Genomic DNA, 141,029 nt, shown 5'->3' on the forward strand with positions numbered 1-141,029 from the left:
AGCATTAAAGAGAGGAAATCAGAGGACAGGCCGTTTCTCCCTCCCCTTGCCAGACAGCATTCAGTATTAATGCATTCATTCACTTATTCATGTGACTAGTATTTCTGAATACCCATTAGTAACCAGCTACAGCTACTATGCTACATGGATGTTGGCCCAGGGGTCCTCCTGCCATATGCAGCACACAAACCTAAAACCTATTGTTTTGTTTTGTTTGTTGTTACTATTTTTGAAACAGGGTCTTGCTCTATAGTCCAGGATGACTTAGAATTCATTACATAACCCAGGATGGTCTCCAAATCATGGCCATCTTTTTGCCTTAGTCTCCTAAGTGCTGAGATTGCAGGCATGAACCATCACAACTAGCGGCTTCAGACTTACTTTGAAGTCTACCCATTGGTTAGGATGTTGGGGTAAATACTTTGGCAATTCATCCGAAATTCCCAACTTTATCATCCTAGATGGCTGAAGCTTTCCTCACCACCTTTCTTACCATTCCTCTTGCTTTGTCTCATATAGGAATAGGGATTCCTGGTTATGCACCATGGCTTAAGTTTAAATCCTTACTGTGGCTTTAAAAAAGGAAAATTCATGCGGTGGTGGTGGGTGGTGGTGGTGGTGGCGGCGCGGCGTGGTGGCACACACCTTTGATCCCAGCACTTGGGGGGCAGAAGACAGCCTGGTCTACAGACATGGTTCCAGGACAGCCTGGACGACAGACCTGGTTGGTTCGAGGACAGCCTGGACAACACAGGGAAGCTGTCTCAAACAAAACAATACAAACAAAGGAAGAGCAGTGACTCGGGGAGGGTGCCAAGCCCCAAACCTACCTGAGTTTGATCCCTGGAACCCACATGGTAGAAGGAGAGAACTGCTCCTGAGGTTGTCCTCTGACCTTCACACGTGCCACCCCTCCCCCAAGATGTAAACAAAAGAGATGACTCCTATACACCCCCCCCCCGTACCCCACTAAACTTTCTGTTCACTCCTGGCCCATCTCGTCTTTCCCCCTAGTCCTCTGTAACACCTGAGACACAATCCTGAGCGTAAGTAGTCCCTATGGGGACTGCCCTAGGCCTGCCTGTGTGGGCCAATGTTGGGGGTACAGAGGGGAGTTAGATTCTGGCACTGTCCTCTGTGGAGGTTGGCCCTAGAGAGGAATACTCCTCTGCTGGGGAAAAACTGATATACATAGAAGGTGTGAAGTCCAGCTTCTTACCTCAGCTTGGAGAGGAGGATGTGAGATGTTCAGGGGAAACAGCATGCCAGGTAGAGATAGCTGGAGCAGGAGCCTGGCTGGGGCAGGACAAATATTTGCTCCCTTGAGGGTAGAGGCTTGAGTGTAGAAAGGCGAGCAGAAGTTTGCGTCCTGCCTAACAACCTTCAGTAGCTCCCTATTGAGGCTACCTGGTCACCACTGGCAATCTAAGTTTGAGATATTTATTGGGGTCCTACTGTGTGCAGGGACCTAGGAATCAAGGCTGTGTGTGTGCGCTCAGTGGTGGTGGGCCCTGGGGGATAAGCCTCTTCTGAGTGCCTGGAATCCTAACATGCCTGGTCTTTAGACATAAATTGGTCCCACCCTTGTCTTTACCCCCAGATGTCCTTACAGGTGAATCAGCAGGCTACCAGGGTCATTAGGTGGCATCCCATCCAGGCAGACAGTGTACTCTGATTAGTGAGGTGGTAGAAACCTGGAGGGATGTCTCTACTGCCTCATCTCAAGACCCTATCCAGGCTGGCCAGGGAGTATGTACAGCCCGTGTTACCCTGTGGGTTGAGTACTTCCTTTACCTGAAACTCTTGGTGCCTTATAGCTTGTTACCATCTTGAAGTGGATCCTGCTAATATACCCTGTACATAGGACCACTGACGCTATTAAGGGGAAGCAGAATGCCCAGCATCACTCAGCTGACAGGACAGCTGACAGTCCATCAGAATGGACTTCAGACCCAGACCTGAAGTTTCTCCTAACCTGCAGGTTCTGGAGGTGGCATGAGTCACGCACCGGGATGACTGGGTGACCAGGACAGTGAGCAGTGCATATCCCCTCCTGGCCTCTCATCCCAGGAATTGGGTAGCCATTAAACAAACTCAAGGACTCAGGTCTCCAGGCAGAGGAAGGCTCTCTGGACACTAGGGAGGGTCCACTTCTGCCCTGTGCTCTCTGCTTCTGGAGGATGACTGCCCATGGAGGTACTGTGGGGTGGGGGTGCTTTCTGATCAAGCCCTTAATGTGAACAGCTGTTTGAATGCATGCTTGCAACAGCTGGAACAGGGACCTGCCTCCTAACTCGTGATGGGGGCCAGCTTCAGCTCAGAAAACTGATCTGTGCTTCTGGGGCTCTGTTGTGGAGACACTGATTGCTATGACTCTAGTATTCGTTGGGCACATATATTCATGTTGAAGACACATAGGTGCTAGGAATTTGATCACACCCCCACTTTATAGGCCCAAAGCCATTAAGATAATAGAGTTGGGTCTTGTATTTTTCTTATTACATTTTATTTGTTGTATGTGTACATATGTGTATATATGTGTGTGTGCATGTGTGTGGAGGTCAGAGGACAACCTGTGAGAAGCGGTTCTTTTCTGCTATGCAAGTTCTAAGAAGGCACAACAACGAGCACGTCTACCCACTGAGCCATCTCAAAGGCCCTTGCTGGGTCTTTTAAATTCAAGTGATGATTTTCTTTGTTCCTTGCTGCTCCCCAGACCCTTTACACTCACTGCCCTCTATGGTTTATGAAGGCGGAAGTCTGCACATGGAGTCTTGGTGTGGAGTCTTATATCTTTTGTGCCTCTTTGGCCTCCCTGGCAGAGCTGTCCTTGGAAGGACTGAACTGGCCAGCAGCCAGCCAGCTCATCAGAATACAGCCCGCTGAATGGAACAGGGTCTGTGGACCCAGTCTGGGTGGGCTGTTGTATCCAGGCTTGGTGGTGGAAGCCAAGGGCTGGCCAACATTGGGGTGTGTAGGAATCTAGAATTACCTGGAGCAGGTTCCATGCAGGCCAGTTTCTTACAGGCTGTGTGACCTTACTGTGTCCCTGGGCTGTAAACTTCAACTGTCTTTACGGAAAGTGGGGACATTCTGAATGGGGCCTGAGCATTAGGTTACTGTGAGTAGTCAACGAATCTTTCACTTCAAGTCCTCTGCTCCGAATCTAGGCCATAGGAAACTTCCAATAAATTCTTTTGCTACTCCTGTGTGATATGGTGGGAAGTATTACAGTTAAGACTGTATTTGCTCAGGAGCATGTGGCCTGTTCTGACCTTGTCAAGCAAATACACTTCATAGCTAGGGTGGGATTCCTTTTCTCAAAGCTCATGGCTACTGTACAGTGAGAGAGATCCTCCTTACCACCCTAGTGGATATGGATTTTATTTTGAACCCTTGGGCTTTGGAGGGTGGGTCTGTAGTTCTTCCTTCTTTCCCCCACCGCCCAGGGCTTTACTATATAACTCTAGTTTCCCTGGAACTCACTGAGATCTGCCTGCTTCTCTGCCTCCAGAGTGCTAGGATTAAAGAAAGGCCTGTGTCACAACACCAGACATCACCTATTTTTTGAGACAAGGTTTCTCATTTAACCTGGAGTTTGCTGAATAGGCTAGGTTGGCTGGCCAGCAAGCTCCTGGGATCTTGTCTCTCTCTTTCAGCTCTGGGTTTACAAGCATGTGCTACCATGACTGGCTTATTCCATGCACACTAGATCCAAATTTAGGTCCTCATGCTTGCAAGCAAGAGCTTGAATCATTAACAGGTCTCCTTAGCCCAGGCATTTGAATTCCCCCCATTGTTTTTGATAAATTATCTGAAAAAACAATTTAAGGGAGAAAAAAGTTTAATCTGATTCACTGTTCATAACTTTCCCACCATGAGCAACTGGTCATATCCTAGCCGCAGTTAAGAAATAGAAAGCAGCATGGTGGCACACACCTAAACCAGAGGCAGGCTGATTCCTGTGAGCTCAAGGCCAGCCTGGTCTACATAGAGGCTTCTAGGCCATCCAGGACTTCATAGTGAGACCCTGTTTCAACAAGCAAATACACAAACAAAACTCAGCAGAAAGCAATGGGTGTATGCTCAGTCCCCCTTCCGCTCTATACAGCGCGGGATCTCCTGCCCAGGGAAGCCTCACCCACCATTAAGATGGGTGTTCCTGTATGAGTTTACCTAATGAAGATAATCTCCACAGGCTTGCTCAGAGGCCTGCCTCTCAAGTGATTCTAGATCCTGTCATCTTGAAAGTAAACACTAACCATCACTCTAGAGCCTCACTTTTTGCCCTAGGCTGGCCCACACTGCAGTCCTCTGCCTCAGTCTCCTGAATGCTGGGATATATGAGTCACTGCACCTGACTAGTGGAGATTGAACCAGGGTCTCAAATTGCTAGGGAAGCTCTCTACCACTGAACTGCATCTCCAGCCCTCTTTTACTTTTTTGTTTGTTTTCAAGACAGGCTCTCGCTATGTAGCCCTAGCTGCCCTTGAACTCACTCTGTAGACCTGGCTTTCCTCCAACTTACAGAGAACCACCTGCTTTTTGCCTCCTGGGTGCTGGTATTAAGGTGTGCACCACTATACCCCACTCTTTTTTTTTTTACTTTTTATTTTGAGATGATCTCACTCTGTAACACAGATTGGGCTTGAATTTGTGATCCTCCTGCCTTGGTGTCCTGAATAGTTGGGATTACAAGCCTGTGCAACCAGGTCTGGCTAAGCTTTGGATATTTTGTTACAGCAGCATAACATAGACCCATCCTGACTGATAGACCTCTCCCTACCTCTAAACTTGATCCCCTAGGCCTTAGGGTCTACACAAGGGGATAGGGAGCTGGGGTAGACTTGTTGAGAAATAGAACTCTACTATGAACTTCTTTCTAGAACCTTAGACTTTTTTTTTTTTTTTAAACTTATCTATTTTAATTTCATGTGCATTGGTGCTTTGGATGCCAGACCCCCTGAAACCAGAGTTACAGACAGTTGTGAGCTGCCATGTGGGTGCTGGGAATTGAATCCAGGTCCTCTAGAAGAGCAGTTGGTGCTTTAACCATTGAGACATCTCTCCAGCCCCCCCCCCTTTTTTGTTTTGTTTTTTTTTGAGACAGGGTTTCTCTGTAGTTTTGGTGCCTGTCCTGGATCTCACTCTGTAGACCAGGCTGGCCTCGAACTCACAGAGATCTGCCTGCCTCTGCCTCCCGAGTGCTGGGATTAAAGGTGTGCGCTACCACCACACGACTTTAGACTTGTTCTTTTATTGTGTTCACCTTTCTACTAATTTGTTTCCTCTCATTTATTTTTTTCAAAAATGGTTTGGTGGAGTTAGAGAGATGGCTCAGCAGTTAAGAGAGTTTGTTGTTGAAGAATGAGGACCTAAGGCTGGGCGGCGGTGGTGCATTCCTTTAATCCCAGTACTCTGGAGGCAGAGGCAGGTGGATCTCTGTGAGTTCGAGGCCAGCCTGGTCTACAGAGTGAGTTCCAGGACAGGCACCAAAGCTACACAGAGAAACCCTATCTTGAAAAAAACAAAAAATAAAATAAAGAATGAAGACCTGAATTCATATTCAGCATCCACTTAAAAGCCATCTGTGGTCCCACACATGACTATAACCCCAGCACTGAGGGTTGCTGAGACAGTGAATTGCTGGGCCTTGCTGGCTGCTAGCATGGTGGAAAAAATACAAGCTCCAGGTTCGGTGAGAGATCTTGCCTCACAGGGACAAGAGGATAGTGACAGAGGAGGACACCAGATGTCTCCTCTGGCTTCCAGGTGCTCATGTACACATACACCACACACATATATCTCATACACACATATGCGCACACACAAAACCAAACTGTCATGTAAGCACCTATTTCAGAGGCCCCAAGATCCCACAGGACAACAGGGGAGTTGCGGATATGGAGTCTGCATGACCAGAGACTGGACATGTGTTCACGGAGCAGTGGAAGAAAAGAGTGGGTTTCGGGGAGGGTGTGTTTGGGAAGAGGCCTCTGGCAGCGGGTACAAGACTATTGGACCTGGCCGGTAAAGATGGGGCTAGACAGACAGCAGGCTGAAGGGGGACCTAGGTCTTTAGTTCATGGGTTGTGGAGCACCAGTGCCCTGGGTTGAATGCACGGAGAGTATGCCGAGGTAGAAGGTAAGGCAGCAGGCTGAGCCAAGGCCAGTGGGGAAGGCCAGTAGAGAAGGTAGAACCAGAGAGCCGAGGGCCTGAGCAATGTCCTGGCTGACATCAAGGTCTGGGTTGAGTATCAGAGGACAGTGAGGACCAGCTAACACATACCAGCAAACCCTTATTTGGGAGGGTTTTGCTGAGAAGAGGGTCCACATTCCTTTCCTCCATCTTAGGAGACTTCAAAGGACTACCTCAGAATAAAGTTTTCCGGTCTTGAGTGGCAACACTGTGATCCACTCCTCAGATACTTGTGGAGCTGTGGTCTACTGCACAGGGTGGGATGTGCTCTGTGGCCTGCTGGAGTTTCTGACAGGGCGGTGGGGACACCATGAGGTAGAGAGATGGTGGGCAAGCTAGTTGAGTGTGGTACAGAGCATATCAGAGGGACAGAAGCAGGAGTCAAGATGAGAGCCGGGGCCTCAGGAGCGGGATGACATTTGCAGTTGAAGTTGGGGAGTCAGAGAAGGTATATGACAGCAGCAGGCGAGCTGACGCTCGAGCAGGGCCCATGCTCAGGAGCAAGAGTGCAGGTGGGGACGGCAAGGCAGGCTCAGGTGGGAGACTGCTGCTGACTGCAGTTTGGAGAGCCGCAAGGGGTAGTGTGGCCAGAGGGGGAGAGCTGAGCTGTCTGGGGAGCTCCAGCTTCCCTGAGGACTTAAGCAAGTTCCACTCCATGATGCAGTTCATTAGAGGCTCTGGAGGCTCTAGGCATAGAGCTTGGGCCCCCATCAACATTTCCAAGAAATGGAAGTGGGTGCCCCTGGCCTCTCAGGCCCTGGCTCTTCCCACTTGACCCAGGTTGAGAACCACAAGCAGAAGGGTACTGGGGGAAGGGGCAGGGAGCCCATGACTGACTCCCAGCCAGTTCCCACACTCCCACAACAGGCTGGGTCCCCATGTGACAGCAGTGCTGCTGACGGGAGGGAGAGCCTCTGTGCTAGCATCCTGCTAAGAAGCCCTGAGCTAGTGGTGGCTGCCGTGCCTCAGGGGAACAGGTGAAACTCAGAGAGCAGAGACTGGTTGGTCTCTTGGCCTGCCTCTCCATGCCTTAACCTGTTGAACCGCTGGCACCTGAATAATACGCCCCTTGGACCTACCACAGACTTGACCTTTAATTTCAGAGGTAGGGAAACTGAGGCAAGAAAGTGGCCATAGGCTGCTTTGAAGCTACAAGGACAATACTGGCCTCATCAGAAACAGAGCCCCCATGGAAACCTGTGCATCTCACAGGCACAGACTTTGTTGTCATTTTCTCCAGAGACCCAGAGAGAGCTAAGGTCTCCTAGGTCGCTCAGCAAGTTCTCTGCTCACAATGGCCAACCAGGGGCAGTGTAGTTGCACATGTCTTTAATCCTGCAGGAGCCAGTGGATCTCTGTGATTTCGAGGTCAGCCTGGTCTACATAGTGAGTGCCAGGTCAGTCAGGGCTACATAGTATGACTCTCTTTAAAAAAAAAAAAAAAAAAAAAAAGCCAGCCTGCTGCTCAAGCTCTCCCAGGGAGCCCTTGTGTACATGGGAGGGAGGAGGGGTCTTATTTCCTTCTCCATCTCCCCACCCCCTCCCCAGATCCCTTCTCTCCATCACACGGTTTGTTTGGAGAATGACTCACAGGAATGCAGCAAAATCCTGAGTGTGGTGTACTGGAAACCTCTCTAGGGGAAACAAGGCTGGGGGAGGGGCCTAAGAGGCCTGGGACAGGGAGCCCTGGCCTGAAAGGAGGCCGTCCTTCCCAGTGGTGTGTGTGCTACACAGCTCATCTGGGTTTCAGCCCCTGCCCTTCTAAAGGTCTGCTTCCCCACTGTCACACGGCTGTGCACAGGCTAAGCATCCCTGTACCCTGACGCACAGTGGGTGACTAACAAGCACCTGTTGGCATCCAGTGTGAACCAATAATAGACCCTCCTTCCTCCGAGCCCCTGTGCAGATGGAACTTACTACCACACAGCTAAGAACCTGCTGCTAGGCTCTGCTACAGGTCAGGCTGGGACGGAGGGGGCCTGTCGCCATCCCCTCTCAAGAGCTCATATGTATGACCCTGGAAACCATGGGATGAAGAAAGTGCCTACTGCCTATGGCAGCAGAACTTAGTATGCTGGGAGGGCACAGCAGTTGGAGAGCATCCAGGACCATTGGGCAATGTCAGCAGCAGCAGCAGTAGAGGAAACGGGTCTCCCTGGAATTCACTGTCTCCTGGGCCACCCTTTCCAGGCCTGCTGATGGTGGTCCTGCAGGTGTATTGCCCTGTGTGGCCACATCCGTGCTTTCTGTGGAAATGAAGTTTGGATTTTATGTGATCTCTCCTGACTCAAAGACCATCTCAACTACTAAAATGCAGGTTGTGGCTGGAGCTGCCATGTGTCTGCAGGTAGAAGACTGCCAGGGTCCAGTGTTTGGATGCTTAGAGTTTTCATGGACGTCTATCATATTGCATAAACTGCCCAGTTACCAAGCTGGGCTCCAACTCTGTGCTAGGTGCTGAGGACATGAGTGAGTGAGATAGTGTTCCCTAGGACTTCCAGTTCAGCTCGAGACAAGGCAACAGACAGATGTGTCAAGTGGTGAGTGTTACAAAGAAAAAGCAGGCCTGCAGAACAGAGGAGTTAGAAGTACACTCTAGGAGAATGGAAGCCAGAACCAAGGCCCTGAGGGGTTACACTGGTGTGTGCAAGGCACCACACAGAGGCTAGTGTGACTGGAGCAGGGGGACTGGCAGACACTGGGAGGAGGAGAGGCCACTACACTTGTTATGTTATTCCAAGTTCAGTATTTGTACTTCACAAGCACGGAGGAGGTGACAGTGGACCCTACCATCCTGGCCTCCCTAGCCCTGGCAGCACCCCACATGCAGAGTGCATAACACATAGGGGATAGGGACCATGGAAGGTTCTGAGTAAGCAAGGAGAAGATAGGACTTGTGTTATGCAGGCTGTGTGGCTGCCATAAAGTCTGTAAAAGGGCAAGGAGGTCACGGAGGGCCTCCATCCGGGATGTCTACAGTGGGGGTGGAGACGGGTGTCACTACGATTGAGTAAACTGTGGTGTAAAATCTCTCCTTGGAGTCAGGGATTGTGCATGCCTATAATCTTGGCATTCAGGAGACTGAGCAGGGAGAATCAGGAGTTCAGAGTCCTCAGCTGCACAGTAAGTATGAGGCCAGTCTGGGCTGTATGGGACTTGGTGGGGAGGGTTCTCCAAACTAACCAATGACCAAACAGAAAGAACCAAACCCCCATAATTGTAAATACCCAGCATAAGGGAAGCCTTGGGGCCCATAGAAACGGTGAGTGCATAATGCTTGGTGAAAGACATTGAAAGTGTACATCAGAAATACTAATGCTTAAGTCGGGCGTGGTGGCATAGCCAGGGCTGGGCAGAGACACGCCTCAAAAACCCAAACTCAGCAACAACAAGACAGCAGGACCGTGGCCAGGGGTGGTGGCGCACGCTTCTAATCCCAGCGCTCGGGAGGCAGAGGCAGGCGATCTTTGCATAGGTCAGCCAAGGATTCATAGTGAGATCTTGTCTTAAACAAACAAAACATCAGTGCTGGATGTGAAAGGCCATAGAAATGTCTAGGAAACCGTGATAGGATAACTCATGACCTCCCCGCTATTGTGGCCTCTTAAGACCTGGGCAAGATCCAGCCAACTGATACTCCAGTATGGAAGGGGAAGAGAGGCTCATGAGCCCCCCCCCTAACTGAGGAGCTACTGAAGATGGCTTCTGGAGGAAGGAGACTCGGTTTTCTTTAAGGGTATGGCCCTCTGATAGGTCACCTAAGCTCCCATGTATGGTCCCACACCTGTGAGTATATGGCTAGCACACGTTTGACTCTGTTTGTTATTTAAAAAAAAAAAAAAGGTGGGAGGGATGAGGAGAGAGGGATGAATCTTGGAGGAATTAGGAAAAGAAATGAGGTGAATATGATTAAAACAGAGTCCTGGAACTCACTCTGTAGCCCAGGCTGGCCTCGAACTCACAGAGATCTGCCTGCCTCTGCCTTCCGAGTGCTGGGATTAAAGGCACGCACCCACCACCGCCCGGCGATTAAAACACATTTTAAGTAATCCTCAAAGAATTAATAAAAATATTTTTTAAAAATCAAAGAAGGCACTAGTAATGCTCTAGTTTTATTTATGTATTTTTTTTTTGTTGCATTCACAAGATTTTAAATAAAGAAATTCTATCAAAAGATATAAAGAGAAAGAAAGGTCTAGAGCAGGCAAGTGTGTAGAGTGTGGATGACTTTGGCCTGGGCTGGGGGAGGGAGGAGACCTGAACTACTACCAGGTAGCATTCTGAAATGAGATGGCAAGAATAGTTGAGCAACTCTGTGGATGAACCAAACCTTTCTTGACTTGGGAATTTTATTTGAAGTGTTGAAGATCGAACCCAGAGTCTCATGCAAACTGCACACATGTTCTTTTATTGTTACATCCTAGCCCTTGAAGAAGTGATTATGTGAACTACATCTCAGTTGAAGGCATTTTAGTGATGAAAATTTCTAACCCAAATTGAAGTTTGTAGAAGAAATGACCCGAAAGAGTTGACAGAAATTCACAGAGTGAGAGCGGTTTGGAACCTTTGTTTTCTTTCTACTTTGTGTACTTCCTCCTCAAAAACACTCAAGAAAAATCCATATTCTGTGCACTAAGGAGGGGCCTGCTTCTCACCCAGTCCTGCTGTGTGAGATCCTGGAGCAGCAGTGCTTGCCCTGGCCCAGCTCTGGCGCTCTGGGATCCACTCCTGCCCCGGTGGCTGCAGTGGCGTCCCGAGGCCCTGGCTGCCGTCAGTCCCCTCTGATGGTGCCCAGCTCTGGCAGCTGCAGCCTTCTCTGCTTACATGGCTTCCTCCACAGGCCACTCACTCTCCACAGTTGCTGCCTGCACCTTCCATTTCTGGGCAGCTCTGCCAGTAAGCAGGCTCTTCCTTATTTGGAGGTAGAATCTCACCCTGGCTGCCACCTTTCTCAGCTTTAGCCCCTTTGAACCCCAGTTTCTGGCCCGATCAAAGGGCCTCCAGTGGCCATTTGAAAAGATAGACACTGTAGCCCAGAGCATGTGTTGGTAGTCACTCGGCATTGGGATCAAGTATAGTAGCTTTTGACTTGAAAGCACAGTTAAACAGGGTTTCCAAAGTCAGTGTTCAGACCATCACCACAAAACTGGAATTCGATACTGAGCTCAGATGGAAAACTCAGATCTCACAGAGCAGGAGGAAATGACAGTTGTCAGGAGTGACATTTATTGAGGTCTCATGACATGGCAAACCCAATGGTGACTAATTTCTGTTCATCCTTTACATGATGAATTCCCTGTCATTCTTCCCATTTTTAAGGCAAAGAAACTGAGGTCTAGGAACACAGTGAACTTCGGTTTCCATACTGACATGTTTGGAGAAGTATATTAACTTTTCATTACCATGATATATGAGGTGGGCTACTTTAATAGAGGTTTGTGCAGGAGGAGGGAAGAGGGGGATCTTTGGTATGTAAAATGAAAATAAAAATTTTTCTTAATAAAAAATGAAAAAAAAAATGGAGGTTTGTTTTGAGCCCACGGGAAGTACAGGACCCAAAGAGCATTGCACAGGCCCTGGTGTATCGGCATGGTGGCAGTGTGTCTATCTGGCTCTGGCCTCTTTCTTATCTCTCTATAAAGACATCAGGATACAATCATGAGACTTTTATTCCATTGATCTAATCAAACTTAACACTTCTCAAAGGCTCCACCTCCAAATGCCACAGTGGGATTAAGTTTCCATTTCCTCATGCAATTGCCAGGTGTCTTAACTACTTTTCTATTGCTATGTAGAGACACCATGACCAAGGCAATTCACAGAAGAGTTTACTGGGGCCTGGCTTACAGTTTCAGAGGGTGAGCCCATGACCATTATGGTGGATAGCATGGCGGCAGGCAGGCAGGCATGGCTGGAACAGTAGCTGAGAGCGCACATCTGATTCACAAGCACAAGGCTAATTGGGAATGGTGTGGGTTTTTGAAACCTCAAAGCCCATCCCTAGTAACACACCATTTTCAACAAGGCCACACCTTCTAATCCTTCCCAAATAGTTCCTCTTCCTGAGGATCAAGCATTTAAATATATGAGCCTATGGGGGCCAAGCTCCTTCAAAACATCACAACTGGAGACCAGGGGGTAAATTCCTTTATGAGTTGGGAGGGACTCAACCATATCCAAACCAAAGGCCTAACAGCCTTAGAGTGAGAAACAGGCCTGGGAGAAACATGGCTGGCAGACTTGGTTCTTTGCCCTGTCCATTCTGCAGTTAAGGGCCTAGGAGCTGTATTCTCACCTCAGCCAGGTAGGCTTGAGTAGCTTCTTTTCAAGAGTGTCACCAGCATTTAGGGAGAGACAGCAGTGCCATTGTATTTCTGGCCTTCACAGAAGAGACCATGCTTTATGTTTTTTTGGAGCCTTTGGAGCCTTCAGGGAGTGGCTCAGCCTCCCAGTCACTTAGGCCGATGTCTCTTCTGTTCTCCAAGCTGCAGTTTCAACATTGCTCTAGAGGACTCTGAACATATGCCTCAAAAGTTTGCTGTGAGGTCCTATGTGGGATGTCTGGCAGAGTGGGCAACCAGCTCTGCATGTCACCCTTCCTTTAAAAAAAAAATCACCCTTGTACTGTACAGAGTTGGTTCTCGCTCTACCTTGTGTATCTGGGGATTGAACCCAGGTCCTCAGGCTTGGCTGCAGACACCTTTACTTGCTGAGCCATCTCACTGGCCTCAACTACCTTTCCTTTGAACTCAACCCAGGAGATTCTGGAGGAAGCTAAGCTGGGCAGAAAACTGGAACAGACATCCTGATCTCTTTCACCTCTTCCCAGATTTGTGGTAGATCATCACATAGCTGACTGTGAAAGTCCTCCTCAGGAACTCGGTCTGACCTTCCAGGGACAGATTCTTTTTATGGTACTGGGAACTGAACCCAGGGCTTTGAGCATGCGGAACCAAGGGTCAGGTTTCTGTGTTTGTTGTTTGGTTGTTTTCAACACAGCCTTGCAGCATAGCCTAGACTGGCCTAGAGCTGGCAATCCTCCTGCCTCTGCCTTCTGAAGGCTGAGATGACAGGCCACACCAGGGTCAGTTTTGATCACCCATCGTTCCTTCCTGGAGGTAATCTAAATCTCTGCAGGTTCAAGTAGCTCTCTGGCCTAGTCCCCAGAAGCAGGCTCTGTGAGGGTTCTTCCCTGTGTCCTTGTCCTCCCAGTCATTGCCCTGGGGCCGGGAGAAGTCCATAGGGAGCATTCCTGTTGCCGCGGATCAAAGGAGGCTAGAGGTCCTGAGCCATCCAGAGAGGCCCACAAGTCAAGGAACTCTGATCCTGAGAGCAGCAGTGTGAAGGCAGATGGGTGGCACCTGTGTATGTATAAGGTACACCATTCTTTACAGTAGAGGAGTCTGCATGTCCTGACTGCACATGCCATATTTATTTTATTTGTTGACAGAGACTCACTTTATAGCCCAGGCTCGTCTCAGACTTGTAGCAATCCTCCTACCTTGGCCTCCCAAGTGCTGAAATTACACAGGTATGTCACCATACCATCTTCTGCTTTTTTTTTGTTTGTTTTGTTTTGGTTTTTATGTGCCATATCTAGGTAGACTCCTGTACATATCTCTGTGCATCAGAGTTTTTCCACCTCCGAGGCTTCTGCTTGTAGCCTGCTACTGTTTCACATGGCTGCGCCCAGGCGTCTAGCCCACTGTGAGATGAGTTTGGCTATACCATCTCTTCAGTTCTTTCCAAGTCTTCTCCCTCCCCCTCCCCCCAAAGTCTGTGACTGTTGTCAGGCCTTAAGAGGCCTGGCCAGGACTTGGCCTACCATCCTAGACTTGGTACTGTCCTCAGTTCCCTGGGCCCTGAAGAAAGGCAGAGGCTGGCATCATCATTGTTCCCATTCTTGGGCACCTGGGGCCGAGTGGCATCCAGGTGAGGTGCCCAGCCTAACCCAACCCAGGTGGTGTGTTCATGTGCTGGTTTCTGAGCAGCCATTGCACATAGGTCTTGACAGTGCTTTCCTGATACAGACACTCATTTTTACTTCTGGAAGCCTCCAAACTGCAGGTGAGGCTTAGAGGTGGAGGAACAAGCTCTTTGGGCTATGAGGGGAAAGATAGGAGGTTTGGATAGCTGGAAAAGAAGACCAGCTAGGTGACGCAGGAGGGAGGCTGAGAGCCAATGAGAGGGAGAGAGGAAGGCAGGGAGCAGAGAAGGGGTGAGGGAACCGTGGCCTAAGTGCCAGAGTGGAGACCTAAGGGTGGGCAGGGGCTCCTCTCTCTTACCTAGGCAGTAGGCCCCTTCTGAATTCCCTGCACATCCCCGGGTTTGGATTCCAGCTGTGATAAAGACATATGTGGCCTAGTGAGGCTGTCCTCCGGGTCTAGCCATGGCGACAGCCCAGATGGCTTCCTCCTTTCCCTCCAGGCCTCTGTACGACTGGCCCCAACCAAATAAGTTTCGAGGCTTCTAGAAGTTCACTCAGGCCTGTGATAGAAGAAAAGTTAAGCACCTGCACCCCGAAAGCACTGCTAAGACCCTAAATGGAGAGATCAGCTTCGACTCCCCAGGAAGTGACTCTGGGTTCAGAAGTGATGCTTTAGCTGCAGCTAGAGTTCCTTAGGGTTAGATTGAGAGGCTTTGTTTTAGGATTTGCTCTGTAGGAGCCTAGAGTGGCACTGGCTACCCCTGGTGACCTCAGCAGGCTAGTGAGGAAGGTTGGACAGACTGACAGATGGTAGGGAGAACCACAGATGGAGATCAGAGTCAGCTGAGAGGGAAGACGGCTGGAGAGAGCCTGCTCTAGGCTGATCCCTGCTTTTTCACTTACATCAGAGATCCCACCCAGCCTAGGGCAGAGGCAGAGATGCATTTCTGTCCCTAAGTGGGAGCAATGGTCATCTGGGCAGCCTTCTACCTTGCTTTTGCCAGCACCAACCCTAGGTACCCAGCTGGTTTTCTGATCCCCACTGTCAGCCTGTGGGATCTGGAGAGGAAGGTGGGCTAGGGACCACATGGACTGTTTGAAAATGTCCCACAAACTATGAATTGGGATGCCCACATTCCCAGTGGCATCACCACCAATTGAGATACAAAGTTCTTTGCTTTCAAAGAGAAACATGTTGTCCTCCCCTAAGGAGTGCTATGTGGCAGAGGGTTCTAATGTGGACAGTAAGGCACAGGCTGGCAGTGAATGCCTACACCACTCCATGCCACTGGCATGCCAAGTGTACTCCACAGGTAAATGGCAAAGCAGAGCTATGGCAGTAGATTAGCTTGGTCGGTTTGAGAACACATCAGATCTACACCGAGGGAGGTCTGATAGCTAACCTGGGTTGATGTACTCATAAATGATATTGGAGCTCGGAAGTGGGAAGGTAACAGGTTATCCATGTTGGACCCAGGCAGAAGACCATTCACTCACAGGACAGTTAATGGATGAGAAGAGACCTCTTTGGCATGATGAAGTTACAGATGGCAGGAAGGTAATTAACAGGTGGGAGGGGCATCATGAAGGCTTTGGCTGATGGTTCCTAAGGGATAGGTTCCCATGCCCGGGTGTGAAGCTGCTCTGGGTTCAGCATGGACAGCAGATCACAGAAGCTCTGTTAGCTGCTCAACCAGTCCCGTTAGCCCTGCTTTCAGCTTCCCTGGCCCCACACTGAATCTCTTCACGGCAGCCATGGGTTGTCCTTCCTAGGCTTGAAACACTGGAAGATTCCCCCAGTTGTGTTCACTGTAAAACAGAAATCGTTACAATGGAGTACTGTGTCCTTGGGGTGTGGCCTTGTCCCTTTTGGTCTCTCTCAAGTATAGCCATAAGCTCTCCTGCCTCAGGACCTTTGCTCACCATCTCACCTGCAGCTTTCCTCTGGTTATCGAATGTTCACCACACAGCCTTTCAATTATGACCTGAGCCTTGGGTTCCCTGGCGTTCAATATAAAAACATAGCTCCCACCCCATGCTCTCAGCCGCCTTCCCTGGCTCTCTATTTTCTTAGTACATAAGGGTAACATAACTAGTTCGGCGGTGGTGGCACCTGCCTTTAATCCCAGCATTCGGCGGGGGTGGGGAATGGGGTGAGTGGGGGGGAATTGGGGGGGAGGCCGTCTCAAAAAGCAAACAAAGAGTAACTATAGTCAGACACCACTTAACATTTCAGTCAGTAGCAGATTGCATGTACCACAGAGATTGTCTCCTAGTGTCGTTTGCAGATACGTCTTAGTTTGTGTAAGGACACTATGATGGCACAATGAAATTGCATGATGTATTTCTCAGAATGAATTATGTTGTTGTACATCAATTACTTCTCCATTCTGTTCCATGCCTGCCTTAGGAGGAAAACAGAATCATTGAATCATTGTCTCATTTCTTGCTGTAGATACTGCACACAGTAGGTACTAAGCACATATCTACCCAACTAGTAGATGAACACTTTTGCTACCTGGAAGTTTTTTTTTTTTTTTTTTTTTTTTTTTTTTTTTTGCCTGTCCTGGATTCCACTCTGTAGACCAGGCTGGCCTTGAACTCACAAAGATCCATCAGAGTGCTGGGATTGAAGGAGTGTGCCACCACCGCCTAGCGCCACCTGAAAGTTTTAAGGCTATCATCTGGATGTTGGTGACCCAGTCCCTGAAATGGAGAGGCTATATATGTAGAATACATGTAAAACCCCAGCACGGCAACCAGGCTGACTTCTGAGGCCAGGCTTGCAGACTTTTAGCCTGAAGCTATCAGCCCAGGGCTGTTTGAACTTGACTTCTGAATTTCCTGACACCTACTTATCTTGGTTGGGTGGGTCCATGTCCTTCTCCTTTTGTGTCTGCCTAAGTGTCCCTTGGCTAACCCTGTCCCTGGTGGTCTTGTCCTTTGTGTCATGTCCCCTCACCCACCCCACTGCCCCACACTTCTCTGTGCTCCTGCTCAAGTCCCCAGCCTTTCCACTGCTCTCCAGCTTCCCTCTCAATGTGCAATAAAGCAGCTGTTCAGATAGCCGTAGGCAACTATGAGGCTGGCTGGTCAGCCTGCTCCAGGAACCACCCCTCATGGGAAGCACCCATAAAACTTCCCAACTCAGTAGGGTCCACCACTCTGCTGTCCCCAGGCAGGACTCACTTAGTGGGAGGTGAAGTCTGAGGCTGGGGACACAGGAATCCTCCTACTGTGCAGCCCTACATTTGACCACCCCTTGGAAAGTGACTTGTGCTGTAGGCCAGGGCTGCCTGCCACCACACAGAGCTCTGCCACCAGTCTTAGGGACAAGCCAAAGGCTGGACTCATGCAGTTTTATTTGGTTTTTGGTGTCTCCCCCCCACCCACCAACAGAGTTTCTCTGTGTTCCCTGGCTATACTGGAACTCGCTCTGTAGACCAGGCTGTCCTCAAAATCAGAGAGATCCAGAGATCCGCCTGCCTCTGCCTCCCAAATGCTGGGATTAAAGATGTGCGCCACCTCCCAGCCCTCATTCAGTTTTAAATGTGAGTCTTGATTGTCACTTTATAAATACACATTGAGTTGTGAATACCACATACCAGATACTGCACTGGGCAGAAGTGAACACAGCCTCTCTTGAACTTTCTATTTGGGATCTCTACTGAGCAGAGAGGCCCCAGAACAAATAAGTACTCCTCTTTTCTTGGGGACAAGCCACCAACCACTACCTCATTCCTTTAGACCCTCAGGGATCTTGAAGAGTACTTATGGCTAGGTGAGTTATGTAGCCTGACTGAACTCCAAGTCTTTCTAGCACTGCCCGCCCCCCAAGTGGCTATTAGTTCACAGAGAAGCCATGGACTGAATCAAGGTCACAGATGGAGAGCCTGTTTAACCTCACTCATTTATCATCATCATTCATCACCAAACACTTACTGAATGTCTACCAGGCACCAACCTGTCAGTGGAGGACACACCAAGGAACAACCAGGAAAGCCATCTACAAAACAAACAGGGAAATTACATGTTACTTAGAAGTGGGAAGGTGTTCCAGGCTAGCATGTACAGTAAAAAGGGCACTGTAATGAGGCCAGGGGTAGGATATGACATCAGGAAACTCATAAGGGCCTGTGTGACCATCAGCCACTGGAAACACTGAAGAGTCAGACTAGGGGAGGAGGCCTGGAAAGGTGACTCAGCCAGAGGACCTGGACTTGGTTCCCAGTCACACACAGTGGCTTGAAACCATCTTGTTAACTCGTTCCAGGGGATCCAACACCCTCTTCTTATCTGCACAGGCACCAGGCATCTCATGGTGCTCAGACATACATGCAGGCAAAACACCTACATGCATAAAATAAAATTTAAGTTTTATGTTTTTATTGTATGTGTATGAGGTTTTTGCCTCTGTGTGTGTGTGTGTGTGTGTGTGTGTGTGTGTATGTGTGTGTGTGTGTGTATGTGTGTATGTATACTACATGGATGGAGCATGTCTGAACCCTTAGAACTGGAGTTACAGATGGTGATGAGCCTCCATGTGGGTGCTTGGAATTGAACCCCCCAGCCCCACCCTTTGCTCTGGAAGAGCAGTCAGTACATGGAACCATGGGCCAGCTCTCCTGTCCTCTCCTCCCTTAAATTGTTTTTTAATTACAAAAATACAATTTAAGAAGCAGGGAAGAAAGTCAGCCTCAGCCCTCCAGCAGGGTCCATATCATCTTGTCTGTGCACATCTTGCAGACTTGGCCTTGTGAGTGATTGCATAGAGGAGCAGGTAAGTCAGGAAGTGCTGTTGGTGGTTCCCAGCAATGATCTGTATTGTTATCACCAGACTCGATGGTGCCCACAGTAGGCCTTCTGGTTCTCATAGCACCTCAGGACTCTGAGTGACATAGGTTCCCAGGCCAGGTCACTGAAGACCAACACTTAAGCATCCCTGCATTTCAAAGGTGGGGAGATTGGACCTTATCCTTTAAGTTTCATCCTGGGCAGAGATCTGCTCTTCAGGTCACTAAGGAGGTCCCTTATTGCATAGTAGGACCAGAGGAAACTCAGAAATGCCAAGCATGTCTGTAAATTCTGATTCCCAGTAAAGGGAACAACCTGTACACTCTGGACATTCACTTGATAAGGACATCTGGTTTGTTGTTTCTTTTTGTCTGAGAGAGGGTCTCAAGTATCTCAGCCTGGCCTCAAACTTGCAATATAGCAGATGGCCTTGTATTCCTGCCTCCATCCCCCAAGTGCTGGGATTCCAAGTCAGTCTCCTTATGCCCAACTTGGGATCCATTTTTAAAGCATCTTCCCATTCCAGTGGCAGGCTTGGGGTGACTTTCAGGACAAGGACCAGGAGGTACAACAATGGCGTCATACACTCCTTCCTAGGCTTCACCAGGTTGCAGGGAGGCCTGGGAGGAAACCATTTCGCCTTCCTGCTAGCCTGGTTGGCATACCACCATGGGCAGGGTAGGATGAGAAGGTGTATGGAGACTTCAGCATGTGCAGGGTGGGCTTAGCAGTGTCAACTACTGACCCTAAGTGTGGAAAAGGTAGCTCCTTTCCACAGAGCAGACAGGTGCCTCCTGAGGAGGAAGAGAGGCTATGGGCGAGTGTGATCTGGGTGATCTTGACTTGGAAAACCTGAATGGATATTTGAATGGATGTCCAGATGCATAAATGAATGGATGGAGAGATGGATGGAGTGGGTGGGTGGATGTCCGCGTGGGCAGGGAGTGGTTTGGAAAAGGACTGGCTAGCAAAACTCAGTCTAAGTGCTGCACTTCCTTCATCATGTTCCAAAGGTCTGCCATTTGCGAGGTGGAGGGCCCACCCCCTCCTGAGGTCCAGCCTCAAAGTCCTAGTCTTCTTTGTCTCATCTCATTCTCTGGCTATCTTTAGGCACTACCTCCCTCGTCGCTTGCCCCCAGGATACCCTACATACCCTACGCTTGCCCAGTGCCGCCTCCTCCGCCCCTCCTCCCCAAACCCTGAACCTCTAGGTCTGTGGGGTCGCTCAGTGTCAGGATCTCCCCGGTACAGTTCTTGTGCAGTGAAGGGAAGCTCGTCATGGAGGTCCCCCTCGACCTGTCTACACCTACACCCACACCCCCACACGTCGTTTTTGTGCCCCAACCCCAGCACTACTTGTTCGCACCTTAAACAGCTATTTTGCCTCTGTGGGATTCTCTAGGGTCAGCTTCTGCCTGCCAAGCTTCAGACCCTGGGCGATCACAGGCAGCCTAAGATCCCTGCGTGTGGCCAGAGCACGCACAGGCGCAATGTCCGTACTTTTTCAGTCCCGTGGCCCTACACAGCAGCCAGCCCTGTCGCAAACAAGCCCACACGAATACACAACGCCCTCGGAACACAGCCCACGCAGGCAGCCCCGCCCACGCAGTCACACTACCACCTATAAACAATCGCACACAAACACCACCCCCACGCAACCACTGCATCACTCAGTCCCTCCGAGACCTACCGGCATGTTCAGAAGCTGGTTTCTAGTTAATCCCACCCCACCCCCCACCCCGATCCCCAGCCCGTGACATTCACACATAGGGCAGAACAGAAATTTATAGCCACACTGATACACGGTCCTGAACGCACAGCCAAGGGCTCACCCGTGGGCTCGTAAGTCACTGGAAAAAAATATTAAAGCGTTCCCTCCCTTCTAGCTTTGATACGCACGCGCGCACGCACAGCACCCCCTTCCTTCCCCGCCCCCACCCCGTCTTTAGGCGCCTAGGAACCTCGCAGCCGTGACCTGGCCTTAGCGGTGAGAGCCGCGGGAGAGTCTCCGCTGCGCCCCCTCCTCCCGCTCGCGCCCAGCTTACCACTCCTCCTCCCTGCCCCCTCCCTCTCCTCCCCTCCTCCGCGTCTGGGGCGCGGGCTGCGCGCAGCCAAGCCCCCTTGTCGCGTGCCCCTCCCCGCGCGCGCCCTTCGCCCGCATCGTGCTAGCCCAGTGGATGTGGCCACAAGGCCGTCTCTAATTACCTCCTGTCCCCCGGCGGCCAGTGAATAATGGCTACTGAGGGCACTCGCAGGCGCTGCTGAGCAGGAAGCGAGGGGCTAGAGAGGCGCGGCGCGCACGGGAGCGCGAAAGAGAGGAGCGAGCCCAGCGCCGCCGCTTGCGGCGCGCAGAGAAAGGAATCGTGTGAGCGCTCACATTTTTTTCTCCCAAGGATCTCATCTGGCCGTCGGGTACTGGAAGAGGCGAGGGGGAGAGTGCACCATAGCAGAGAGACGGCAGGAGAAAAGGGAGACTACGAGACGCGCCGCGCCGGCGCCCCGAGACCCAGGAGGAGCCCGCAGGTATTGTTGGCGGCGGAGCTTTGTGTCTTAGGCGGGCTGCTCCGGGCGAGGGCTCCCTGAATCCCGGCCCGCCGCCGCTCTCTGACCTGCAGCGGGGCTGCTGATGGGGGTCGCCGCGGGCACCCCTCCCACCGCGCCGCGATCCTTGTTGGAGTTGCGGGTTTGCGTGTTTGGAGGTTTTCCATGTGGGTGGAGGGGATCAGTCTAGGAGAAGGAATTTCTTTTCTTTTCTTTTCTTTCTTTCTTTCTTTCTTTTTTTTTTTTTAATGGCCGCAGCAGTTAGGTTGTGATGGGGATTCTCCCCTCCCTTTTGCTCCACAATGCCTTGGTGAGCGGTCTCGGCGACCGAGCTACCCGTGGAAGAATTGGGGCTGAGATGTCGCGGCGGGTGGCCGCAGATGGGGATGCTGGAGAAGGAAGGAGTTCATCACAAGTTCGCAATCTGTGTCCGGAAGCTGGTCTGGCCTGGGAGGGCGTTTCGAGCACCGGTCCTACTGTGAGCAACCAGTGAGAAACTTCCCGAGAGTGCTGTCTCCCGGGGGACAGTTCCCAGGCGCCTCTGGGCGCTACTGCGGCCCCTCCTCTCAGCCTTGGAGCGTTTAAGGTCGCCCCCCCTCTTCCCGACAGCTTCCGGATCTGATGGACTGATCAGCTTCAAACACTTCCTTCCCCTAGATACTCCTCCTCATCCCCTGTAGAGTGCCCTCTGTCCTGCACCCGCCTGACAAAACAGCCGAGTGACCAACCTGACAATAAAATCTAATGCCTTTGCAGTGAGGGGCAGGGGTCATGACTCAGCCTCTCCTGTGACTGTTGACCCCTGGGCTCTAGGCAGGGGAAGGGAGGCCCCCTTTCTTCCTGTTTGGGATAGAGAGGTTACCACTGGGTGGTATAGAGAGGAGATAAGTAGGGGTGCCCAGCAGGGAGAGTTGGGGTGCGCTGGCTGGGTTGTGGAGTCTGCCCGCCCGGGCTTGACGATTGGCTGATGCCTTTGGGCACGTAGAAGGGCCGCTCTAACCTCAGCCTCCTCCCCTCCTGTACATTGCAGGCTGAGAGGTGATCCCGGAGGTGATGTGTTTGTGTGACGAAGTGCTTGGCTTCCTGACATCCACAGCAGACACCACTGCTCTGGTGACCCAGAGATCTGATGCCTGTACCTCTCCCTGGGATGAAATGGGGTGAAGGGCTACTGAGGGGTGAGGGGAGTGGTAGGAACAGTTCCTTTCCACACTAGTGCCGGAGGGGAAGGAGGTCTATCCTAAAGAATTCCTGGGGACTGCAGTCCAGAAAGGGGGAGGGCTCAGCTCCAAGGGGAAACCTCTGGATCAGAGCCTTGGCACCCTAAACTGTCAGATCTTTTCACTTTTGGGTTTGTGGAGGAGTGTGGGGCTAGCTGGGGTTATGAACCCCAGCTTTGATAGATTCCTAGTTGAGCAGCTCAGAGGCAAGAGAGCTGGGGTCCAGATACCATAGGCTAACTGGTCACCTCTCTCCCTAGAGACAGGGCTCCGGGGGGAGTAAGGAGACACCTTCGGAGTTAGGGGACTGGATTGTCTTTAGACTGCTCTGTGGTTGAGTCCAGGAACCCAAAGAGTTAACCTTCCCCCAGAAATTGCCAGGCCCTAAACAACAGAGAAACGCAGTTACCCCCTTCATACTAACAGCATGCTACTGCCTGGCTGGAACTGCAGATCCAGACCCTGCATTCCCTGTTGATGGCAGCTGCAGTCTCTGCCACTCGCTGAGCAGGAGGCATGCTGGTTCCTTGTTTAGGGACCTTATAGGAGACCCAAGTCAGAGCCTGGAGAGGGTCGGGCAGCCAAGCTGTGTCCTTGTGGCTCAGGGGGAAGAGGTTACAAGCCTGGGTCATGGAAACTGGGAGGGATGTCATCATGGGGGCTGGCTTTAGGAAGAAGACCTTTCTGACCCTCTGCCTCACCCACACCTTCACCCTGACAGCTGAAGTGTAGTCTTGTAGCTGGCTCTTGTAGAGTGACTTTCTGACCCCAGGGTAGACTGTGACATTTAGCAGTTGAGACAGCCTGGAGATGAGGGCTCTGGGAAACAGGGTTTCATTTTTCCAGGTTTGTTGCTACCTTCTCTTCATCCTCGGGGCACAAGCACCTTGGAGAGTTGTGTGTGTGTGTGTGTGTGTGTGTGTGATGAAGGAAGGCTGGGAATACAGCACAGGAGGGGCTATGTCCCCTGCCCTGGACATGACCTCCATTCCTGTAGGCAAAGCTAGTCTCAGAACCTCGGAGCCAGGCACACTGCAGACAATACTGTTTGCTGTTTGGCTAGACAAACACAGGGGTGAATGATTAATGAGTGAATCGGCGAGTGAATGGGACTGGAAGCAGCAGATCATCTTTTAAAGGTATTTTTTGACATATATGTTATAATACAGTTTGCAAAGTACTCTGAAAAATAGAGAAAAACAGATTAGTGAGTGTCTTAATGGGCTCTGACAGTGCTCACATGTTGGTATGTCTCTTCCCACATGTTGGCTTTGGTGGTTGGTGATTTTAAAGGCTTTGTTGAGTTGTCCATATTTAGATGTATATCCTGCTTTTTTTTTTTTTTTTTTTTGGCTGATAATACCAGCCTTTTCCTCTCTTGTAACCAGTTCTTCATAAACACCAATGTTAACATCTTCAGGCTTTTCCAGTCAAGTGGATTTGCTGTAATTTGCTTAATACTGCCCTTTGTTCCATATCCTGGAACAAGTGATATAGTTGGGTATATTTTGTGTAGAGAGCCTTTTCTGATGTTTAAGGTGCTTTCCTCAAAATGCCACTGCTGCTTGCCTCCACTGTGAAAGACTCCAGCATGCCTGTGGTGAGTGGAAAAAACAGGCTTCTCTAGCTTTCTTGGGCTAAGTAGGACACTGTTCTTCTTCTCTACTATCTAGAAACTTCTAGTGCTGAAAAGAACCCTGGCAATGAGTCACTGGTCTGACCTCCCTGTTTTGACATAAGAGGATACCAGAGCCCAGAGGGGAAATGAGTCCCAAGGTCACACATCAAGAACCTGCTTCTGATCTGGTATTTGAGTTGTATCTTGGAAGAATCCTAAGCTGAGCTTGCCCATTTCATAGATGAGAGACCAGGTGGGGAGAACCATTCAGCTTGTCCTTGCTGTCTCTAGCTGGATCAGTAGCAAATAGGCTCCTAACCTCTGTGCCATGTACATTGCTGTGCTAATGGGTCCAGGGCCACTACCCAAGTCACCAGCCTAAGGTTGGCTGACCACAGGCTGCCTGTTAACTCTCCCCAGAGCTTATTCGCCTTTCTCATCTCATTTTCCAAAGGGAAAAGCTGAGGGTCAAAAGCAGGTGCTCCAGAGGGGTAGCGCTGAGTTCAGGCCCCATGCGGTCATTTTCCTGCCTTTATACCTCAGGCTCCAAGTTCAGAGATCTAGCTGTGGTCTGTTAGGAGCTGGAGAAGTTTAGCACCTATCAGATGTGTGGTGTCTGGAATGGGTTAGAATTTAGAATTCTCCTTCTGACTTGAGGTTGACTCTAGACGTCTGAGATGACAGGAAGGAAAAGAAACAGATGAACAGTGATTCCAAAATGGGAAGGGAGTTGGGCGGAAGAGAATGGAGGAAGGAAAAAAGAGAAATGGAATAGAAGAGATTCAGGTCAAATGAAGGAAGTAAAGAGAAAGTTCTGTGGTCTCAGAATCCGGTACCCAGAGAAAAGGCTAAGATAGTAGTCCCAATGGAATGTCAGGCCAGCTAGTGCTGGAAATGTTGACTAGCTAGATAGGGCTGAGTGCTGCTCTATCACCTCCATCGGGAATGGGACAGAGAAGCCACCAGCCTGGGCCCCATATGACACTTATGTGGTTTAAGTCCTTCTGACCCCAGACATGTTGTACCAAGACCTAGAGACCCTTGTAGCAGGCAGCTGTGGTTGCCGACTCCCCACCCGAAGACAGGGCCCTTTTTGTCTCTCCCCTATCAGCACTTCAGCCCTGAATGTTGAAACTGTGCTGACTATGGACATGTGGAGGTTTGTGTGGTATGTCTGTGCAGGTGAGTGCTCATCTCTGTGTCGTGTTTTGAGGTATGCTGTGTGTGCCTCTAATCCTCCTCCCCTCTTGTTCATGTTTTGAGACAGGGAATCTCACCATGTAAACCAACTTGTGACCCATCTGCCTCCACATACATATTCCAGTCTGGACACACGTCTGTGTGCCCTCCTGTGGGGGACACATCTTGGACAAATTGTGGGGGTGGGGGTGCACAGTTGTGTATGTGTATGGTTGTGAGCACATACTTCCTCCTGAAGGCCTGGAGACCCAGGAGCCAGGCTTTTGTGCAGTTCTCAGGGTTGTAGATGGGGGTAAAAGTGAAGTATGGCTGTTGCTGGGAGGGGGGCACTGGGAGAGCAAAAGGAGAGAAAAGCTTAGAAGACCGTCTTCCTTGTGGTCTCCAAGGAGATCAGCCTGTGAAATGATCCGCATGTTAATTAAAAACGATTATATCCTGATTGAGCTGTTCCTGCTCAACCCCCAGCCAGGAAGAGGCTGAGGCTGAACAGAGGGTCTGGGTAAGCAGGGTCCAGCCACAGACTCGGGACCCAGGTTTGGAGGGCTATGGCAGGTGCTGGGGTACATGCCCAGTTAGGGCTCCTCCAGGTGATAGCCTTAGGTCCCAGGAGCTGGATGGCAGCTGTCAGAACCTCATGGATCTATACTCATGTACCTGATGCTACATCATTTTTTACATAGCTGTGCATGTTGGTGTGTGGCTAGTGTTACAGAAAACGACATGCTTCATGCAGCCAGCTGTTGGGAACTCCAGGCTGTAACCAGTTCTCTGTCCTCAAGGCCCAGTTTGTTTTCTTAGTTCTTAACTGCCCCCAGACTCCCACTTTGAGCTTCTACTTCTGCAGAAACTCTGGTAAGCCCGGTCTCAAGACCGAAAGAGACTTCTTCTCATTCTCCATGTCACTCCAGTGTCCCTTCTTTTCTGAGGTCCATCCACATAGGGCATCAGCCACGTTGTCCCTTCATGTGGAGAATTTGACAGTTTACCTAGGCAGTTGTCTGACTTGCATGTTTGTGCCGGCCCTTCACGTCCTGTGTTAGCTGATGGTCTGTAGCAGGTCAGAGCCTAGGGCCTGCAGGCACACTTGGGGGACACACGCTGAGTTCTCTAGGAAAGCCCCGGCTGGCTGACCGGCATTGCCGCACTTGAGAACTGCTAACCCAAGGACTGCTCCGGTAGAGAGGAGCAAGATCCAGTGAGAGACATTCCTGTAAACCTGCCCGCCTCAGCATCTGGGATGCCCAGCCACCACTGCACCGCTTCCTACTCCCACACACTGATTGGCTGCCTCTGCTCCAGGCCCACCCAGCTTCTCTGAGAGGGAGAGACTCATATCCAAAAGAATCCAAGGCCACTGCCCCAAAGTACCTGAGCTGTATTTTCCCTTTTGTGCAGCAAGGATGGTAGCTTTTCCTGGCAAGTCAGGAAAGTGAGGTAGGCTTTGCTCAAGTGCCTGGCAGCCCCTGGCGCAAAAGGACTCATCTGTGTATCTTTACATCCAGGACATCTGTGTGCTGCCATGGGGGAGGAGTTAAGTATACTGGCTGTTGAGGAGGGACAGCTGGGGTTCAGCTAACCCATCTCAGTATGAGCCTCTTGGGGAGCTAATGTGCTCACTGGAGCCACCTAAGGTTACCTCATTAAAAGTGGAATGTTTGGGAAAAGGGAGGGGTACTCCTGCTGGGCTGGGTCCCAATGAGATTTATTAGATCTGACCTCACTTTCTTAGGGGAGCTTGACCAAGGGGGAATTTGTAAGCCAGAAATAGTACCCTGAGAGTGAGAGGGGCAGGTCGGATGGGAAGTCAGCTTTCATATCCTCCACAGGGCAGAGCTGGGAAGGAAGAAGACAGGTGCCCGCTCATCCCACAGAACCCTTTGGTACCCAAGCAGACTTGTTGCCTTGCCTGCCCCAGTCATCCCTGCAAGTTGCCACCTCTCAGGAGCAGTTTCCTGCCTTCAGCCTTCTTTCTGCCCATAATGTCACTTCTCTCCAATGCCATGGTCAAGGCATGGCCAATTCTGTTTAAAATGCTAATATGTTACCTTGTTTCATCAGGCAGGTGAAGGGACCCATGCTTGCATAATGCCAGTCCAGGTGGGCAGTGCAGATGAGGCCATGAGGGCCACCTGGTCTTCCTGGGGCTACAGCCAGAGTACCTGTCACCTACTTTCTCAAGACCCAGAATCTAGATGTGTCCATGACATATCCTGTTCAAAATCATATGATATCAACTGATTCAGTAACCCATTTATGGGACAGATAGAGACCCTGGGCCACCGATTTTCTGCCTGATTAAATCACTGTCAGTACTAGGTTACTGTGCTGCCCTGTAGTATAGGCTGGGTGTGGATGGCATTCTCTCAGAAAGCTCCCTGATCCTATGCGACCCTGGCAGTGCTGGGGTCAGAGTTGATCCAGTGGCCTGGAGAAGGAAGGTAGAAGTAGAAAACCCAAAGTGGGTTTGTTTTTTCTGGGGAGGGGGGGCAGTAGGGAAAAAGTAGAAGGAAAGGCCTTGTTAGAGCCAATCTGTCATGGATGCTCTGGCCACATGAGCTATTGCTGGGCTAGTTTATAGTCTAGGGCTTCAGCCAGAGACCATGTGGCTGGGAGAAAGCTATGGGAGGAGGCCATCTTGGAGCTAAGAATGTAGAACAGAGATGCTGTATAGAAGGCATCCAGTCTAGGCTGAACTAGGTCAGCCCGACCTTGTACTTGTGGCTGTTGAAGCTATATTGCTGACAGACCATTGGTCTGTCCAGGAGGCCCTGCCCCAGGAGAGGTGTCTCAGAGGAAGGGGCCTTGCACAATATTCTTTGCCAGAGAGGAGCATTGGCACTTGAATATTTTAGACATTGTGTTTGGGGCTTAGGATACAAGATGGGGAGTATATGTGAATATGAGCAGCTCTAGATCAGAGTGACCACAGAGCAAGCACAGGTAGGATCTGCAGCTGACAGGGACTCTGGGCTGTGACTGCTGTGAAACATATTACCTGGAAGGCATTGGGAAAGAAGGGGCAGAGCTAGGCAGAGAGCGTGACTGACTTAGAGGCAGGAACACCGAGGAGTCCAAAGAGATTGGCAAGTCCACATCATCGCTTGTCTCTTCTTTGAGCTCTTCTGATCCTCTAGCATACCTGCTTCCAAGGATGTGGACGCCCAGGAGCCTCTTCAATGCCCTTGGCTCCCCTTCCCATTGGGGCTCCTGTACAGACTTGGCTGAAGACAGCTAGAGGGATGCAGGGCCTAACCTGTTCCCTAGTCCCTTGCCTAAACCAGAGCCCCTGACCTGCCATTCTCTATACCAAGGAGCCCTAGGTCTTACAGGCAGTCCTGGGGTCCATAACTAAAACCCAGCAGGTTATAATACTGAAGAAAGGCACAGTATAGAGAGAGAGGTGTGGCATCCAGAGCCTGGGTAAGAAACTGCTGGTGCCAGGGCCCAGCTGCTCTTAGTTCCTTTCATTCCATCTTCTCCGTCTGTAGAAAATTCCTTCTCCCCCCATTTTGCATATGGAGAAACTGAGGTATGCAGAGATCACATGCCTTTGTCTGGAGGTCCTGTGGGATGAGCCCCTGGCCATGGCTTGAATGGACCCCTAGGATATTGAGTGATGAGGGGAAGTAGAAGAGACTCTGCGCAGCTCTCCAGGTGGTGCCCATGAGTACACACAATGACTGAGCCCAAACCAGCAGCAGGCCTGAAGCAGAAGTAGGTTAGGGCAAGATAGAGCTTCCTAGGACCCTCATGACCTAGGATCCTAGGGATATGGGCACAGGTCATAGGTCAGTCACTCTTGTGACTGCAAAGAGTCATTTACCCAGGGCCATGTTCTGAGCTGCCTGCCATTCATGTATTTTTCTGCTCTGTGATACAAACATGCTTCTCTGGGCATTGGATCTGCAAAGGGCTCATTTTTCTCTTACAGTTCATTGTAACATTGTGAATGGTTGAGGAGGCAAGTAAACCTCATGGAGAAGGGAACGAATCTTCAGTTCCCTCTACCCCTCTCCATTGATCCCAAGAGAGCTGCTCGGCCTGTTTTTGTAAAGGGGCTTTTACCCCACTCGTCACCTACTGAAGGTGGGCTTTGTCATACCGTTTGACAGGGCAGCACACAGGGGCCTAGTGGTTGACAGCCCAGCTTGCTTTGTGTTCCCACAACCCTGCCCACACACTCTCTCTGTAAAGACCTGTCTTCTCTGAGAGCTGAGGCTGGAGGTAGCCATGGCTTGTGAAGGACATCCTTGGATGGGCAGAGTTTGGCATATGGCTTTAAAAAATATATCAGGTTTGACACAAAAATCTGCTTTTTGCTTTTTTTTTTTTTAAAGCCAGCTGATTGTCAGGTGTGGTGCATGCCTCTAATCATAGAACTTTGGAGGCAGAGGCAGGTGAATATCTACATAGTGAGTCCCAGGTCAGCCAAAGCTACACAGTGAGACCCTGTCTTGAAAAAGAATCAATGGAAAAAAAATCACAACTAACTCATGATAAACTGGTTTAGAATGTGTCCCCAAGAATTCTCTACTCCCTAACCCCAGAAAGAGAGGGTACACAGGAAGGGGCGGTCATGTGTAGGCGATGGGAACAGGCACAGTGCTTGCGGAGAGTGTTCTCGCTTGAACACTAACAGCAGTTGTGTTCGGCACGGTCTGGAGTGTGATTGCAGTTTCTCAGATGACCTCACAGTGTCAGAGTACCAGAGTGGGGACTTTTGTTCCCACTGTTAGCAGACCAGAAGTCTGGAGCTCAGTGACATACCCAGGTCCCGGTTGAGCGGGACTGGAGACAGAATCCTGCCAGTCCAGTGCGCCATCTCATCTCAGACTCAGAGAAACTGACTCTTAGGTGTGCTTTCTTCTTGTGCATTTTCAAGAACATTCTTTTAGTTAATATGCGGGAGAGACTTCCACATCCTTCTACATAACCTTTTGCTGAAGCGACATTGTGCGATAAAAAGGTCCCAGGAGAGCCAGTGCAGTTTGGGCTACGAAGGACAGAGAATATCGATGCAGTAGGCTGGGCTGCTCCCAGGAGCTGAGGCCTGGACAGCTCTGTTGCTACCAGCAAGGTGTGGCCTTGGCTCCCTGCCATCTTACACTTTAGGACCATGTGTTCATTCACATCCATGTTTAACTTTGTATTTCTTTTCTTTCCTATTTTCTGTGTGGGGATCCCTTTCCTAGAAAAGAAAGGTCAGGCAGAGATCCAGTGAGTCCTGAACAGGACTGGGAGGGAAGAAGGATGGGGGGGACAGACGTCAGAGCTCTGTGTCTAGGCAAAAGCTAGCTAGTTGAGGGGTCATGGCCTGTGCTGAGGGCACAGTGGAGGGCATATTGAAGCTGTATTCACATCCATCAAAATGGGCTCTGGAGGTTCCAGTTAATTGAGGCAGGTTCTAAATTGGGAGGCTTAATAAATGGTAATTGTCCTCCTGTGACAGCAGACCAGAGCTACCCAGTGCCACCCGGACAGATCAGGAATCCTGCAGAGCGTCTTCCCTTTTACTGTTTGGGGGCTCTGAGAATTGCCCCACAGAGGCCAGGTATCAGGAGCACCTGGTTCAGGCCAGGGGCTCAGGCCCATGCTGTGCAGCTCCAGTGGAGAGGGTTTGTAACCTGCCTGTGTTTACAGCGAGCTTCTGGGACACTGACTTACCCTCTACTCAGCCATTCCCAGATGCCCTTCCCTGAGCACCTTACTTTCCCACAGGATGCTGTGGCTTGATGTGTAGGAGAGCAGTGCTTGACTGTGTGGACAGCGATGACATGGCTAGGCTTGCTTCTCCCCGAGGGGACTGGGCTGCCCGAGGGAGAGTGAACACCATGTTAGGGAGTGTTCAGGTAGATACCGAACAGACTGTTCTCACCTTCCCAGTCCCTAAAGCCCAAAGCACTGTGATCGAGCTTCTCAACCTTCCGCACTGAGCAGTTCCTGGGTTGCCAGATCTTGTCAGTTTAGACTGTCGAGGGTGACAGAATGCTTCCCCTTCTTGGTGTTCCCAGAATGAGACCCATAAGACCCCCGGCAAGGTCGGGTAAGGTTCACAGTGGGTATGGATTATCTTTGATGTGTGTGTGTACATGGTGGACACAGATTTCCATGCAGTTCTGAGCCAAGGTTCTAAAGGGTGACGCAGCCCTCCTGTGAATAGTGAAGTTTTTATCATGATGTTGTATGTGTAGGTGGTGGTGCTTAACAGTGAGGACATGGTGGTAGGGGGATGCTATATGGACTCATCCTGACTATTCCTTCCTGCCCTATACCCTCTCACATTCCTGCCCCAGGCAAGATCCTTTAGCTCTGTGGTTCTCAGCCTTCCTAATGCTTCGACATTTTAATATAGTTCCTCATGTTGTGGTGACCCCAACCATAACATTATTTTCATTGCTGCTTCATAACTAATTTTGCTCCTGTTGTGAATTGTAATGTAAATATCAGATATGCAACCCCTGTGGCCTCCCCCCAAGAGTCACGACCCATAGTTTGAGAACCACTGCTTTCCCAGTCACCTGGGGTTCTGACCTCATGTTCCCCCACCCCTGGAACAGAGGCATCTACCAGAGTTCAGCTCTTGACTTCATCCCTGGGAAAGAGGGCCCAGCAGATGGCTGTGAGGTCTCCAGGAACCAGAGAGATGGGAGAGGAAGCCTGTACAGTCTCTTTTCAGGAGATCTTGGAGGAAATGGTCTGTTCCTTTAGCATGTGAGTCAGGGTGAAAGGCTTTGCCTTCGTGTTTCTAGACAGGAGCTGGAATGTTTCCAGAGCCAGGATGTCTCTAGAGACAACATGGAGAGCATTTCTGGAGAAGGTAATTTCTGAAGATGAGATAGGGGTACATTTGAAAGTGAAATGAGAATTCTTCTGGAGATAGACTTTTTTGTTTTGTTTTGTTTAAGATGAGGCTTTTTTTGCATTCCTAGTATTGCCAGACGTAATGTTTCTGAGAATGGATCCTGTCTAGAGATAAGCTGTAGTGTCTCTGGGTGTGGAGTGTTTGAGGAGGATGCTGGAGTATTCTGGAAACAGTGGGGGCCTTCTGGAGATGGGATGGAGCATTCTGGAAAGCTACTTAAAGTTGGGGTAGAGCTGTTAGGGAGAGCATTGACATTTCTGGAGATGGATCATACTTGAAGATAAAGAAGGTGTTTCTGGAGATAAATAAAACACTTCTGGAGATGGAACACTGTGGACCTAAGGAATTTCTGGATTAAAAGGAAGCATTCCTGAAGAGAAAATGGGTCATTCTCAGAGATGGCGTTTTTTGGATCAAGGATAGTTCAAAGGCCTCTTAAGAGATGAGAAGGTCTCACAGGATCCAGAGACCCCTGTTCTCATACCCATGTTCTGTGGAGGTGGGCCTGAGATACAGAGACCAGTATGGCCCTTGTCTTCCTCTAGGCCAGTGTAAGAACTCCTTAAAGGAAGACCCAAGGCTTCCCAGTCCTGTTTTTGGGGTACATACCCATTTTAATGTGCCCAGGTGGCCTTCAGCCTCACTATGAGATAGCCGGTGTTGAGTGTTTAGATTTCAGTTTTGTTAGAGCCAGCTGAGGCACACTCTATGGTCCCCTGCACTGGAAGTCTCCACTCTTTCTCTACCCCCAGACTCCTGTGCCTTCAGGTACCCAGGAGGCAGGAAGATGGGTGGGAACTGCAAGAGTGACCTAAAGAAAAGCCCCGTTGCTTGCCCTGCCTGTGGGGTACCTGGCTATGTCTTCCCTTTTCAGACACTGAGGCCCATCCCCACTTGAGCTGGCCTGGAGCCCTGTAGTAATTATTTCTCTGCCTTAATTGAAATTTCAGCCTCAATGAGCCTGCCTCGGAAGTGTGAGGAGGCAATGACCCTGCACCAGCCTGAGGTGCCCCTTCCCTGCCCCAGAAGGAGGGTGGTGTAAGTACGAGGTGCCAGGCTGCAGTCCCAGAAGAAGGTCTAGGTGGGTGGGCTCAGGGCAGTTAAGGCAGACTGCTCTGCATAGATGGACTTCTTGTCCCTGGTGGATTAGGAGAGCCTTAAGAGAAAGCATAGCCACAAGCAGGCCAAGAAGTGGAGGTGGGGTTGTGAGGGGTGAATGATTAGGGTAGCCTGAGGAAGCAAGGTCTCAGGAAAGCCTGTGCTTTCTCCTCGGTTGACAGGGACCTAGGAGAAGGATGGGCTGATGATATTCAGGTAGTGCCTGATAGCTGATGGCAACAGGCCTAGTCCCTGGTTCAGGGATGAGGAAAGCATTGTGGGTAGAGTGGTCTGGTTGGGACTATGAGAAGCCCGTTTTCCTTCCTGCATGGTGGTGGGTGGGTGCTCTCTCCCTAGGACCATCTTGGGTGGTCCTTGGGCTGGGCCTGTCTACTGAGGGAGGGAGAACAAGGAACTCAGAGAAACACTGCTCTTGAAGAAGGGCCTTTGAAATGGGTATGGTGGTGCACACCTTTAATCCTTGCACCCCAGGAGGCAGAGACAGATCGCTGGGAGTTGCAAGCCAGCCCGTTCTTTATAGCAAGTCCCTGGCCAGCCAGGGCTACATAGTGAGACCTTACTTCAAACAAAGCAAGAAGAGACTGCTGATCTTAGTCATATCTGTTTGGACACAGGAAAGCTACTATGCAGGGCCCTCACCTCTTCCACACTGGCCCCCAGAACCTGCAGGAGTCCAGAGAGCCTGTACTGGCCCGTGGATCTCAGTTTTCTTCATCTGGGAAGTGGGTCAGTTTGGCAGGAGTTGTTGGGACTAAAACAACCTGCAAAATACCCATAGTTGCAAGTAGTGTCAGCGTGTGCCTGGCACCTCATACAGTTGGCGTGGGGCAGCTGCCGCCCTCGGGGTTAGTGCTCAGAGGGTGTCCTCCCGGGACCTAGGAAGCATCTGGACACAGGCACTCAGTAGGGCTTTCCACCCCAGCAGAGGGAAGGTTCTGTGACCAGACTGAGGCAGTTGGAGTGAAAAGTGTGAAGGGATCGAGGGAGGCTGCTTATTGTCTGTCCACTGGCTCCCACACACTAGGGCTACCACATAGTAAGCTCTGCCGCACACTAGGGCAATCACATAGTAAGCTCTGCTGCACACTAGGGCCACCACATAGTAAGCTCTGCCACACACTAGGGCTACCACAAATAGTAAGCTCTGCCACACACTAGGGCTACCACATAGTAAGCTCTGCTGCACACTAGGGCTACCACATAGTAAGCTCTGCTAGCTGCTTGCCCCTGGCTTTGTTCACAGCCTATCCTCATCGGAGTCTGGCTGTGGCTACCTTCCAAGGCGGAGAGGGGACAGGATGACTAGACAGGACAGGGCATGTCAGCCGTCAGGAGCTGGGAAGTGTGGGTGGGTACAAATGAAAGCGGCCGTCTCATGCACAGCCCTTTGCTCCATGACTCTGACAGGCAGGGTGAGGAAGAAGAGGGTGAGGACAGGTCTAAGCTAGCAGCCAGGGGAGGGGTATCTGAGGCAAGGCAGCCAGGCTAGGGCTGCTGACTGGGCTACTGCACCTCCACCAAGCTGGAACACTTGACTTGTTGCAGCTCTAGAGACCCCGTCCTATGGCACATCCCGGCACCTGCTCCTTCTTCCTCAGTTGAGTTCTGCCTCTATTTCTTACGAGGGTTTAGGTTCTACACCAGCACCCTCACCCCAGCGCCTGCCTCTTCCTTGTACTGGCCAGGCTAGAGGCTGAATCAGTTGGTGATGACCAGAGGTTGCCAGGGGTGGGTCCGAGGCACCAGCCTACTGCAGTCAGCTACTAAAGCTAACCTCTTCACCTTGGTTACAGATAGGGCTGTGGTTGTGGGGCCCTCCTCATGCACAGAACCACCAGCTGAGCTGACATGACTCACCAGTGCAAGGCAGCTCTGCTTCCCACTATGGGGAGGGTGGTGAAACCCTCCAGATCCTGTGGCCCCACCCCATGAGGATGATCATAGGCCTGGTCCAACCCATGCCAGAGGGGACAGTCTGCGTTAGAGGTTAGTGTCTGAGTGAGTGAGTGAGTGTTCACTAAATTGGGCTAGGCCTTGTGCCTAGACCCTGGGTTTGGTGTCTACCCAGGAGAGCTTGTGAACTCATCCAGGGGAAGGTGCTATGTGGGTGGTCACGCTGAACAGAATTCTGCATACCATGCTGCTTCCATGGTCTAGGTCCCCTCTGAAGAGAACATTTGCCATGCATGGGTTATCTGTTTTTCCTGTCATCCAGAGAACACTTGTGTTTCAGGGCCAGCAGTGTGCTGCTTTCTCAGAAATACCACCCAGAGACATCTCCTCTGCACCCTGACCCAGCCATCTTCAGAAAGTTGGAGGTCACATTCCCTCCTATGGCTGCCCACCTACACCGGCAGAAAACTGGCTCATGCCCTCACTCTTGGAGCTGCCCAGGTGAGAAGTGATGTTGTGCTAGGGCTTTGTGTAGGTATAACACTTTCAGCAAATGCCTCTGAGGTCATAAAACCAGGCTTAGAGAGTGAAAGAATTTCCCCCAGACCACAGGGCCACCTGGGATTTGAACTAGGTCTTAGAGCAGAGTCCTATAAAGGCTCTGCCTGTAGGGACCTAGCTCCAGGGAAGGAGGCCTGGTGGACAATGCTATTTTGTGTTTATTTCTGACCTCCACCCTTTCTGTCGCCTACCCAGGCAGCAACCCCTGGGACAGATCCTGTCTTGATTTTCTCCAGAACAAAGCGGGCTCTGGTAGCCCATGCCAAAGCCGAGGCTGCAGTGAGGGAAGAAACTCAGCCCGCCTGTTGTTACTCAGGAGGCAGTGAGGGAAATGGATTTGCCCTGGAACTGTGGTGGTAGGCCACGGGGAGCCATGAAAGGGAGGCTGAGGCAGAGGCACCTGGGCTGTGATGTCTCTCTCACCCTCGCTCCCATCAGAACACCAGGAGGCAGACACCATTTTTGTATTCAGCACACATTCAAACACACTCATGCTCACATATGTGCATGCATGCACACACATCTAGTAACGCACATCCTCTATATTCTCATCTCCCTTCTAAACCAGGCCTGGAATAGCTGACTAATGGAGGAGAGGAGATGGAGAAAAGGAAAGAGAAAAAGAGAGATTAGTGGAGAGAAAATCCAGTGCTGGATACCTTAGTTACCAGCTCCTCATGACTCACAGGGCGGGCTCAGCCACCTTCATGAGGAGGAAGACCCACCCTCTGGGCCCCTCCATCACCCCATTAATAAGATGGGCCCTTGTTCAGGAGTCCTGAGGCAGAAAGAAGAACCCAGGACTTTGAAAAGAGAAAATTCCCTGGGTGGTTTTGAATAGTTTTTTTTTTTTTTTTTTTTTGTGGTGGTGAGGGACATGCCCTCTTGTCCTTGTCCTTCCCGGCTCTGCCCCAGCTGCCTCCCTTCCACCAGCTGCGTCTGGAACCGCCTGTGCCCAGGTCTCCACATGGATGAGCATATTTCTCAAGTCTTTTATTGTTCCTGCCCTTCCCTCCTGACACCCTTAGCTTAGCAGAGGCCACAGGCAGCCTTGCATCTCAGGAAAGCCAGAGAATCCCCGAGGCTTTTCTGAAAAGGCTTAAAGCTGGCGCTCAGTGCTGAGGAGACAAAAGCACTCTCCCTTCATCCAGGGTGTTGGGCCTGCAGGCCAAGGCCAAGCTCATGGCCATTGCTGCAGCGTCTGTGGATGGAGAATGAATGGAAAACAGACTGACTAAGGAGGGGGTAAAGGAAAGAAGGAGATGCACAAATCCATTTATCAGACACCGCATATCTTAGACAAGCACATTTCAGCTGTTTTGGCTTTTGGCAAGCTGGCCCTACCCTTTAATTTTCTAATAAAAAGGAATTACATTTTCTAAAAAGGCAGTGACCAGCTTCATGTCAGTGTCTCTTGTAGGGAGTCTGCTAGCTCTAAGGCAGGCTTCTGTGGCTACAGGTAATCTGAATGGGGCCACAGAACAGATACCAGATACGCCGTGAGGCTTGGTCATGCCCTTCCCAACCTAGCCTGTTCACTCCCATGGTTCTAGGTCCAAGGACTGGAGGCCCTGGGACTCACAGTAGAAACGTGATACTTGAAGAGTGACTGTATTCTTACTGCTGAGGTCTGGGTATCTAGCAGCTTGCTTGGAGGATGAGCTCTTGGTTGGAATTAATGAAGAAATGAACAAATGAGTGCTCTTCAGTCTTTAACTAACTAACTGGATGGTCTTACTCATCCTCCCTCCCCTCCAAGCCCTGGAACTAAATTCGTTGGAAACTACCAAAAATTCCGTCACCCTCACTACTTTAAACCATACACATTGTTTTCATTTAAAAAAATTTCTTTTTACATGTATTTATTTTGTATGTGGTGGAGAAAGGGGGGATTTACATGTTCCAATAAAAGTGTGAAGGTCAGTGCACAGTTTGCTGGAATTAGTTGTTCCTTTCTACCTGTGGGTTTCGGGGATTGAACTCAGGTCCATAGGCTTGGGGAGAGCATCTTTGCCCTCTGAGCCATCTTGAGAGTGCACATACATTGCTTTTAGTGTTTTATTTATTTTTCCAGATTTACTTATTTTACTTTATGAATGTTTTATATGTGTGCATGCATGTATGTGCATCTGACTGTAGCTCTGCCTTTGGAGGCTACAGGTGGATCCTGCCTGCTCTCCAGCCAGGGCCGTAGGCAGCTTGGAGTGGTATTGATAATGTTGCCACTCCAGAGGGTTGTGCCTTTTGCTTTACACATTTACACATTTGAACAAGTTTATGTTGGTAGAACCCTTACCATAACGAGAACTTACCAAATAGTAGCCTTTGGTGATTTGGGAGCAGGCTTCTTTGTTCTGTGTGTGGTTCTAGGCCCTGAACATCTTCATTCCCCTGCTGTGTCCAGGTGCTTCACAATGAAGACAGCATGATTCCAGAAGGGTGAAGAAGCTCCTGAGCCATAGCAGCTCCCTGCTGCTGGTACCCAGGTTCTGCCAGACCAGTTTTTGCCAATAGAATTACATGGGCCCATGGGATATGGGGCTTCAAATCTCACCGGCAAGTGTTTTCCTCAGGCTGCTGCTGATTTAGGTGGAGGCAGCCCCTCACCTAGGCATGAAGGCTGTTGGGTTCAGCCAGCAAAAATGTGCCCAGTGCATGCTCCTGACCTGGAGCCCCTCTGAATCACAGTTCCTAGGTAGCCCAGGAGTCTGAATTGTCAGAATCTGGTCAGGTGTAGCTGGTGTTAGCTAGGTACTGGAACCAGCCGAGGCAGACTAGGGCTAGAGACATGCAGGTGGGGCCTGGTGGGCTCTAGTAGGGAGGGGAGACTAGTAGGGCATTGTCTCCTGGGACCCTAGTACAGTGTGCCTTTGAACTCATAGATCTTGATTAGAGTGTAAGCATTTAGGGTAGGGGGGCTTTGCAAGAGAGAGGTACAGAGCAGGAACTGTGGCCTACAGCCCCAAGATGTGGCTTCTCTGTCAAGATTGACATGGGTTGTGAGTAGGGCCTCGTGACTACTGGAGAAGGCATAACCCAGGACATGGAGAGCCAAGAGGTGTCTTGTGGATTCTCGCCATTCTCGTGCACTTCCTTCAGGCTGCTCTGCAGCACACCTATGAACACTGTCGACTTTCTTTTTAATTTTGTATTACGTTTATTTGTGTGTCTGTGTGTGTTTGTGTGGGGGCATGCACACCATAGTGTGGAAGTCAGTTCTTCCCTTCTACCCTCTGAGTCCCAGGGATTGAACTCAGTCTTCAGGTTTAGGGACAGGTGCCTTACCTGTTGAGCTATCTTGTCTCATCCCCCTCTGTTTATATAATCTTGTTTAAACCCAGGGCCTTTGTGTAGCAGGGACCCTCCAGTGATTTGGTGACCATGAAGCTGGTCAAGGTCCTAAAGGTACCACTGCATCCTTTTTTGTTACCCTGATGCTCTCAGCTCAGCCCAGAAAGACCTTGTCACAAAGAAAAGGAGGAAGGGAGAAGACATGCTTGCAGAACATTGAGGGCAGTGCCATTCTGCTCTTCAGAGATGGGAGTCGAGGTGGGGTGGGGGTGTTGAGAGGCCTGCAGCCTGGACTAGGTCCCAGCTTCTGTCTTGGGCGTATGTTGAGCCATGGCTGTCCCTGCCTCATCCGAAGACGGTGGCTCCCGGGGATAGTGTCACAGCCTGCCCTTCCGTGTCATTCGGCAAGGACTCCACTCTGCACAAGTGCTCACACACGGGCTTTGTTTTTTGAAGATGTCTGCCAAACAAGTTCATTCATTACCGCATTTCTTATTAAGGATAGTCATAACTGCCTGTCTGAGCGTTGGTGGGGGAGCCAGGAGGGCCTCCCAGAGAGGAGCTTTCCTGAGGGTGAACACACTGTACCTCTGAGAGTCTCCAGAAGAGATGGTGATGGCCCGTGGGCCTGCCCACATCACCAGGCTCAGGCTGGTTGCTTGTCGTTTATCTAGACACTGACGAGTAGGCTTGTGGAGACGGAGGAACTGGTCTCCAGCCCTAGTCGTGGTGGCAGGGGTTGGTTACTGAGTCCAGGCCCACTTGAGGCAGAATGTGAAGACAGATGGTAGAGGAGTGTCCTGGACAGTGGGTCCTGAGCTGGAAGCTGCGTGTCATTTATACACTGGTCCTCTTGTTTCCCTGGGACAAGCAGATGAGTGCTTCCGTCCGTCAGGATAAGATGAAGCTGAGATGGTTCTCTATCATCTGCCCTTCCTTATCCACCTAACAGACCAGGTGACCTGTATCACCGGGTGTGCCCCTGCCCTCTAAGTCTTTGTAGGCTGCTTGGGGCCAGTGGGTAGATAGATGCCCAGGTAAGTCGTTATTATCACGTGTGTTGTCATGCCAAGAGCTGCATAGAGAGTGGAGGGACCAGTAAGTGGACGGCTAGTCCAGAGACGGCGGCTGTAAGGAAGACTCCTGAAGACGGTGGGTGCTGCTCCAAGAAGTTTGGGGAGTTTCTTAAGTATTCTATTTTATTTTTATGGTTCTGGGGGTGGAACCCAGGTCCTGTGTGTGTTAGGCAAGCTTTACCACTGAGCCATACATACCCCACCCATGTCTACATTTGAAATGCCTACTTTGCACCATGTGCTAGGTACTTCTACACCCATGAATATATTCCATTAATACAAGCAACCCTGTGAAAGAATGGTACCTGTAAGCTAAAGAGCAGAGAAGGGGCTAGCCTGGCCACCTCAGTGACAACTGGAAAAGAATCGGAGTGGGAGGGAAGGTTGCCACACCTAGCAAAAGGAACAGCATATGCAAAAAATTACATCCATGGGAGCAGTGATAGTGTATCACCCTTCAATGCTGAGTGTGAGAGAGAGAGTGACATGGTCCCACTGTGAAGTCCCAGGGGCCTCTGCCTTCCTGTACTGTTAGATCCCCGGTGACAAACATATCTCCAGGCCAGGGCTCTGTTCTTAACCAGGAGATGGCAGCCAGGCTGGGATGTGCATCACACAGCGGCCTCCAGTGTTTATCAGACCTTCCCTTCAGTCCTTCTGCACCCAGGTTCAAGATACGTGTCCAGAAAGAGGCTGGACAGAGACCAGAGTCTTGGCTGTCGACAGGGTTCCCGATCTTCTCACCTGCTGCCCAAGCTGTCTCTAGGGATGGCCTCCTGAGTCCTGGGATTAAAGGTGTGCATCACCTCGTCTGGCCTCACTTTGGATTTTTGAGACGTGTTCTCTGGGAAGCAGGGCCTGCTCATTAGGGCCAGCACCATCTGTCTCTATCTCTTCAGTCCTAGGATGATTACAGGCGCTCCTAGCTCTTTATATGGTGCTGGGGATCAAATCCTGGTCCTCATGCTGCATGACAAGTACTTTGCTAACTGAGTGACCTCCCTATGCACAATCTCAGACCATTGGGAAAATAAAATAACAGGTATTTGTGACCCTGAACCCATTTCAGCCTTCAGCAGATCTCTTCTGCCATGTCTTTCCTGGGTCCTGGATCTAGATTCAAGTTGGAGGTACTCTTGAATGCTTTGGGAATTGGAGAACAGTTCTTGGTCTTCTGCAGAAACATAAGCTTGTGTGTGTACACACACATACTTTTCATTTGATCTCAGGAAATCATCACATCTGGGATGAGTGGAAGGCAGGGGAAACATGTTTGTGGAAAGGCCACTGTGCTGATAAGCTTAGATCAGAGATATTATACATATTGTATACTGGCCTCTGTGTGAGCCTGGCACCTGGAGTGTTGTATACAAAATATGTGGCATACCTCTGGCCATCATCTTGACTTCTTTCTCTTTCCATAACTCAGGTTTGTAGCACTGGTAAAGTTAAGAAAGTTATGTGTATCACCACTGAAGACCTGACCTACAAATTCTGCCATTCACCCTGTACAGTAGGCTCAAAAGGGCTGTCTCCACCTTGCAAGGAGCAAGGGAACCTGGAGGGGGGTGGGCAATGTGGTATTGATTGCTCTTGGGCTAAGAGGCAGGGCCAGGTGCTTCCGGTTTTTCAGGTGGGGACAGTTGGAGGCATGTAGTCTATGGCCTAGGCTGCTTCTGCCCTCTCATGCACAGGGAAGGCTCAGTCTAGCTGAGGAAGGTTTCCCATGCCTGGACAGGCAGGATAGGCAGGTTTGAGGGCTGGGGGAGAGTACCTTAAGCCAGCATAGCATTGGGTGCCTGCCAGCAGGGCAGCCCTGGTCACTCAGCCTTGACCTAGCTGCTGCCTCCAAGAAGCCCTAGCTCCTGCCCATGTTCCTCCCTGTAGCCCCTTGGTCTCAGACTTTCCCAGGCAGTCTTCTTTTTGCAGCACACTACCTGCCCGACCTGAGGACCACCCGCCAACAGCAGCCCCTGCCTGCCACTTGTAGCTAGGCAGGGGAGGTTAGGACTTGCACACTGGCTCTGGGGCCGTAATCAGCCCACGAGGCTCCTGCTGTAAGAGCTGCTTCCGGGACCGACGTGAAGCACACCTGCTTGTGTTCATAAGAGAGGCATCAACACACCAAAAACAACCCCAGGTGCTGGCAGGAGGGGCCAGGACTTGGGTTCCCCTCCCATGGTCCAGCAGTGTGTGAGGTCCATTACAAGCTTCCTCCAGTGCTAGTATCCTGGAGGTGTGTGGCCCAGAGGCTTCCCCCCTCAGGGCCTCGTGAGTCCCCATCTTTGGGAGAGGAATGAGCTCCCGACTCCTTCCTAGGCCTCCTCCTTCACTGTGCCCTCATCTCTTTCTTTCCAAAGACATTATAAATCAAACGGCTTAGAACGTAAGGCATCAAAAATTCTGAAACCTTCATCTATTATTAACGCTGACAGTAAATTCCCCCTTCGAGCGTTTTACATAGCAACTGTTACCAAGACTCACTGGTAGAGCTGCACTCAACCACCAAATCCTGGTGGCTCTGGGCGGATGTCTGGGCCAGCCAGTTTCTGGGCCATACTTGTTGGCCACCTGAGTGCCTGCCAACCTCTCCAGAGGCTGGTGGAGAAGTATCTCTTGGCTAAGGAAATAGCTGGCATCCTGCAGAAAGAGGGTCCCAGCTGCTTTTGCTGATCCCTGCTGGAAGCTCCTTGCAGACCCCAGCTCTAGGCCAGAGAAAAGGCCCCTGAAGTATTCTGAGGCCGTGCCTAGGGGTGGGGATGGGGTCTGAGAGGGAAGACAGGAAAAGGCTTCATAGATGCTAAGAGCTGTGCAGATGTTGTTTACAGACTCACCCACCTGTCAGCTAGACGTTCCTGAGTGACTGTTTGTCTGCAGGCGGTTTCTAAGCACCAGGGATTGAAAACAAAGACAAAAGGCCTAGTCCCTGTCGAATCCGGTTTGGTAGGAGACAGTGGTGTCAAGCTCTAATTGCAATGGAGTACATGAATCAATGTGTGTATCAGGAACCCACTCAAGGAAGAGGGACAGGCAGGAGGGGGTGGGGGACTGGGGGTGGGGAACGGCTGCCCAGGGTTTGGAAGGATGAATATGGTCTGTGGGTGTTCAGCACAACTGGCATGTGATCGGGTCCCGGAGCAAGCATTAGCCCCACAAAGCAGGTGGATTGCAGACTGATCTGTTTGGAGAAGGAGCTAGAGGAGAAAACAGGAGAGGCTGTTAAGGCTTAGAATGTAAAGCAAAGTGTTAGGGGGCCCTGGGAGCCTTGGAAAGTTTAAGTGGAGAGGAGCACAGTCAAATTTGAGCTTGGGTGGGGCAACATTGACTGGTGCTAGCTTGTTGCCTTCATTGTACAGACGAGAGAAGGGTCTGCAGAAGTTGAGTTAGGCCCTTGCTGCGTGCCCAGCCCCATGTTGGGTAGAGAAGTATAGCCTTGGTCTTGGTTCTGGAAAGGGCCTGGACCATGTGGGTCTTCCTGGGGCAGAATGGCCAGCCAGCAAGGACCTGTTAAAAAAACAGGACAGGGGCTTAGGAGATGGCTGGGAATAAAGTGTTTGTCATGCACTAAGAAAAGCTGGCAAGGTGGTACATACTTACAATCTCAGTGCTGAGGAGATGGAGATGTGGATCTCTGCAGTGTTCCGGCCAGCCAGCTACCTCAATCAGTGAGCTCCAAGTCAAGTCTCAAAACTAAAGGTGGAGAGCGATTGAGAAAGACATTTGACATCAACCTCTGGCCTCTATACACTCATGCCAACCAAACAAAACAATAAACCAGGACTCACACACAGCCACAGGGTCAGTGTCTGCAGGCCCTCTTTGTAGTACCAAATAAAATAGTTGTTAATTCTAGAAAATCCAGCAAATGGAAATCCTAGGAAAATGGGCTTTCTTGTGGCTTTCCCCTAGTGCCAGGTCACATTTGAATCGTAACTGGGGATCAGGCAAGTTGTGTGTTTTAAGGCAGGAGTGGTACTCTGGGTAACACAGCTTTTGGCAAACCTTACCCTGAGGTACACAGGGATACAGGGGCCCTCCCCAAAGGATAAATGGAGAAAGGCCACCAGAAGGCAAGTAGACACACAGTGCTCAAATGCCTATTTCTAAGGATGAGAGTTGGGCTTTTAATGCCTGCTTCCATTCTGCACCTAGCACAGCTCTCCATGCATACCTAAGGAAGAATGGGGAAGGAAATGAGCGGCCAATGTCTTCAGGTAAGCAAGCAGGTTTGGAGACAGGCTGAGCCATGAGTGCTGGCCCTGGATAGTCGGGCCACGGGGCACACAGTACGGGGGGCTTTCTGGAGTAGGTGGGCTGGGGACAGTATATGAGAGAGTTGAGTGCATAACCTCTGTTCATTTACCTGTAGAACTGGGTTATGGTACATTCCAGGAGTCTCAGAACTTGGAATATATCAGCAGGAAGGTAAGGAGTTCAAAGCCAGCCTCAATTATGTAGTGAATTCAAGACCAGTCTGGGCCACATGACACACTGTCACCCCCATCCCACCACCCCCAAAGGTGGGGGGAACAAAACAAAAAATAACCTCAGCTAGAGACTACTGCTCAGACCAGGGCTGCAGGCTGGTGCTCGACAGTGTCACAGCTGGGTGAGGACAGGCAAAGGACTAGGCTGTACACTCTGTCATCATGGTAGAAGGCAGATAGGGAGGAATCAATGGCCTGGAGAGGGCTTGACCTTTAGGGCCAGACCTAGCAGGGCTCAGTCTCTCTGCCTTCTGAAGACTCCTAATTCAAGGTGCGGCCAGCTGGGTCCTGGGTAGCTCTGTGTCCTGCTTTGGAAAGGGCCCAGCCCCGCCAGCAATGTGGAGGGTCGTAGCATCCTTCTATGCTGCGTGACCTTGGTTCCCTAAGCTTTCATATGGCATCCGAACTCTCTTCAGCCCTATGCAGCTTCTAAAGATATAATTGATAGTAGACCTCCAGCACATAAAGTCCTCACCAGAAAGCTCCCTTTTCCTCTCTGGTTCCAGCTGCCCAGAGATGACCTGTGTGCCATTGTGTAGTAAGGGCCTGGCATATGAACACTGCCCTTGGTCTCTCTCCTGCCATCCCAGGGTGGCGAGTGCCAGATACTTCAGCAATTTCTTAGTTTCTGTGTAGTGACCAGACTCTGCCTCTGGAACCCAAACCATACTGTCTGATTTTTGTGAGCCCCGACCATGTGCTAGTGGCTGGGTGCTATGACAGAGCCAGGAACTGTGGCCTGGAGGGAGCTGCTACCACAAGGGTTTTGAGGAGGGAATCCAGTGTGATCTGAGGAGAGATGACAACCCATTAAGAGTGTGCCAGGCAAATGGAGAGGATGAAATAGTGTGCCCAGTCTGTGCAAAGGCTGGGGACGCAAGGAGTCCTTTGAAGGCTTTCGGGACATTGTGGTTGGAGGGAGCTGAGGGCCTGAGCTACGAGCTCCTGAGCCTGAACACCATCAGCAGACAGATAGTCTCACTGCAGTCAGCTGCATTCTGTACTGCTTAGGGCTGCAGAGTCAGCATCCACCTCTTGATTGAACCAGCATGTTCCTCCTGTGTGCCCTGATTAGACAGGTGGAGTCCTGCACTCAAGAGTTCCCATCTAACTGAAAAGCCATGGTTGGGACCTAGTGGTAGAGTGTGTAGAATGTATGAAGCCCTGGGTTTTATCCCCAACAACAAGCAAGTAAGTGTTCAAGGCAGGAAATTTGAGAGTGGGAGCTGCAGGGATGGGATTTGGCAAGCCGGCGGGCAGAGGAGCCAGTCAGGAAATAGCTTTAGGTTATAAGAAGATCCAAGTAGACAGTGGGACTAAGGGGGAGTGGATTGTCTGTGTGTCTGAGAAGTCGGAGTGGCATGGGCAGGAGAAGAGTGGTGAGAAAAGCGAGCCTCGCCTACTTCCAACGCCAAGTTGGCTGAACTGGAGGCCTCCATGTGACTTGAAGAAGACATTCTCCAGGCGGTAGGAAAGCTGCTGCATGGCTTCCTGTGTGACTTGTTTGTTTGTTTTGTTTTGTTTTATGTGCATTGGTGTTATACCTGCATGTATGTCTGGGTGAGGGTGTCTATTCCCCTGGAACTGGAGTTACAGGCAGCCATGATCCTGGGAATTGAACTTGGTCCTTTGGAGTTAGTGCTCCCCATCTCGGAGCCATGAGCCACTTCTCCAGCCTCCTGCTCCCCTGTATGACTTTGAACACATGGATCACACTTTCTGATCTTGTGAGTTCTGTGGTAACACAAATGAAAGCAGTGTACTTGCTCGTAACTCCAGCTGTGATCATGAACTAGCTATGGTTGCTCCATGGGGAGGAAGGATACATGGAAACAAATGTAAGGCAGTCATGAGCCCCCCAGAACATGGGCCATCATGTGCCCTGGATTCCCTTCCCCTTTTCCCTCTCCCATCTACCTTCTGTGCCTGGGGCGGGGGTGGGGGTGGGGGTCTGGTGACTGGGAGAAGTGATGAGAGTTGATTAGAGCCTCCTGTTCATACTGGGGATTCAAGGCCAGTGTAGAGTTGGGTCATGTATCATGGCCTCCATAGGAAGCCTTTTTTTGGGGGAAAATCTTTCTCTGGGATTCCAACTTATATGACCTGAAACAGGTTGGCCAACAGGGCACTGTTTCCTGTGTCCCCCAAGTCACACCCCCTCCCTTTTCTAAGCAGTTGGAGACTGTTAGGTGGGAATAACACCCTTGGTGCCCACGGAGGAAAAACGTGTCTAAGCTGAGCTGCACTTTCTGAGTACGGCCTCTCCAAAGGAGCCTGTGCTATGCAGGTTTGTGGGCAGGGGCACATTGCCTTTGAAGTCAGGAGTCCTTGTGCCTTGTACCTTGCTCTCATGCTATTCTGTGGGAACTGGCAACCGATACCTGCCACTGCTCAAATTGGTGGAGAAATGAAGTGGACAGAGTAAGGGTAGGGAATTGGGTACAGGAACAGACACCAGACTTTAAGAAATTATTTTTAATTATGTGTAGGTGTGTGTTTGCAATGAAGGTATGTGCATGTGAGTCCAAGTGTGTTCAGAGGCTGAGGTGCCAGAGCTCTTATAACTTACGGAGTTATAGATGTTTGCAGATGTTCTAGATGGATGCTGGGAACTGAACTGGATCCTCTTAGCAAGTGCTTTTAACTGCTAAGCCATCTCTGCAGCCACCAAGACAGACGCCAGACCCTTGCAGCTCAGGGACAGCTATGAGACTCAAGTGAGCCCAGTGTACAGAATCCTTGGAACCCAGAATGTTTCTGTTTGCAAAGCCAGAGATGTCAGGATACAGGCGACCAAGAACCTTGACGGCCGTTGGAGTAGTCTCATAACAAACATCCTGAGTACCAGCACAGTTTTCTCCCTTACTTATTCTGTGTGTCTATGTTGGGACCAAGAGATGGCTCACTGACATCATCCAGCAATTTGAGCAGGCAGATGGAGCAGCAGCCATCTGAAGTGCCTTCATTTCACAGAGGAAGAGAGACAGGCATATGGCTGCACAGCGCTTGTCATCTCCATTCTAATATCCATGACCCAGTAGGCCACGTGGCCAGCTTGACTTCTTTGAGAAGGGGAACGTGCGTACTTGCATAAGAGGTGTTTAGGAGAGGGCACTAATGTTGACCTTGCAGGTCAAGTGGGTCGTTTTAGACAGTCTTTTGTAGCCAAGGATGACCATGAACATCTTATCCTCCTGCCTCTACCTCTTGAGTAGTAGGATTAGAGACATATACCACCACACCTGGCGTATGTGGTGGTACTGGAGATCAAACTTACCTGAGCAGAGTTACTCTTCCCTGAGTAAGAGTAACTTACCCTGAGCAGAGTTCGGCACCACAGTGGGTCTGAATAAAAGATCCAAGACCTCGTGTTTCACTTTGGGGAACATGCAATGGAGGTTGAACCTGGGGTCTCACAGATACTGAACAAATGGTCTGCCACTGGGCCACACCTGTAGTCCTGCTTTACTGTCTAACTTCATTGACTGGCCTGCAGGAAGAACACGGCTCATAGAAGAACAGCAGATGAATTTTTGCATATAGCAAACACTCATGTGTAACTGATTTTTCCAGGTGAGAAATACAGCATCATCAGCTCCAAAGGCTGCCAAGTTTCTCAGGTGTTTCCATCAGAGGGTCATGTGTCTGCCTTCACATTTCATTCACGTGCAGGCCTCTGTCTTGACTGCTTTCTTTGGTGTCTTCTCCACATTGGGGGTAGCAGTGGTTTGTTTTCTCATTGTGATTTTAGCTTTCATTGCATGCTAATATTGGGGTTCTTTGTTTCTCCAACTTTAGTGCTGGAGATGGAACCCAGGGCCTTGGACATAGGAAGTGCACTACCATGGAGCACATACAAACACTTGGTTTTCTGAGATGGCGCCTTGACCTTGAAACCCTTCTCCCTCAGCTCCCTGAGTGCTGTGATTGCAAGTGTGCATTACACCTGGCTGAACATTTTAAATGATCCCCACAGGCCTGTGTGTCCTCATGTGGCACTTTTGGGGAGGCAGAGAATAATAAAATATCTTTAGGTCACTAGGAACAACCCATGATCAAAGGGCCCATGAGACCATGCCTCTCTCCCTTTCCTTTTCCCTACTTGAGGCAATAGTTTGCTCCCCATGCTTTGGCCATGATACTGATCTCACAAGAGGCACCAAAGTGACAGGCCACCAATAGAGTGCGTGAATAATAGTCTTTTTTCTTCCCAGGGGAATACACCTTAAGACCCTAGTGATGCCTGAAACCCCCCTTTATTTTTTCTTTTGTTTTTGTTTTTTGGAGACAGTGTCTCAATATGTAGCTCTTGTTGTTCTGGAACTTTCTGTCTAGACCAGGCTGGCCTCAAATTCACAGAGACATGCCTGCCTTTGCCTCCTGAGTACTGGGACTAAAAGCATGAGTCACCACACTCCGAGCTGTTTTGCCTGCATGTATGGCACGTGCTTTGTGCCTGTGGAGGTCAGAAGAGGGTGTCAGATCCCCGGAGCTAGAATTCTGAATAGTTTTGATCCACCTTGTGTGTGATGGGAATTGAACGTAGGTCCTCTGCAAGAGTAACAAGTGCTTTTAACAGCTGGGCCATCTCTCTAGCTCCAGTTAGATTGTTGTTTATTATTTGTGTAGCTCTGGCTGGCCTACAACTTAGTATGTAGACCAAGCTGGACTCAGATTCACAGAGAGCCATCTACCTCCTACTCCCAAGTGCTGGGATTAAAGCTATGTGCTCCCATGCCTGGACACATACACTATTCTTCAATGCTGACACGTAACATACTTAAAGATTAGTGAGTAAAGTAACCACAGTTAAGAGATGAACAGTAACTAAGAAGTTAGGATGATCTGCAATAAAGTTAATAAATGTACAAGTTGTTTAACGTCTAGAATTTCCCACTTAGTATTTTCTGAGTGGGCCTAACAACAGGTAACTAAAATCATCTAAAATAGAGCCGTGGATAAGAGGGCAGCTGTCCAGTGCTTTCCCCTCCCACTTCTGATGTACACTTTGGCAGTTCACGGTGCAAGCATCTTCTGAATACAGAGGTCTACTGTGCTAACTTGCCATGAGTGTTGTGGAGTGTGGTATGTGGTTTTTGTGTGTCATTCCCATTGGATGCCAGGATACTGCACTCACCTGGACAGAGGATGGCTTCTTCAGCCTCAGTCCAGAAATGCTCCTGTGTAGTATCACTTTCATAGGACTTAGGGGCCTATACTATACACAGAAAATAAGATTTTTTGAAGGTCCCCTTAAAAAGTCCATAAAGTAAGTTCTATTCAGATTGTGTGGAACGTTGATCCCCAAATGGCAACATGTAGGCCTTACTATATGAGTCACATGGTGGCACTCCAGCACATTCTAGACCCAGGTAAAAATAGTTATGCAGTGCCTGACTGTGCAGAACTCATTCACTGTAAGGATCCCACACACACATCCAGAGACCCGTCGGACACGTGGGAGATGAACTGGTCCAGGAATTGTATATAGTACCTCTAGACCAGGGTGGGCCCTGGTTCACACTCTGTTCCCAGGCTCTTGAGACAAGGACCTAGGTATTTTTACTTATGGGTGGTGAAACTTGCCCTTAAAAGAGGAGTCAAGAGAGCTCATTTGCTCAGAAATAAGGCTTGAAGGTTTTAGGTCCTAGCTGTCGGAGAACAAGACCGCTAGGAGCTGCCTTGGACCACCCAGAATGAGCTAAAGAAAGACAGGCATGGCAGCTGCCAACTGTGAACTTGGCCTTTGCCACTGGGAAGATCTGGCATGCAGGCCTGACTTCAGTAGTTCAGCCAGCCTCTGCCCAGCAGAGCCAGATGCCTGGGAATGGACATGCACAGGAAGCTGCCGCTCATGGCTGGCCTGCTCTTCCCAGAGACCCTTCCATCTTGACTAACATTCTTAATGATTGGTTAGTCTTTTTCTCTTCTTGTTTGGTTTTTCAAGAAAGGATTTCTCTGTGGCTCTGTTCTGGTCCTCACTCTGTAGACCAAGCTGGTCTTGAACTGAGGTCCGCCCGCCTCTGCCTCCAGAGTGCTGGGATTAAGTTTGTGCACCACCACTGCTGGCGTTGTCTTTTGTTTGTAAAGAAATTAAGAGGAGTGATGGTGTGGCTCAGTGGTGCAGCACCTGAATGTTGGAGGCCTTGGGTTTGATCCCTCACACCATCAAAACAAACAAACAAACAAACTAGAAATTGTGTCACAGTTATTGTTCCACTGGCCTCCTCAGCCCTATGTCTAGGTAACCCAAATATAGGGGTCCTTAGACACCCGCCCCAAGAAAGGGGCCAGGTCTGACAGGCAGTATCTAGGAGGTTGAAAGGGATGCGGGGAGAAATGCATCTTTGTTGCAGACCCATGTGGGGCTCTTTATGTAAATGGTTTCGGTGCCTAATGGGAAGAAGAAAAATGAGGCTTTGATGTGAGCCTCAGCATCTTTGTCAGACCGGTGCAGTGTCACTCAGGCTTCGGGGTGGCCTGCTTCTATTAAAGAGCTGTCAGCTGCTCTCAGGCCACAGCCCAGGGGCCTCTCTGGGTAAGGGTGTTGCAGAGCTGTCTACAGAATGCTGGTGGGAGAGTGAGTGTGGGAGCTGTGTTGGGAATGTCCGCCCAGCCTGGCCCCACAGTGGGCCTGAGTTTCCTAAGCCCCAGAGCTGTGGGCCACACCCCAATAAAATCAGAATGCCTGGGAAGAAGGAGATGGAGACAGGTGAGGGCCATCATGGCTGGCTGGACAGCGTGGCACACAGTGGGACAAATTCCTTCCCCCAGCAGGTCCAAGTCCAAGTACAGGGGAGGATCCTGCCGTTCCCACAGGCCTGTACAATCCAGGAGGCTTGCTTATGTATTGTGGAGGGATCCTCACGTCCCAAGGAACCTTCTAAATCAACAAAGAATGACAGAGAGGCCAGACCACCAAAGGCTAAAACTGGCACATTATGCTCTTGGTCTAGGAGGATGTGTGATTCCTACATGGTATCTATGGCAACGTTCTATTAACCAGAATTTGGTTACACCAGCTCTTGTCCCCATTCATTCTAGAAAACACAGAACTACTGATCTTTTTAGAAGTCTTGCTGGAAAAATAGGGGGAATAATAGTAGTCACCTCCATCCTCTTAGATGAGAAGACATTGATGTCAACTTTTATTGTCACAAAATTGGGATTGTGTTGAGTACCTGATTCTGTCCCTTTTTCATTGTATATCAGATCTTGAGCATTTGTCTAAAACAAGAAAAGCTCCTTGGAAGCAGTGCTACTGTGGGCTAGGATTGGAGGACCTGCTGTGCTGTGTGATCTTGTAGGAGTCAGTTGATTTCTCTGAGTCTTGATTCTTGCCTCTGTGCAGGGAGAGAGACTGACGGTCATTCCTCAGGTTCTGCTTCAAGGATGTGGATATGTTGCCTATCTCAGAGACCTGATTGTTACAGCTTTGCCCTCCTCAGATGAAAGAAAGCCTAGTGATGTTTGTGGCAGGTCAGGCACTGGACAACACTTACTGAGTATGTAGTCAGTGGGGTACCAAGGACCTGGCAGGTACTGCCCCCAGCAAGCATGTTCCCACCTCTTGGCCAAGGGCTTTGCATCTCTGAACCCTGGGCTTTGCATCTCTGAACCCTACCCTAACCCAGCCTCAAAGTCTGGTGGCTATCTGCCGGTTGCCTTCGTGGAAGTATATGCTTTGCAGCTAGTAACTCCTTGGTGAAGGGAGCATCTGTTGGTGTCAGCGCGATGGGGTGGGGCCTGGGCTTAGCTGGCCACAGGTGTGGGTAAGCATTAACTCTTGGTCCTACTGCAGTGCTCAGCAGGACTCCGGGGACTCAGGACACTTCCCATCTGTGTCCTGACCCCTCTTTACCAGGGCCCATATACAGAGCTGTTGATGATATACCTCTGCCATCGCTGATGAAATCTCACTATGTTCAGCAAGGGCTTCACACATCACAAAGCTTCCCTGACTCTGGCAGCAGAATTCCATGAAGTTTCCCACAGCTCTGTCTTCCTGGAGTCCTGTACAGAGGAGAACTTTACCCTCAGGAGGTCAGGTGCTTACCAGGGTCACATGGGATAAGGATCCGGTCGGCCATTTCAGAACTCTTGGCCACACATTCTGAAGAGGTGTGGGATGATAGGGTTGAAACAGAGTTAAAGGTCACCCCTTGGGCTATAGACATAAGAAAAGGAGGCATATACAATAGGGACACTGTTTCTTAGTCTTCTTGGGCTAGGTGGGTAGTGCCAGGCAGTGAAAACAGGCAAGATATCTTGGTACTCGTCAATGAGGGAGATGGAAGGACAGGGCCAGGCCACCTAGTATTCGGAAGGCTGGAGGATGGTGCTGAGCAGTTTGAGGGGCAGCTGAGTGTGCCAGAGGGACTTAGAGCACACAGAGGGCAGGACTCTGAGAGACAGGCAGCTCAGCAGGAAAGGGGCTAAAGGAAGCCGGCTCTTGAGTGTGCACAGGAGCCCTCGGCTGTGTGCTGTGGCCTCCTCAGAATCTGGAGCAAAGTTCCTTCCTTTCCTATTGGGCCACCCAGGGTTGAGGGCCTAAGTCTCGAAGTAGAAGTGAACAGGCGGCTGTCCCTCTAAAAGGAGAAGACAAAGCAGGCCTCGGCTTTTTTCAATATTCCAGTCAACTTTCAAGGGCCGGCTCTGGGCAAATGTGACCTGCTTTGTCTCCCTTGTGTCCTCAACATGGTGCACCAAGGGACTATTGCTGAGAGATGGGGACATCGAGGACTGAGGGGCACAGGGTCCCGCTTAGGGCATGTAGAAAGCTGGCACTTGGTGGGGCACAGGATATGAGTTTGTAGGGGTCTAGGAGAGGTTTATGCAAATGCAAAGAAGGGAAGAATTGATTCCCGCTAAGGAAGCTGGGAAAGGTTGACCTGGTATCTACTGAAGTACAGGGCAGCTGCAGCCCAGGAGGTCTTGGGCTGGAGGTACAGTATACTAAGTGGGGGTGGGGTAGGGTGGGGTGGGGAGGTTGAGATGAAGGGGTGGGGAGCCATTAAAGGCTTTATAGTAATAAAGCACCATGAACCTTTTATGGGGATACCGGGACAGAGGCTAGAGACCAGGGGAGCCCTCTGGGATGTAGGCATAGAATCCGTGGTGGCTCAGCATATGGCGTGCTCTGTACTGTGGAGTGAGGCTGGAGGGACCTTGGCAGGGGAATCCAGGTAAATGGTTGTGGGAGAGAATCTATGGAGTGGAGAGACGTGAAGGTGCCATGGATACACTAGATCCCAATCAAAAGATTAGAGAATCAGAAGAGAGATGGGCCAGGGGTCTTTGTCCTCAGAAAGGGGCCCAGGTTCAGGGACGAAATCAGTCACACAGACGGGCCAAAGGAGGGAACAGAGGGGAAACAGAATTAGTGCAGAGATGGGGCAAGGCTCACCAGTCCATCCAGGCCGCCAACTGTGGGATCTGCCTTGGGAACAGGCCAACATAACCTGTGATGGAAGGGGGAAGGAGTTGGTATCAGGAGAGCTTGTGGACTGGCCTGAGTGAGGCCTCCAGACAAGGTCTGGGGCTCAGGATTCTTCTCCACCAGCCAGGAGGGAACAGCCTATCTCCCAAAGAGCTTTGGGGCAGCTAGGCCTCAAGGACAAAGGCAGGCGGGGGCAGGGGATGGAGCCTGTAGCTGTGAGCTTAATGGCCCCGGAAAGGGGAAAAAAAAAAACCATAAAGCTGCAGAATTACGGGGAGACATAAACAGAGCTGTCAGGCATTAGCTGCAGGGAGACGGCTGAGCAGGGTAGAGCTGCGATCCTTGCGTGTGCATAAAAAGACAGAAGTTATCAAAGGAACCAGATTAAGGAGCTGCTGCTGTCTATGCCATACTCAGGCTCCCTGGCAGATTCCTTTCTTATACCTCAGCCTGCCGGCTCTGGTCACAGGCTCTGGTCACATGCTGACCCAGAGGCTGGATCTCAAGGATTGGCCAGGGCAGGGGGCAGAGCTGCCAGCGATATTGAATGTCTGAGTGGAAAGGGTCCCCAGCCCTGCTTGCAGAGGGTGGGAGCCAGGGCTAAGGAGGGAGGCGGTGCTGACCCTGACAGATGATGGCGCTCACACACCCTACCATCTTCATTTTCGCTGTTGTTGCTGATGACGTTAGCTAAGCACTGATGGGCTTCAAGTTCATCTTAAACCATCCCCGTAGTCCACAGCAGATGACAACCACTGCCCTCCTGAGCCGCAGAGATACTAGCCTGTGAGCAGGCATGCGCCTCTGCTGTGCAGAGGAAGCTCCCGACGGTCCGAGGCTTTGACACTCCCAGGTTGCAGAAGGGGTTCCTGGTGTGGTCCCAAGTGAGGACACGGTTCTGAAGAGGGTCTTTGGAGTACCTAATATGCAGACAGGAGCCTAGCCTGGGGGTTCTGGAGCCCCTCTTGAGTTCCTCAGCCCAGGCACCAAGGTGAGGGTCTGGGAACTATCTGCCGTGTTCTTAAAAACTTTAGGGAATCATGTTTTTCACAGGCTAAGAAAAATATCGATGGCTTTGCTCGAGGGTGGAACTTCATCCATCTACCTATCCACTCATTCATTTGACAAACATAAGGCCCTCCACAGCCTGATTCCCTTCTGCCCCAACTCACACATGTCCATCAGAAGCCTGATCTTTTGAATCTCTTAGGACAGCAAGTGGGCATCTCTAAATGCAGTTGTGTGCGAGGGGATCTTTTGTTGGTGGAGGTTCTGAAGGTTGTGAGGGGAAAGTGGACAAGGAGCCCTGGAGGCTGTGTGCACCTGGAGCCCATCTAGTATGTAAGGAAGAGAAGCATGTCTGAAGAGGAGGGTACCAAACATGCAGCGCCTCCACAGAGGATATGTGGCATTTTCAGTTCCCCGTTTACCTTTGCATGGGTCCACAGCCATCACTTGGGGATGCCCTTCCTTCACAGCATAGCTGGGGCTTATCTGCCCTTAAAGCTCCCCAGAGGGCTGGCACACATAGCTGCCCATCATCTAAGGGAACCTCATTCCTTTATGTCCCAGAACCTGCCTTCCGTCACCCTGTACTAGGAGTGGTTCGCCCTCCTGTTGACTACCAGTCAGGTCAAGGAGGTCGCTTGAAGGGGGGTGGCCACCACCACCCTCTTTAGCAGGGTTGGTGAGCTGTACATGAGGGTTTGGTGGGACCCCTTTGTCCTCTGGGCTTCAGACTTGCACTGGTTACCTATAAGTATTGGTCCTCCCTGGTTCTGGCACACCAAGCGTTTAAGTCAGACTTGAGTTAAGGACATGCATTGGCAGGTTAGTAATCTGACCCTGTCACTGCTCTCTAGGAGATAATCCAGCCTCATCCTAACTGGCCTCTATTATTTAATATGTTTATCTGGTGGTGTCACCCTGCTCTTGTTTGTGTTCTGTGGCTCACTGTCACTTAGCACATTCGTGATCTGGGTCCTACCTGTCTCATTTCCACATCCAACTCATGAGCCCACATTTTCAGACCCTGCCTCTCTGCCTCACTGGTCCTTTCCCTTCCCCTCAGTAATTCCTGCATATCCCTTAAGACGCAGGACTTCCTCTGGGTTCTTTCTCTGATCCTGTATCCCTCCCAGGTATAAGTCCGGCCTTTGCCTGTTCATCAGCACTCAACTGTCTTCTTCAAGGGTATTGATCTTTTGCTGTCTCCGGCTGCTTTGTCCTGGCACCTGTGTGGCACAGAGTAGACACTTGGGAACTGTTTCTGAGATGGAAGGATAGTTGGATAGATTGGTGGATGGGCAGGTGGGTGGTAAACAGGTGGATGATGGGAAATGGATGAGTGGAGAATAAATGAATGAATGGGTAGGTGTCAGATTGGATGAAGAGGCTGTATGGTCTACTGGAAAGCTCAGTGGTCCCAGGAAGTAAGCTTCAGAGGCTTGGGCAAGTCTCTGTCTTCAGTGAGCCTTGAGTTCTCCGTGTATGAAATAGTCTACTCAGCTCCTGTAGCTGGCATGAAGACAGTGGGCCAGGTATGTGGGAAAATGAACATGTTGGCTTGAATGGAGCTCCTGCAGCCCTAAAAGGACCTTCCTTTTCTGAAGGTCCTGCCCAGTGTCCCTGCCCTGACTAGAGAGTTGGGGCCAGGCTTCAATTGTAAACCCAAGTCTTGCTGTTCCCAAGACATCTTTTGGCCTGTCTGGATTTAACTGTATTCTCTATAAGGTAGGGTGCTTGTGTTCCTTGTGGTTTCTCTGGAGATGAAAACATTGTGGCAATCACACCCAGAAAACATGGGACTTATACCCCAACTACATATAGAGTCTTATGCCCTGGTTCTGTCTCTGGGCCAACTTCACCACCCCAGCATGGTTTATATAATGCTGTTAGATCTTTCATGGAATACACAAATGCCCTAAGCCTTTTTCTGTGCCTTGTCTGCAAAAATGTGTGTAGACAAAAATGTGACTGATGCTTAGAACAGAGGCCAGTCCTGGAAGGTCCGTGAGATTGGTCATAGTGGGATGGTAACAAGGTATTTCCTTTTCTTAGTGGACTCCCTCAGTCCTGGGAGGTGGATGTTTAAGTGCTGTCCCTACTTAAAGGATGAGGAATCACAAGGCTCAGAGAGGGGTGACTCTGAGGTCACAGAGCCAGTCAGCCCCAGCGTCTTGGGTACTTGCTCTTTGTTTCCAAAGACTTGTGAGGATGCTCTAGAAAAAGCTAGCTCTAGACCACAGCAAGCTATCCAAAACCTTCCACAGGCCTGCAGACGCAGGGCCTCCAGCCAGTCTGTCAGGTCAGTTCTGCCCAGAGTTGACGCGTGTGCCAAGACCTTGCTCAGGCCACTGCCATGAGGCCTGTGTGCCCAAACGGTGTGTCCGGCCACCCTAACAGTAGCCAGCTGGTGGGAGGATGGAGTCAGGCTTGTGTGACTCCCGGGAGTTCCTGTCTTCCTGGCCACACCTTTGCAGCCAGCAAAGACCAGTTGGGATTTCCAGCCCTTTGCCTCTGCTATAAAAAGTATGTCAATATTTACCTTTTAGAAGGATGGCTAGGTCCCGGGTCTACTCAAGGCTGCTCTGACAGTTCTGTTCATAGGATCTCTTTTAATCTTTCCTTGCACAGGCCCCACAGCTCAGGTTAGGGGTAGGATTTGGTCCCTTATCTCCAGGAGTTCTCACAGTTCCTAGCCTTTGGATTCACAAACCCTGGATAGCATCTGGCTGTACATTTTACATGTTTTGTTGGAAAGATTACCGGAGAGTGTATTGCTGGGCCACACAGAAGGGAGAGGAAGGACACACAAAACCTAATAGTGCCTTTGAACACCAGCCCTGGGGTTCTGACTGCCCGGGTAGCAGCTGCCCACCTAGGAAGATCTGTGTAGACAGTGATCAGGCCCAACTCTATACCCTATGGGGCCTTAGTATACTCTGTACCAAAGAGAGTACAGGGTATAGGAAGTTGTAACTGCTAGGCAGCCTGTCTCCATCTAGTCATGCTGAGGTAGAGGCAGGTAGCCAGAAGCCCAAAAGATGAAGCTTCACTCATATAAGCAGTTCTGGTTTTCTTCCAATTTTACTCCCATTGTTTTAATTCCTTGGCTGGACACTTCGTTGGGGACTCCAGTGCTTTCTGCTACAGGTGACTGAATTCGCACAGATGACTTTGGGCTGGGACAGTGGCCACATGGAGTTTTTATTTGGATCCGTATTGCCAGAAGGTACTTCATTGAGGTAGGACTAGTTAACCTGTCCACCCCATCTGGAGAGGGCTCCCCTGTCTTCCATGTCTCACCAGCCAGGCAGAGGCAGCACAATGCCTATATTTCCTTCATTCTCAGAAAACCAAGTGAGTGATGTCCTGATGAACACCCCCAGAGCCGGGTCTATCTGTGAAGGGAAGGGCGGAATGACTGGAAAGAGTCTAAATCCAGCACCCCTCAGGGGTGCAGTCTTACAATAGCTCTGCCAGTTGGATGCCTAGAATGTTCTACAACTCAAGAGCATGAAACATGGAACAGTTAAGCAAAGTGCCCAAGGTTACCCAGGTCTGCATGCAAGAGCTGGGATTTTAACCCTCAGCCACTTACTGTCAGGGATTCATCATGTAGGATATGGAGAGATTGCATCTCTCATTCACCCCAAGCCCCATGAGCTTTCTAAGTACCCTGGCTGCTTTAACCTTTGGAGCCCCTCAGGAGTAGATCCAGTCTGCCATTCTCTACCAGTTACGATTTCTCCCACAAGTTTCCAAAGTGAGGCAGCTGTGGGGCAGGCCAGCTTAGCTGTGTGCAGCTGAAAAGGGGCCCTCCCCAGTAGTGATGGTCTGAAAGCCAGGAAGAGAGTTCTGGAAGGTTGGATACAGTCAGAGGCAAGGTCCAAGTGGGCCTGGGCCTGGGTACAGACCCAGCACACACACAGGTATTGTGTTCACTGAAACAAGGCCAGTGTTCAAAACAGCTGGATGCTGGACTCAACTGCCCAGGCCTCATGTTTTCTCTTAAGTATCTTCCCATTTCATAGCTGTTTGGAGAAGGTAATTGGCCAGCTTTCCACTTGGACTCAGGAAGGTCCCCAAAGGTCCCCAGGAAGTTTCCCCAGGTTGCCCCTGGAACAGGCTGCCAGCTCCCTCTCACTGGGGCTGCTTGTCAGAGCAGCCACCACCAGCATGGCACAGCTGAAGTCCTCCTTTTCCTGTGGGGAGAGCGGCTGCCCGTCCAGCACCTCCCCACCTTGAGGACCCGTTAGATCAAAATCAGAGCATTCATCTCATCTGTGCGGACAGTAGCACTGCATAGGAACATTCAACCCTAAAAGAACTGGAAATTTATCACAACAGCATGCGTATTTGGAGGAGTATGCTCTGGGTCACTGAGATTCAATCTTCAGGTGAGTAAGATCTGTAGAATTCAGTCTCATGCCAAGACGCCCTGACAGAGTAGGTTGGCCATGTGACCCTTGGCTCCATCCCTGTCCCTCCCCCTCCCCTGCAGGCAGACCAGTGTTGTGAAATTTTATGCCCATTCATTTGTTTTTACCCTCAGGAACCACTCTTCATCCCAGCCAGAAGCCCAGCTTAGAGCCCTGCCCTGGAGGCCACCAAAGAGTAGAGTCTAGAACAGCCTTTCTGTTCTTTGGCACCATTTCCACTTCTGGAAATGAGAAGTGACATTACCCCTTGGGAAGGAGAGTTGAGGTTAGAAGCAAAACCTCTGGAGGCATCAGGCGATCTCTTCAAACAACATTGGCCTCTGGTGAGGAGCAGGGTTCAATAGTGAGATTGGAAGAACTTTCCAGAACTGAAGGAGGGCAGAGCCCAATGTATACCATCCCCCAGTACCTTGTTTCTGCCTATGTACCAATCCTCTTCTCCCTCCTAACCGGCCTGGCTTCCAGGTCCCTCCCAGCTAAAGCCTTGGCCCAAGAGTGTCACAGCCACCCCAGGGTGTCAGCCGCTGGCCTGCTGGGCCTCTTTACTGATCTGCATGCTACGATTGGCCCTCCGGTTTACTCTTGAGGATGAACTTAGCCCAAACCCCGGCCCCTTAAGGCCTCCCCCCCCCCATCTAGTCGAGTCAAGCCTCAAGAGAACAGTCTCCAGTGCCCAAATAGGCTGTGCTCTTTTCTGCTGCTAACCCAGTGGTTCTCAACCTTCCTAACGCTGCGACCCTTTAACAGTTCAAGTTGTGGTGACCTCCCCAGCCATAAAGTTATTTTCGTTGCTACTTCATAACTAATTTTGTAACTGCTAAGAATCATACTGTAAATATCTGTGTTTTCCAATGGTCTTAGGCGACCCGTGAAAGGGTCGTGACCCACACGTTGAGAACTGCTGTGCTAAAGCCATGGTTTCCGAGCCTAGCCACTTCCTCCACTTTCTCTGCTCGCTGCCGCCGCCGCCGCCGCCGGCAACTGCCTTCTCCTTAAAGAGGGAGGGCTCCTGAGACCCCAAATCCTGAGACTCCTGGATTGGCCTATGAACAGTCCGGAAAACGCCAGGGTATTTGAGGGACCCAGTCAAATGCTGGCCCTGGCTCGGCTGCCCGCCCATCTGGTGCTCAGCTCTTCTAAAGAGGGCAGAATGAGGTTTAGGTGGGTGGCCTTTGGGGGGGAAGGGGCAACCACAACGGACGCGAACTTCCTGCGACCTCATTTCTGAGGGAAGAAAGGCCTGAAAGAGGGGAGCCAAGCTGGGGTTCTCCCTGGGGCGAGCCTAGGCAGACCAACCAGAGGAGGGAGTAAAGCAATCGCTGGAGCTTCCTGTGTGCTCCTGGCATTTCCCTAGACCCTGGCTCGGGAAGGGTCTTGCTTTGAAGTTTCCGGCAAGACCAGCCCACTGCTGTCCAAATGGCTTATTTGTCTAGTGGCATAGGGAAGGGGACTGGCGGTGGGGGTGGCAGCGCCCCGCTTGGCGCCGCTGCTGCCTGAGGGTCCGTGCTTTGGGAGCTCCAGCTTCTGCGAACTAGAGGATGTGGAGACCAGGCCGAGAACCCCAGGGGGACTCGGTAGTCGGGCCGGCTGTTTCAGGCTGGCGGGGAGCTGAAGCCGCCTCGCACCGCCACTCCGCGCAGGGTGGGAGGGAGCGAGGGAGGCGAGGGGACGAGCGCCGGCTCCCCGCCCCCATCCCACCCGGTTCCGATATTTAGCTGAAAGGCACGCGGCTCCTAATCGGCCCTTTCCAGGCTGAGATGTAGCGGCGCTCTGCCCGCGCAGGGGCGGGGGCCGGGCCGGGGGAGGCGCGGAGTCCGGAGCCTGCGAGCGAGGTGAGGAGCCCGCGTCCTCGGCTGCTGGAGCGGGCGGGCGGGCGCGCACCGCCGAGGCAGATATAGAAAGGGGGGCAGGTTAAAAATAACCCTCTTCGGCTGGGAAGCTCGCGCTCACTCTCTCGCCTCGTTCGGTGCCAGAGGACTCCAGGGGAGGTGGCGTTGGGGAGGGCAGCGCGGGATTCCCCTCCTCCGCCGCCGGGCGGGGTGCCGCCTGCACGCCACGGGTGCACGTGTGCGGGGCCGCGCGCCCGGGCCCCTCGGCCCGGCCCGCGGCGCTCTCCCCAGCCTCGAGCTGCTGGCTGCCGCCCCGCCCGCACCCACCGCGGCTGTAGGAAGCGCTCCTTTATTCATTATTTACGAGCATTAATAGGTTTGGGGCGCGCATGCTGTGGGAGGATGCGAGGACGCCACGGGGACCCTAGCGTTCGAGGAAGGGTGCGGACCTGCGGGAAGGTCTGCCGGGCGGGGGGGCGCTCGGACGCTGTCCTTTGCGGGCGCGCACTTAGCCGAGCCGAGTGCGGGGGCTGCGGGCCCCACGCCCCGCCCCTGCACGGCCCTCGCCGCCGCGTCCCTGACGCAGCCCTGGCCTCATTTATCATCATCTTTGGTCAAGTGGAGTGTGCAAGGAACAGCTGCTTCACTCGGCTGACTTCCGAGGGCGGCTACAGCGGGAATCAGGAAAATGAATGATGGAGGCTGGGGGGCCGCCCCCAGGTCCGGGTGCAGGCGGGAGGGAGGCGGGGAGCATCCTGGCTGCCTCTGCCTCTGCCTCATGGCAAGCGCAGCGCCCCCTTCCTCTCCGGGCGCCCACAGCCCCGGCGGATCGCTGGCTGAGGACGGGCGGGTGTGCCGGAGGTCGCCGTGACCTTGCTGGGGTCAGTGGGTTGGGCTGTGGAGGAGGCGTCGCGGCGTCTTTGGTGGCCCTATCCGGATTGGCGGAAGGCCGGGGAGACGAGGAGGGGGAGGGGAGTACCAATGGAAGGTGAAATTTTACCTGCCCCTGAGGGAGTCCTGCGGATTTTCTCCCGGCGACGGCCGCGCTCTGCCTTTGTCTTACATGGCCGAAACATCTGTAGCAGGGGCGGAGAGGCCGCAGACCCCACCCTCCGCGCGGCTCCCCAGCCAGCTCCGTGCTGCAGCCCGCACCTCAGTGTGGGGTCCTCGCCCGCGCCCTACCCCGCCCGGTGTCGATGGGGCGGGGGCTGGCTGCGGAAAGGGTTAATGGCCTAGTCGCAGACCCTAATTGTCAGAGCTAGGCCCCGCTTCGTTCCAATTACCCTAAGTAGAGACTGAATGCGCAATTAACGGAGTCAGCTTGCCAACTGGAAAGCTGTCCCCGCTTTCACATTGAGCGGAATACTCCACCAGCTGACTTGGACGAAGCAATTTCCTCTGCTCTCCCCTTTCTCTCTCCCCCAGCCCCTTCTCTTTTTCTCTCTGCTTAATAATAAAATTATACCAAGCAGTTTGCGGTGTGGCAGGCGGCCAGAAAAGCGTTTCTTTAAACGCCGCCGTCTCACAATTAGGCAGCAAGAGGATTTGACACGCCGAGGCGGCCTGACAGGCGGCTTCCTCCCCTGGGGGCCGGTGCAGGAGGGGGCTCCAGTGCCCGGCTCCCCCATATGGAACCGGCACGGGGAGGGGGCCAGGGCTGCACCTCCCGTGCTGTCAACAAGCTGCAGTGAGAAGCCCTTGGGGCAGGCAGCAGGGGAGGTTCCACCCAGCTCCGGGAGGCAACAAGATCTTTCCTTGCTGGGGTCTAGAGAAGGAAAGCCATGTTCTCTGTTTCTGTTTGACAGAGAGGCATCTGGGGCCCACAGCTGCTGAGCCTGGTGGACAAGTCACTGACCCTCTCTGCGAGTTTGGGATTGGAATGTTGAGGAAGAAGGTGCCCTGTTCCTGGGGGCTGGTTGCTTTCCCATGCCGATACTGTCTTCCGAGGAGGTTAAAGACAGCACTGTCTGTAATGAGCCAGAGACCCCTCTGCTACTGCTGCTGGGATAGCAGGCCTAGAATCCCCATGGTCACATAAGAAGAGCGGCCATGGAAGCACCAGGGACCAGTGCCCTGGAAACAGGGTACATTGACCACTGGCTATAAGCAGCTGAACCCAGAACTGGATTGAGGTAGGCAGCAGCTGCTGTAGGAGGAGCTGCTACTGGAAGCCACCTTGCTGGGTGCTGCCTCCCAGCACCTTCTGGAGGGCAGCCACTTCCTTCCCTCCTTCTCCTTCCTGCCCCGGGTGTCTGTCCTTCAGCAACAGCTCTCCGTGCCTTAGACTACAGAAGCTCTGTACACCCCCCTGGAACTCCAGGCTCTGCTCCTCCCCACCCGGACCTTTGCTGATTCAAAGTGGGCTCCGAGAGCAGTGGGCACCAACACTAAAGGCCGCAGAGAGGATGCAAACTTCACTCTGTGCCTTCCCAGTTAGCTACTCTCTGTGTCCTGCCCACCCCTCACCTCCTCCTGAAACTGCTCTCTGGGCCTCATCCCCCGAGGCTGAAGACAAAATAATATAATAAACACAAAGCCAGGAGTGTCCCTCCGTCCCACTTAGTCACAGTATTTACAGGGGCAACTCTAGGGCCAGAGTAGGGCTGTGGAGCTTAAGAGCAAAATGCCGACCGCCCCTACCTTCAGGCTCCTACCCTTAGGAGGCAGCTCATTGTGCCATTAATTATGTAATTACTGCTGTCATGAGCCCCACATGGGAGCCTGGCAGGGGTCCCAGGAGGGGGGAGGGGCAGGGCCTCACCTGTCTCCTGTGGAATGTTTCCAGGGCCATTTCCTACACCACCTCTACAAGCAGCGTGGGGCCTCAGGCCTACCTCTGTAGCACTTAAGTCCTTGCTGCACCCAGGTCACCCACCTTCGTTTGCCTGGGCCATGCCGCCCCCGAGGCCTGCTCTGGATCCAGAAAACATTATGGGTGCTCCTTGTTGCATTGAATACCTAAGTTCCCAGCCCAACAAGAGCTAAACTGCATGGGTGTCAGCCTGCCCAGTATTTGATGGGGAGTGATCACTGCTGATGGTCAAGTGAAAGCCGGCAGACGGGCAGTCTTCCTGAACTCTGCACTGCTTGAATAACGGCAATAAAAACCTTGAGACTTGGTTGATAGGTTTTTGTTGTTTTGTGTGTGTGTGTGTGTGTGTGTGTGTGTGTGTGTGTGTGTGTGTGTGAGAAAGAACAACTTTCTGGAGCTGGTTCTATTGTGGGTTCCAGGGATTGAACTCGGTCACTAGGCCATCCTATCTAGCCAGCCCTGGTAACATTTTTGAAAATGGAAGGCATCTCATACTGTACATACCTGACTTGTGACCTGTTACAGGGAGAAAAGACTGTTCTGTGCCCATCCCATCCCCCACCCCACCCCACCCCGTGCTTGGGACTGAGATGTACAGCCTGTCTCCAAACCCCTACCTAATACTTTGCTCCAGAGTGGATTCTCTGTCCATCCTTAAGAAAGGGTCAGCGCTTAATGAATGAAGCAGAGCTGTGGCCCTAGCCCATGCCAGCCAGCCCCCACCCAAATATGCTGCGTCTCATCACCTGACCACTTACTCTGGATTGTTTTCGCAGGGTTAATGTGACATTTGAAGCATGATTCGTTTAATACATATTTATTGTTCTGGGCAATGGGGACATGGCTGTGAATAAAATAGGCAAAAATCCCTGCTCCCTGGAACTTTTCATTTGAGAGGAGGCTAGTAATAAGTTAAGGCAAAAGGATCAGTGCTTTGCCGAAATACAAGGAGGCACAAGGGGTGTCATTGAAAATATGGGGATGACACAGAAGTAGAAGTGTGGAGCTGGGTAGAGAGGTGTATAGATGTCCAGGAATGGTTTTCCTAGCAAAGGGGACGGCCAGCACAAAGGACTTGAGGCCCATGGAGGTGAAGGCTTGCCCAAGGTCAGAACCCTGTTGGCATTTAGACAGCCTGCTACTGGCTTGGCACCTCTTTGCCAAGTTAAGTCCTGGTCCTTCTGGGCACATGAAGTGGAGAGGACAAGGCTGTACTGATCACTTTCAGCCTTCTGTAAGGATGGGTACTGCTGGGGCTTGGAATGTGGACCAACCCAAGCAGCCCGGAAACTCCCTGGTTACTCTAGACACTGGATGGAAAAGCACTATCTCTAGCCAGACCCCTAAACGTCTGGTCTTCGAACCCTGACTGTGGGTGGCATTAGTGAGGTCAGGCTAGCTTGAGCTGAACGTGATGGGAAAGGCCCTGCCTTCTTCGTAGTTGGACACACACCCCTCCCCCCCCCCGCCTTTTCTGTTTCTCTGTTTAGACAGATGGGTGGTGGTGACTGTTGAGTGGTAAATAAAGTGACCCCAAACAAAGCACCCACAAGAGACTGATGGAGAAGCGACCGCCGCTGAGGTGCTACAGACAAGCCAGCCCTGATGGCGGGCACCGGGCCGGCTGGACTCTGGGCCCCTGCTGCTGAGGGCATCCCGCCTGGGATCCAGTGCATCTTAGTTAAAGACACCGTAGGGCCGTGTCTGAGAAAGAACAGGCACAGGGCGTATGGGCATGGTGTTAGACCCCACTCCATTCCCTCAGCACAGCAGGAAAGATGAGTTGGAAGGGGGTTCTCAAACATCCTTCAGAGAACTCAGATTCAGCCTCTTATGAGGTCTCCAGCATCTGTGAGGCCATCTTTTTTTTTTTTTTTTTTTTTTTTTTTTTTTTTTTTGTTGTTGTTGGTTAGCCCTGGCTGTCTGGAACTCATTCTGTAGACCAGGTTGGTCTCCAACTCACAGAGATCCACCTGCCTCTACCTCCGAGTGCTAGAATTAAAGGTGTGTGGGCGCCGCCGCTGCCGCCACCACCGCCACCACCATCACTATCACCTGGCTCCATCTTTTTTTTTTTAAGTTAGTTTTACTGTGTCGCCCAGGCTGGCTTGTGACAGTGCTGATAATTGAACCTCAGGCCACGTGAATGCTGGCTATACCACCCAGCTCTACACCTAACCTGCCCTACTGGTCCTGAACTGGAGATCTGATCCTCTTGCTTCAGATTCCACGTGCTGAGATCACAGGTTTATACCACTACACCCTGCTAATTTTCTCTTTCAGTGATGGGGATGCTGACCGCATGCTAGACACCCCTGATCTGTCTTCTACTTCCTACTTCTCCGCCTGCTTCCGGCTACTCAAGACCCCAGAGTCTTCCTGGGGGACCTGTAAAGAAGGTGTTGCCAGCGTGGGGTGGTCTTGAGAGACTGCTTTGGGGTAGAGCTGCCTTATCACCACTACCACCCCTGCCCTAAGCAGGTCCATCAGTTCCTTCCTGATGCTAGCCCCTAGCCCAAGGAGTCTAGCCTAGTCTCGAGGCCTGTGATGTCTGACTGTTCTTGTGGGTTCCATGGAGATTCATCCCTGCCTCCCAGGCAAGCCTGGCCATAAAGACTGGCAAAGAAAAGAAAAGAAAAAAAAAAAAAAAAAAAAAGACAAAGACCTCCAAAACCAGCTGGGAATGGCTTGATGATTCAGGCTCACTCAGGCCACATATTTAATATTATTTTGTGTGTGTACATGGATGAGGGCTCTCTTGTGGAAGCATGTGGAAGAGGACCTCCAGTGCCTTCCTCTACGGCTTTTCACCCTATTTCCTTAAGGCAGTCTCACTGGCCCTGACTAGGTAGCTAGCAAGACCAGACTCTACCTGTTTCTCCCCTCTTCTTCCCCCTCCCCCTCGCTACTGGGGTCACAGACTCACACAGCTACGCCCAGCTTTCACATGGTGCTGGGCTTTCAAACTCAGGCCCTCGTGCTTACACAGCAAGCTCTCCTACCCACTGAGCCGCCTCCCAGCCCCCAAGTCTTGTATTTAGTATTCATCTGTAACAGATCGGGAGGCCCTAGGGGTCTCACCTATCCATTGCTCCCCGAACATCTGTCCCTTCTCTGCCTCCAAGGGGGTTAGGCTTTCCATTTTCCCTGCAACTACCAATCAGGTCATAAAGCAGCTGTAGGTAGGTGGGAAGGCCAGTGGCTGGGGGCTGCCAGTGAGGGGGGACATGCCTCTTCCTACCCCTCTCTCCACCTTTCTTCCTCTTTTCCTCAGGATAACATTGCCACAGGGCAGACTGGGAGCAATAGCAGCTCTGGCCCACAGAATACCCATCTTACTGATGGGGCCAACCCTCGAGCCTGAAGAGGCTCTGGACTAGTGACTGGAGGCTGGCCAGATCCTATAGGTAGGTTTGCTTGTTGGAATTTAGGGTACAGCTCAGTTTAGACTTTGTTTAGCAAGCTAGAGGGCCTGGCTCTGTCCCTAGCACCACAGAAATACAGAGCCAGGCTTGCAGGCTGGGTCTGGCCTGCTGTAGAAGGACATGTAGGCGGGTGGGTGCCCATGCATATATCAGCTGGCCTGAACTCAGCTCAGCTTTCTTGCTGTCTGTACCAAGACACTGGCTTTCAGGGTGGGCATTTCTGGTGTGGTGTTTGATCTCCACTGATCAGCCAGGGTCACTAGCAAGTCCTTAGCCCCTCTGAACCTTACCTTTAGCTATAAAAGGGACACGGTCGGTGGCCAGGCCCCCCTCCTAGAGTCTTTGGCAGAAGGGCAGTGCCCGCGGCGCAACCTTGACAGCCTTCAGCACAAGTTCATGGCTGTGCTCATGCCCAGTGGCAGGGACCGCTGCTCTGTCAGAGGAAGTTATCCAGACTCTAAGCACCATCCAGGTCCACAAAGATCCTGAGATCTGGTCCTCGTTGGGCCTGGTGTGTTCTTCTCTCCAGTGTCTGGAGTAACCAGTGGTTACAAGGTTGGAGTATTCATGCCCCTAGGGCCAAAGAGGGTTGCTCTGGATTCCCATCAGCTGCCTGCCAGATTCTGCCAGAATGGCTGAGGGAAAGTCTTGGCAAGTTCCCAGGAGAAGGGGGAGGGAAAGAAGCTGGGGCAAGATTCCCTTTCCCAACCCTTACTGCTGTTAGTCCAGCCACCTCGGCTGCTGCTTCCTCCATGTTGAAAGGTCACCATTACCTGTGGGGGCATTCGTTCTTCTTCCATCTGCTCTCTGCTGCTGCCCACCCCGGTCCTTTGCTAGCTGCCTCTCATCCCTTCCATGTCCTTTCCTGGTGCTCTTGAAAAATAATCATAATCATAATAATTAATAACAACAGAGCCCACTGCAAGCCTGAGGTGGCTCTTAAAGAGGCAGCACCCTATTTTCTCATGGCAGAGCCAGCAGGACCTCCACAGCTCCAAGCTGGCAGCTAGGATGCCACCGTGCCTGAGCCTTTGTTTCTGGCCCTTCCTCTGCCAGGGTTGGAGGGTGGTGCTGGGGCACATGTTTCTGCCTGTGTCCTCCAACAGGCACTGGGCCTCTGGGATTTTAATTGAACTGTCTTTTCTTAGAGATAGATGCCTTCCACATCCAGCTGCCTGTGTGCATCAGGAAGCCAGCCTGTAGTCCTGTGTGGGGAAATTAAAAGGCGCAGCAGCTGGGCTGATTAGATGGGGCAGGGACAGAGCAGGCAGGGAGGGGACACTGTTCATGGCTCCCCTCTTTTTAGATAATGTCTCTGGTAATGCATTTTGGGAATGTGGCGGTGGGGGTGTAGGGAGACACACACACACACACACACACACACACACACACACACACACCCCACTCCAGCCGTAGAAATGTTAATGATATCTACAGGACACTCAGCAGGAAATGAGAGTGATCTGGGACTAATAAAAACCGAAATGTAATTTGTGCAGATATATGAGGGAGGCAGATGTAGCCTTCAGAGCAGTACGGGTTTGTACATATAAACACACAGCCAGGGAGAACAGCGAACTGGCATTCTGTGTCCTGGTCTTAGAAGTGGCCCACCAGCAGTCGTGAGCAGGGGTGACATCCACCTACACCCAGAGTGTGCTCTGCTCTGGGAAGGTGAGGGCAGGAGGCACAGGCCGCCCACCTGGCTAGATACTGCCTCCAGCCCCTCTGGATACACAGCCTGGGGTGTTTCAGCCAAACCACGAGGACTGGAGTGAAGTAGATCCAAAGGGTAGGTGGGCCCTGTCTTAGGGAAGGGTTAGAGATGGAGGTGATGAGCTGGGGGTGGGGCAGGCAGAAGGCTTTGACGAGCTGGGGAGGGGAAAGTTGTTTTAGGGGCAACTGGGTCCGGCCCCCTGCTGTGAGCTCTGGGCTTCTCTGGATGCCTGGGCATGCCCTGTTCCTGTGGGTAGCGCTCTTCTGCTCCCTTCCTGGGTCAGTTCTAAGACAAAGGAAGGAAGGAAGGCACCTTCGTGGGGTCCAGACCTCCCCGCCCGTGCAGCCCCCCCATTCCTACCTCTCCACCCCCACACTGACTTCTCAACAAACAAACAAAACCCCCTGAAACCTTTGTGGTCTAAGGCAGGCCACACCTCCATCTTAGTGTGTTTTGGAACAAGAACTGGAAAGTCCCAGTTCCCTCCTGGGGGCTTGAGCCGCTTAGTCCCAGAGATCTTGTACCTCCTGCGTTGAGCCTGTGTGGTGGCCTGGGTAAACCCTGACATGTGGGGCGCAGGCTCACCAGCTAGCCCTCTTTGTGATTTCTCCAAAGCTTGGGGACATTTCCCTCTCCCACCACTGAGGATTTTCTGGGGTAACCAAGCCAGTCAGTTGAAGGAAGCCAGCAGAGGTACACAAGCCTGTGTTGTGACTCTGTGCACAAAAGCGCCTGCCCTCCCGGTGGGCCAGACACTACCTGCCCCTGTCCCAGATCGGGGCTGCCTGCACCAGCCCTGGCCTGTGAAAGTTAGGGGCAGCTTGGCAGGAGGGGACAGAGAAGAGGCAGGGTAGTGTGCTCCCCAGTGGCCAGGGGACTGCGTCTCTGTCCTCTATTAGTATGCATCCCCACACTCTGGACTACATAATCTGTTTATGCACCTATGATACCAAGAACAGGAGGCAGGTGCTACCATCCTTCATTCCCAGGAGTCAGAGGAGGGGGTGCTTTATGTGGACAGTTGTCTTAGCAGCCCCCAGTCAACATCTGCCAGAAGGGACAGAGTCCAGATGGCACTGCAGGGGAGGTGTGTGTGAGCGTGCGTGTACGTGTGCCTGATAGGTCCTTTGTACATGTGTGGATTCCTGTATGTGCAGTCACAGCAGGCCTTGCAAGCGGCTCTCCCCGATTGGGGCGGGGTCCTCATGAGTACCTAGTGTGGTTGGGTCGTGCTTAAGTATGTCCACTCAAAGACTAAGAGTATGGGGTCCAGTAGGGCCCCAGGGGACAGAGTGGAATTACTCTGCTAATTTGAACTGTCTGTGAGGGCTCGGCGTGGTGGTACAGACGAGGTTGGAGGGAGGAGCTGGCAGGAGGAGGGGGGGGGGCGTTCCTGTGACTTGTCTGTGTAGCTCTGTTGGACGGTCCACGTCCGTGGCAGTCCTCCTTAGCACGACTCAGCTGCAGGCACCGTGGAAGCGGAATTTCGGAGCCCGTCTCCCAGCCCCAGAGGCTGTCAGTCTGTGCACAGCTGGTGGGAGGGTGGCCGGGAGGGCTGCCGGCTGAGGCAGAGAGAGCGGAACATGGCCCATCTGAATGTTTTCCCTCTGCACCACCCCTTCTCTTCGCAGATAACCGGCCCGAGTCATGCAGTCTTTTCGAGAAAGGTGTGGTTTCCATGGCAAACAGCAAAACTACCCGCAGACCTCACAGGAGACATCGCGCCTGGAGAATTACAGGCAGCCAGGTCAGGCTGGGCTCAGCTGTGATCGGCAGCGGCTGCTGGCCAAGGACTATTACAGCCCCCAGCCCTACACAGGCTATGAGGGTGGCGCCGGCACACCTGGCACAGTGGCCACGACAGCTGCAGACAAGTACCACCGAGGCAGCAAGTCCCTGCAGGGGAGGCCGGCTTTCCCCGGCTATGTTCAAGACAGCAGCCCCTACCCAGGGCGCTACTCTGGCGAGGAGGGTCTTCAGACCTGGGGGGGCCCACAGCCCCCACCTCCCCAACCGCAGCCCCTGCCAGGGGCAGTGAGCAAGTATGAGGAGAACTTGATGAAGAAGACGGTGGTGCCCCCAAACAGGCAGTACCCTGAGCAGGGCCCCCAACTTCCCTTCCGGACTCACAGCCTGCATGCCCCCCCACCACAGCCTCAGCAGCCCCTGGCTTACCCCAAACTCCAAAGGCAGAAACCCCAGAATGACCTTGCCTCCCCTCTGCCCTTCCCCCAGGGTGGCCACTTCCCCAGCATTCTCAGTCCTTCCCCGCCTCCTCCACCTACGCCCCAGCGGTGCAGGGCGGTGGGCAGGGGGCCCACTCATACAAGAGCTGCACAGCACCGTCCGCCCAGCCCCACGACAGGCCAATGAGTGCCAATGCCAGCCTGGCCCCAGGACAGCGGGTCCAGAGTCTTCACGCCTACCAGTCGGGCCGCCTCGGCTATGAGCAGCCGCAGCCGCCGCAGGCACTTCAAGGCCGGCACCACACCCAGGAAACTCTCCACTACCAGAACCTCGCCAAGTACCAACACTATGGACAGCAAGGCCAGGGCTACTGTCCGCCGGACACAGCTGTCAGGACTCCAGAGCAGTATTACCAGACCTTCAGCCCTAGCTCCAGCCACTCCCCTGCACGTTCCGTGGGGCGCTCTCCTTCCTATAGCTCCACCCCGTCACCACTGATGCCCAACCTGGAGAACTTCCCCTACAGCCAGCAGCCGCTTAGCACTGGGGCCTTCCCCACAGGCATCACAGACCACAGCCACTTTATGCCCCTGCTCAATCCCTCGCCGACGGATGCCGCCAGTTCCGTGGACCCCCAGGTCAGCAACTGCAAGCCCCTGCAAAAGGAGAAGCTCCCCGACACCTTGCTGTCGGACCTCAGCCTGCAGAGCCTCACGGCACTCACCTCACAGGTGGAAAACATCTCCAACACGGTGCAGCAGCTCCTGCTGTCCAAAGCTGCCATGCCCCAGAAGAAAGGGCTCAAGAGCCTCGTGTCGAGGACTCCGGAGCAGCACAAGAACCAGCACTGTAGCCCCGAGGGCAGCGGTTACTCCGCTGAGCCGGCAGGCACGCCACTGTCCGAGCCGCCCAGCAGCACCCCCCAGTCCACGCATGCCGAGCCACAGGACACTGACTACCTGAGTGGCTCCGAGGACCCTCTCGAGCGCAGCTTCCTCTACTGCAGCCAGGCCCGCGGCAGCCCCGCCAGGGTCAACAACAACTCCAAGGCCAAGCCTGAGTCTGTGTCCACCTGTTCGGTGACCTCACCCGACGACATGTCCACCAAGTCTGACGACTCTTTCCAGAGCCTGCACAGTACTCTGCCTCTGGACAGCTTCTCTAAATTTGTGGCAGGCGAGCGAGACTGCCCACGGCTGCTGCTCAGTGCCCTGGCACAGGAAGATCTGGCCTCTGAGATCCTGGGGCTTCAGGAAGCCATCGTTGAGAAGGCTGACAAGGCCTGGGCTGAGGCTTCCAGCCTGCCCAAGGACAATGGCAAGCCACCCTTCTCACTGGGGAACCACAGCACTTGCCTAGACACTGTGGCCAAGACGTCATGGTCACAGCCAGGGGAACCAGAGACCCTGCCTGAGCCCTTGCAGCTGGACAAGGGTGGAAGCGCCAAGGCCTTCAGCCCGGGGCTGTTTGAAGACCCTTCCGTGGCCTTCGCCACCGCTGACCCGAAGAAGACCACCAGTCCCCTGTCCTTTGGCACCAAGCCTCTGCTTGGGGCTGCCACTCCAGACCCCACCACGGCCGCATTTGACTGCTTTCCAGACACGACCACTGCCAGCTCTGTGGACAGTGCCAACCCCTTTGCCTGGCCAGAGGAGAATCTGGGTGACGCTTGTCCTCGCTGGGGCCTCCACCCTGGTGAGCTCACCAAGGGCTTGGAGCAGGGTGCGAAGGCCCCGGACAGTGTCGGCAAAGCGGATGTACACGAGAGCCCTGCCTGCTTGGGCTTCCAGGAAGAGCACGCCATCGGGAAGCCCACAGCGGTGGTGCCTGGGGACTTCAAGCAGCAGGAGGCAGACGGGGTGAAGGAGGAAGTGGGTGGGTTGCTGCAGTGCCCTGAGGTGGGCAAAGCTGACCAGTGGCTGGAGGACAGCCGCCATTGCTGCTCCTCCACTGACTTCGGGGACCTGCCGCTGTTGCCACCGCCTGGCCGGAAGGAGGACCTGGAGGCCGAAGAGGAGTACTCCTCCCTGTGTGAGCTGCTGGGGAGCCCCGAGCAGCGGCCCAGCCTGCAGGACCCACTGTCCCCCAAGGCCCCGCTGATGTGCACCAAGGAGGAAGCAGAGGAGGTGCTGGACACCAAGGCCGGCTGGGCCCCCCAGTGCCACCTCTCGGGGGAGCCTGCCATCCTACTGGGCCCCTCCGTGGGTGCCGAATCAAAGGTCCAGAGCTGGTTTGAGTCTTCACTGTCACATATGAAGCCAGGAGAAGATGGGCCAGAGATGGAGAGAGCCCCAGGTAGTTCGGCCACTTCAGAAGGCTCCCTGGCCCCGAAGCCTAACAAGCCTGCTGTGCCTGAGGTGCCCATTGCTAAGAAAGAGCCCGTGCCCAGGGGTAAAAGTTTACGGAGCCGGCGGGTCCACCGGGGGCTGCCTGAGGCTGAAGACTCCCCGTGCAGGGTACCAGCACTTCCCAAAGACCTCTTGCTCCCAGAGTCCTGCACGGGACCCCCCCAGGGACAGGCAGAAGGGGCTGGAGCCCCAGGCCGGGGGCTGTCAGAAGGGCTCCCCAGAATGTGTACTCGCTCTCTTACAGCTCTGAGTGAGCCCCAAACTCCTGGACCCCCGGGCCTGACCACCACGCCCACACCTCCTGACAAACTGGGCGGCAAACAGCGAGCCGCCTTCAAGTCTGGCAAGCGGGTAGGAAAACCATCCCCCAAGGCCGCATCCAGCCCCAGCAACCCTGCGGCCCTGCCTGTTGCCTCGGACAGCAGCCCCATGGGCTCCAAGACCAAGGAGCCAGACTCTCCCAGCATCCCTGGAAAGGACCAGCGTTCCATGGTCCTCCGGTCTCGCACCAAACCCCAGCAGGTCTTCCATGGCAAACGGCGGCGGCCCTCGGAGAGCCGGATCCCGGACTGCCGTGCCCCCAAGAAGCTCCCTGCCAACAACCACTTACCCACCGCATTCAAGGTCTCCAGTGGGCCCCAGAAGGAAGGCCGGGTGAGCCAGCGGGTCAAAGTCCCCAAGCCCGGTACAGGGAGCAAGCTCTCAGATCGGCCTCTCCACACGCTCAAAAGGAAGTCGGCGTTCATGGCTCCCGTCCCCACCAAAAAGCGAAGCCTCATCCTGCGCAGCAACAACGGAAGTGGACTGGATGGGAGAGAGGAAAGGGCCGAGGGCTCCCCCGGCCTCCTGAGGAGGATGGCCTCACCCCAGAGGGCCAGGCCCAGAGGCAGCGGGGAGCCGCCCCCACCCCCACCCCTGGACCCACCTGCTGCATGCATGGGGTTGGCTACACCATCATCCCTGCCCAGCGCTGTGAGGACCAAGGTGCTGCCACCCCGGAAGGGGCGTGGCCTCAAGCTGGAGGCCATCGTACAGAAGATCACCTCACCTGGGCTCAAGAAACTCGCCTGCAGAGTGGCAGGGGCTCCTCCTGGGACACCCCGGAGCCCAGCCCTACCTGAGAAACGTTCGGGGGGCAGCCCGGCTGGGCCAGAGGAGGGCCTGGGAGGAATGGGCCCTGGGCAGATGCTCCCGGCAGCCCCCGGAGCCGACCCGTTGTGCAGAAATGCAGCCAGCAGGTCCCTAAAAGGCAAACTCTTGAGTAAGAAACTGTCCTCTGCTGCTGACTGTCCCAAAGCTGAGGCCTTCGTGTCCCCGGAGACCCTGCCATCCCTAGGGGCTGCCCGGGCACCGAAGAAAAGGAGCCGGAAAGGCAGGACCGGGGCCTTGGGACCCTCTAAAGGCCTGTTGGAGAAGCGGCCCTGTCCTGGCCAAACTCTGATCCTTGCTACCCACGACAGGGCCAGCAGCACTCAGGGTGGAGGCGAGGACAGCTCCAGTGGAGGAGGCAAGAAGCCAAAGACAGAGGAGCTGGGCCTGGCCTCCCAGCCCCCTGAAGGCCGGCCCTGCCAGCCCCAGACAAGGGCACAGAAGCAGCCAGGCCAAGCCAGCTACAGCAGCTACTCAAAGCGGAAGCGCCTCAGCCGTGGCCGGGCTAAGACCACCCATGCTTCGCCCTGTAAGGGACGTGCCACCCGGAGACGGCAGCAGCAGGTTCTGCCCCTGGATCCTGCAGAGCCTGAAATCCGACTCAAATACATTTCCTCTTGCAAGCGGCTGAGGGCAGACAGCCGCACCCCAGCCTTCTCGCCCTTTGTGCGGGTGGAGAAGCGAGATGCGTTCACCACCATATGCACGGTCGTCAACTCCCCGGGGGACGAGCCCAAGCCTCACTGGAAGCCGGCCTCCTCTGCTGCCTCCTCCTCCTCCTCCGCCTCCTCCTCCTCCTCCTCAGAACCAGCTGGGACCTCTCTAACCACATTCCCTGGAGGCTCTGCGCCGCCGCCGCAGCAGCCGAGGCCCTCCCTGCCCCTCTCCTCCACCATGCATCTGGGGCCTGTGGTGTCCAAGGCCCTGAGTACCTCTTGCCTTGTCTGCTGCCTCTGCCAAAACCCGGCCAACTTCAAGGACCTCGGGGACCTCTGTGGCCCCTACTACCCCGAACACTGCCTCCCCAAAAAGAAACCAAAACTCAAGGAGAAGGTGCGGCTGGAGGCACCTTCGAGGAGGCCTCTCTGCCTCCCGAGAGAACAGTCAAAGGCCTGGAATGTGCAGTCAGCACCACGGCCACCGCCGCCGCCACCGCCGTCACCACCGCCGCCCCGACCCTGGGGAGGCCGTCCCGGCCTGATGGCCCAGCCGACCCTGCCAAGCAGGGCTCCCTGCGCACCAGTGCCCGGGGCCTGTCCAGGCGGTTGCAGAGTTGCTATTGCTGTGACGGTCAGGGGGACGGGGGTGAGGAGGTGGTCCCAGCTGACAAGAGCCGCAAACACGAGTGCAGCAAAGAGGCCCCAGCAGAACCTGGTGGGGACACCCAGGAACACTGGGTGCACGAGGCCTGTGCTGTGTGGACCAGCGGGGTGTACCTGGTGGCCGGGAAGCTCTTTGGGCTGCAGGAGGCCGTGAAGGTAGCTGTGGACATGGTAAGAAGCCAGACCAGCTGGGGTAGGGGATGGGGTTTTGAAGTACCAACAGGCTAGCTGAGGTGTCTGTCTCCAGGGCTTTATCGTGGGCCAAAGAGTAGCCAGGGTGCACTCTCCAGACCCTGGAGTCCCTTGAGGGAGTGTGGAGGCAAGTTCCAGTATTCCTGGGGCCACAGCAGGACACACTTACCCATCCTGCCTCAGGGTGTGTGCCACAGTTCTGTGATCCATTGGGCCGGTCTTCCCACACACCCTACCCAAAACCGGAGCTGCTGGGTCCTGGCGAGACAGAGCCCTTCTTGAGGTGAATGCCGAGGTGGCCTGATCTTCCCTGAACTGGGACATGTGGGCTAGCTTCTAAACAGCATGTGGCTAAAGCATGGGACACTGGCCCTGGGCAACCCCGGGTTACCTGGCCGTGGAAGCCCCGAAGCTCAACCCTCCAGTTCTAAGACATCCCTTCCGAGAACTTTGGACCGCTGCATGCCATCTGCCTCTGCCCTGTCCTTCCTCCCGTGGGGCACGGCCACAGGACCCAGTCCATTAACACATTGGTCTTGAGGGCTGTATCTGGGCTCACAGGTCTGGGATGGAGAGTGCTGAGCTCTGGCTGCAGCTAAGGTTCCTCAGACCAAGGGGACTAGAAGAGGCCACTCCAGAGCCCATGTTCCCCTGAAGTTTTGACCCCAGGGCAGAAGACTCTCAGATCTGCCAGGCCCACCTACTGCACACCGACCTTACTGGGTATTCATACCAGCTCTGTTGATTTCCTCCTCCTCCCCCTCCTTCCCTCAGTCCACTGTGGGCAACTGAGCTCAGAGGACCGTGCCTGTCCCAGCGGCCTCCCTCCTCCCCACATCTACTGTCCCAGCTCCTCAGGAGCACTCTGTCCAGGCCCCATCCTTGACCTTGGGGACCACTATGGATGCTGCCCTTGGCTCCAGGCTCCAGGCATCTCCTGTCCATGGTGATGGCTATAGACTCTGTGGGCCCTGTTGTCCACCCATCTTGCTGAGAAGGGCCTGAGACACAAGGCAACCCAGCCTCAGTACCTCAGCCAGTTCATGCAGCAGGCAGGCAGGCAGGCACCAAACCCCATGTCCTGCCTGTCACCGCTTTCATGGTGACTTAGGCTTTACTAAAGCTGTCTTGAAATAGTCTTGTCTGTCCCTTCATTGGAAAGTAACAATCCTGGAACCCCTGTCCAGCGGGGTACCTGATACCCCGCATTATCCAGGGCTGCCTTGAGGGTCAGGCCTGGGACCCAGTCACCTCATCCCCAAACCCCAGCACTGGGCTCATATCAGGGAAACACTGGTGAGTGCAGGTAAAGGCCCCTGTTCCTGGTCTGGCCCTGTGCTTCTGGCCTCCTGTTGCTCATTCTGGCACACACAGAACATCCTGTTGAGCTGAGGAGGGTGTAAGGGTCACAGGCTCACTGATGAGCCCTGTCAATGCTGCAACCCCAGGGTAACAAGGAAGGCCAGGAGAGGCTCTCATTGGACAAGGGTTGGCTGCGTATTGAAGGTGTCTCCTTGCCAGAGGTGGGCCTGGCTGGCTCATGACTGGCAGCTGGGGCCTGCTGCCAGGTTGTACCCCACAGCCACAGGCTCATAGTACATCCCCCCCCAGAATACACTGGGGGATAGGCTAGGGTTTCCCGGGTTCCCTGGCGAGTGACTTGCAGGGTCATAGTTGAGCCCACTGCTTTCTGCCTCAGTGGCTTCTTGCACTGCTCTCTCCACGAACCAGTCAGACCCTGGTTCAAGTCTAACTTCAGGAGGCTTCGTGTCTTCTGCAAGCCCCAGAATGCCAGCTCCACCCAGTACACTGGCCAGGCCTTTGGTCTTCCCTGTCCTCCACAGTCCCCACTGTATTTCAGCCGTCATGCCTACCTTCCAGGTCTTCAGGCACCCAGGCTGCCCACATCCTCAGTCTATCATCATGTACCTCATTACCTGGCTAGAGGGGGTCCTCAGGAGACTGGTGGTCTCTGGGTGCCCGGTCAAGGGATGGCGCCTACTTGATCAGCTGTGCCCCCTGTAAGGGAACTGGGGCCAAGAGCAACAGTCTTCATCCTTCGTGTCTTCGTATCTGCCCTGAGCAGTCCTGCCTCAGGAGTTGCTTGGGACTATCTGCCACAAGGGGGGTGGGGGTGGCGTAGTTATCCTCAAATCTCTCCGTACTCCCCAAGGCCACTGTGAGTGAGATTTGGTCTACTTTGGGGTTCCCACTGTGCTTCAGCTTCCTCTAGTGGCTTAAGAGGTGGACGCAGGGCCCCAGGTCCTCGGGAGGCTTATCCGGAAGCTCTATATGGAGGTCTTCCTCTCTTGCTGACCCACCCCCCACTCCACTCCAGCTACAGAGTGTTTGGACAGAATCCACCCTGACAGTGCAGCCTGGACCTGCTGGGCTGCGGCTCTGGGTCCCCCTGGAACTTTGAGCTTTCGGGCTGTTCCCAGCTCTGTTTTCTCTGGCCTGGAGAAGACGGTGCTGTGCCGGGACGTCCAGCCATGCCCGGCACCCAGTGCACCGTTACCTGCTGAATTGGGTAGTAGCCTTCTGTGTCCTCTGCTTCCCTCCTTCCTCACTGTCCCCTGTGATGATAGGTTTGGGAGCAGAGGTGGCCTGGGACCCGTCTACATCCCTCCCTATGCCAAGACTTGCTATCACTCTTCCAATTGGCCTTCTCGTCATTGTCCTGTTCTAGCCAGGTCACAGCCTCCCAGCCCAGCAGAAGTCATTATGGAGACCAGCCAGGGGCTGGACATGGTCTGGGGAGCATCAGAGACACATGAGCTCAGCCCCTGGGGGGGGTCATATGTCAACTCTTCCCCCAGCTCATTTCTGTGCATCTGCTGCTGCCATTGGGTGGAGAGAGTGCTGCTCCCTCCCATGGAAGGGGCCTGTCTCACCCTCTGGAGAGTGGAGGTCAGGGAAAGCCACGTCCCTTGCTGCTGCTAGAAGGAGCCAGTGGAGGAGGACACGCCAGAGCCAGCATGTAAGCAGCACCTGACAGATGGTGGCTGCCAGCCGTGGTCACTGTGGTGACTAGCACCACCAGCCCAAGAGGGTCCTCCACCCAGTGTGCCGGCCCAGGAGGTGGCAGAGGGCCAACCCTCGAGGGCATTTCCTCCCATGCATCACAGGGCCGTTCTGGCAGAAGTGCTGTGTGTGGGGCCTGTCTGGGACACACAAGGACTCACTTGCCTTCCTCTCTTTTCAGCCATGTTCCAGCTGTCATGAGGCCGGGGCAACCATCTCGTGCTCCTATAAAGGATGCATCCACACCTACCACTACCCTTGTGCCGGTGACACAGGTAAGAGCCGGCCTGGGCCCAGCTGCTCCAGCTCGGCCCCCAGGGACTCCCGGGCCTCACCTGCTCCAGCAGTTCTTTAGCTCTCTGTCCTCGTCGCCTCTACCTGCGTGTGGCAGTTCCAGGATGTGGAAATGGGTCAGTCCCTACCTACCAGACTGAGTATTTCCCAGAGCTCTGAGCAAAGAGCTCAGGAAGGAAAGTGAACGGGCATGGGCTTTCAAGGATGAATAGGAGTACACTCAACAGAATAAGAGAGGTTATGTACCAACTAAAACCAAATAGGGAACTGAGAGGGTGTCTCAAGTGATAGATTGTGTGAGGGCAACCATCCTGTGCTCCTACACAGAATGTGCCCATACCAACCATACTACCTGAGTGCCAGAGACACCATCCCCAGCACTTACTACAGAAAAATAAAGCTAGGCGAATTCAGGTCAAAATGGAGATAGACCAGCTGGCATGTTGGCTACCAGGACTGGCCATGCAAAGTCTGAAACAGGTCTGTAGGGCTGTGACAGACCCCTGTGACCTGCCCTCATTCCTACTCATTCATTGTTTGTGGGCCACAGGACCAAGAAGGCCAGCCCTAAGCCGTCAAGTGGGAGACTTGCAGCACTGGTCTGTAGAGAAAGCGTCCAGTCCCTGGGAACGGCAGCACCGCTGCTATCCAGACCCAGCCCTGGTGGCCCTTCTTCCTGTGCGCATCACACAGTCTTTGTGCTTAGGCCCATCTGCAGAGCTGGAGTGTGAACAGCTCTTCATGGGAGCAGCAGCAGGACTATCCAGGAAGTACAGCCTCGTGGGTCAGGCTGTCGCAGCCCGCCATCCCTCTCAACTCTGGCCTGGTCATTTGTCCTAGCCTGAGCAGTGGCAGGCCATCAGCACTGTCTGCCCAGTGGATCCTCAGATTTAGCCCCAGCCAAGCTACCCTGGGAGCCACCCAGGGCCTCAGATGGTGACCGTCTTTGGGTGGTACTGAGCTGCTAACACTCAGCAGGATCGGGTTCTTCATTGACTCTGCCTCCATCATAATGTGACCTGTATCGGAATGTGGACTCGACCTAAGTACAAGGCTCCACTCCCTCTCCAGCCTGTCTCAGCCCAAGTCACCACGTGGCAATTCACTTTCTGCCCAGTCCCTAGCGACATCCTTACTCACACTGTGTGCTGTCTCTCCCACAGACACACAGAGGCTGGCCTTCTCTGCTGTTGTCTCCAAGCTTGTCCAGCCTCCCCAGGGGCTCACAGCCTGAAGGGGGCAGACAGGACAGGCATGGTTCTGCCACAGTAGTAGACTAGGTGTCTCGGTCACCTTTCTGTTGCTGTGATAAGATGCCCTGGCAAAAGCAGCGTAGAGGTGGTCAGAAGAGTTTCAGCTCAGTCACAGATCACAAGCCACCACAGTAGGGAAGTCATAGGAACAGGGACTTAAGGTCACACCACATTGGTCAGGAAGCAGAGCTGGGGATAATGGCGCACGCCTTTAATCCACCCCTTGGGAGGCAGAGGCAGGTGTCTCTCATGTGAGATCAAGGCCAGCTTGGTCTACATAGTGAGTTCAGAACAGCCAGGGCTACAGAGAGAGACCCTGTCTCAAAAGTAAAAATTAAAAAAGCAGCAGAAAGGAGCTAGGCATGGTGGCACACTCCTTTAATCCCAGGATTTGGGAGTCAGAGGCAGGCAGATGTCTATATTTGGAGCCAACCTGGATTCCATAGCAAGTTCCAGGTCAGCCAGGGCTATATGATGGACTCTGTCTCAGATGCCGGGCAGTTAAGAGTCCTCTTGCAGAGGTCCCGAGTTCCATTCCCAGCACCCACATACTGGTGGCCTACAACTACCTTAAGTCCAGCTGTCCAGGGATCTGATGCCCTCTTCTGGCTTCTGTCAGTACTGCAATGCACACAGACAGACACATATATACACACATTTAAAAAAACTAAACTTAAGCCAGGCGTGGTGGCACATGCCTTTCATCCTAGCATTTGGAAGGCAAAGGTAAACATCTCCATGTTCAAGACCAGCCTGGTCTACAGAATGAGTTCCAGGTCAGCCAAGGCTATATAGTGAGACCCACCCTCCCAAAATAATAGCTTTAAGAAACAGTAGCAACAGAACGGCAGGTCTGTGTTCTCACTGCACTTAATCAAGATAACTCCCTCATACGGGCAGAGAGATGGCTGGGCACGACTGCTGCCCTGCAGGCGCCCCTGGGCTTGACTTAGACCCACATGGTGTCTTGATAACCATCTGAAACTCCACTTCCAGGGCAGTTGATGCCCCCTTTTTGGCCTCTGTTGGCACCAGGAACACATGTGGAGCATAGAAGTACTTTTCAGTCAGAGCACCCATAAATGTAAATTCTTCTAAAGATAATCCCTCAAAGGCATGCCCAAAGGCCCATCTTCCAGGTTATTCCAAATTCTGTCTTCTTGACAGTACTATCCCATCAGATGAGGAGAAAATGCTCAGAAGAGAGACCCATTCTGTCTGAGCTGGAAAGAATCTGGGGAAGGAAGATTCCAGACAGGTGGCATTGGAGCTAGGTCTCCAAACATCAGATGCGTTGAGCCATGGCTAGTTAGTGGTAGGACTGTAGACCAGGCTTTGAGCAGCTAACAGGAATCTGAGACATTGACATGATGGAGGCTGGTGAACTCCACAGTGGTCCAGGCAGAAGAGAATGCTGCCTGGTGCAGGTAGAACCACAGAATTCACAGGACTTGAGAAAACGAGATGGGTATGTCACCCCTGGCTTCCTCATTTTAAGATGTTGATTTGGGCCCGGCGTTGGGTGTTGTGGCACACGCCTTTAACCTGAGCACTCAGGAGGCAGAGGCAGATGTATCTCTGTGAATCTGAGGACAGCCGGGGCTACACAGAAAAACCCTGTCTCGGAAAAACAAAAATGTTGATTTGGGCAGGGCAGGCGTGAGAAAATAGGTCACTGGAGTGGGGGGGGGGGGGCACCACGTCGGGGAGGGGGAAGATCCTTGCCCTTGCACCCCCGGCTTGGTGGCTTACACAGCACCCCATTAATACTTTGATCAGGCTCTGCAGCGGGTGGGCTGCTGTGGCAGTCGCTAGCTGGGCCAGTGCTGGCTGCTCCAGGCGGTTGGCCTAGCGCATCCATCCTGCGGCAGCAGCTGGGCACACACATACCAAGAACAGGTAACAAGGCTGTTGTAACCTGTGCTCTGCTGGCCAAAGGCAGAGCCGTGTAGCTAAGGGTGGGGTGCAATAGGGGAGCTGCCTGCCCAGGCAGCAGCTGCCCTGAGGTCAGGCGGCACCAGAGCTGTTCCCATTGGGCTCCTGTCCTCAGGATGGGGGGTTAGGGGCACCCCCCAACAGCTGTCAGGGAGGTAGAACCCTGGAAATGGCAGCCAGGGCAAATGAAGAGGCCAGAGTGGCTAGCTACCACGTGGCTAGGGAGTCAGGAATAGTTCACCACATGGGGCCAGCCTCTCCGAGGTGTCCTCCTGGGTTGCTAGAAGTAAGGTGACCGCTGACTGCCTTCTGCCCTCATTGGCTACAGCGTAGGGTCCGATCTGAACATCTGGATTAGTCCCAAAGCTGCTTGCCCCCATCCCCCCGCCCCAGTCCCTGCCCTTACTGTTGGATTGGATAGCTGGCTGAGCTGACTAGGAAGGAGCAACCACCCCTGGTTATGTTGTGTGGGAACCTAGGTCCAGCCCAGCCCCAGAACCGAATGTGTGTGCCTCAGTGCACCTACCAGCAGCGGACCCTAGAAGACGAGCTCTCCTGCAACGTTCTCCCTCCTCTTTGGATGGAGAAAAGGAGAGGGTGGAAGGAGGGAGGATAGGGAATCCGTGGCTGATATGTGAAATTAAGTTAATTATAAATTAATTATAAAATAAAAATACTGTTAAAAAAGGGGGGGTGGGGAACATAGGCAGGCTCTGCACCGTCCCTAGTATGAGACGGGAGAGTAGTCTGGGGAGGCGAACCCCTGGTCAGTGGCAGAGAAGGGAGGGAAGATGGGCCCAAGAGGGTGGGCGGCAGCTGGCAAGGAGGCCTCAGCCCCGCACTGCCCAGGTAGGCACGAGGACTGCTTGTGCTTAGCTGTCCTCTCTGGACGGCTGAGGATTCGTCCAGACCCGTGACCTTGTCACTCTGAACATGAGGAAGGGTACCCATGACAGCACCCAGTAGGCGACATTGTGACTTCTACCAAGTGCAGGCTGAGGCTCGGTAGCCGACGCTTGGTCAGAAGCTGAGACTCCACTGGCCAGCTGTCAGCCGCCCAGCAGTCACGGGTGCTTGCTGAGCAAGGGCCTCTCCTGACGCTTGTGCAGGAGGCTGGGGCAGGAGTAGCCATGAACAATAAGGCATGGGGGAGTGGGCATGTTAGGGTCGAGTTTGTTCTGCTGTGGGGAGGCCCTGGGTGGCGAGACCTGGAGCAATGGGCCAGGGGGAGTCTGGGAGTGTAGGGGGGGGCGGAGAATATCAGGGTAGAGGCAGAAGGTCTGCATCCCTGGGTGCTCAGAACCACACTGGCAGCCAAGCCTACCCTGCATCGCCACAGAAACTTCTCTTTGCTCACAGGTTGCACATTCATTGAGGAGAATTTTACTTTGAAGTGCCCCAAACATAAGGTAGGTGAACAGGCTTCTAGAGCTCCCCCCACCCAACCCAGTTTCTCCCTGCCTTGCCAGAGGGTACACAGGGGGGGCACGGCCAGGGCCCTAAGTGGGCTGCAGGGCCTTGCGTGGAAGGGCTGGGCCGGGTGGCAGCGGGTGGCCTTGGCCCTAACGCGCTGTCCCTCCCACAGAGGCAGCCGTTGTAATTCCCACGTGGCCGAGTCTCTGAGGAAGAGGAGCTGCGCCCACAGCCGGTCCTTGATCCCATCCCGGGTCTTGGTTCCGGCTGCTTCGGGCGCTGGCGTGACGCCCGGGTTGCGAAGAAAACCTGTTCCAGGCCAGACTTGGCAAGGGCAGGCCACCGGGCGGCTAGACCCGGGGCACGCGGCTTCGGGCGGGGTACAAGTCCCCTGCAAGTTCTGAAACGACGTGGCATGCAAGCTGTGCCCCCCCGGGAAGAGGCCGAGGGTGCTGCTGGCTCGGTGGACGACGTGGGGCAGGACCCAAGCCTTTCTGGAGAGGCCCGGCTAATGGGGGAATACTGCCCTGGCCCCCGAGGCTTTGCCCAGGGTCGTGGCCGGCCTGGGCTCAGGCCATGCGGTTCCTGATGTGGGCTGGCCTGGGGCGGTGCCCTGGGGCCTGTTTGCCCCCTTTCCAGTCTTCCACCCCACTGTTGGAGCCGTCTGGAAGCTTTGGAAGCTTGAGGAAGCAGCCTGGCTACCCTCTAGGCAGCCGTCCGATGCACCACCGTGGGTTCCAGGGACTGGCGCTCGCTCGGCTCGTGGGCGGGACAGTGCTAGACTCCGTGTACAAACCTGTGTACCCCTCTATATATATGTTATATAGAATGTATATATGTTGGGAACATGCTCGCTTCTGTGTGTCGCTGCTGTGCGTCGTGTGCTCCACAGCACAGAGCCCTAAGCTGGCCTTGGCCGGGGTAGGGGCTACAGTGATGCCCCTTCCTCATGCAACCACCGTCACCGCCGCCACCACCACGGCCAGTCCCCACCTGTCCGTTTGTGTTCTCAGCTCTGTCCACGCTTCAATAGGCCTGATGCAGCCCCCTTTCCCTGCAACTTCCTGTACATATGACTGTAAAATGGTAAACGTGTGTATTATATCTGGCCTCGTTATATAGTGTATATATATGTATACATATACATATATATAATATATATGAAGACTGTAAATGTTAAGACAACTAGTGTTCTTATTAGTATATTGCTTCACACTGAAGATTGTGTGTATCGAGCTGTTTCTAAAAGATGTTTATTTTCCTTAAGAGTTAAAAAAAGAAAAAAACAGTCATTGCATTCAGAAAAAAAAAAGTCAATAAAGATACCACGATTGTTTTGGAAGTTTGCGGCCTGTGGATGCCGACCAGATTCCCTAGGGGGTTGGGAGTGGAGGGAAGGGCCTGGGGACACAAACAGGGACCCCAGATTGTGCTTGTAGACTTCTGTGGTCTCAGGTCCTGACTGTGGTTCAAGATTTCGCCAAGTGTACAAAGAGCTGACCAGGAAACCGTGTGTGTGATGCCCCAGACACACAGGGAGACCATGTAGCCCTGTCACAACAGGCCTTGGAGGTTTGCTGAGTCAGCCCTCATCACCCCAGGACCTGCTGAGGGGCTGGGGGCAAAGGGACAACTGAGACCATCAAGACCCCTCAAGGTTGATAGAGCAGAAGTGTGGCTGTGAGATCAGTGGGACAGGGTGGCTAAACATCACACCATCCCACGGCAGACACCAGCAAACCCCCTTACAGCAGATGGGAAGTCTTGCTTCCCAGAGGACAACTGAGGAAGGATGGAAGTCAGATGAGGCCAACATCTGCCTACCCAGATAAACAAAACTGAGGTTATAAATAATTTCACTTTTTAATTTTCTGTACAAAATTTCTCAACCTATGAAAATAAAGTTTGCAAAAGTCAAGTAGTAGATGAGCCTGCTCAGGAAACTGGCTCAGCAGGATCTACACTATGTACAAGTCTTCAGGAGAGGGTGCGAGCCTTGGGACAGGGGGCCCTCTGCTAGGGGAAAGGTTCCTTCCCATACACAGGGAAAAAGCCACTAAGGTGCCTACAGAGCAAGAGGGTGGCATTGGGCCAGTGCCGCCTCTGCAACTTCTAGATCCGCCACTAGAGGTCGGCATGATCCCGACTGCTTGTCAGGCTCACCCTCTGGACGACCACAGTCAGTGACAAAGGTCCTTAAGGGCCTCGAAGACCGGGGAAAGCGTCCAGGGTCTAGCTGGAAGTGACAGTGGTCCCGCCGCCCAGGCGCAGCAGCATCTGCTGGCAGTCGAGCAGGAGCCGATGATCGCCAAGCTTCTCGACGGTGCGTGCTGCCTCGGCCAGCATGCTCATCCGCTGTCCCGGGGCCGACAGGAAGGCAGGTGGCAGATAGCAGGAGCCAACAGCAAGGCCTCGGTGTGCTCCCGCCACGTGGGTCGAGGCTCTAGCTCAGGCGCAGCGCCTGCACATAGGGATCGTGTCAGGGGAGCAAGGCTTAGGTCTGTTTAAGGCCACACCCTGCGCACAAGGCATCTGACCTGTACAGGGAACGCCCAAGCACTATGGATGCCAGGGTCCGTCCTGCTCTCCACCCACGTCGGGTACACAGGTGGGCCCAGCTTCCTCCCTATGACCATCTCACAAATTGTCACCCCCAGTTGTTCTGTAATCCGGTAGGGGGGGTGGGGTGTGCGTGCACACACACACACACACACACACACACACACACACACACACACTCACAGGGTAAGCCCAACCGCCTCCTCACCTCCTTTGCCGCTGGAGCCTGCCCGCCTCCGCAGGCTGCGGTCCAGGAGCTGGTGTGTGCGGGCAGGACTGGCTCCCGCCATCAGCCGAGCGGTGGCCTCGTGCAGGAACACCTAGGAAGTGAGGAGTGACGGCCAGTCTCAGATTGAGTGCCTGCCCTCTCCCCTGGCCTCCTGCCCCCTGCCTCCCGGTGTGAGGTGAGGACGGTGGGACTTACTCTCCTCATAGCAGGCCGGAAGCTCTGTGCCAAGCGCCTCAGACTGCTCAGGTCCTGCTGGAAACCGCGAAGCTCCAGAGCAGAGGCCTGGGGTCCGCTGCCGGCACTGTGAGCCACCTGGGCTGAGGCCGGTGATTGCTGGCGCTGCCACAGACTAGTCCGAGCCACAAGAAGGAGATCACACAGGAGCAGCTGCATGGCCTGAGGTGGCAACGGGGCAGAGGTCAGTCAACGGGGGCCTCGCACCGGCAAGGGCAGAGAGCCCGCAGCACCGGGGCGGATCTAGGCTGCATGGCGAGGCCCTGCACCCGCCTCACACATGCAAGCAACAGCAATTCGCCACAGGTCCACCTCCTCTGCGCCACATGCCTGCAAGCCCCCAGACTTCCCGACGACGGCCCCCACAGGAGCTCTGCCAGCCTGTTCACCACCCCCTTCCTCCGGTGGTAGGAAAATGCTGAGACCATTCTCCCCAGGACTTCAGCCTTCAGCCGACACTAAGGTAAGCCCACTCAGCGCTATTCCGTATTAACTCCAAGTAAACTGGGAATGGACAGCTGTGACCCTGGCTAGCCAGGTACCCATCTCACCCTCACCTTGTCGATGGAACTGCCAGCTGGTGCAGTGGCCAAGCTGTCCCGCAAGTACCCACTGGCCTTCTCACAGAGGGCCAGGCTGGCTGGGCCAGGTTCCACCTTTCTGTGGTCCAGCAGAGCCCGGGCAGCCTTGAAGGAGTACAGAGCTGCCCTGGGCAGGGGTCTCCTATTGGAGCCAGGGCAGACATGGTAGGTTAGACCAGGCTACAGAACCTCCCAGAGCCCCCCCCCCCATCCTGGTTCTAGTCTCCTGGGGCAAAGTGCACTGTCCTTCCCATGTAGATAGTTAAGCAAAGCACCCAGGGGCCCAAAACTGGGTGAGAAGACCTGGCCGGGCACTCACTCGGTATCCTGCAGCACTTGGGGCATGTGCTCTACCAGTGGGTAGAGGCGCTCAGCCGCCTCCTCATCCCGCCGCAGCCAGTGGATCACCACAGCTGTCAGTGAGGCCCACCACTTGGCCACTGGGTCTGTGCCTACAGAGGAGGGAAAGAAGCCTGACCCTCGGCCACACTGCATTTGGGCCTGGCAGGAGTCAGGACAGGGATCTGGAGCTCACCAGTGGTGGAAGCCATGCTGGAGCTGACGGAGAAGCTGCAGGCAGGAGCCCCGACGGCATCCGAACAGCTGTTCAGCAACTGCAGGTATCCAAGGGCGTCTGAGAACTCCCTGAGGCAGGAGAGAGCTGTCAGGACACACAGCGGCAGTCTCGGGGTTCTAGGTGACACTGGCTCCCCCCAACTGCCCGTCAGAGCACAGTCTGACCCTATGGCTCGCAAAATACCACGTGACAGAGGAGAGTAAGGGCTAGAAAGGCTTTGAGGACACACACAAGAGGTCTGTCTAGCAAACAGCTAGGACAGGGCTTTCCCAGAGTCCCCGCTGGAAGGAGCGTCTTGCCCGGGAGTACGCACCTGTCTCCATCGGCTGCCCCTGGGCTGGGTTGAGCGATACAGCTCAGCGCTCGCTCCAGAAGATGTTCGCAGAATAGTCTGGTCACCTGGGCCAGTGGATCCACTGTGAGTAGGGGTGAACAGAGCAGAGGTGAGGCATCACCACTCCATAGTTCCTTTCCCACATCAATGCCTTCGTAGGCTTGGGGCCCCAACCCAGAGCCACTTCCTAGTTCCGAGTCCTAACGGACACGTAGACACTGATGTGTAAGCACTTAGCTCCTGCCCTCTGAAGCCTGGGCTACTCTGCCGCTGCCCTGGGGAGGAAAATGGGTGGGCTGGGCAAGAGCTCCACACTGAAAGGAGAGCCTACTCAGTCCCAGCCGCTGGCCCTATCTCCTCAGGGCTCTTCCTGAGACCACAATGGTGTGGCCTGGCGTCTCCTCTCAAATCCACCCACACTGCCCACGGACCCATGCTGTTCCCTGCTTCTAAAGCCCGGCAAGCCTTCCACCAGCTCCGGCCGCAGCCCCAGCCGCAGCGCAAAATAAGCTGGGTGGGTGAGGGCGTTCAGAGACGAGGGGACAGGGTCATGTGAGGTAGGGACAAGGCATAAAAACGGAATGAGAGAGCACCTGGGTTCCCAGCCACGCTGTACAGGCTCTCCTGTGGGGCACCATGCACAGCCCAGTCCCCGTCCACGAAGAAACGGTGGCCTACAGGGTGGCAGAGCCACTGCATGGCAAGAGGCACTGAGCCACTCTGTGCCAGGCAGGCCTGGCGAGCGCTACTCAGGAAGAAACGCTGTGGGGAAAGGAACAGGACTGTGATTCTGGCTCCAAGCTCAAACCCAGCCCTGAGATGGAGAACCCAGCTGGCCTACAGCCCACCTGCTAACCGCTGCCACATTTGGTTCATTCCCTGGCCCTGGAAGGGACAGATAAGAGCTGCAAAGACCAGCACCCAGCCCTGTCCCCTCAGCCCTCCTTACTGTCAAAAAGTGCAAGGCTCTTGGGAGACTGGTCTTGACCCTCAGGGCAGCAGCCACATAGATCTCTGCCAGCGTTGCCATGGATACAGCATCTCCTGCGCACTCAGCCAGGTTCAGGGCACTCAGGGCCAGGTTAGAAGCAACAAGGTGCCCTCCTGTGTATTTCCCTGCAAAAAGGCAAGCGTGAGGATGGGAGGTGAAGGGATGGGTAGGACCCAGCCATTCCCATGGTATGAGGATGGGATGGGTAGGACCCAGCCATACCATGGTGTGAGGATGGGAGGTGAAGGGATGGGTAGGACCCAGCCATTCCCATGGTGTGAGGATGGGATGGGTAGGACCCAACCATACCCATGGTGTGAGGATGGGAGGTGAAGGGATGGGTAGAACCCCAGCCTAGCTCCCACCTAGCCATACCCATGGCATGCAGCTGGTGCAGCTTATGGTAGACAAGAGCCGCATCTCGGGCACTGGCACGTGCATCCATCCTCAGCCCACAGTCTCTCCACAGGCCCCCAGCCTGGCCTGCCAGCCAGCGGCCCACCCAGAGACGCTGCAGCAGGTGCCGGATGAGGTTCCAAAGCAGGCTGCAGGCCAGGTCCAGGTTTGAGGTGGGCAGAGGCCGGCCCAATGCTTGCAGGGCCAGCCACAGCTGCTGAGCAGCCTGGGCAAAATCTCCCTGGAGAAAGGATTGTCTCAGTAAGAAAAATGGCAGTTGGACATCTCCCTTATCTGGGCCCCTGGAGTCAAAGGAACTCTGAAGGAGGGGTGAGGCGGACTGAGGTATGGACAAAATAAAGGGGGCAGGTGGAGCACCTAGCACCTTCCAGGCCTGGGAGCCTACCCTCCTCCTCCTCCCCAGGGCCAATCCCTTACCCGGGCCAAGTCCAGATCGGCTTGTTTGCGGTGTCTCCAGAAGTGGACAGCCGGGCCCGAGTGTGGCCGAGTCACGGGTTCCCCATAGACAAAGAGAAGAGCCAGGCAAGCCAACACTAGCAGTCCATTGGCCAGCCAGACGAGGGGTGGCAGCAACCACTGGGTCCAGTTAGAGCCATCTGTAGACAAAGGGACTGTCTGACGACCTAGCTCCTAGGACACCCCAAGTCCTAAATGTCTCTCCTGACAAGAGGGAGGCTGGCCTAACTCACCTCTGCTCTCAGCCTCCAGCATGCTGCGCCCAGAACTGTGGTGCGGGCCAGCAGCACTGGAGGGGCCGGGCATGCCCCAGCCGAACAGCGGGGCCAAGGGGTTGCAGGTCAGGCACAGGAAGACCAGTGCGCACAGGGCCAGGCGGGATCGGTCCAGCATGCCGTGGCTGTGCGGCCGTGGGGCTCTGACCTGCAGGAGGCAGGGAGGTGAGGGCAGAGCCCAGCTAAGCCCCAAGGACCAGGGCTCAAAGCTGGGAAGCCTGCAGGGCGTCTGGGAGAGGGAAGGAAGCGTGCAGCGGAGTCCGACCTGGCTGTCGTCGAAGACTGGGCTGTCAGGCTCTGAGTCACTACCGCCGCCGCTGCTCCCTCGGCTGCCAAGGGACAAGGGGCTGCTCTGGGAGGGCGAGCCAGCATCTGAGGGGGGAGGGGTCAGCGTCTCCATCACCTCAGCCTTCACACCCTCCACAGCCACATCGGTGCCTCCTCCACCGCCACAGGCCGACACCAGGTCCTTGAGTGACTCTGCAGGCAGAAGGAACAAGGTTGGGAAGGGAGGCCAGGCCATCGAAGCGCCAAAACTCCGATAGCTCTATTGTGGTCAAAACAGGGGCCAAGGCCACTGTAGGGTACTGCTGATGAAGAGACCGAACAGGAGTTAGGGGGGTGGGAGGCAGTGGCACAGGGGAGAAGCCAGGGTGAGCAGGGGTAGAGAAGACAGCATCAGTGTGGTGGTTTGAATAAGAACGGCCCTCACAGAAGCATGTTTGAAAGCTTGCCCGCCCCCACTCGTGGAATTGTTTGGGAAGGATTAGGAGGTGTGGCCTTGCTGGAGGAGGTGTATCACCGAGGGGGGAGGGGGAGCTTTTAAGTTTCAAAACCCCACGCTATCCTTGTCTCAACACATGCGCTCCCAGCTCCTGCTCCAGCACCAGGCCTACCCGCTCCCATGCTCCCTGCCGTGATGGCCATGGAAACCGTAAGCCCAACAGACTCAGTTCTCTAAGTTGCCTTGGTCACAGTGTCTTATCACAGCAGCAGAAAGGAAAGGAGGACAGGGAGAGGGAGGCTGCGACTCACTGCTTTTGTGAGCCGCATTCCGCAGGGTCAGGTTCTCTTGCTTGAGCTTCTGGTTGCTGTGCTGTAAGAAGCGGATGTAGTCGATGGCCTTGCGCAAGACGGCGGATTTATTCAGCTGCAAGGAGAGGGAGAGGGCGAGGGCTCAGCCACCCAGGCGGACTGCCACAGGTGCAGGAGGAGGCAGAGCTGCTTGGCGTCATGCTGCCCCAGGACCTTTGCACTTCCCTCCTGCCCAGAACGTTCCCATGCTGCGGTCTCCTAACGGTACCTGCTGCTCAGGGCAGAGAAGCTGCTCTGTAGAATACAGTGTCTCTCCAGCTGTCCCTTCCGTTACCTGCTCACACCTCCCTTACCTCCCGCAGCTCTTCCCTGTGAGACCTTCCTGGACCACCCAATTCACATACCGCTGTCACCTCCCTCCTGACAACCACCTTCTCCCCTGCGCATGTGGGAGTTGACACACTGACTCCTTTTTAACCGTTCAGTGCCCATCACTCCAGCTAGGGTATCGGTTCCTCCAGCACAGGATTCTTGTGCTTCATCACCGAGACATCATCAGAACAGCCCCCCTCACACACACACACCTTTCTTAAGTTTATTTAATTTTATTTTATGTGCATTGGTCTGAGGGTGTCAGATCTCCTGGAACTGTACTTATAGACAATTGTGAGCTACTATGTAGGTGCTGGGAATTGAACCCGAGTCCTCTGGAAGAGCAGTTAGTGCTCTTAACCACTGAGCCATCTCTCCGGCTCCAAACAGCCCTTTCTTTATTCAGGATGCCCTTAATAAAAATCTAATCAGGAAAATGGGACTGCCCAGACCCATACAAGTTGATGCAGGAAACTGTGACCAGGTTTGGCCTAAGACTACTTTCTGCTGGCTGGCATGCCTTCTTCTTTCCTGCTCTCCCTGGTCTGGGTCTCACAGGCCTCTGGCCATCCTTACCTTTGCCTCGGTGCCCACCACCAGGTCCTTGAGCTCCACGATCTTGTCATTGATTGACGAACGGTAGCGCTTCTCAATGGCATTATGAGCTGTGCGCTTCTCACCACGGCTCTGGGCCGAGCCCAGGGCCTTGTTGCCAGCTGCCAGTCGGTGGATGGGCAGCTTGTCTGTGTCCACAACTAATGGTACCGTGGCCAGGATGGTCCCACCACTCACCAGGGTCTGTAGGGTCAGATGCATGTTGCCGGGTCACCAGGTGGACTATACATTGTGCAGCCCCCTCACGGTCTCCCTTTGGCCTGGGCCATCTACCTGCAAGGGGCCTGCCTGCACAGCCGTGCCCTGGGCCAGGGTGCTGATGCCAGCCGCCTTCACTGTGGCTCCTGCATCTGTTTTCACAGCTGTCAGCAGCAGTGAATCTGCCTTTGATGAAGTGTGGCTGCAGCACGACCTGGGGGTGGGGGGGACCCGGCCGTGAGTGGCATCCAGGCCAGACTCTCCCATCCCCCCACCTGGCCAGACCCACTTACTGGGACCTGCTGGATCTGTGAGGTCACAGCAGTTGTTCTAGGGGCTGTGGAGGCTGGCAGCGGCTGCTGGGAGGCTGAGCTCTGGACCTGAGCGTGTAAGGAGACGGGCGAGACTCCTGGTGCAGAGGCCAGGGACAGGCCAGATGGAGGCTGTTGGGTGTTTCCAGGAAGGGTCCCTGCGGAGACAAAGCCAAAGGCTGCTGGCACAGGCTGCCTTGCCTGCCTTTACCCCATCCGGCCAGTCTGTCTACAGGCTTCACATAACTACCCCTAGGATTTCCTAGCAAGACCGGCGCTGCCAATGTACCACCTTCCAGCTGGGCAGCGGGGGAGGGGCTACGCTGGGCCCAGCCCCAAAGGGCATCTCAACCCACAGGATGAAGACCCGACTTCCGAAGGCTGGAAGCTCCTCCACTAAGACCACAGCCGCTGCTCTTCCCATGTCTCCTCCCATCACCAGCCCTCACCTGAGAAGCCTGAAGGAAGGCTGGAGTACCCCAGCACGGGAGCAGGGCTGAGCTGCAGGGGTGGCGGAGGGAAGCTGGGAGGCAGGAGGGTCCCCGGTGACGGCTGGGCTGCTGGGGGCTGCAGGATCGTGAGTGGCACCGGCTCCTCTTTGATCCCAGGCCCGGGGGAGAAGGGGGGCACGGTCGGGTACATCTTTAAGGCAGTGGACGCAGGCGGCAGAGGGGACATGGAGGCAGGTGTCGCCTTGGGTTCCCCCAGGAAGGCTTCCAGAGAAGCAGGAGAAGACAGGCTCTCAGGAGAGCTGGCACCAGGGCTGGTGGGGTCCGCGTCTCCTGTCCCGCCCCCCGCATAGGGGGCGTCAAACAGGCCAGGGAAGTCACTGTCTTGGTTGTTGATGAGCTGCAGCATGTCTAGGGAAGAGGAGGACGGCGACAGTGAGGGAGGCGGGCAGGGCCTGGAGGCGAGCTCCTGGGCAAGGTCTGCTGCTGACACAGCCTTCCTCAAGACACCTGTGCCGTGTGGAGCCGTTCCTGACAGTGTGTGGGGCTGACTGTCCTGGACACGACCAGACAGGGCTGGTACCACTGTGGCCCCGACTTACCCATCTCTAGCCTGGGCTTCACACTGTGCCTGGCTGAGACCACCTTCTTCAAAGCTCTTCCCACTTACCAACACCACCATGACAGCTGATCACATCCACAGCCATTGCACATAGCAGGACCACATTCGTTGTTCGTTTGTTCGTTCATTCATTCACTCATTCATTCATTCATTCAGCACGTACCAAGTGCCCAGAGCTGGCAAAGCATTCTTCCTAGTCCCCTTCTCCCCAGTTCTTAGACTCAAAGAACAAAAAACCTTGCCTATACTATGCATAGCAATGTCACGGTCCCAGCTACCAGGGAGGCTATGCTCGAGAATCAGAGTCCAGCTGGTGGTGGCGGCACACACCTGAAGGTTTTTTTTTTTGTGTCCAGCCCGGTCCACAGCCGCTCAGACCCAAGTAAACCCACAGAGGCTTATATTAATTAAAACTGCTCGGCCATTAGCTCAGGCTAACCACTGACTAGCTCTTACACTTAAACTCAGCCCATTTCTGTTCATCTGTATGTTGCCACGTGTTCTGTGGCTTTACCTGTGTGCCATTACATGCTGCTGCCTGGACAACGAGCCGGCATATCCTCACTCAGCCTTCCCGTTCCCAGAATTTTCCTTGTCTGCTTATCCCACCTATACTTCCTACCTGGCTACTGGCCAATCAGCATTTTATTTATCAACCAATCAGAGCAACACATTCACAGCATACAGAACGATATCCACAGCATGCACCTTTGATCCCAGCATTAGGGAGGCAGAGGCAGAAGAAACTCTCTGTGAGTTTGAGATTGCTGAGGAGCCAGACGCGTGCATAGCAAGACTCTTTCTAGCAGACTCTGTGTAGCTTCACAGGACCACTGTACAAGTGCCTACTATGCTGAGGCTAACGCCCACATTTTTTTTTTTTCAAAAAAAAAAAAAAAAAAAAAAAAGAGTAAGAGTCCAGCTGAGGCAATATCCTGAAACCTTACCTCAAAAGAAAGGGAAAAAAGTCCCACCTGAGAATCAAGAACTTTCCTGGGAATGTTGAAATGTCCTGTCTTAATGGCCTTTGTTTTCTGTCCCTGGGTTGATGTTTTATATGTGTGCCACTGTGGAGCAGGGAATCACACACAATGAACACATACTACAACACTGAACTACGGCCTGGCCTGGCCTGAGTTTTTGTTGTTGTTGTTTTAGGTTTTGTTTTAATGTGAATGTGTGTGCATATGTTCATATATGTGCAAGCCCACACATACGTGTAACTGGAGACTGGGGGACAACCTAGGAAAACTCAGGAACACAATCCAGTGCAAGTGTACACCACCACACTTGGCTCTGGGGGTCAAAGTCAAGTCCTGATGCTGGCAAGTGCTTTACCAAATGAGCCAACCTCCATCCTGTCCTGGATCTTGCCCCTGACAGTGGGAACCTTTATCTTCATGGGACATCCTTCCATTTCTCGTCCTTCCATTCAGGCACGTGCACATCTATCCAAACTGCATGGACGACTCCAAGCGCTAAGTGGAAGGTAACAAGCCCTTCAGGAGGCCTCTCCTGCCCTTTCTGCTCTCTTACTGACCAAATGGTCTGTTAAAAGAACACATGCCCCATCTAAGACAGAGATAGCCCTGTTCTGCCCCAGCTGAGCACCAATTTCCCAATCTGTAACACAAGGGCAACCTCATACACGCAGAAGTCCAGTTCTCAGTAGAGGAAACAGGGCATCCCAGTCAATAGAGAGAAGGGACACACGACAGAGGGCCCTTACACAGGTGGACAGAGAACCATGCCCACTGCCGTTCCTGGGCTCTTCCCTTAAGGATGCTTAGCAGGGTTCCCTGCACGTAGAACTTGACAGAAACTTAGATTACTGAGAATCCGGTGATGTCACCTACCCCCTCAGTTACAGAGGGAGGGAGAAGTGCAGAGAGACAGGACAGTTTTGAGTTCCTACTCCTCTGGGAGTGGCCTAGTACTCCCAAATAGCAGACAAGGCAGGTATGGAGGAGGGGGCCATGTCAGGGAAGGGTCCCTATCCATGCTGGGCAGACAGCGGGGTGAGTAGGTCTATGCCATCAGATTGGGTCTGGGCCAAGCAGTAGGCCCAACCTGAGGCCACCATATTGATAAGCCAGACTGAGCCCATTTATGTGAAAGGGATGCCCTATTCTACAAATGAAGACACTGAGCTAGCCTAGTTCTCACCGAGTCCAATCTACGTGACCACTAGCCACTGTTCCTACTCAGACCACTGTTTCACACAGGCGCACTCACCTGCTCTGGAGGCAAGAAAGGACACAGGCATGTCGAGAGTACCCAAGAGACTTCAAATCTAGGTCTAATAAATGCCAAACTAATGCTCCAGCACCTCTCCCTGTTTCACCAAAAAGCCAGGGGTAGAGCCGCTATCACTAACCCATTCTTCAGCAGAGCACACTGAGGCTTGGAGCAGGACCAGCTGCTGGCCAAATAGCCAATCAATGTATCTGTGTGTTCTGGGCACAAACCCAAGCCCTCCTTGCAGCCAAGTAGCCTCGGGACCCAGGTCTGGCCATTCAGGCTTTGGTTTCCCTCTGTAAAAGCAAAGTGCTCTCTACCCTGGCTCCTTCTAACCAGGACTGAGACACACTCCCTGGCTCCACCCCAGCTACAGGCCCTCTTCCCCAGCTGGCAACTAGCACCTTGGCTGGCTTAGCCCAGGGCCCTCTCACCCACTCATGGAGGCCACCTTTTGGGTCAAAGGGCTCTGTAGCATCCATGAACACAATACTAGGGGTCCACATTGCTCTCACTTGAGCCAGAGCCTGGGCCAGTTGCCTCCTTCCACTGTGCCTCAGTTTCCTCCTCTGCAAAAATGAAAGGATTGAGCCTTTTGGCAGGCTTGCTTGAGGCTTAGCCCATCAGAGCAGGGTATCAACACTGCCGACTGACGTTACTGCAGCAGGAACTTCCCTATTGCTGTGGACAGGACAAAACAGGGTGCCAGGCTCAGCCTTCTGGATCCTTCTGGGCTCTCCAGATTTATGCAGGTCACAGTACTTTCAATCATAGGAACTCCCCACCTCTCATGCCCACTTACCATTAGCTAAAATACCATTTGCTAAATGGGGAAACTCGGGCCAAAAAGGAAAAACTGGTAGCTTGGGTAGCCCACCTTCTGCCTGGAGGGTCCAAAATGCCCACTTAGAGCCACCAAATAGGTCAGACTCCAGAGTGGACAGGACACTGGCCCTCCTCTGTTTCTTTCTCAGGACCCTGCCCAGAAGGGAAGCAGAGGATGTGGAGAAAGTTGTCCAAGCTACAAGGTGCTGTTGCCGGGCTCTCAACTGGATAGCTAAACTAGGGGTGGACTGCCACCTCCGGACCCAAGGTGGTGAAGGGCTGTCCCGTCTCCTCTGTTAGAACACCGTACTGCGATTCGCTGCGGAGACCCTGGCAAAGTAAGAGTGCAGGGTCCTCCCCAAAGTACCTTCAAACGTGCAATCCATGGCTCCGCCGTCCGCGCCCCGCCCCTAGGGCGTGCAGGGGCTGCCCCGACTGCGTCCGCGCCCGCCGACTTCACCTGTCAGGCCCCCGCGAAGCTTTAAAGCCCGCCGAGCGCCTCGGTGCCCCGCCCCTCGGGTGAGTGCACTTGGCCAATCAGCAGCCGTGCCGCGCCCCATTAGTGCCCCGCCCACCCCCGACGGCGGCGGCTCGGGTTTCACCCTGTGCTCTGAATGGGGCCGGGGTTACTAGCGGGCGTCCGCCTTTAACCGCGTCTGCGCCAGCGCGCGCCGGGGTTACTGGCGGTCACTGACGTCCTAGACCCAGTCGCCCAGGCACCACCCCCTGAGAAGCGCTCCGGTCCAGGATCCAGACAGCGGCTGGCTCAGACCCCGGAAGCTCTGTGTTCCCACCGCTGGCTTGCACACATTCAGGACGAGCCTGGACCGCTTTAGCCTCAGTTTACCCAATCCTGGCCTTTCATCAAATGGCAGCTAGTGGTTCAGGGGCATCCAGCTAGCAGAGCAGCCCCAGCACGAGGACACTCATTTCAGGGAGGGAGCTGATGGTCCTAGACCTGGATTACTCATGAAACCGCCTTCAGGAGTGAGCAAGGGAAATCCTACTTCAAATCCCACATCCAGCAAGTCCTGACCTCAGCTCTGATGTCCAAAGGCTGGGTCAGTGTCATCCTTCAAGGTCTCACAGGCCCCAGTAATCAACAAATGAATCCTGACTCACTTTTCTTGTAGCATCTGGAAAGGCCAAGAGGGGACCCAGTCTCTGGGACAGAAGGGAAAGGCAGGGGATACGGAGGGGGTGCCAAGTCTGTTCCTGTCCCTTGCTGACAAAGGTAAAAGCTCTTTCATCCATGTGCAAACATACGTGCGCGCGTGCGCGTGTGTGTGCGCACACACACATACACACCGCCACTGCCACCACCACCACACCAGTGCTGGCCAGCAGCCTAGCGCCCAGTGAGGCCTGACAGCCTAGTTGGCAGACGGGGACTCACACAGCCCAGGAGAGGGCCAGTCACCAAGTCTCCTCGTGGGTATTAGGAGCTGGAGTCTCTGCGGCCCATCTCTCTTTTCAGGAGCCACAGTTGAAAAAGTCACATGTTCCTCTCATTCACTTGACCCTCTTTCTAGGTCCTTCTATCTAAGAGGTTCCAAAGAAAACACAAGTCTTTTTTAGCACCGTTCTGCCCAGTCCGTGAGTGCTTGTGACTCTGTTACTCCCCAAATAAACCAAGCACATCTCCTAGGAAAGGCTCTGACCTTCCCCAACTTAAGAACAGGAAGAGTCCTGACACCTAAGGACACTTTGGGCTCAAGTCCAGGTATGTGGCTCCCCAGTGCTGACCCTAGTTTGGGCCGTTTCTTCTGATTTCTGAGTCCCGAATACAGAAAGACTTGCAGGCGGAGACTCACCTAACAGACACTCGGGACCGGTGGCACCAAGCCTCCCCACCTCTGTCCCTGTCTGGACACTGGAAGGGGAGGGAAAAGACCCGGCTTGCTGTCCCCAAGAGTGGCAGGACTCAGAAGAGGCTTTCGGGAGGAGGGACAGGTATGGTACTGTAAGGGCAGGCTTGTGGGTGCAGAAGCCTTAGCCAAGCAGTGGAGCAGGGGCAGGCCTGGCATGGTGCCAACCCCTGTCCCCGCTCTGGCCTGACCTCCACCTCACTCCCTTCTTGAGTCTGGTCTGTTAGCACCTATCTGAGGATGCTGGTGGCCAAGGTAGAGAGTTCGGGAAATGGAAACTCAAAGCCAGCTTAGCAACCTCCTTGCGGTGCATCAGCGGCAGACCAGCCTCCGCTCACACAGCTTCCAGCCCTGATTCTGCTCCTCTCCAGGGGCAGCGATGCTGGGAGAACACGTTTATAAAGTACCTACCCACTCAAAAAGGTCTCGGCCAAGGTGGTTCCCTTCACATCGGCTGGAACAGGCTAGAACTGGGGAACTGGACAGTTGTCTGATAACCTGTAGTATTGTCAGCAACCCTAAGCACTTGGTAGGTTTCTAACAGTTTAAAAGGGACTAGCAGGGCCCCAGAAGAACTGAGGCAGAGGCATCAGTCTGCAGACCTGAAATATGTCTTCCTTACCTCACCCTAGGAAGGACTAGGATTCACTAGGTCCTGTCGGTCTGGAAAGGGGCATCATGGTGCCCAGACTGAGTGCCATCAAGAGACACTGGATACTGGCTTGCCATGAACATGCACAGGCTTCCTTTCCCACGCATGTTCTGAAGCAAAGGACAAGAGGAGGCCCAGACTCACGCCTCACTGGGTTCGGCTCCTCCCCTTCCTGCACCTTTCCAGGCCTGATCTCCCCTCCTCCCCTCTCAGGCCCCGATCCTATCTGACTTCAACAGGAAACCTGAAGCCCTGGCTGCCCCTCCCCAGCAGTGTGTGATGTCCTGCTGTGTCAGCCATTTGCCTGGCATTTGGGTTAGTAAGACAGCACAGAACCCTGCCCCCGGGGCACTTCCATTCCACCAAAAGAAACCAGCTGCACACATGTGCATGGGGTGGGGCGGGGACACGAATGGGGGAGTGAGTGAGAACACCGTGACAGAAAGGCTGGGCGAGGAAAGCCAGGCGCCTCTCAAGGCTACCTGAGGAGGTGACACCAGCATGCAGCCTGAATAAACAGGGCCACAAGGGAGGAAAGAGCTCCTGGCCAGAAGAAAAGGCAAACCTAAAGACCCCAAGATACTGCAAGCCAGGTGTGAGGGCAGAAACAGAAACCAGTGTCTGTTGGGGGGCAGGGGCTGGGGGTGTGTTGGGACTTCAGTGTAGGCTGGTCTGGCTGAGCTAGCGACATGTCACCTACAGGGTTTGCAAACCATCCCATGCCACCAAAGACTGCACAAAACGAGAAGAGTAACGGAAGAGTAATGGAAGGAGAGGTAGCATGCCTCCTGGGGAGGACAGGTGACAGACAGTTCCCCCTGCCTGGTGGAGCTTGCAGGCTAGAGGATGGGGCCGTGGCTCACTGCTCCTCCAGGCACGCAGCCTGCCCTGTGGCTCCCCAGGCCCTCACTCCTCAGAACTCCCTGGCAGGCACGCCGGTCCTTGGCTGCCTGTCATATGGGTGCCAGGGCACAGGGGCATAGATTGCCCTTTGTGTATGCAAAGGCCCTGCTCCAGGGATTAAGAGAATGTGGTTCTTCCTGGAAGGGGATAGGCCGCATCCAGAGTGGTGAAACGGTTACCCTTGAGCTCAGGACCTCTCCCCAGCGAGGACACAAAGGTCCAGAGGGGCCAAGAACGCAAGAGCCCTCACAGTCCAAGGAAGTATATGAGACTCTGACTCAGCTCTGCTGACCCACGAGCCTACTCGGTTGCCAGTCAGTTATGGCGTGAAGTGAGCCCTGGGCCAACCAGCCTTTAGCACCATCACATAGGCAGCGGGACAACACAGGGGCCCAATCATCTGGACACCCACCTTACTCAGCAAGCAGTAAGCAGAGGGGCCGGGGAAACGGCTCAGTAAAGTGTGTGCTGTGCGTGCACAAGGACTGGAGTTCAATCCAGAGCACCCACACAAACAGCCAAGTATGGGGCGGGGGAGACACACACACACACACACACACACACACACACACACACACACACACACAGAGAGAGAGAGAGAGACAGAGAACGAACTGTGTGGCAGCCAATACTTAAATCCAAGGGATGAAGAGATGAAAAAACATAGATCATACTGGCCAAACAGCGTGCCTAATTAATCTATAAGCTGTTATAGGTTCAATTAAAAAAAAAAATACTGTCTTTAAAGATTATGTGGAAGGGCTGGAGAGATGGCTAAGCAGTTAAGAGCACTTGTTCTTGCAGAGGCCCAGGGTTCATTTCCCAGTAAGCACATGGTGGCTCACAACCATCCATAACTCCAGCTCTAGGGATCAGACTCCCTCTTCTGACCTCAAGAGGTACTGCATGCACATAGTGCACATACTTACGTGCAGGCAACATACGTAATAAAATGAATCTAAAAATGTTTAAAATATATTTTAATTATGTAGAGAAGCAAAGACACTGAACATTGACCTCTGACCTCTATACATCTGCACACACATACATCTGTGCACCTACACACAATCCATAAACAGATACATACAAAAAAGAACTGAACACAGTGGGATCTGTGATGGGGGCCATCAAGACTGGCACCACACTTCAGCCACCTCACCCCGACCCCTGCTGGTCTCTAGCCTTCAGCCTGCAAGTCATTCGCCTTGTCTGTTTTTCTGAAGGTGTCTGTCTTAGTTAGGGTTTCTATTGCTGTGGAGAGACTTTGCGCCTTTTCCTGGAACTCACTTGGGAGCACCACCACCACCACCCAGCAGACCACGGCAACTCTTATAAGGAAAACATTTAATTGAGGTGGCGGCTTACAGGTTTAGAGGTCTAGTCCATTATCATCATGACAGAGAGCATGGCGACTGGGAGTATGGCTGTGTGCAGGCAGACATGGTGCTGGAGCGGCAAGTCCTACATCTTGACAGGCAGGCAGCAGGAAGTGATCTGTCTCACTGGGGATGGCTTGAGCATGAGGCCTGAAAGCCCAACTCCACAGAGACACACTTCCTCCAAGGCCACACCCAATCTAACAACGCCACACCTCCTAATAGTGCCAATTTGGGGCCATTTTCTTTCAAACCACCAGTGTCCCACCATTAATGGCATCCTGCCTTAATCCAGGCTGATCCTGCCAGGAATTTCCTTCTTACTTTCAATTTTGTCCACATGGAAAACACCTGTTCGCTCCTCCAAACCTGCTCTGACGTTAACTCTGAATCTCCTCATTGTCCAGACTGCTCCACACAACAACTCCCAGCATTTTCCCTCTGTGAAGGAGACTGAGCTGCAGGCTCTGCCCACTGCCCTCAGGTGAGGCAACCTCAGCAGGCTGCTGTTTGTTTCCCTTTGAAACAGGGTCTCAGGTAGCCAGGCAGGACCCAAACTTCAAGGATAACCTTGAAATCTTTGTTGGTTTTGTTTTTGTTTTTTGAGACAGGGTTTCTCTGTGTAGCCCTGGCGGTCCTGGAACTCACTCTGTAGACCAGGCTGGCCTCGAAGTCACAGAGATCTGCCTGCTTCTGCCTCCTGAGTGCTAGGATTACAGGTATGTGCCACCATGTAGGCAATTTCTACCGTCCCTTAGGATACTGATGTCTGGGCCACCAATGCTTGCTCTAGAGCTGTGGATCTGACATGCAGCCCTTATGTGACCTGGGGCACAGCAAATTAATAAGACACTCGTTAGCATGGATCCTGCCAGTGAGCTGGAGCTGGGAGTCCAGGACACACGTTGGTCAGCTGGAGGCAAGATAAAGCCCAATGCAGCAGCAGCTGTTCCCAGGCTAAGTAAGTCCACATAATTCTCTATTCAGGGCTATGTTAGCCTGCATGGGAGCGGCAGGCCACTGAAGCATGAGAGGGTGACTCTGAAGAGGTAAAAGCCCATCTCTACAGCGCTGCCAGCACTGGTTTCTTCATTTTTATGCGCTTGGAGCTGCTTAACAGAGCCAGAACTGTACTCCTAGGAGCTTCCGGGACTTGCTCTTTTGCTCCTAAGGCTTCCTCGTCTCTGTACAGGAGGCTGTACATCTGTGAAGGAGACTGAGCTGCAGGCACTGGCCCTGCTCTCCCTCAGGTGGGGACAACCTCAGCAGGCTCCTCTGCCTCCTCTTCTGGATGTCTCCAAGGCTATGGGACTTGCAAGCATCACAAAAGGATGGTGAGTGGCTGAGAGTACGTGGCCCCTCGGATGAGCACTGAGAGAGGAGGGGACACTGCTGTGGCTGAGGTCTCTTCTAACCTTAGGAGATGACAAGGACAGGGCTTGCTCTTCAAAGCAGGGTGAGGGCCCCTTACTGAGCTGTCTCTCATGCAAAAAGACAGAACCATTACACAGTACACACTCAGAACTTGGAACCACAGCCTGGAATGTTCTGGAAACTTCCTGTATAGGCTCCTTGGATAGTGACTGCTAACATTTGCTGAGCAAAATACAAAAGGTTTGGGTGCTGGATCCATGTTCTAAATAGTGTGAGAGTAACTGTAGGCACTGTCAGAATGCCTCCTGGCCCCTGGCAAGTTCGGCTGGGCCCCACAGTCAAGAAACCAAGTTCCAGTACTATCTATTACAATGATAAGAACCAAAAGGTCAGAGGTCAGGCCACTTGCCCAAGGTCTCTCAGAAGGACTGGATGTGAAAACTCTTGGGTTCCCACCTTCCAGCTGTAGGGAGCTTTGTGCGTTGGAACCAGGTTTGGATAGCCTGATGCCAGGCTTCCTGAGAAGTGGCTGGGATGGGAGTAGAGTATCTGTTGAGGGGGAAGAATGGTCAGTATAGGTTTCTCCAAGGAAATCAATTCCTCCAGTTGGGATAGACCTCCAGCCCTGCTCCAACCCCCAAAAGCTCCGGATGGCAGGGACACCTGGGGAGGGCTCTGAGTCCATTTCCCTCTCTTACTGGAAGGGAGGCCCCCACCACCACCTCATGATGCAGTGGGCTGTGGGCTTCACTTGCTGTATGGCCCCCATCAGTCTCCAAGGTCTGAGTATAAGTCAGACTGGGGTACAGCTCAGTGATGTATGAGCCTCTGGGATCTACCCCTAGCACTGAAAAAATAAATAAATTAACTAATTAAAAATAAAAACTTGGGCCGGGCGTGGTGGCACACGCCTTTGATCCCAGCACTTGGGAGGCAGAGGCAGGTGGATCTTTGTGAGTTCGAGGCCAGCCTGGGCTACCAAGTGAGCTCCAGGAAAGGTGCAAAGCTACACAGAGAAACCCTGTCTCGAAAAAAAAAAACAAAAAAATAAAAAAAATAAAAAATGAAAACTTAAAAAGCATCGCCTCAAGCATGTAGCCAACAGGAGACAGCCATTGTCCAGTCAGTAAAGTACCTAACCTAGACCACAGTCACAATCAGGTAAAGTCTAGGTCCTGGGCTCCACCTGGCAGTGACTCCTATTTGGAACTTAGCCAGGTCACTTGGGAAGCTGTGTCCAGCTAAGCAGTACAGGGCGAGAGTTAAGGCCCAGCCACCTGCCTCCCGGGAACCTCCCCTAGCACCGTCCTGTGGTTCTCTAATTTGGGCCTCTCAGAGCCATTACTGCTACTCCCCTGCCCCCCCTCCAAGGGAACTCCTAACCCTGTCGTTCACAGAGGTTGGGGCAGTTTCCCCAAGAGCAACAGTGCACCAGAGAGCTTTCCGCTGCCCTGTCAGACAGGCTGGACACGAGGGCCTGATGGGCAGGATGCTGTTGGGTTTCACCCCCTACCCAGGAACTCGGGACCTGCAGACCAGCAAGAAAGGGTACTCTACTGTCCTGCCTAGTTTTACATCTAGGGCCAGGGCCGTCTGAGCTAGGGACATTTGAGAGAAGGAGGTCTTAATTGAGAAAATGCCTCCATAAAATCAGACTGCAGATAACCCTGCAGGGCATTTTCTTTTTCTTTATTCCTTCCTTCCTTCTTGTTTTGTTTGGTTTTAGACAGGGTTTCTCTGTGTAGCCCTGGCTTGTCCTGCAACTCACTCTGTAGAACAGGCTGGCCTCAAACTCAGCAATCCACCTGCCTCTGCCTCCCAAGTGCTTTTGTGTTCTTTTGTTTGCATTTTCTTAATTAGTGATTGATGAGGGAGGGCCCAGCCTGTTGTGGGTAAGGGTACCCTGGTGGTCCTGGGTTCTATAAGAAAGCGGGCTGAGCAAGCCATAGAGAACAAGCCAGTAAGCAGCACCCCTCCATGGCCTCTGCTTATGCTCCTGCCTCCAGCTTCCTGCCCTATTTGAGTTCCTGTCCTGACTGCCTTCAGTGATGGACTACGATGCAGAAGTATAAAGTCCAACCCATTCCTTCCTAAGTTGTTTGTGGTCATGATGTTTTGTTACAGCAATAATAACCCTAACTAAGATACCTCCCTTGGGCTGTACCCAAGAGGGAGGGGGGTTCTGGGTGGGTAGGCACTGTTGAAGGGGGGGGCATCTTGGCAAGGTCTTAAATGCCACACTGACACAAGGGTACTTTATTCTGGGAGCACTGAGAATTTTTGGAGAGTTGGCAACCTACAGGGAACGCCACACCAGGAACCGGCCAGGGCCACTCAGATGCGATTCTGTAAGGAGTGCTTGTCCTTGGTGGGCCTAGAGACAGAAGACATCCCACGGCAGGAGGATGGGCGACAGAGCAAGTGGTGCTTGTCCCAGTCAGTGTACCACAACACACCAAAATGCAGTGACAGCCAGGTCTATCAAACCAGCAATGTGACTCTTCACGCTCTCTCTTGGTAGGAGGGGGAAGGTGACAGGTCGGTCTCATACCTGAGATTCCTTTTTTATTTTTAATAACTTATTTATTTGTATTTTATGCACATCAGTGTTTTGCCTGCAGGAATGTCTGTGTAAGGGTGTTGGATTCCCTGGAACAGGAGTTATAGACAGTTGTGAGCTGCTATGTGGATGCTGGGAATTGAACCCAGGTCCTCTGGAAGGGCAGCCAGTGCTCTTGGCTGCTGAGCCATCTCTCCAGGCCCATTCCCTGAGATCCTACCCACTACATCCTCTTGCCACTTGACTGCATGAACTCTTGGGAGGCCGGTGTATACAAGAGGCAGAAGGTTACCTGAAGGGGTGGGGATAGGAGGTGTGGCTCCAGATGCGACTTTCTAAAGATCGTCACTAGGCTGGAGCGAGTCCTGGCAGCGACACATCTGTTTAGGAGTCTGCAGGCTCCTCTAACTCCTCACCCGCACCAACGGTGGAGGTCTGCATAGGAATGGCCCCCACAGGCCCACAGGCCCACAGGCTTGAATGTTTGGTCATCTGGGCATGGCACTACTTGAGAGGGATTAGGAGGTGTGGCCTTGTCAGAGGAGGTGTGTAGCTGGGGGTGGGCTTTGGGGTTTCAAAAGCTCAAGCCAGGCCCAGTGTGTCTCCTCTTTTGCCCGCGGATCTAGATGGAGACCTCTCAGCTCCTTCTCCAGCACCATGTCTGCCTGTGTGCCTCCATGCTCCCCACGATGATGACAATGGACTAAACCTCTGAGCTGTACGCCAGTGAAGTGCTTTCCTTTATAAGAGCTGCCGTGGTCAGGGTGTCTCTTCTGCAATAGAACACTGACTAAGACACCAATAAACTCACTGGTTCATGAAGCTGGACTTGGATGGACTCGTTTCTCTAGTCGGTCACAGTGCCCTAGGAGAGTCACACAACACTGGAATACAGACAGATACAGGATAAGACCAGCACAGGAAAAGGGCTGGCCCTCAGGAGGGCTTCTCAGCCACCCACACTGGTCCTAGGCCCTACGCACATCTTGGGCCACCCGACAGACCAGCTCTTGGGGAGCTGGCTCTCACAGGCCGTGGGTCCCTACACAGTAGCCAGTCTCAGACCAGAACGATGGCTGCTCGCCTCCTCCGTCCTGAGTGCGGTGCCACCAGTCTCCCAGCAGTCGCCACTGCAGGCTCCTCTCCCGAGCCTCGAGTGACCTGACCCCAGAAGCAAGGAGCTCATCTGGAGCTTCTCGGAGGTCACAGCCAGCAGCAGGATGTCATGCTCTGAGCACAGCATCCCCCTCAGAAACAAAGGTGGCAAGTCCCAGCTCCCAGGACAGCAGCATGACAACGGTGAGTGTGTGTGTGTGTGTGTGTGTGTGTGTGTGTGTGTGTGTGCGTGCGCGCGCGCGTGCGTGTGTGCACGCATGCGTGCTGGGAAGCCGGCAGGTGACAGGCGGTGGGGTTCCAGGCCTTGGCTGGCTCCTCCTGCCACTTTCCAGTCTTATGACCAATGCTGCTCTGGACTGAGGGAGACAGCTGCATGGCCAGCCTCTTAATCCAGCCTTGGGAGCCACGGGTCCAGGCTCTTGAGCCAGCAGCCTGGGTCTGAATTCTGGCTCTGCCTTGCCGTGGCTGCGTGACCTTGGACAAGTCCTTTACCCTGTTTTTTTTTTTTTTTTTTTTTTTCAGTCTCTCAGCTCTGAGATGAAGATATGTCTTCCAACCGGGATTGTCAGAAGGATTCACTGAGATCCTCAACATAGTGCCTCACACACACACACACACACACACACACACACACACACACACAGTACTTAGTAAGTGTGGCTGTCCATGTCATGATGGCCCACCCACTTAACAACTTAAACATGACACTCTCCTTCTCCTGTTCCTAGTCATGACTGGAACTCAGGCCTGCCCAGATGTCTTCCAACCTTCATTCCTCTTAGGTGACCCAACCCTTCTAACTCCTCTCTAGCCCCAGTTAGAAGCCTGCTAGAAGCTTTGACAGCACATGGGGTCTCTGAGTGGTTCTCCCAGGGGCATGCCTCTGGGACTCCATGAGGAGGATCGTATTGTAGGCAAAGCACATCCAAGGTTGTGTTGCACATCCCAAACAGCCCAGGTATCTACCAATGGAGCATGGGGCAGGGCTGGTGGTGTAAATGAGGACATAGTCTACTGTAATCCCAGGGCCCCACCGTAGTTTACAGATAACACACATTCATGGTTGTCTAGGGTAGAGGAGGGTGTGGAGCCCTGAAACAGGCCAGAGAGAGGCAATGTTTTGAGACCACTGACGGCCACCAGAGATCATTGAGTGGATCCACCTAACATGGATACATCGTATACCATGGAAGGTTTGTTGTTGTTTTTCTCCCCCCACACCCACCCCAGTGGGCCGTGGTTGTGGAAGTTGGAGATGAGTCAAGCTGGGCAAGTTCAAGTGATGTTTTAAAGGCTCTAAGTGGCCTAGGGTGTGGCTCAGTGCAGAAAGCCTGCTAGTATGTGCTAGGTCCTGGGTTACTGCCCCAGAATCACAAAACTGAAAACTATTTTAGAGAGCAGCTGGTGTTCTGCCAGCCCCCCAGCTCCCGGTCTCACCCTCACCAACTCCGACTTAGGTCCCGCCTCAGGGGTCTTTGCCTTTACCTTGGCCTCCGCCTAGAAAGAATCTTTCCTCGCCGGTGCCAAGCCTGTCCCTCACCCCCAGTGTACCTAAAGAGACTTCCCGGACCTCTATCCAAAGTAGCCAGATAACTTGCACGCCAAGGTGCATGTACATATCCATTCCGGGGCTTCCTTGGGGATTTTGGTACACCCAAGAAATGAGGAGACCCAGGTCAGCCTGTGAACTGGACACTGGAGCCGGCCTGGAATTCAGTGGATGCTCAGCGTGTCCAGAAACCAAGCCCACCGCAGCCTCGAGAGCTAACCCTAGATCCGAGGCGCGCAACTGCGCAGTGCGCAGGCGCAGAAGCTCCCGGCTAAGTGACCTCCCAGGACGTGCGACCCCGCACAGACCGCGCAGGAGCCCCGGGCCACGCACCTTCGATGTCGGTCAGCAGGGCCGCGTCCAGCTCGCACGGCTCGGCCAGCGCCTGTTCCAGAGCCGCCTCGCCGAAGGGCAGCTCGTCCATGGCGCCGGCACCCGCCAGGCTTCGGGGGAGGCCCGCGTTAACGAAAAGTTCCTCGGAAACTAGCTTCCGCGGGCGGAGCCTCCCAGGAGGAGGGCGGGGCTTCCCGCCAGGCCCCGCCCACCAGCCGGAGTCCGTAAGCTCCGGACAACTCACCTAGCCGGTTCAGACTACCTGCTGGAGCTTAATTTCCCGCAGCTTCCCTCCTGCGGGTGCTCAGGAGGGCCTCAGCTTCTTCAGCACCCAGCAAAGGGGCCTAAATGGAAGCCACAGACCTAGCCCAGGCATCATGAGACGGAAGAGCTAGGGAGAGGGGCCGGCGTGGGGGGTGGGAGCAGAGAACGGACTTGCGTCCAAAATACAGCTGTCACAGACCTGTGGTGTGACCTCAACTCTGCCTCTCTGTTTTCCTCATTTGTAGCAAGGCTCCAGTGATCTATGTATGGGCTGGCTGAGAGATTAGTGGAGCTGGGCATCCGAGGAACGCAGCCTGTGAGATCCGTCCACCTTCTCAGCATGGGAGCCTGGAAGTGGAGAAGAAGGGTTCCCAGGCAGAACCTGCAGGGGAGGGAGGCTGGAACTTCTGATCCTGTCTTAATCCATATCAGTCCCACTGTTGGGGCAGAGAGGACCCGGAGGGCCAGTGGCCTGTACAACTCCTAAAGGAAGACTCTGGTCTCCAGGAAGACCTACAAAAAGTGTGGATCCGAAGGACAAGCAGCGATTCTGTAAAAGGGCCCAGAAAACCTGAGCCCAGCTGCCTAGATCATGACCTTAGTCCAGGCCAGGCCAGCAGCCTGACTGAGGACTGAAAAATGGCTCACAGGCCCTGGGCCTTAGGGCCAGGTAAAGCAGGGGAGAGAGGATAGGTTCCTCGGGGTGGATTGAAATAAACCTTTCTGGTCCACAAGCATCTGCAAGTGGGGAGACAACAGCGCTGTAGGAGTCAACCAGGGAGCCTCCGCGAAGGTCAGGACCCCCTGGCCACCTGGAGCTGCCATGCTTAGACTCCAGCTACAGGCTGGGTGACTGCTCTCCCCTCCCAGCCAGTAGAATGAGTTGTCTTTGGGTGAGGAGGGATTGTGTGCCTGGTTTCCACTTGGACGCATTTTGTCCCTCTCCCAGCGTGGCTGCTAGAAAATGACTCAGGCGCCCAGGAGCCGCTGGGACTATGAACCACCTCTCCCCGACGTGGAGCCCTTGCTTTGGGGCCACTCTGCCATGTCCCACCACCATCAGAAAGACCCAGACAGAAGAGTGAGGGTCTTCAGAGGTCAGCTGAGCTAGTGCTTCACCTGCGTGTGTGTAGACAGGCACTATGGCCGTCTCCGCGGAAAAGGCGCAGTGTTGGGAGTCTTCACAACAGATCTGCCTTCTTCTGGGAACTGAGCAAAAAGTATATATAGCACACATTCCGTTGCCGCAGGGCGGGGGCAGCCGAAGGCAAAGTCAAAGCCAGGACTAGAAAAGCTCCCCGTGGAGCAAAGCCCAAGGTGGGAGAGCGGACCACTGACTGCAAACCTCTGCTCCACGGGTGGGTTTCCAAGGGCAGCAGCCAAGGGGAAGCTTTTCCCCAGCGAGGAAAGCTTGGAGAACTTCTTCAGAAGAAGTTGGTGGTTTCTGTCTCAAACACCCGGGACCTCCCACCAAAGATCCTTTGCTGGATCTTTGGCGCTCAGAACGCAAGCCTGTCCTGGTGAGCCTTGGAGGGGCGCGGTCTCAGCCTGGCCAACAGTGACCTGGGTCAGCTGTTCCGCGCTGTGCAGTCATGAGGCATGCTTGTGACAAGCCGGATATTTTTATTGTATTAACTCGTTCAGTCCTCCCAACAGCCTTAGGAAGACGTCTGTCTGTTCCCATCCCATCCCACAGATGAGGCAACTGAGGCAGGAGGAGACGGGCCCCGCCTAGGATTCCCCAGCGCTGCCTGCTGCCCGTGGTGGTCCCTATACTGGGGACAGTCGCAAAGCGGGGTGGGCAGCGCAGAGACCCCGAACTCCGGCCACGAGAGACCTCGCACCGTTCGCGGCCAATTGGGGCGGGGCCCCGAGTGGCGTGACGCGGCGTCAGCTTGCGGGCTTTGGTCACGTGCCCGGCGCCTGCTCGACCCGGGGGCGGGGCTGTAAGACCTGCGGGCACCGGCTCTGCCTGGTGGGACTGCTCCCCTGCAAATGGCTCCCAAAGCCCTGATTTCCGTGCTGCCCGGGCTTCCTTACCGGGGGGACCAGTGTGCACGTCCCGGTTGGTCCCCACCCTCTAAGCACAGGAGACACGGCTGGGGTTCTGAGCCGTGAGGGGCAGGGCCCCTTTGCCCAGCAGTGCCCTCACTGTTGGGAGCTCAGAGGTGCGTGGAATGGCAGGCCCTGGGCAGAAAGCTGCATAAGGAGGCTGCTGAACCTCCAGGGCCACCTGCCACTCTGCGTGACCCCGTTATCCTTCTTGACTGCTGGAGCTAAGCGTGGGCCTGCCTGGGCAAAGGAACACCGGGCCAGGCAGTGGGAACAGACTGCTAGGAGTCCAGAGCCACCCAGGAGGTCTTAACCTCCTGACTTGACTTTATACCGGTGACTACTGACGTAGATGAGGGCTGATCTCATTGGAGTCGACTTCTGTTGGGAGCTGTCCAGGAAGTGTCCAGCCCTCTCTGGGCCTCTGTCTCACCCACCGTAGTGGCTGCTTGGCATTACAGTCCCTTGATAGACCTCCACACAAGGGTTGGGTATGCCCAAAGCCTGTGCACAGTGAAGAGTTAAGCTCACAAATGGAGAGCAGGGAATCCTGGCTATTGAGAAGCCAGCTATGTATTAGAGTCCCGGAGTAAAGAAAAGTACATCAACAAATGGTATCACCTGACACCGTGAGAGAAGCCCAGACCTAAAGGAGTTACTGTTGGAACCCCAGGTCCCCACTGCTTGTCACCCTACGGAAAACTGGGGAACTGACACTGGTGGGGAGGTGCAGGTTTATCTGAGACCCACTCGAAGGAGACGGAGCAGATTCTCCATCTCCCGGGGTTTTCGGAGGTGTAAAGAGCCGTGTGGTAGGAGAAAGGAGTACAGGATGAATACAGGAGGGTGATACTCCGGCTGCTGCAAGTCACGTTGACCTCGTGGGGTAGAGGAGGTGCTAGACCTTCCACCGATGTCCTGGGAACTGGCAGTGGGCCAGTTCCCCTCTCTGCGCTCTCAGCCCTCAGAAGGTGAAGCAGGGGGGTCTGTGTTTGCAACCAGGCTGGGCAGCTCCCACCTCTTAAAGGACTTCTCATCAGAACTTAGATGTGGGATTCGGGGAGGCCTCAAAAACCAGGAAGGGTGGGCTTGGGAGACAGGGCAAAAGAATGTGCTGGAAAGACCGTGACAGGCTCAAACAGAACGTTTCGCCTGAATGTTGGACTCCAGGCCTTACCAGACTGACGGCTGTCCTTTCAGCCAGGCTTCAGGCTCCTTTTTCTCTCCTCATCTTCCCTGGGGTTACCTCAGCCCATTTCACTCAAAGATTGATGAACTACAAAGGCCTCGGTGGGTCATTCACAATTCCATCTCACAGCCGAGGAAAGGGCACAGTGGATTCTCTGGTGCCACTACTGCAGGGTCTGGACTATGTGGCATGGATAGAGGAGACAGCCCAGGCGAGAGTCCGCTGGGCTTCCAGAATCATCGACTCCCCAGAGCTGCCAGCAGAGGCCTGACTTACTGGGATGTTCAAGACCTGGCCCTAGAGACCTGAACATAGCTTTCCGGAGGCTATGAAAGAACACACCAGTAGCTTCCCTGAGTATTGGAGCACTTTCTGGGTACCATGCTGGTCCGAGGTCTCGGGTTCTGCCCCTGCCCAAGATCCAGAAAAGATGTTTTTCTTGGGAAGTAAATGGGTGGTGAAGGTCCTCCCCCATCAAGAGCTTCAGTGGAGGCTGCTGAGGGGGGCCTGTCATCAAGACAGGAGGAGAGGCCGTGAGGCCTGAGAAGGGAGAAAAGAAGAGCACAGGAATTTGTCTCTGTCCATCTGTACCCCAGGACCTGGGCCTTCTCCACCCATGCTATAGAACTTGTGAAGGTTTTACCCTTCCTCTACTAACAGCCAGGGTTTTCAGGTGCGTTCTTGGTATTTTGTAAACCACTGGAAAGAGCTATAGCCTGGAGCTACAGGAAATCTCTAGTCTATTTTGGAGGAGCCAGCCCCGAGGAAGCAGAGCCAAGACCCACAGAGGCCTGTTGCCCAACCTCATCTAGAGGCACCCGGATACAGCTGTTCCTGAAGCGCACTCCTCTTTCTGACTTCTGAACCAGTTTCTGCCACAACCAACAAGGTCAAATATGCCCTTTAAGTGAGGAGTTGGGGCCACAGGCTCCATCCTGACAAAGCGGCCCTGGTACCACTTTTCTCCAATGTTTCTTGCATTTGTTTTCTCCCACAGAAACCTTACCTCACAGAAACATCTATTAGTTTGTGGGGAAAATGAACTCTGGCAAGTGTCCACCAGGGTTGCAAAGTCCCTCCTTGGAGACTTGTCAGCTAAATGGGAGCAGCATGGCCATCCTGCCCTTCCGCCTGGCCTGGACAGCCTACCCTACCAGCAGCACCCGGGCCTCCCTGCCTGCAGGTCACCAGATTTCTCTAACAGTCAGCAGAGGAGAGGCCTTGGTTCTGGGAACTGGACAAGGCTTCAAGTTCGCCAAGGGCACAGCCTGAGCACCAGCCAGGTACAGGCAAGCTGTAAGGATCACGAGCTAAAAGGAAAAGTGCAGTAGGGCTTGTGAGCCAGAGCAGACTCGATCCACCTGCTCTTCACAGGGTAGGGATTGGGTTCTTGTCCCTTTAATGCCACAGTGCCTAGCACAGAGCTAGGGCACAGAATGGCCTGAGTCCATGTTATCTGCTCAGAAGGATCTAGGTTGTGGGCTTCCTCTACTTTAAGGATACGCTCCTCTGTCTCACCTGTTGAGGGCCTGCAATTCATCCCACCTAGTCAGAGCTAGAGCCTCAGCTGCCGGAGCCTAGGGTGACGGTGGGTCTTAGGTGCTGGCTACTGGAACCCTGGCCTGCGTTGGTGACTGCAGGGACCCCCATCAACCTGTGCCTCTGGGCCTTTTCATCTGCTGCTCCTCGCAGTAGACTGAGTCTGAGTCTAAGTGACAGTTACCTTGATCTCTGTGCCCAAAAGCAAGTCTGGGGCTCTTCCCAGCCCCAACTTTACCAGCACAGTGACAGGCTGGCAGGCCTTAGCCAGGGCCATACGAGTTTCATATACTTACTACGCTTGTGCTCCATCCTCAGTTCCAGGGGGTGAAGGGTCTGAGGGCATCTGGCTCCACCTCCTCCCGTGTCCCCACTTGGTCCTTTGACCTCAGGGCTGGCTGAGGCCAGTTCCCAAAGGACAATGCCTCAGAGTAGTGCCCTAGGCAGCCTCCTGGAACAGCCCGGGAGCTTACAGGAAGGAAGGTAGGTGGGGAGAGGCAGGGATGAGCTGCTTTGAGGGAACAAAGACGTTCTAAAATTGTGATGGTCACACAGCCCTGCAACCCTGACTGAAAGCGCTCAACTGCATAAAGTGTGTAAGCCATCTCTCTCTGTAGGGGGAACTGTGGATTAATATCACAGTCAGGGAGAGGGCTCCACTCTCCAGGAGCTGAGGCTGGCAGACTCGGTGCTTGGCATGGGCTTTGTGGAAGATTCTGATGCTTTTCTTGGCAGAAACCCAGCTGAAAGGGTTTGGATGCCCCAGGCCTGCCTGCTCTGAGCCAGGGTAAGTGGCCTTGCCATATCTGCTTGAGACCCAGGAAATCTGCATGCACTTGCCCTCTTCCCCCAAAGCCTGCCTCTCTCCAGGGCACAGGAGTTTCCTCGCCAGGCCTCCGAGGTGGGGAATGAAGGGGTGGGTCTGCAACTGCCCCCTCTAGCAGGGGCCCATGAAGGCCTGTGAAAGGCCTGTGGCACTGGTCTTGTGGCACAGGCTTTCAATCCCAGTGCTTGGGAAGCAGAGGCCAGAGGATCTCTGGGTTCAAGGCTAGCCTGGGCTACAAAGTAAGACCATATCTCAAAACATGAAATAAGATTAAAAGGCAGGTGGGAGCTGGAGAGACGGCCCAGTGGCTAAAGAGCACACACTGCTTTTGCAGAGAACTAGGGTTTGGTTCCCAGCACCCACGCTGGGTGGCCCAGAACCACTTTAACTCCAGCCCTCTCCTGGCCTCTGTGGGCACCTGAACCAATAAGTGCACATATCCACACTCAGATAACACACACAAACACATAATTTAAAAATATAATTTTTTTTTTGAAGAAGTCAACTTTCAGGCCCTTTGGATGCTCAGGCCAATTCAGATATCACACAGGAATGGCTGGTTCAACTATTTATTGTGGCGTACTTTACATGCAAGAACACAAATTAGAGAGACAGGATTTGGAAGCAGAACCAGTGGGTGGGGAGACACACTAGTTGTCACACTTGAGCCACCCTCCAGAACCAGCTCTACCCACAGAAACAGGACAGAGACAAGACTCTGACTTTTAAGACAACAGGAGAACAAACTCAACACCGTCTTTTCAGCAGCCCGAGGACCCTCAGATCCTCACAAATGAAGTGCAAACTTTAGGAGCAAACACTACCCCTGCTCTCCCAGAGAGCCTGGGGCGTGAGTACGGCAGGATCGGTCAGAACACAGGGTTGACAGCTGTTCTTGGGGACTAGGGGAAACCTAGCCTAGACCTCCATGAACAAGAAGGGCTGGAGATGGGCACTGGGCTAGGTGGGTACCACGGAGCCACAAAGGGAGGACCTCCGAGTGGCTGAGCACACAGGGAAGCCCCAGCCATCCCAACAGCCGACCATAGAGAGGCTGTGGATTGACCGGGCGGGAACCAAGGCTCTCATGATGCTCTCCCAGCCACCTAGGGCTGACGTGGCCCCGAGAGTGCCCTGAGCCATCTGAGACCATCCGTCAGGGGACCGTGGCCAGGAAAGTCTGTGGTGGAACGAAGGAACCCACTGCCATCAGGCCACCTAGGGTCCGGCCACCACTTTCCCGGCTGAGCGGTGCTGTGGGTGACAGCAGGGCCCAGGTGGGGAGGACAGGAGCAGTGGGCCAAGGCACAGCCACTCACACTGAGGGGCTGACAGGAAAAAATGGAAGCCAGCTCTGGCCACAGCCATCAAGAAGCCCTTTTGGCTCTGAAACCCCATGTCCCATGTACAGTAAATGAGTTAGTCGGTCTCGGCCCAACTCACAGGGTCAAACTCCACCTGGTGACTTCCCTCCACGGCTGCCTGATGGCCAAAAAGGTAGGAAGAAGCAGTCTTCACACTTCAGCACACAATGAACAAGAAAAGGTTAAACACTTCCTCAAGAAAATATTTTGACAAAATAAATATTTTAACCTATAATCAGGTGTAATTAGTGCTTATGAGTCCCGGCAATAATTTAGTGTAATTAAGTACATACTCTATCTGTGATTTCTAACACTTGTAGGGGCTGCTGGCTTGAGAGGGCCCAGCATCTAAGGGTTTGGCCCACAGATGGTAGGAAACCAGAGGCCTCAGGACAGGACAGTCCACAGAGCTGAACCCCCTTCGGGACCCCCAGGCCCATCTTGCTTCTCATACAGGCCCCAGGCCCATGTCACTTCAGCCCACAGATAAGGCAGGCAGACTACCTCTAGACAAGATATGACGACTACAGAGCAAACCACCAGCTGGGCTGGTCCCAGCCAGAAAGGTGTTCTCTTGGCAGCCTGGGGGAGTCCTTGACCTCTCTAAGCCATACCTAGCAGCTGCAGTCAGGATAGGGGACAGCTCTGGACATTGGTACTAGAAACAACCATGTTGGGAACCCCCAAGGTAGGCTCCCCACATCAGTCTCTCTCCCTGATGGAGGCCCATCTTCCTCTCTACATCATCCACAAGCAGGGGGCAGCCTCTTAATTCAGAGATGCTGGCCTGATTGCCTACTGCCCACAGGCCCTGCTCTTTAGACTGTATGCAGCTGATCCTCAGACAATCCTTTTAGACTGTGCCAAAGGCCAAGCTTCCGGGTATACTGGGCTCCCCAGCCTCCTCTGGTGTGATAAGCCTTCAGAGGCCTTAACAACCAGGCTGGCCTTAGAGCGCTCTGCCCTTGAGAAACACTGATGAGAAGTTCCGCTTGGCAGGGTGTGAGTGGAGTGTGGAGGTATGGCAGATGCTCAGAGAGAGCTGGGCAGTTAGCAGGTCAGCATGACATCCTCCACAGGTCCTGTCAGATGAACCCTAGCCAGACCTTCCGGAGACTGCTGAAGGAGAGGTGCTGGGTTGGGCGAGGGGTCCTGGGACAGGCCATTTCTGTTCTCACCCAGGGCTGCGGTCCCACCCTAAGAGCTGCCCAGAACCTGTGCACTGACCCCTCTGCAAGTGGATCCTTGCAGCCTCCTCTCCCTGCTGGGGCTGGCGCCTGGGTGGCCAGGTGTAGCAGTGGGCCATCCTAACGGTGGGCAAGGCTGACCCCAGGGTGGGTGGGACTATGTGGGGCCTGCGCGTATACAGCAATACAGCTGCAGGAGCATCTTCCTTTTCTAGGCAACAGCAGCTAGACCAGGGTTAAGGGGGCACTGGGTCACCTGCTCAGCGCCAGGACACAAAGCAGCCAAGACAAGGGCAGGAGCAGGCATCACTGGCTCTTGCTTGCTCAGATGCAGGCTGCCAGGCTTCAGACTGAAACTGTGTGGCCGGGGGACATGTGAGGTGGGGGGGTGGCAGGTCAAGTGGGGACAGCCATGAAGGCTGAGGCTGTGAGGAGGGAAGAGTGGAGTATGGCTCCAGCCTAATGTGGCTCCTGGTCATCTGCAGCCTCCACGCCCAACACACAGCTACCTGCTGCTGGGCCTGGAGGTAGCTGTGTGGAGGTGGCTGAAGGCGAAGCCTAGTCACGGGATACATTGAAGTCATGTTGCTTTAGCCAACAACCCTCTCTAGACATCAGGGCCAATGTGGGTGTGTAGGGCGTGCATAGAGTAAGCCATGTACCATCCACAGGGCACGTGCTGCCCTTGGCCATCCTCAGACCAAGAGCTGCAGGTCCCTGTCTTGGTCCCAGGCCTGGCAGCTGACTGATGGAGAAAGGGCCAGGGACATGAGGGATCTTTAAGGTAGTGGCCCCTGGAGCCCACTCAGGTACAAACACGTCCAGTGCCCACACCGTCCAGGGAGAGAGACTGAGCTGTGGTTACAAACACTTGAGCCCTGCTTCCCAGAGTCCTTGATGGAAGGAGGGGGCCCCAGGGAGCAGAGTGTCTCACCTAAGGAAGCCATGGAGCTGGGCGGAAGCAGAAGGGGTAGTGAGAGAGTCAGTTCAGGAGCTCTGCTCAGAAACTGCCTGGGGCTGGACCACTGCTTCTTCCTGGTTAGACCCAAGGCCAGGAGAGCCCTTGGGGTGAGGGAGGACAGGCCCTCTGGTCAGTACTGTTGTCACCCAGAGAACAGGTGGCAAGGTGGGCCCTGACCAGGGAGGCCTGGGAGCAAACAGTGGCATTTCCATGGGGATACAGGTGTGCAGGCTGAGGGGCTGGGGAGCGGCCAGTGCCCAGTGTCCACCAGGAGAGTCAGCAGTGACCTGCCGTGGGAAGGCAGACCACAGGACAGCTCACAGGGCAAAGAGGGCATCCTCAGACCGCTCTGGCTTCTTCCGGTTGGAAGCACTTGAGGCTGGTGCAGGAGCCTCTGTGGGAGGTGAGGGCAGGTCTGGAACCGTTTCTGCAGCCTTGGCTCGCTCTTCCAGGAACTTATCGAACTCTACAATACAAACCAAATGGAGGGATAGACTTGGTAAGGGTCACTTGGCTGAAGCCCCACACCCTGGTTTCCAGCTCCAGCCAGGACCAACGTTGGCCTGGCTGCCCTTCGGCAGGAGGTACATGCACGTGGGGTGGGGGTGGGGAGTGGAGGTTGGGAAGGGTGTGTTGGCAGGAGAGCAACCAGGCAGATCCAGGTTATTCTGGGCCCTCCTGGTCTGGGGCCAGCCGAAGAGAAGTCACTATTCCTGACTCTCCACACGCAGAGCTGGTGGAAGCTGGATTAGGGGCGTGTGGGTGGGGAGGACCCTATATATTGCTGTGGGACCCATGATGGGGAAGGATCTGACAGCCCCCAGTCTCTTCAGAGAAAGGCTCTGGAAAAACAGTGGGTGCAGAGCACCTGCCCTCCGAGAGCTCAGAGCTCTATCCTCCTGGTCAGCACAGGGCAGGGCAGAGTGGGCCAGCACCTGTGGACACACAGGCCCACCCTCACTGACCTAAGGAAGACGCTGAAGGGAGGCTGCAGAAGGCAGCCACTTAGCACAGAGGGCGGGTCCTTGGACTGGCCCTTGTCACAGGGTCTGGAAGAATCCGGGGGTGGGGGGCAGCATGGGTGAGGTGCAGCGTGTAAGATGGAGAGGAGGTACTGTCGGAGGGAAGAGAGCAGGAGCCTTGTTGGAAAACTAGGTCCATGTTCCCACCTGACCATCAGCTGAGGCCCAGATGCCCAAGAGGGCCCTGCACACTCTGTGCACTGTGTGATCTGTGTCTGCGGGGGACTTAGGACCTGGGCAGCAGCTATGATAGTAATCTGTGACCTCCAGTCACCCTCTTCGTGACCTCTACATGCTCTTCCCAGTCTGTTTTGCCCTAAAGGAAATGAGAGAAATGGCACTGTCTCCATCAGCATGAGTCTCCATGAAGGCTAGGGCTCATCCCCATGAAGGCTGGGGCTCATCCCCATGAAGGCTGGGGCTCATCCCCATGAAGGCTGGGGCTCATCCCCATGAAGGCTGGGGCTCATCCCCATGAAGGCTGGGGCGCAGGCCCAGCAACACACGGATCTAGCAGCAGAGGCTTCAGGGTGCCAGGCCACTCCCCATGTAGCCCTGAGAGTCAGGAGCGAGAGAGCAGACGGGCTGTAAGGCCACTGGCCAGGCCTACCTTCACTTGTGACCCCCTCTTCCAGGTCATCACCCTTCTGTGGACAGAGCAGAGAATGGCATTAGGGCTCATCCCTGTCTTGCCCACCCCACCACCTCTGTCCACCCATGGCTACCCAAGTGAAGTTCTACTTTTCCTGTTTCCAGATTCTCTTCTTCTTAACGCTATTTAGATAGAGGCAGAGAGGCGATCTTGTGAGTTCAAGCAGCTCTACAAGTGAGTTCAGAAAAAGGCGCAAATAAAAAAATGTTAAAAAAAAAAAAAAAAAAAAAAAAAAAAAAAAAAAAAAAAAAAGTTAAAAAAAAAAAAAAAAAGCCAAACACAAAGGTTCTAGGTTTTGATATCTTAGAAGGACAAGAAAGAAAAATCCAAAATTGGTGCAGGCTGGTCCCTACCTGGGCCAGAGGGGAGAACCCCGCCCATCAATACCAGGCTCTGAGGAGAGCTGCCATTGTCACAGGAGGCTGAGGCAATCCCTGCTGCCAGCAGAGGGGTTCTGGAAAGATGCCATCCGCACCAACAGCTAGGAGCTGCCTGGGGCCTGGATGGCCTGGCCTGATCTCTAGCAGGTCCTTCGGCAGTGGGATTTGTCACCTAGAGACATGCGCCACAGCCTCCCAGGAGCTCTAGCTGCCTTCCCCTAGACCTAAGCTCCCATTCTTGCTGTCTAAAGGGGCCATGGAGATGCTGAGCATCTCTGTCATTTATGTGGATCACACTTGATTAGAGAGGAGCTTAGACATAGGCCACACTGGGAAAGGACCCATGCTGGAGTGAAAAGTCACCAGCAGGGCTCAGCAACCTGGGCTTCTCCTGACCTATCACTGCCTTGTGAGAGCCTTGCTACCAAATCCTTTCTGGATCTTGTCTCTTCAGGGTCTCATGGCCTTGCACCTTACTGCCTCCACTTCCCAAATGCTGGGATTACAGGTGGGTGACATCATGCCTAGTCTGGGAGAGAGCCTGAGAGTTTCCGTTCCCGCCTCTGTGAGGGACATATTTCTTTCTAGGCTCTCCTGGAAAGATTGCAGGGGTGCTCTTTCAACCTTCCCTGCTACGCAGGTGGCTGCCTCCTGGGGAAGAGGCAATGCTAGCCTCTTTCGTGGAGGAGATGTCACAGGAAACCTGTAGCCACCACTGAATCCCTCCTACACCCAGCGGCTGGGAATGAAGTACTCTGTAAGGAGAGGGAATTGACTGAGGCCATCTTCAGACACGTGACCTTCTCAGTCTCTCAGCCATCCCAGATGGACGAACGATCTCTCGGAGCAGGAGCTCTTTTCAACAAATACTAGAGGATGGTGGGAATGGGGATGACGGTGAATGTAAAACCAAGCATCTAACTCATTTATGAAAAAAGGAAAAAAAAGAAATGAAGATGTTGGGATGCAGCGCTTGCCCACTAGCATGCACAATGCCATGAATTCAATCCCCAACAAAGGGGCAAAAAAAGAAAGAGAACAAACCAAAACCAACACACAAAAATATCTTCCTCCCTCAAAACAAAAAGCAAAAAGAAACAGAAACAAACAAGTAGAAAAACCCCTCAAACACACACCTTTGGCATTTAAGAGAAATGGGGAGGGGTTGGCGCGTGTCAGGAGTGGCTAGAGATGGGCTCTCTAGTTTGCACAGATGTGACACATCTGTTCGGGGCTGTGTGGCTGAGAGGCCGTGCCTAGAGCCAGCACCACCAGAGTCCACATGTTCGAATGGAAGGTGAGCTTTACCCCCTCCCTCCTCCAGCCCCCCCTGGTGGAGGTGGAGCCCCCGCCACAAGCCCCAAGGCCTGTCCTCGGGACAGCTGCCTTGCCACAAACAACCCCCACACAAAATGCAGAAGTCAAGTCTCACCAGGTCTGTCCTGAGCCACACCTCAATGTCGTCCATGACAGAGGGCTGCGCAACGGGAATCTATGAAGGCAGAGGCGGCAAGCAGCGGGGTCAGGCAGGCCCCCACACAGCCAGCAGAAGAAGACAACACCAAAACAAAGTAAATCATCAAAAGTAACCCCCAAACAAAACCAAAATGTACACAGAGCAAAACAACCACATGGCACGCACAGGCAGCACAGGCAGCTAGCTCCATGTGAAATGGCAGATGAGGAGAGCAGTGAGGTGGTAATTAGAAGAAGCAGGCTGGTCAGCAGGGGGCGGGGGCAAGAAAGTACGCGTTCTTGATATGGATAACTTTCGCTTGTGTCTGTTCGCCTTTCCAGGCCAGGGCTGCAAAGCACTCCCTGGTCTCAAGAAGTCACTAGTTCTGCAGCAGCCATGACGGGAGAATCCGCTGCCCTCGGTGAAGACCACCTCAGGCCAAGATGGTGGGCCGCGGGGAAGCTGAGCAGAACCAGGCCTAGAGCAGGCCACAGGGCGCTCAGGAGGGCAGTTCAGCCCCGGGCCTCTGTCTGCTTAGTGAGGTGGCTTTCTGAGTGGGAGAAGGAGCCAGAGGTACGTGCTCCCTTGGTCTGGGAGTGCCCTGCTTCCAGAAAGCAGGCACACTCTACCATTAAAGGAAACACAGCTCAAAAATGAGGCTTTGATAACAAAGGACAGAGGGCTTTAGTCCTCTCTCTTTCTCTCCTTTGAGGAAAAAATATCACTAGTAGCCCCGAATGCCACAGCTTCCTTTGGTCTCATCCTTTCCTCCTGCCTCTCAGCAGCTGTCTGAGCTTTAGTAGTTGAGAAAAACTAGTCCACTGTGGGCTGGGGAGCAGGATGCCTAGGCTGTGACAGGACTCCCCAGCAACCTCATGGGTATTGGAGAAGGTGCCATGCGTTGGTCTGAGCCAAGGGCCTCGAGCAGAGATTCTGAAAAATATGTGCAACTAAAACCATTTCCGTTGCCATCAGATAAGAAGTGAAGGTGGCCTTTAAACCCCTAGAAGCCACCTTAATGAAAGGCTGGCTCCCTGCCTAGACAACTGAGAGGGTCGCCTTTAGTCGGGGCAACCTGCCTCTTCACCTACCCTGGACTGAGTGGTGCTCCGCCTGGGAGCCTTGCTAATTAGCCCACTATTTCCAGAAAAAAAGAAACGACAGTGTGGTGTCCATAGCTGGCTACACTCTAATGTCACCATCTAGAGTAAGAATGAACTTTAAATAGGCAATAAGAAGACTCAGTTGAAGTAATTTTAAAAAAGCTTCCAAAATAACCCAAAAAGCCCAACCTGAAAAGGAAGAGAACAAAGAATTCACATTGTCGGCTCCTGTTTTGGAGGTTGAAATCTGTTGCCAAAAAGGTGTGGCTCCTGCACATGCTGAGCAGATGTCTGCAGCACCTCCCAGAGCAAGCTGGTGACCCCCAGCTCTGAGCACATGCTCTGTGCCCCATCCTCACCCTGCCATGGGCAGGCACACAAGCGTTTTCAGACTAGCTCACACTGTCTCTCTCTGCCACCATTTTAACCCCCAGACATTTCAAACTGTCAAGCTGGATAATATTTCAGAGAGTTCTTACACCATGACGTGAGTCCTGGTGACAAAGCAGATGATCATTCACTCAGGGTGAGAGCAAGGATGCTCAAGGGCTGTGCCTACAGTGCCCATGGCAGATGCCCGCCTTACCCATCAAAGAACGCTGGGCCACGGTAGGTGCAATTGCTATCTCATGACAGCGGGTGTCATGACAGCGGGCGGGCCTGCTACCTTGATGGACTCCTGGAAAGGATGTGCTGCTTTCATGATCTTGATATATCTATCAATCACAATGTCTGACTTGTTGAGGGCGTGTGCCATGCCTAGTCCCCAGCTCAGAAAGTCAGCCATTTCTCCAATGAGAAATGCCATCCATGGCAGCTGCTAGGGTGCACGTGGGCACTTTTTGCCTTATCCAACTCAGTCCACCTAGAAGAAACTGAGAGTCCACGTCTGTGAGCTTTCTTTCCACAGTGTTGGGTGGAGCACAGGCCCTCCCTAGGAGGGCTGAACACTCTTCACTGGGTTGCTAGTTTTAAAAGGCCAGAAGCCTAATTAGACATTCCATTTTTTCTTATAATTCTTTTTATTATTGTCAAAAAGTAGAGGGCTAGGCTGACCTGGTGGTGGCACACACCTTTAATCCCAGCACTTGGGAGGCAGAGGCAGGCGGATCTCTGTGAGTCTGAGGCCAGCCTGGTCTATATAATGAGTTCCAGGACAGCCAGAGTTATGTAGAGAGACTCTTTAAAAAAAGGGCAGAGGCCTAGAGGTATAATTCAGGAGTGCTTGCCTACCATATGTGAAGCTTTTGGGTTTAATCCACATCATAAAAATCTGCCAACAGCTGAACACTGCCCTGCAATGGCAGCAAAGCAAGACAAGTGGCCCCACCTGGGCCACACTGCCTGGGCGAGTCACTTCCCATCCCATAGGGAAGCCAGCCTCCTCCTCTTAGAAGCCTCAGCCATGTGGGCAGGTGAAGGAGTTTCAGCAGGCTCAGGCTCCATGTCCTCGTCTGTGAACAGGTGATTGCAATGTGGCATTTTGAGTCTAACACTAACATTGTAAGTCAGGATCCCTCATCTTCCAGGTTTGTGTTTCTGTGTTCTAATGTCTGGTCGCTGGAACTGAGTCTCTCGGGCCTCAGGGCATGTTCTGAGGAGCTCGGATGCTACTTCTCAGCTAGGCTTATGTGCTGGAAGGCAGGTGGCTGGATGCAGAAACACAGCTATGAACCAGCTCTGGGAAGCAGGCAGAGTATCCCTCTCACCACATAGGCACACCAAGACCCAGACTCAACATGTACACTGCCTGGAAAATATGGCCTGCAGAGGCTCAGAAAGAGGGAGAAACAGATCCCTCTCTTGCTGATAGAGGGAAGGGAGCATGGCAGGGAGTCTTGGTGTGTCTATGCCATGTGGCTTTGAGCAAGTCACCAAGTCTTTGGGGGCCTTAACATCCGTTACGTGCCACATTAGTGGCTTATCCAGCAGACAGATCCCTAGGAAGCTTTTGGCTGTTTTGCCATGGTTTTAGCATCTTCTTGGACACTGATCCAAGCTGCAGGCTGTTACAGGAGGTTGAAGACTGATGAGGGAGACAGAGGAAGAATGGGTATGAAGAGGAGGGAATCTACCCAGAACACCCTCCCATAAAGACCAAGGCCAAATGCTGCCTCCGGTGAAAAGGGAGGCAGGCTGGCAGGGTGCGGTCTTGGTGACAGCACTCAGTCCATCTTATGGGTCCACAGAGATTCAGGCATCTCTGATGCCAGGGTGGCGGGCAGAAGTCCTGTTGTTGGCATCTGTGAGCCGCTCCACCTTAGGAAAGGGGTGAGGTGCTGCCACGGGCTCCAGCCAGTTCTTTGTTTTTGCCTTTGGTGTGCTGTCTGGGAGTCTGCCAATTATTGAGTGGGGATAACTAGCATTAGCCTCTGACAGCAGGAGGCTTTTTTTTTTTTTTTACTAATCTGTTTTTATTTTTCATCGTGTGTGTGTGTGTGTGTGTGTGTGTGTGTGTGTGTGTGTGTGTATCTGTCTATCAATGTTAGGGGTATGTTCATGTAAGTGCAGATGCTCATGGAGGCCAGAAGAGGGCATCAGATTCTCTGGAGCTGTAGTTACAGGCCATTGTGAGCTGTCCAGTGTGGGTGCTGGGAACTGAGCTCGGGTTCTCTACAGGAGCAGTGTGTGCTTTCAACTGCTGAACCACCTCTCCAGCCTATCTTCTGTAGCCCATTGCTGCTGTTCTTCCCTGGCCTGCACCTCTGGTGTTGAGGTCAACACAAGACCTCACAGTTACTGCTTCTGCTTTGACACTACTGTTGTTGTCATGGTTACCACTATTTATGTGAGTGTGTGTGAGGCAGGGTCCATTATTCAGCTTAGGCTGGTTCATACCAGGAGCCTCCTGTCTCAGCCTGCCCAGTGCTAAGACCAGAGGCATGCTTTATCATACCCAGCTTTCATTCTCTGAATTTCCTTGCTCATACCCTGGAAACGGGAGAGGGTCCTAACTGATCACCAGCCAAAAGTAGCAGAGAAGACCCGAGGGCCAGGGAGGGAGAGAGGGGAAGGTCGCTGACCCTGGGCTCAAGCCGGATCTTGCTTACCTTCACCTGCCAATGCCCCTGGGGTAGTGACCTAACTGTGCAGGCTGCTCTCACACCTCAAGTCCCAGCAGAGGAAAGAAGGAGCAGGCACTCTTCCACAGTTGTCCCCAGCTCCAGGCACACAAGGAGACCTACCTGCCCGATGGTGCAAGTCTGCACTGGGTGCTATCTCTAGAGCTGTGTAACTTTCTTTGTGATACTTCACCCAAACCCAACGGGAGAGCTATTCTAAAGTCCCGGTCTCACTCGGTAGTTCACAAAGTTTCCATATGAAGAATCTGTACTTGACAGGTTGGGAAGGGTAGGACGTCTGTACTATGGGGAACAAGGCAAAGCAGCTAACACACATTGTTTTAAAAGGAAAACAAACTAGGCAGGAAGGTGAGGTACCAGTTCAGCTGTTAGTTGGGTTTGTTTCTGGGAAGTTGAAGACTCTCGCTCTACATGGGGACAGGGAAGGGGAGAGGCAGCTTATGTGGACAAAGACAGGCAGCGTCACCAGCTGCCCAGGTCACACTCAGGTAGTCTGGAGGGCAGTATCCTTTTTTGCAGGGCTAACGGGCACAGGGCACACAGCTAGCATGTTTCTATTTGGACAATGGAGATAGAATTTTAGGAAGAAAATGAAGGGCCTGGCCAGCCCACACTTGCAGCAACAACTGCTTTCTCACCGAGGGCAAGTGTGTACTGCTGTGGGAGTGGAGCAGTCGACCACCTGCTGCCCTGGTCTCCAGACCCTGTCTGTACCCATGGCTTAAGCCTTTCTCAAGCAGGTGGCCCTTGTCCTGCAAGCAGCTTGTCACTTGGAAGTCTTACATGGACACCTGCCATCTGGTCCCCTCTCCTGGCCGGACATCAAGAGCTAGTTCTACATTTGGCTTACTGCATTTATCTGGAGGGCAGAGGTCCACGTGTCTATTTCTGTCATTACTTTGTATCCTCTCCTGCTCCATCCCTACCACGAGCACCTAGAGGTTTGATTCTGTACTTGGGGGTGAGGGGATCAACCTGAGGCCAGCAGCTTGGGACCCTCTCTCCATGGACCCAACCCAGGGCCACCTGCACAGATATGATGGGAAAGAAAGCCTCTGTGCCACCGAGAGTGGACTGAAGGTGTGATATAAACTCTCCCAGCTCTGTCTTCTTCTGACTCTGTTACCATCATCTGTACATTTATATAAGAGATCTCAAGGCCATTTGTGAGGCTATTATATTATAAAAGCCCGCCAAGCCTAGGACCGCCAAAATCCCAGGCACAGCTAAGAGGGAGCGTCTCTGACTGACCACATGCTGAGTCCTCTCATAATGCTCCCCTCCCAAGTACAAGCTATGATTACTTGTACTCATCCTGGAAAAATGAATACTGCCAAGAACTCCGGAGTCTGTGAGGGAAGGGAAAGGCCCTCCCCTCACGCCTGCAAACATCCCAGTCCACGAAGATCCGGGAGCTCAGGCTCAGGAAAATGCCAGGGAAGGTGTTTCCAGAGCTGGAAGTCCGGGGCCACACGGAGACTCCACGTAGACAAGATTGGTACCCTCAGAACAAGTGGGTGACCTCTGTCCTGTCTGGTCACAAGGACTGGGCAGGTGGCAAGAGGAAGGCGCTGACTGTTACGCAGTAAGGGGCTGGGGTGGGCAGCGAGCTCATTCAGCTCTGGCTCCTCCTCACCATTCCTTGGGTCATGAGCCAGCTGTCTATGGGCTGCAGGTCAGAGTCCCCACCTTTCCCTCTCCGCTGGGCCAAGGACAGAAAAGTCCCAAAAAGAAAAGTCACAGCAATACTCAAGACAGGAAGTCACAGCACATATTGTAAATAGAAACGTCATTGTTCAGATTTTGTTGTCACACAAGGAAATGTGATCTGACCCTTCCCACCTGCCCTAGCATACCCCCTCACTACCTACTTGGAAAAGAGAAGGAAAATCCAATAACCATGACCCTAGGCTGGATAACAAAATATTCAACATCTGGAGGCTTCAGTAAAGCCTGGGAGGTCACCCAGGCCTAATTCTCTTGATACAGTGAAAGTGTTTCTACTTTTTTCTAACTTCCTCTGCTTTTTTTCTTTGTCTTTTTTTCTCCATTCTAGTTGCCCATGTATTTTCTCTTAAATTCTTGACTTGAATGCTGAACTCAGCATATTCTTTATTGTCTTCTTTTTTTTTTTGTTTATAGTTATTGTTTTGTTTTGTTTTTTCGAAACAGGGTTTCTCTGTGTAACAGCCCTGGTTGTCCTGGAACTCACTCTGTAGATCAGGCTGGCCCTGAACTCACAGAGATCTGCCTGCCTCTGCTCCTGAATGCGGGATTAAAGGCGTGTGCCATCATCACCCCTTTATTGCCTTATGTTTCCGTGTTTGTTTATTTGTAGTGCTGCTGCTGGTCCCAGAGCATTGGGCACACTAGATAGGTGAGCTACACCCACAGACCTCCTGCTTTAGATAGATTTTGTATGGGCACGAGTGTATGTACACTGGCACACACATGCCACTATGCAGTGGAGTCAGAAGGCAGCTTGAAGGAGTCAGTTCTCTCTTCCTACCTGTGGTTCTGAGGATGGAACCCAAGCTGGCAAGTGCCTTTACCTGCTGAGTCATCCAGCCAGCCCTCTCCTGCTTCTTCATTTAAATCATGACTCCAGAGGTGGGATCTTACTTGCAGAGGTGAGGCTACACAACCTTCTCTATTTCTTCTCAGTTCCAGGACAGCATGGCCCATGAAGGGTCAAGACAGCCTGCAGGTGTGTTCACACACAGAGACACACATGACCATCCCATGTCCTGCCAGTCTTTCTTGCTGAGGCCAGTCCTTGCCCCAGTAACAACAGGAACAGCAATCTGCCTCCTATCATTGGTAAATCTGCTGGAATCAGCAAGACCTTTGAAAACAGGGAGCCAGGCCAAGCCACGCATTCAAAGGGTGAGAAGTCGGCCACGTCTCCTGGACTTGGACCCAGGCCTGGGCACTGATAATGGCATGAGTTGGAGCAGGACACATGCTGGCCTGATGGGGCAAGCCCTTGGTTCAGTGTGGAGAGCAAAGAGCCTGGCTGAGAGACGAAGCTGCTCCAGATTGGGGTGAGCCAGGAGGAGGGTCATCCTTGTCTTCACTAGGCAGTACACTGGCAGGCCCCTGGCCTGGCTCTCTAATTCCCTTGCTGGGTCCAATGCAGAGATAGTTTAAGTAATGGGAAAAAGAACAGAGACTACTGTGCAGATGGTGAACGTCACTGTGGGCCACCACTGTGTAATGGCAGGGTGCTAAAATCTCTTCTGCACCCCCTAGCAGTCAGTATAGGGGGGCATATGCCAGCTCAGAAGAGAAGTCCCCACCCTCAAGACCAAGCTTTTCCATTATGCCAGGCAGCCATCATGCTGTCCCCCACCAGTCCTTTGCAGAGGGCCCACAGGAGGCTAAGATCTGGCATTCAGGAAGCAAAGGGACCTTCCTTTTCCAGTGGATGGGTGGGCACAGCCCCCTTTCAGTACAGCCCAGGGGCTCCTGGGCGCCCTCTTCCACCTTGCCAAGTAGACAGGCATACATTCCTGTCCATTTCCTGGTTGGGCTCAAAAGAGAAATAGCTGCAAACGTGTATTAAACGCACAAGTTCTTCTGAAGTTTTCCATAAACTGGCTGTGGTTTGGGGCTCACACAGATTGCAACCTTTATTTTAAAACGTTCTGACTCCTGGCTTGACTCTTTCCAAGCCCAGAGTGTCACAGGACACTCTCCAAGCCACCTCACAAACAAGTCCTGACCCTCAACTGCCTTCCCCTGGAACTGGTACTACTTGGCTAGGCTGGCAGCCAGGTGGCTTAGTTCAGCATTTACTTCCCTTGTGTGTGGGGGGTGGGGGTCATCATTTTATCAGTGCACTGCCCACCACCCAGAGGTACTCTCTGGTGTCCTCCCCAGGCTGTCTCTGCCATCTATACAAGAAAACTTCTGCTGAATTATTCAGCCAACTTTACCAAACTGTCTGTTTTTATCTCCAGAAGACTATGGGCAAAAACCAGGCTTGAGGACCTACCATTTCTGAGCTCTGTTTCCGATTGTCTAGAGCAGAAGCGAGTCCTCCAACAGCCTGGGGATCCTCATAGGTGACCCTGGGGAAAAGCAGTGGAATGAGTTCTCTCCCAGTGGTACCTGCCTTGGGTGTGACCTTGGCCTGGGGCAGAAGCTAAGGACCAGAGTCATTCCTCTTAGACCTGAGATACCATACTTTTCAAAAACCCCTGCCCTGAGTCACAAGAGTAAAGCCGGAGAGAAAGATGTCAAAGTGTTCAGGAAGTCCTCAAGGGAAAGTGAGGAGTGATTTTACAAGCATCAGCCTCTCTGCTGCCCCGATGGATGGTATGCTATTTCCAGATGAAGGGTCTCTCTGCTTTGGAGTCAGCTCCCCCATTTCTGATTGGCTCCTTTTGCCCCAGCTGCTGTGGAGAAGCCTCTGTCCTGACCTTTTTTTTTTTTTCAATTGGTTGGATGCTGGAGTAGGTCTGGTTGCCTGCCTGCAGGGGAGGGACTAAATGAAGCGGGGTCTGTGGTGTGGCAGACAGCTTAGGGAAGCAGGATTTCTCATCAGCTCTGAGGGGGGTGTAGGAAAGGGAGAACAATCCATGACTGACAGAATGGATAACCCTGGGGCAGAGGAGAAGGGAGAAGGGGAGCTGGGGCTGGTGTTCCCTGGGCAGAGAAGGAGAGGAGACCGGGCTGGTGTTCCCTGGGCAGAGGAGAAGGGGAGCTGGGGCTGGTGTTCCCTGGGCAGAGAAGGAGAGAAGACCGGGCTGGCACTCATTCAGTTTTAGCAGTTAACAAGTCCTCACCATGATATTTTTAAGTTTCTAGCTGTCTTTGTTTGTTTGTTTGTCTGGTTGGTTGGTTGGTTGAGACAGGGTTTCTCTGTGTAACCACTTTGGCTGTCCTGGAACTCACTCTGTAGACCAGGCTGGCCTCAAACTCACAAAGATCTGTCTGCCTCTGTCTCCTGAGTGCTGGGATTAAAGGCATGCGCCATTACTTGCTCTAGAAGTCTTTAATCTGGTAAAGAAAAGGCTTCATCTTTTTTCAGTGTGACCAGGCTGAGACAACGACCCCACTACCCGGCCCCCCCCCCCTCACCACGCCCCAGTAACTGCAGAAAGCCACTGGAAAGAGCCCCACATACGTCTTTCGCTGTTCAGCCAAGGAGTTTCCTCTGGTCTGAGCAAACATGTCAAATCCATCCTGAGGCTTACACTGTTGAAGTGAACTGAGGGTGCCACTGACACTCTCTGTCCCCAAGTCTGTGATGACAAAACAAGAAGCAGATGAGAACAATGTGGGTTTAAAAAAAAAAACAAAACAAAAACCTTGTAAAAATGTTCTATCATTGTATTGTATTAACATTCTCTCTCTGTGTGCATGTGTGTGTATGCAACTCAAGTCATCAGGCTTGCATAGAAAGTACCTTTATACATTGAGCCATCATCTCATTGGCCCCCAAATACGGGTTCTTAATGGAGTGCCCTAAAAGTCGGGATGGTCATCTAGAGGGTTAAGACACTGTGGAGTTTCAAGGCTGTCCTCAGTACTCCCAGTATGGCATACATAAGAGTCAGGGCAAGCTAGGTGGGAAACAGGTTTTGCCCCAATCTGAAGCTGCTCAAGGAGGGAAAGAGGGATCCTGGACAGAAGAGAGACTGCTGGCAGAGAGAAGATGGGGACAAGGGACAGCATGCCCCCAGCTTTCTCACCACGCCCTTCTCAGGTGCCCCCACCACATTCATTCCGGAACAGACTCTGAGAATCTGAGCCATGTATTTAACCTGGAAGCTACTTCCTAGGTACTGAGTCAGAGCTCAAGCACGTCAGGTGGAGTCAACAGGTCCTAGGCCTCAGGAGCTCACGTGTAACTCAACAGTTAGGAGGGGCCAACCCTTGCAATGTGTGGCTTTTGATGTTGGGAGAGGCTCAGGTGGGTCCTTCAAGACGAGCAGAGCTGTGCTACAGAGAGGAAGAAGATGGACAGAGACCATGGTTTGGAGAGGCAGGCGAGGGGACGGGTTAGCCCTTGAGAGGGATGAGTGAAAGGCATGGCTAGAAAGGAAGATAAGATGACCAGTGATGTAAAGCAGTGAATGAAAAAGCATCAGGCATTTTAAAGACAGGAAAGCAGTGGAATCCACTTTGAATTTTAGGTATTAAATGTGGTGAATTAAACCTAGCATGGTGGCTTACACTTGAACTTGGGAGGCTGAGGTAGGAGGCTTGCTATGAGTTCAAAACCAGCTTGGGCTACATATTGAGTTCCAGGCTGGTTGTTCAAAAAGTCAGAGACAATACAGGGCCAGTGAGCAGCTCCGCAGGGAAAGACACTTGTCATCAAGACTGATGACCTTAAATCAACCCCTAAAACCCATAAGGTGGAAAGAAGGAACCAATTCCCATTAGTTGTCCTTTGGACTCCACATGTCACAAACTCACACACACACAATAAATAAGTCATCGTAATGAAAAAACATATAATGACATATAATAAATATATGTCATCAGCTAGATATACTGAAGGCAAAGTTATCTACTCTATTATGGATAGATGGCTACAGAGGAAATCGAAACACCAGAATTATAACAGCTGACAGACCACAGAATAAAAGTCTAATTCAACTGAAGTGAAATGAATAGAGAATTATTTGGGGGAAAAACATAAAATCAAGGTAGAGGAAAGAATTTTGAAGGCCATGGTGGTTAGCTATACCAATATTAAAATATAATTTTGTATAACTTGGTATAAATGAAACATAGAGTCCTTGACATACTTTCATTGTGGAAAAGTGAGGAGTTTCTTCTAAATTTCAGACAATAGAATAGGTTGATGGTATAGTTTGAGGTAGGCAAATATATCACGCCACCACTTTATGTTTCCTAGCCCTGTGCAGACAGTGCCAATCCATCCCAGATTCTTCTTTTAAGGATTGATGTGTAACAGTTAGCTTTAATTGTCAACTTCACATAATCTAGAATCACCTGAGAAGAGAATTTCAGTGAGGAACTCTGGATCAGGCTGGGACTGTGGGCACATCCGTGGAGGGTTGTTTTGACTGCATTAATGGAGATGGGAGGACCCATCCATGCTGGACAGCAATATTCCCTGGGTTTGGGTTCTGGACTGTATAAATGCAGAGGGGGCCGAGCACAAATAGGCATCCATGCATTCATTCTCTCTGCTTTTGACTGTGGATGTCACCAGTGGCATCAAGTTACTGCCTTGACTCCCCTGCAGTGATGGACTGCAGCCTGGGATTGTAGGCCAAATAAACCTCCCCTACGCTGCTTTTTGTTGGGATATTTAATACAGTACCAGACTTGAAACTAAAACAATGTGGCTTTAGCTGCCTTTCAAACCCGTGTTCTGAGTAGCCAGTGAGGTGAGACCTAATTGCCACCTTCAGCCTAGTTCATAGCGAGAAACAAATCATTTCAAGCATGGAAACCCAGCAGGTCACTTGTCTTTAAAAAGTAAACAACTTCTACATCCTCAGAGCTTCCTCCACCTCTACTTTCTAACAGGGTTGAACTTTACATTTTAGGAAAGGAGTTGGTTATAAATTGAAGATGGTGCAATCGGCTGGGACTCAGGAACACACCTTCTCGTGGACTGCTCTAAAGGACCTCTCTGACCATCTAACAAAGACAACGCTATCCAGGAGGAGGCCGGTAAGAGGGCCCTTTCCTCTACTTTAGGACACTCACCCAAGCCTGCGAGTTGGGAGGAGAGAGAAGATGGGGGTGCTGTGCTCCCTACCATGGGGCTCACCACAGCAGGGGAGCCGGGGCCCAGGTCTATTAAGTTGTCTTCAGTTACTTCGCTCAGTACCTGTTGGACATGAGATTGACAATGAGGTCAGCCTTGGGTCAAGCTCCAGCTACCAGGACACAGATCTGCACACACTCACGAGGAAAGGCATCAAAGCTGTCTGGCAAATGAAAGGTGGCTTTCCTTATCTACCTGAAGGGTACATGGTGGTCCCAGGTTATCAGTGAGCCCCACGCCCTGCCCTCCTCTTCTCCCTTCTCACTAGGGTAAACTGAGTCACTAGACTGGTGACTCATTAATGTCTGTGGGCTGTTTTCCTGCTACTTTCCCATCAGGATGCCTGCTAGCTCTCCCCAGGATCCCTTCAAATAGAGCTTGCTCTGCAGTTACCCAAGAATTTGTATTCAGTCCCAGTTAGGAAACCAGAAGCGAGGCCTGAGTAGGCGAAGTCTCTATTGTGTGTACTGGGTAGGTGCCCTCCTCAGAAGAGGAAGTCCAAAGGACACTTACTCCATTGCTGGCATTCTGAACAGATCGGCCGGACCTGTACCTCTCGAACCTAATGGAAAGAAGAACAGGCATAAGGAGAATATGAGTGAGGCCCAAATGGCTGTCTGTGCTCATAGTCCTGGGAAGAACAATGGAACCTAGCAGAGGCAGGGTACCTTTAGTAGAGGGAACCTCACATGTTCAACTGTGCCATGCTTTCCTTGACAGGGGCTCCTGTCTCACAGGTTTAGCTCCAGGGTCTCTCCCATAAGCACCCTGAGCTGGGCTGGCATCAGGGACCGGGTATTGGCTGGTTCTTGGAGGATCCTACCAGAAGCATCCCTAGCCATCTCCTCATACATTTGGCCTCAATGCTCCTCCAGTCCCTGGAGGTATGCCTGTGTTATTTGTGAAGCCTGGCAGTAACTATACACCTCCCTCTACTCCACAGAGCTTTTCTTGGGGGTAATCAGCTTGTGGCTAAAATGCCCCAAGCCCAACCTGAGGAAGAGACAGGGGAGCCTGGAGAAAGATCTTGCCAGAAACCACGAGATGGTTATGCCAACTACCTAAGGGCTGCCAGGAAGGTAAGAGGGAGCGGCCCTGCCAGGGACACCCTCCACCACATCCAGTCGGCAGATGGAGCTTAGCTAGAGCAACCGCAGGGGAGCATCCCCGCCACCGCCGCCTGCGCCGCCCGCCTGCCGGAAGTTATCCTCACACCTGGTAGAAGTTGTGAGGTATCCACGGGGACAACAGAGCCTGTGCTGAGCTGTATTTCAAAGCGCCAAATGACACAAGTAGAGAGGAAGCCAACCACCTTACTCCAGCCACAGCCCAGGAAGCCAGAGAACAGAAACGCATCTGGTGTCATCAGCATCTGGGACAAGGCTTCCCAGCAGGAACAGTGTGACTAAGTGGGTGTACATTGTAGGGTCTGTGTATTGCTTGCGCTTTAGAAAGTTTGTTATGATGCACTGTGTGGCAGGGAGGGTGCTTTAGATAAAGAGTGAAAACACTAAAGTACCGGAGAAAGCACACTTGGGCTCTGGCTAGCATCAGAAAGAAAAAGAAAAGAAGAAAAAGGAGAAGTCACATCTTCCTGAGTCAATCTCGACTCAGGAAGTGGGCATACGTAAGTGAGCCACGGCAGCTCATAGACTGTGCCTTTCTTTCTTTCTTTCTTTTGTCTGTTTGTTTGTTTATTTATTTATATTTTTTGAGATAGAGTCTTGTTAGATAGCCTAGGCTGGCCTGGAACTCATTATGTAGCCTAGGTTTGCCTCAAGAGTCTCCTCTATCTACCTCCTAAGTGCTAGGATTACAGACCTATGTCATGATATCTGGTTTCCATTGTAATTTTAATCCCAGCATTCAGGAGGCAGAGGCAGACAGATCTCTGAGTTTGAGGCCAGCCTGGTCTCCAAAGCGAGTTCCAGGAAAGTCAGGACAAAGAGAGACACTGTCTCAAAAAAAAAAAAAAAAAAAAAGAAAGAAAGAAAAGAAAAAAATTAAAAAGAAAGAAAGACAGAGCAATCACAAGAGCATGGCAGTGTATAACTGTAATCTTAGAGAAGCAGGGGCAGGAAGATCAGGAGCCTCAAGGCCAGTCAGGGTTATGGAGATATTGTGTGTGTGTGTGTGTGTGTGTGTGTGTGTGTGTGTGTGTGTGCATTCATCATTAGATGGGTACAGGACCACCCATCCCTACTGCCAGTCAGGAGCTAGGCCAGCTCTAGGGGTGATGCGCAGTGTGGCCATCTTAGCATCCAAAGCATATGCAAACACAGTGTCTGTCTTCTGTTCCTAACGATGTCAGGTCATCGTCCTTCTGACAGACCGATACAGAAAGCTGTCAGTCAGGAGAGGGAGTGGGCTGCAAGCCTCCAAGGGGCACACTGCTGTCAGGCTCTTTTAATGGAGAAGGCTGGCTTAGAGTCAAGGCAAGTTCAACCGTGGGCCAGCTGGGAACTGCCCGAATCAGGGGACAGATGGGAGCTGTTCCTGCCACCACCTACTTCAAGCTAGGTCTGGAAAAGGCGCTTCTGACTGTCCTGTGGGAGGCTGTGGAGAGGGAAAGAGGCTCAAGTTTGTCACTTTAAGTGGTTTGGCTGCAGGAAGAATTGAAGGACTGTGCGTTTCCCCAGAGAAGCAGTGTTCACACGCTGCCTACTTCACTCAATACCCCAGACATACTGACATTTACAAAGGGAAAGATCTTTTTTTCTTTTTTCAAGACTAGAAAGGAAGAGGAAACCCTTTTCTTTTGTGAAGGTTCCCCTCCCCCAATCCTTTTCAAATTCAAAGGGTCATCAAAGGAGCAGGTGCAGACCCGTCCCAGCCCTCCCTGGACTCACAAAGAGCAGAGGTGGATTCGCAGTCAGCTACCTGCTGTTCTGTTCTCTGGAGAACAAGAGCACTGTTTCTGTCATCCAAGAACAAATGAGCATCTCTGATGAGCACTTTCCACCTCTCACACCTCCCAGGCTCTCAGTCTCCCTTCTCTAGTTTGTTTATGAATGAAATTCCTCTGATATGCCAATCATCTTTTTAAGGGAAAAGACCCCAGAGGACTCTGGCCCCACCTCTCATAGCGGAGGAAGACGTTGTTGAGGTCATCGTTGACATGCAGCAGCTCCTCGGTGACCTCCTCATTGGACACTCGGGAGATGAGCTCCACTATGCGGTGCTGCATGGCCCGGCAGGTCCTGTTCAACTCCTAGGAAACACATGCACTTCTGGCAGAGCCTGCTGGGAATGCTTTTCTCACATTCTGCTGCCTTTGAAAGGATTTGTACTGATTCTTGAAAGTCATGGAAGGAGTACATGCTTGTTCATAAAACCAGACGTGTACAGAATGTGAAGTAACAGCTCCCTTCTCTCCTGCCTCAGAGGAAGCAAGTACTTCTTCAGTAGATGGCAGGTGTGTGTGTGTGTGTGTGTGTGTGTGTGTGTGTGCGCGCACATGCATGTACGTGTTCATACAAGTCATTTTAAAAAAGAATATTTTAATGTAAATAAATTTGAAAATCAATATGAGATACCTATAAAGATACAATTTAATAAAGTTATTCAAGCAGACATATTCCTATAATGCCACTAAAAACAAAATAAGTAATTAAATCCATCACATACAGAAAAAAGCCTTGGTGCAGTTTTATGACAAGGTACACTCGACTTAGCATGAATCTGGATGACTGAAATAATCCCATGATGCCCATTTTGCTTTGTCTCTTGTCTCTTGAGTGTCCACCTCTGTTTGAGTTCGGTTCTAAAGCTGAACCGTCACGCTCCAATGTTAAGGCTGCCCACATACTGTCCTGGCACCTCGGGTGTTAGCTGACTTCAACAGCTAACTATAAATCATTTAAAAAGATTTGCATTTTATGTGTGTGTGCCTGGGAGTATGCATGTGCACCACATGATTACAGGTGCCCATGAAGGCCAGAAGACTGTGTCAGACCCCCTAGAAGAACTGGAGTTACAGGCAGTTGTGGACTGCCCAATGTGGGAGCTGGCAATTGAACCGGAGTCCTCTCCAAGCGCAGCCAGTGTTCCGACTACTGGGCTATCTCTTGGGTCCAGTACAAATAATTTTTAAGGTAGAAAAACATGATTCTTTGTGCCTTGCTTCTTCTCTTCAACATAATCGGCTCCTTTGTCTACTACTTTGTACAGATCACCTCATTCCTTTGCTTGTATGTCACACTGTACAGAGCTACTGTTGGACCTGTGGCTTGTGATAGCTCTGTCTTTGGCCAACCCAAACAATGCAGCAGTTAACACTCATAGCAATTCTTACATACTTAGGCAAGCACTTCCACAGCATGAGTTCCTCAGAAGCAGAATCTCTGAGTGTCGGAGTCAAAGGCCCTCCACAACCGGGGCCAGTTTCCTTGCATTGCCAGCAATTGCATGACTGTACTCTATCTAAACAACGTGGATGCTGTGCGGTGGCGTGCCCATTACCTGGCTGGCTGTACTCTACAACAAGGTGGATGCTGTGCGGTGACGTGCCCATTACCTGGCTGGATGTACTCTATCTACAACAAGGTGGATGCTGTGCGGTGGCGTGCCCATTACCTGGCTAAGGACTCAGAAGCACCACACTGCTCACAGAGCTCTCTGTTGGCCAAAGATGATACCTGCAACCCTCAGCCACCACAGGAGTCCTCTCAACCCTTCAAAGCAACAGCCCCTTAAGACAGACAGACCCTGAACCTTATGGACTGGTTTAGAGGAGCCACCCTGCCCCAGAGCAAGCTCCTAGCTAGGCTCTTGTCTGCAGAGATCCTTAAGCACCTGGTAGGCCCCTGCCCTCTTGCATGCCAGACTAAGGATGAGGAAACATGGCCGGCTTGGCAGGTTGGCCCTTCAGCCTTCCTGTGGGCCACCAGGGCCAAGGCAGAAGTGAAATACTGCTCCTAGACACTGGGGGGAGCTAATAATCCAGTTGGCTAAGGGCAGAGACACTAAAGCTGGCCTGCCTTTCTCACAACTCCACCCCAGGACTACCTTAGTCTGAAGGCAAAGAGTATCAGATCTAGTCAGCAGGCACAGGCGACCTTTGCTTCTTTTTGTCTCATCATTCCGCTGTCCTGGCTAGGAGATCTCTCTTCCCATCTCCCCAGCCCCAAGGCTAACACATGGGGGGCACTTTCCACTGTTCCTGAGAGAATGAACAGCAGAGGCAGCTAGCATTCCTCTATCCCCTCAGTGCTTCAACTTTCAATGCTGTGGGATTTGGATGTTCTAGGCCTCTCCTCCATAGTACTCAGCCTTAGGGCTCCACAGCACCCACCAGGGAACAAGGCCTGGCCCAAGGGGATCAGCCTGGAACCACTCAAACGCAGCTGTATTAATCAAGATATAAGAGACCTGGACTTAGGTAGCTGAGTGCATACATGTCTGGTGTTTACCTGAACAAAAAGATCCCTTGAGACCCCTCCACCCTGAATCTGGCCGCCTTACAGACCTGTCATTCTCTGTCCACTCAGAACAACACTGTCAGTTTCTTAGGCACCACACAAAGAAGCGCAGTGTCTGTACCTTCCAGATGTTTCTCTGAACGTGGCTCTCCAAAGATTCCTACCCAAGGTTTGGAGAAGGGAGTATGACCCTGGAATAGGCTCTCCAGCAACGGCAGACTCTACCACACAGGCCCAGGGCAGGAAAGCATGGCCCTGTCTAGTACCTCTGGCTAAGCAGCGATCTTTGGCTGTCCTTGTTTAGGGAAAGAGAAGGGAAAAGTCAGTCAGCTTTCATTCAAACTGTAGGCCAATGGCAAGGTAGAAACCAGAAAGTCAGGGAGCGCCCTGGCACGCTGTTGCAAACAAGGCTCTTCAGAGCCCAAGGGTCATCTCCACACACACCTTAGACTTTCAAGAACTGTGGCCTCACACACTCACCATATTGCTCAGGAACCATGAGGAGCTGACCCTCTGCCTTATACTTTGAGACTTCAGGGTGTTTCCCCACCCCAATATGTCATCATACAAATTTCAAAAATACATAGCCAAGTGTCAGGCATGGCACATGCCTGCCTTTACAGCACCCAGGAAACAAAGGCAGGCAGGATCTGAGTTTGAGGCCAGCATGTTCTACATAGTAAGTTCCAGGACAGTTAGAGCTACATAGAGAGACCCTGTCTGAAAAACAAACTGAAAAACAAAGCTGGAGAGGTGACTCAGCAGTTAAGAGCACTTGCTCTTCTTGTAGAGGACCTGGGTTCAGTTCTCAGAACTCACATGGCAGCTCACACTCCTTTGGCATTCATACGGTGAATACAAATACCTGCAGACAACACACTCATAAAATAAAGTAGATCTATTTTAAAAATACATCCCTCCATCTGCGTGTGTGCATACATATAATCAAAGGACCGCCACTTCTATTTTACAGTGTCGGCTTTGCCTTGTAACTCCCCTATTTATCTCCCTACCCACTCAGCGTGTTCACTAGAGACTCTGGCAGATCCTCCCTTACTAGGACTCACACAGCATTCCAGACTCAACAGAACTCTGTTTGGAGGAAGGATTCTCTTACTTTTCAAAGCCATTAGAAAAGTGCTAGAGGACTTC

The 141,029-nt window shown here is 53.0% G+C and overlaps 3 protein-coding genes and 2 long non-coding RNA genes across 7 annotated transcripts in view; 1 reads left to right on the forward strand and 4 right to left on the reverse strand.

Annotated features, from left to right (window-relative positions):
* Positions 1-15,630: 15,630 nt before the first annotated feature.
* LOC119086929 lies at positions 15,631-21,214 on the reverse strand. Its single transcript, XR_005090330.1, has 3 exons — positions 21,126-21,214; positions 18,080-18,132; positions 15,631-15,935 (listed from the first exon to the last, which is right to left on the reverse strand). It is a non-coding gene; the product is annotated as an uncharacterized LOC119086929 (long non-coding RNA).
* A 147-nt stretch (positions 21,215-21,361) lies between these two features.
* Positions 21,362-85,913, forward strand: Rai1 (retinoic acid induced 1). Its single transcript, XM_028856515.2, is given in 7 exon segments — positions 21,362-21,443; positions 71,086-71,702; positions 71,705-76,195; positions 76,198-76,631; positions 79,858-79,951; positions 84,518-84,567; positions 84,744-85,913. Coding segments are annotated over 6 exon segments (5,685 nt in total). The 5' UTR covers positions 21,362-21,443; positions 71,086-71,101; the 3' UTR covers positions 84,759-85,913.
* On the reverse strand, positions 51,951-62,778 carry LOC114682572. Its single transcript, XR_005090329.1, has 4 exons — positions 62,501-62,778; positions 54,195-54,249; positions 52,683-52,801; positions 51,951-52,131 (listed from the first exon to the last, which is right to left on the reverse strand). It is a non-coding gene; the product is annotated as an uncharacterized LOC114682572 (long non-coding RNA).
* A 497-nt stretch (positions 85,914-86,410) lies between the features above and the next one.
* On the reverse strand, positions 86,411-109,784 carry Srebf1 (sterol regulatory element binding transcription factor 1). The gene is given in 21 exon segments (XM_028856516.2): positions 86,411-86,970; positions 86,973-87,032; positions 87,339-87,450; positions 87,555-87,755; positions 88,151-88,316; positions 88,494-88,626; positions 88,710-88,819; positions 89,065-89,167; positions 89,679-89,847; positions 90,035-90,201; positions 90,452-90,713; positions 90,911-91,089; positions 91,183-91,372; positions 91,490-91,704; positions 92,260-92,374; positions 93,208-93,429; positions 93,520-93,633; positions 93,635-93,658; positions 93,738-93,913; positions 94,205-94,615; positions 109,621-109,784. Coding segments are annotated over 21 exon segments (3,387 nt in total). The 5' UTR covers positions 109,712-109,784; the 3' UTR covers positions 86,411-86,803.
* Positions 109,785-116,043: 6,259 nt separating this feature from the next.
* Positions 116,044-141,029, reverse strand: part of Tom1l2 (target of myb1 like 2 membrane trafficking protein) — a 128,160-nt gene continuing 103,174 nt past the window's right edge. The window contains exons 8-16 of one of the 3 annotated variants that reach the window (XM_028856500.2): positions 137,535-137,668; positions 134,971-135,019; positions 134,397-134,520; positions 131,830-131,947; positions 130,696-130,771; positions 128,335-128,400; positions 122,489-122,548; positions 120,635-120,671; positions 116,044-119,468 (exon numbers count right to left, since the gene is read on the reverse strand). In XM_028856500.2, coding sequence (XP_028712333.1) covers positions 119,320-119,468; positions 120,635-120,671; positions 122,489-122,548; positions 128,335-128,400; positions 130,696-130,771; positions 131,830-131,947; positions 134,397-134,520; positions 134,971-135,019; positions 137,535-137,668 — 813 coding nt within the window. In that variant the 3' untranslated portion in view covers positions 116,044-119,319. The remainder of the gene's footprint in view (positions 119,469-120,634; positions 120,672-122,488; positions 122,549-128,334; positions 128,401-130,695; positions 130,772-131,829; positions 131,948-134,396; positions 134,521-134,970; positions 135,020-137,534; positions 137,669-141,029) is intronic. The other 2 variants (XM_028856503.2, XM_028856505.2) reach the window with 2 other exon arrangements.

This window comes from Peromyscus leucopus, chromosome 8b (assembly GCF_004664715.2).
Source record: "Peromyscus leucopus breed LL Stock chromosome 8b, UCI_PerLeu_2.1, whole genome shotgun sequence".
Classification (NCBI taxonomy): Eukaryota; Metazoa; Chordata; class Mammalia; order Rodentia; family Cricetidae; genus Peromyscus; species Peromyscus leucopus.